Source organism: Stegostoma tigrinum, chromosome 45 (genome assembly GCF_030684315.1).
Source record: "Stegostoma tigrinum isolate sSteTig4 chromosome 45, sSteTig4.hap1, whole genome shotgun sequence".
Lineage (NCBI taxonomy): Eukaryota > Metazoa > Chordata > Chondrichthyes > Orectolobiformes > Stegostomatidae > Stegostoma > Stegostoma tigrinum.
The window spans coordinates 3,749,085-3,852,884 of NC_081398.1; the positions used below are offsets into that span (position 1 = coordinate 3,749,085).

The 103,800-nt window shown below is 47.2% G+C and overlaps 4 protein-coding genes across 13 annotated transcripts; 1 reads left to right on the plus strand and 3 right to left on the minus strand.

Moving 5' to 3' along the window:
* Nucleotides 1-15,247: 15,247 nt before the first annotated feature.
* LOC125448743 (schwannomin-interacting protein 1-like) lies at nucleotides 15,248-36,969 on the minus strand. The gene is made up of 8 exons (XM_059642634.1): nucleotides 36,795-36,969; nucleotides 33,406-33,863; nucleotides 30,494-30,585; nucleotides 26,942-27,047; nucleotides 25,516-25,659; nucleotides 24,679-24,787; nucleotides 17,162-17,271; nucleotides 15,248-15,540 (listed from the first exon to the last, which is right to left on the minus strand). The coding sequence occupies exons 2-7, from the start codon at nucleotides 33,844-33,846 to the stop codon at nucleotides 17,174-17,176; spliced, it is 990 nt and encodes a 329-aa protein (XP_059498617.1). The 5' UTR covers nucleotides 33,847-33,863; nucleotides 36,795-36,969; the 3' UTR covers nucleotides 15,248-15,540; nucleotides 17,162-17,173.
* A 3,387-nt stretch (nucleotides 36,970-40,356) lies between these two features.
* wrap53 (WD repeat containing, antisense to TP53) lies at nucleotides 40,357-73,434 on the minus strand. Of its 7 annotated transcripts, none has more exons than XM_048524188.2 (12): nucleotides 73,328-73,406; nucleotides 61,709-61,798; nucleotides 59,917-60,554; nucleotides 58,257-58,355; nucleotides 56,402-56,510; nucleotides 54,448-54,536; nucleotides 53,140-53,230; nucleotides 51,863-51,995; nucleotides 50,415-50,623; nucleotides 47,701-47,804; nucleotides 46,562-46,705; nucleotides 40,357-44,861 (listed from the first exon to the last, which is right to left on the minus strand). In XM_048524188.2, exons 3-12 carry the CDS (start codon nucleotides 60,375-60,377, stop codon nucleotides 44,633-44,635), a joined length of 1,668 nt encoding a protein of 555 aa, XP_048380145.1. In that variant the 5' UTR covers nucleotides 60,378-60,554; nucleotides 61,709-61,798; nucleotides 73,328-73,406; the 3' UTR covers nucleotides 40,357-44,632. The 7 variants fall into 7 exon arrangements, with proteins under 7 accessions (XP_048380145.1, XP_059498520.1, XP_048380144.1 ...); XM_059642537.1 differs by lacking the exon at nucleotides 73,328-73,406 and adding an exon at nucleotides 69,738-72,898; XM_048524187.2 differs by lacking the exon at nucleotides 73,328-73,406 and adding an exon at nucleotides 63,688-63,745.
* Nucleotides 73,435-73,585: 151 nt separating this feature from the next.
* On the plus strand, nucleotides 73,586-77,164 carry LOC125448790 (transmembrane protein 217-like). 3 transcript variants are annotated; one of them, XM_048524329.2, is made up of 2 exons: nucleotides 73,586-73,686; nucleotides 76,127-77,164. In XM_048524329.2, the coding sequence occupies exon 2, from the start codon at nucleotides 76,215-76,217 to the stop codon at nucleotides 76,794-76,796; it is 582 nt and encodes a 193-aa protein (XP_048380286.1). In that variant the 5' UTR covers nucleotides 73,586-73,686; nucleotides 76,127-76,214; the 3' UTR covers nucleotides 76,797-77,164. The 3 variants fall into 3 exon arrangements, with proteins under 3 accessions (XP_048380286.1, XP_048380284.1, XP_048380285.1); XM_048524327.1 differs by having other exon boundaries at nucleotides 73,604-73,757; XM_048524328.1 differs by having other exon boundaries at nucleotides 73,604-73,748.
* Nucleotides 77,165-79,887: 2,723 nt separating this feature from the next.
* Nucleotides 79,888-103,011, minus strand: LOC125448794 (tumor necrosis factor ligand superfamily member 13). 2 transcript variants are annotated; one of them, XM_059642612.1, is made up of 6 exons: nucleotides 102,921-103,011; nucleotides 92,785-92,947; nucleotides 90,322-90,369; nucleotides 88,032-88,144; nucleotides 87,196-87,337; nucleotides 79,888-80,860 (listed from the first exon to the last, which is right to left on the minus strand). In XM_059642612.1, exons 1-6 carry the CDS (start codon nucleotides 102,936-102,938, stop codon nucleotides 80,751-80,753), a joined length of 594 nt encoding a protein of 197 aa, XP_059498595.1. In that variant the 5' UTR covers nucleotides 102,939-103,011; the 3' UTR covers nucleotides 79,888-80,750. The 2 variants fall into 2 exon arrangements, with proteins under 2 accessions (XP_059498595.1, XP_048380292.1); XM_048524335.2 differs by lacking the exon at nucleotides 102,921-103,011 and adding an exon at nucleotides 101,226-101,403.
* Nucleotides 103,012-103,800: the final 789 nt, after the last annotated feature.

The following is a 103,800-nucleotide window of genomic DNA, read 5'->3' on the forward strand; positions in this document are numbered from 1 at the left end:
GGGCACCAGTGAGCGCAGTAAGCCAAATTATCTTCAAACAATGAGGCCATTCCTGCTTACCTGCTGTGCTAAACTCGCAACGTATTTAAGTTGCATTTGAATGCTGGAGAAAATACACGCACACGGTCTCACAGAAAAGGAGACACACACACACACACAGTCACACTGAGACACACATACACTGAGACACACACACAGTCACACTGAGACACACATACACTGAGACACACACACAGTCACACTGAGACACACATACACACACACACACACAGTCACACTGAGACACACATACACTGAGACACACACACAGTCACACTGAGACACACATACACTGAGACACACACACACACACACAGTCACACTGAGACACACATACACTGAGACACACACACAGTCACACTGAGACACACTCTCTCACACACACATAGACAGTCACACTCAGACACACATTCACTGAGATACAGACACACACTAGTCACAGGCACTCATACACAGACAATCCAACTGAGACACACACATAGAGACACAGATACACAGGCGCACAGAAGCAGAGACAAACAAGCACACATACCGTCACACACAGAGTCACACACAGAGTCACACACAGACAGATACACACACACAGACAGTCACACACAGAGACAGACAGGGATGCGGGCACTTACACAGAGACACAGACCCACACATGGACACGCAGACACAGTCGCAAACAGAGACACAGACACGTACATATACATGGGGACTGACAGATGCACACCCATACAGACACACAGACACAAACACAGGGATACATAGAGACAGACAGAGAGACACACACAGACACAAACACAGGCGCACTCAGAAAGTTACAGAGACACCAACAGACATTGTAACAGATACACAAGAGACAGAAACACACACATGAAGACACTTAGAGACAAACACAGATAAACAGACACACACATGATCGGACACACTCACAGGCAAACACAAATAGATGGATATACACACAAACACACACAGTCAAACACAGATAGACTGACAAACTCATGAATATTGTAGCAACTATAAAAATAAGCAACTGTGTTTGCCACCCACCTCTTGGTTCTTGCTTGTTTGCAGAAACATTTAAGAAAGATTGTGAGGAAAAAGAATTGGCTGTTTGACAGTGTACTCCAGCTCCCTGCTCTGCTCTTGAACATTCAGAGGGCTGTGCTCCCACGCCCTGGCCACTTGTCTCCCATCGCTCAACCAGTGATTGAATGAAGGTAATCAGCTAAAATCAACACTCACTGCCACTTTCTCTCCCAGTCCCTCTCCGTCCTTCCCACACCCTGGCTCGCTGCTCTCTGTTAAATGCTCTTCACAAAGCACACTTTGAACATCTTGGTTCCTTTGCTTGACTTTTTTTTTTAAAAAAGCGTCAGCTTATAAAGTCTTCTGAAGTGGAACCAGGAGCAAAGGAGGTCGAGAGAGGAGCTTTCATTGAGGCAGGCAGGATGACGAAGGGTTTGAGAAAAGGTGCAAAGAAACAAAGCTGTTGTCTTGAACTGACGGACAGGGGACTGGGAGGGACGCCGATCTGAGATTTTGGACAAGAGATGCTGATGGGAGGAAGAACTGCTATTGACGTTACAAGTACTAATGACCTGGAACTCCACAAGAGCTGGGCTGGGAGGGGGAACTGATTTTAAAAGAAAACTTAGAGGGGCATTTGACGGAAATGAACTGGCCGGGGAAACAGTGATTGAGTATGGCGAGTGGGACTGACAGGGTTGTTCTGCAGGGTGCTAGCATGGATTTGATGGGCTGAATGGCCTCCACCGTGACGCTACATTATTACACTTGACTACATGACATTATTACTTGGGGGCTCAGGTACATAATTCTTTGAAGTTGCCTCACAGGTAGACAGGGGGGTTAAGAAGACATCTAGCATGCTTACCTTCATTGCTCAGACCTTTGAGTATAAGAGTTGGAACATTGAGATTGTACAGGACGTTGGTGAGGCCTCTCCTGGAGCACTGTGTCCAATTCTGGTCTCCCTGTTATAGGAAGGATATTATTAAGCTGGAGAGGGTTCAGAAAGAGATTTACCAGGATTCTGAGGAAGGTTCACTGGACCTGAAATGTTAATGCTGATTTCACATCACAGATGCTGCCAGACTTGCTGAGCTTTTTCAGCAATTTCTGTTTTTGTTCCTGATTTCCAGCTCTGTTGGATTTTATTTACCAGGATGTTGCTGGGAATGGAAGATTTGAGATGTAAAAATAGAACTGGAAAGGCTGGGACCTCTTTCACTGGAGCACGGGAGGTGGAGGGGTGACCTTATAGAGGTTTATAAAATCACGAGAGGCATACATACAGTGAACGGAAGATGTCTTTTCCGGAGAATGGGATATTTCAAGGACTATGGGGGCATATTTTTAAGGTCCTGGCTCTTGAGAGGAAGCTGTGCTAACCACTGAGCCACCCCTGTTTGGATGTAGCAGTGTTTGTAACTATAAGGGATCCAATGACCTCTCCCAATGCAATCCTCAATGTGACCTTTATTGTTTAGGGGTCAGTCAGTTGGATATCTCACTGGAACACACAAGCCCCAGCCGAAACATTCCCATTTTGTGGCAATTCTACAGAGCACTGATCAAAGTAAATGCAAACAGTATATTTTTTAAAAATGCCCTCACTTCTTCCCTTCAGGATTTTGCTTGCGGTCGAAAATGGAAGTGTATCTCAAATTCCTGATCAGTGGTGGAACAAGAACTGGGATAAATCCCTGCCTCTCAGCTCCTGCACAGCAAACCAATAAAGAGCAATTAAAGGAACATTTGAGTGTTTGCAATTTCCTCAACTAACTTTGCTGTGAGTGTTGGAGAGAGGGAGACAAACAGAGAGAGAGGGAGAAGGTGGAAGAGGCAGTGAAAGAAAAAAGGAGAGAGGATCTGAAAGGGGCACAGAGGTGGCTCGGTTGGGGAGCCTTGTGTGAGGCAGAGACTGAGAGAAAGAGACAGAGACTGAGAGGCAGAAATAGACAGACACACAAACAGGAGAGACAAAGAAAAACTGATGGAAAAGAGAGAGAAGGCAGGTTTTTGGAGAGAGAGAGATAGAGACAGAGAAAGAAGAGCTCGGAGTCAAGATAGACAGAGAAAGAAAGAAAGAAGACAGGGTCTGAGAGAGTGAAGAAAAGAGAGAAAAACATAGAAGATCAGAACTGAGACAGAGAATGAAACAGAGTGATAGAAACAGACAGGTGAGACAGAATGGGTGTAAGAGAAAGAGACAGACAGAGAGAGAAAGAGAGACAGAAGATAGGGGTTAAAGAAATTTGCAGTTGGAGAGAGAAGCACAGAGAGAGAAAAGGCAGGGACGGAGAAAGTGAGAGAGAAGGAGATGGGGAAATGAGACAGGAATGGAGAGTGAGAAAGAGTAAAACAGAGAAAGAGAGAAATCAGGGATTGAGAGCGAGAGAGCCTGTGTCAGCAGAAAGCATTTTGAATTTGAACAACTTGATAAAGTGATGGCTATTTGAGAAGATTAAATATGTAAACAGCAGCATTTTGTTCAAACAGAAACCGGGAGTGATCAGGACATTTTACCCATAGCAACAGCTAGTTTTTATGCCCAGCTTCACACGTGGCCAGCTAGGCCCCTGTGTCACTGCACCTCAGGAAGACCCTGAAACCCTGCCACACAGAGACCTCAGGGGGGTGGGGGGTGAGATCTGCCCAAGTGATCCCTACCTGAGAAAGATAGAGAGCAATAGGCTGAAAGTCCCTCTCTGAATGGCTGTGACAAATGATGCCTTCACTTGTGGCAGACTGCTGGACTTTTATTGAGTTGTGGGGGGGTACAGAAGTATTGAGGATTACAGAACCTAGGATGTGAGCTCTCTTATGTGGAACAGCTTCTCCACCTTTACAAAAGATTGAAAGATGGGAGACTGAGCCCAGTCGAATGAAAAATGAACAAAAGCCAAAATTTCAGCTGATGCTCGGTTGAGGCTGGATGGGCCGTTCAGCCCATTGTACCTGTGCTGTCCAATTACATACCCCTCATGCTCTTCCCACCCCCACCCTGCCTGCATCCCTGTAAGTGATTCAAATGATATTCTGTGGAGGAAACAGCTGTTTAGATAAAGCTTTTCATCGAGATAGTCACAAGAATACCAAAGTAACAGGGAGCAATATTTAATAATGTATGAGAAAAGAGTGCCAACTGATTAGCAAATGGATTTAGATTGGCAGAGGCACTGCTGTTGAGAATGCACTGGCTGCTGATGATCGACTGTCAACTACCAAGCTTTATTTAAACTTCAAGCCAAGTTTCTCAATTTGCTACTGAATCTGTTTCCACTGCGCTTTCAGATCAGAAAACTCACTGAATCCAAAAAGAACTTTCACGCTTCCTCCCTGCACCCCCACCCCAACAACTTTTTTTCAAATTGCTGAATATCATAAGTCTGCACCTCCTGGTTACAGACCCTCCAGCCACCGGTCACATTTCCTCCCTATTTACTCAAATCCCAATAAGATGTCGGTGCCTCAAATAAATCTGCCCCTTAATCTTCTTGGCTCCGAGGTGAACAATCAATAGATAATAGATAATAGACAATAGGTGCAGGAGTAGGCCATTCAGCCCTTCGAGCCAGCACCACCATTCATTATGATCATGGCTGATCATCCACAATCAGTATCCTGTTCCTGCCTCTCTATGTGACTTATTGAAATCTTTGTGCCCTGCTTACCAGGACATTCTTGTAAATTGCTTTCCTTGGGCTTGGACATCATTCTGAAAGTCCAGTCTCCGGAATTAGCTCTGTATGGGTCTAGTAGAGAGTATTTGATCAGAAGCTGGGTTTGTAGCTGAGTCTGACACTGAGGTAAAGAACAGTAGCTGTTGCTGTGGAGAAAGATAGATCATGGCTCAGCAGGCAGGGTGAGTGGAAGGAGGCGCAAAACTTTACTCTTGAGGAGTCCTCCTAGTTCAAAGTGACAAAGTAGAGATAGCGGACAGCTCTGGGACGAGGGGTTATCTCACGGGAAGAAGTGGATAAGGCTGGATCTCTGCTGCAGCGTTGGAAGAATGAAAAACGATCTTACTGGATCATAGAAGATCCTGGGGGGACTCAAAAGAGCACAGATGTGTGTCAGCCAAGCGTGGAGAATTGTCAGTGCACATTGTGTTCGACATAGTTCTTCCACCTGGAGGAAACCTGCGGAGAGACCGGGAGAATGTGCAAACTCCACACGGACAGTCATTGAGTCATACAACACGGAAACAGACCCTTTAGCCCAGTCCAGCCCGTCCATACTGAACATAATCTCAAACTGAACTAGTCCCACCTGCCTGCTCCTGGCCCATATCTGTTCAAACCTTTACTACTCATGTACTTATCCAAATATCTTTTAAGTGTTGTAACTGTACCCACATCCACCACTTCCTCAGGAAGTTCAGACCCCATGCGAACCACTCTCTGCGTAAAAAAAGTGCCCCCTCATGTCGTTTTTAAATCTCTCTGCTCTCACCTTAAAAACGTAACCTCTAGTCCTGAAATCCCCCATCCTCAGGGAAAAAAACTCTACCTATACCCCTCATGATTTTGAAATGGGGTGTCACCCTATACGCCAAATTGACTTATATGCTGTGACATACAGTAAATCCTAAATCAGGACAGGAGTGACGAGGCCTGGATTCTGTATTGCAATATGGGCCTGACAGCATTCTGCACCATCTACCTTTCAACAAAACACAACTTGTACAGTCAGAAAAGAGCTAATAGACTTGATGGTGAAAACAGCTGGTCCTTAGCTGCTTGCTTGACACATTTCGATCCCGAGCTGTTTGCTCAGGAAGGGAAAACAGGACGAGGGTACTGCTCACTCCAGAGATAATTGTTTAGAGGAGGACAGATTACAGGGAGCGTGTCCCTGTTAACTGAAGCCATTAGGGAGCATCTGTCAACAGTAAAGAAGAACAACATTAGCCAATTACGTTCTCCAAGGCAAGGCCAGAAATAGCTGGGCTCCAGCAAGTCAGCGCATTAAAGAGAATGTTGAAAGCGTAAAAGGGTCAGTGAGTCCAAAGCTATCTCTCTGACTGCTCTTCAACTGCGAAAATCCTCATCTGTGCCTCTGATACCTTTAAATTCTTCTGGTACGATGCACTTCTGTCCAATGTCTGTCTGTAACACCAGCTCCAAGGCTGTTCCATGTCGCAACTCATATTAATATGCCTTTCCTCCTGCCTTACTACATCTCTGTAACCTCATTCAGCACCTACAGCTTCTGGGATCTCTGCAACCACCTGCAGTTCCAGCCTCTTGCCTCTCTCTCTCGCCTCCTTTAAGACACTGCTTAAAACTTTATTTTAAAAACTGACCCTTTGGCGGCCTGCGAAACCGACGGCTGTTTTCTGTCAATTGCCTGAGGTGGTGCTATATAAATGCCTAGAATACACCTCCTCCCACCCACCCTCCTGCAAAAATTTCATCCCCTATTCCCAATTCCTCCGCCTCCGCCGCATCTGCTCCCACGATAAGACATTCCACTCCCGCACATCCCAGATGTCCAAGTTCTTTAAGGACCGCAACTTTCCCCCCACAGTGATCGAGAACGCCCTTGACTGCGTCTCCCATATTTCCTGCAACACATCCCTCACACCCCGCCCCCGCCACAACCGCCCTAAGAGGATCCCCCTCGTTCTCACACACCACCCTACCAACCTCCGGATACAACGCATCATCCTCCGACATTTCCGCCATTTACAATCCGACCCCACCACCCAAGACATTTTTCCATCCCCTCCCCTGTCTGCTTTCCGGAGAGACCACTCTCTCCGTGACTCCCTTGTTCACTCCACACTGCCCTCCAACCCCACCACACCCGGCACCTTCCCCTGCAACCGCAGGAAATGCTACACTTGTCCCCACACCTCCTCCCTCACCTCTATCCCAGGCCCCAAGATGACATTCCACGTTAAGCAGAGGTTCACCTGCACATCTGCCAATGTGGTATACTGCATCCACTGTACCCGGTGCGGCTTCCTCTACATTGGGGAAACCAAGCGGAGGCTTGGGGACCACTTTGCAGAACACCTCCGCTCAGTTCGCAACAAACAACTGCACCTCCCAGTCGCAAACCATTTCCACTCCCCCTCCCATTCTCTAGATGACATGTCCATCATGGGCCTCCTGCACTGCCACAATGATGCCACCCGAAGGTTGCAGGAACAGCAACTCATATTCCGCCTGGGAACCCTGCAGCCTAATGGTATCAATGTGGACTTCACCAGTTTCAAAATCTCCCCTTCCCCTACTGCATCCCTAAACCAGCCCAGTTCGTCCCCTCCCCCCACTGCACCACACAACCAGCCCAGCTCTTCCCCCCCCCACCCACTGCATCCCAAAACCAGTCCAACCTGTCTCTGCCTCCCTAACCAGTTCTTCCTCTCACCATTCCCTTCCTCCCACCCCAAGCCGCACCCCCAGCTACCTACTAACCTCATCCCACCTCCTTGACCTGTCCGTCTTCCCTGGACTGACCTATCCCCTCCCTACCTCCCCACCTATACTCTCTCCACCTATCTTCTTTACTCTCCATCTTCGGTCCGCCTCCCCCTCTCTCCCTATTTATTCCAGTTCCCTCTCCCCATCCCCCTCTCTGATGAAGGGTCTAGGCCCGAAACGTCAGCTTTTGTGCTCCTGAGATGCTGCTTGGCCTGCTGTGTTCATCCAGCCTCACATTTTATTATCTATATAAATGCAGCTGGACACTTCTCTTGAGGAGGTGTCATAATTTGTAGAATCCAAACTGTGTTGGCCCACTGAAGAACATCCCACCTCACCCCTGTAACTCTGCATATCCCCATGGTAACCCACCTATCCTGCACACCTCTGGACTTTACAGCTTGGCCAATCCGCCTAACCTACACATCTCTGGACTGTGGAGGAAACTGGAGCACCCGGAGGAAACCCACGCAGACACAGGGAGAATGTACAAAATCCACACGGATGGGATCAAACCCAGGTCCCTGGTGCCGTGAGGCAGCAGTGCTAACCGCTGAGCCGTGCCACCCTGTTTACATTGCCTCTTCTCCAGATTAAACCTGCTGTTTCTCAAAGAACAGCAATAATCCTCTTCAGCATGCCCTCCCTCCCACCACCACTGGCGCTCAGTCGCAGCAGTGTGTACCACCTCCAGGATGCACAGCAGAAGTTCACCAGTGCCCTTTTGAACTTTTACATCCACCTGAGCGACGCCAGACCAGGGGAAGGGGACTCGGTTTAACGTCTCGTCTGAAAAACGGCAGCTCCGGGAGGGCAGCACCCTCTTAGTACTGCCCTGGGCAACTCGGCCTCGGATCTTGAGCTCATGTTTCTGGAGTGGGGCTTGAAGCCCAGACTCAGCGGCAACCAAGAGATAGACAGAAAGAGGGAGGTAGGTTGCAACATTCCTGGAAGCAGGAAGTGAACTAAATCAGAGATAACAAGGTGTAGAGCTGGACGAACACAGCAGGCCAAGCAGCATCAGAGGAGCAGGAAAGCTGACGTTTTGGGACTAGATCCTTCTTCAGGAAGGCCCGAAACGTCAGCTTTGCTGCTCCTATGATGCTGCCCAGCTCTACACTGCGTTATCTCAGATTCTCCAGCATCTGCAGTTCCTGCTATAAGTGAACTAAATCAGGCAGGGTGCTGACAGGATGGAATAATGTCATCTCTCCAACATTGCCCGGCATCACTCCTGGGTAGGAAGACTCAAGCTTACCTTTCCACAGTGCCCACTACCAAATTGACCTTAGTGGTCAATGAATGGCCAGTTGTGGTCTTCATCACATGTCGCCTTGCCATTTCTAGGAATAACAGCACTGATGTACGAAGAGAGACTGAAATCGGTTGGGACTATATGCTCTGGAGTTTGGAATAATGAGGTGCAACCTCATAGAAACCTATCGGATCCCTACAGGACTAGACCGGATCAACGCAGGAAGGAAGTTCCTGATGATGGGGGCAGTCCAGAACTGGGGGAGTCACAGTCTTAAGGGGTCGGCCATTTAGGACTAAGATGAGAAGAAATGTCTTCACCCAGAAGCCTGTGGGATTCTCTGCCACAGAAAGCAGTTGAGGCCTAAACATTTTCAAGAAGGAGTGAGAAATAGTTCTTAGGGCTGAAGGGGTTCAAAGAATGGGAACAGGGGGGTGAATTGGATAACGAGCCATAATCCTGTTGAATGGCTTGAAGAGCCGAATGGCCTACTCCTGCTCCTATTTTCTATGCTTCCACTTTAGCTCCAGGTGAGACAGAATCGGCCTACCTGATCAGTTGACCAGGTTGGGCAGTTTGTGCAGGGAGACAGGCCTCCTGAGATACAGATTAATCTGCACAGGGCTGGGAGTGGGACCCTTGGGCGAGGGGTAGGGTCAGTCACCCAACAAACTGCATGCCTCACATTGCAAACCCCGCTCACCTCCCGAAAACGGGCTTATCTTCCCTGTGGGCCCCATCGAGGTGCCTGGGTCTTGTCTAGACTGCAATCACAGCCTACTCCAGTGGGCCAGCAACTCCCGGTGAGACGGGGGTGAAGTCTTCCAGGTCTGGGGTCCACATTCGGGCAGAAACACAGCCAACCAGGTACCCAATTCACCGGAAAAACCAGCAGGAATTCTCACCCATAGAATGTACTGAGTAGACTGGGACTTCACTCACTGGAATTTAGAAGATTGAGAAGATAGAAGCAGTGAGGATGTTTCCACTAGAACTTTGGGGTTGGGGGGGTGGTGGGCAGAGCCTCAAACTAAGGGGGAGCAGATTTAGGACTGAGTTGAGGAGGAACCTCTTCACCCAAAGGGCTGTGAATCTGTGGAATTCCCTGCCCACTGATGCAGTTGAGGCTATCTCATTGAATGTTTTTAAGGCAAAGAAAGATTTTTGTACAGTGAAGGAATTAAAGGGTTACAGTGAGTGGGTGTGTAAGTGGAGCTGAGTCCACAAGAAAGACCAGCCATGATCTTACTGAATGGCAGGGCAGGCTCGGGTGGAGCCAGCCGGCCTTCTCCTGCTCCTGGTTCTTCTGCTGTTATGCCCGCATGCTTGCCTCCTTCAGACACAGCCTTAGCACCGATGAAACAAAAACGCCAACCTTCAGAGCACTTTTTTCAATGTTTATTGGCTCCCCGAACCTTTTACTCCCCTCCCCTACCAGCCCCTAACCCCCATCTTTTCAACAACATGGTGTTAACAGTTAACATGTGGAAAACAGCAATTTAAAAAAATATATGTATCTAAATATATATATATAAAAACAAAATATAACATGATTAATACGGGAACACTGACTGAGCTGTGGCCCTCATTGTCACATTCAGGGCCTGTGTTATAGCAGCCTGTATAGTGCGGCCTTCACACTTAGGCCCAAGGCTGTAGGTCTTGCCAAGGACCATCCGGGAGGCCCAGTGAAGGAATGGGACTAGAACAAAGCTGTGGGACAGTCGGAAACTCCAGAAGCACAAATCTCTGGATTATATTCACCCCTGCCCCCCTACCCTGAATCCCAACCAATATTTCCTGTATTTTCAAAACTGACAGAACCCACTGAAATGCTAAATGTTTGCCTAACGGCAGGGGTTGTGGGGGGGTGGTGGTGTTAGATGTATAAAAGTAAGAAAAGTCTTGCTCCAGCAGTAGGCATCATTGCTCAAACCACATCGGGAGGACTGTACACAGTGTACGCCTAATTATTCAGGGAGAGACAGACTTCCATTATCACAGGGGCTGTAGAAACAAGGCCATTCAGTACCTTCAAGGCTGAGTAGGACAGATTTTTCAATCAGGGAAGGAATCAGGGGATAGGCCGATACGTTAGAGAATTGGCAGTGCAGGAATGATCAGATCAGCTGTGATCTCACGGAATGGCAGAGCAGACTCAGACCCCTACAGCATGGAAACAGACCCTTCCCCCAACCAGTCCATGCCAACCATAGTCCCAAACTAAACTAGTCCCACCTGCCTGCACCTGGCCCCTATCCCTCCAACCCTTTCCTATTCATGAACTTACCCAGATGTTTTTTTAAACTTTGTAACTGTACCCCTATCCACCACTTCCTCTGGAAGTTCATTCCACACACCAACCATGTTTAAAAGCAAAATGGCCCTCATATCCTTTTTAAAATCTTTCTTCTCTCGCTTCAAAAATATGCCACCAGGTCTTTAAATCACCCCACCCTCGGGAAAACACACCTGCCATTCACTTTATCTATGCCCCTCAAGATTTTATAAACATCTATAAGGTCACCCTGCAACCTCCTACTCTCCTGTAAAAAAGGTCCCAGCCTCTCCTTATAACTCAAACCCTCGATTCCCAGAAACACCCTGTGATTCTTTTCTGAATCCCTCTGCAGCTTAAATAATATCCTTCCTGTCCTCCAAGAAGATGCCTCACCAATGTCCTGTACAACCCAACATAACTCAACGGGCTGAATGGCCTACTCGGGTCATTGAAAGCAGCTTGGAGACGGTTCCTGTGAAAAAGAGATTGTCTTATGGAGAAGAAACCCTGTAGTTTAGAAGAATGCAAAGTGGTCTTTCTGAGAGGTGCCAAGATTTCAAGGGGGGTTTGCGGAGATGCTTTCTCCCTCGAGGAGCACTCTAAAATGGGGGCAGAGGAGACATAGCTTCAAAATAAAAGGTCTCCCTTTTCAGGTGATGAGGAGAAACCTTTTATCTCATAGCGTCAGAGGGCAGTGGGTATTGGGATGTTGTGTAAATTGAAGGAGATAGAAAGATTTTTAATTAGTAACAAGTTGAAGTGTTACAGGGAGCAGGTAAGAAAGCAGAGTTGAGGCCATATTGAATGGGGATCATGCCTGAGAGGCTTATGGCCTACTTCTGCTCCCTTTTCTGATGTACTTGATTCTCAAAGCCCTCTGAAATGGCCCAGTAAACCCATTCAGTGGCAATTAGGGATGGGCAATAAAGGAATAGAGGGGAAAAGCAGCACAGAGACTGGAGCGAATTTGAACAGAAAGTAAAGGTGGAAAATACGCTCCAGGTCACGGAGAAACCACATTAATGATTCAGATCAACTGATTTTTCTTTGTCTTAATGTTTGGATTCTGCAGCGTCTCAGACCTGTTACTGTGCTATTCCAGCTTTTATGTCAGTCTTATTTAAAATCTCCCCCATCCTCAGCATTTCAAAATCATACAGATATAACACTTCAGTCCAACACGTTAATGCTGACCAGATACCCTAACCTAATCCCACTGCCAGCATTTAGGGGCACGGTGGCTCTGTGGTTAGCAGTGCTGCCTCACAGCGCCCGGGACCCGGGTTCGATTCCAGCCTCGGGCAACTATCTGTGTGGAGTTTGCACATTCTGCCTGTGTCTGTGTGGGTTTGCTCTGGTTGCCTCCCACAGTCCAAAGATGTGCAGGTTAGGATGGATTAGACAGGCTAAATTGTCCCACAGTGTCAAGGGATGTGTAGATTAGGTGGGTTATAGGATGATAGGTCTGGGTGGGATGCTCTGAAGGTCAGTGTGGACTTGTTGGGCTGAAGGGCCTGTTTCTACACTGTAGGGATTCTATGATATGGCCCTTGTCCCTCTAAACACTTCCTATTTATGTCCCCGTCCATATGACTTTTAAATGCTGTAACTGTACCAGCCTCCACCACTTCCTCTGGCAGCTCATTCCACACACACACCACCCTCTGTGTGAAAAAGTTGCCCCTCAGGTCCCTTTTAAATCTTTCCTCTCTCACCTTAAACCGGTGCCCCTCTAGTTTTGGATTCCCTTACCCTGGAGGAAAACACCTTAACTATTCATCCTATCCATGTCCCTTATGATTTTATAAACTTCTGTAAGGTCATCCCTCAGCCTCCGATGTTCCAGGGAAAATAGCCCCAGGCTATCCAGCCTCTCCCTGTAGCTCAAACCCTCCCACCCCAGCAACATCCTTGTAAATCTTTTGTGCACATTCTCAAATTTAACAACATCCTTCCTGTAGCAGAGAGGCCAGAATTGTATACTTTTTTTTAGTTTTGCTTTTGTTTGAGTGAGAAAGTGGAACTCTCTCCTGCAGGGAATGGTCACGGTGAATAGTCTTGATATACTGAAGTAGGGGGAGGGAGGAGCTGGACAAAGACAGAAGGATGTAAGGAATAGACAAATATGCTGACAAGGCAAGGTGAAGAAGGGGTGGGAACAGGCTTGCATAGAAACTGGAACAGCAGAGTGGAGGGAAGGGGCTGAATGGCCTGTTCTGTTTTCTATGGTAATGTAATGGATTGTGCCGGAATTCTGAAGCATTGGTCACTGAGGGCGGTTAATGTTGGAGCAAGTGTTAGTGCAAGACATGATGGACCGCATTGCTGTAACAGTTCTGCGACTATCACCTCTAGACTAACCAGATAATGACGAAAGTCCTGCATTAGTTAAGCCGACATTCATCAAGTAGCCCGGCTCAGGACCTTCTCAACATTAGCGTGCAATCCCAGCTCCATTACACAGGCAGCCATAAGACAGACATGAAAGGAGTAAGGATCACCCCACACCCCTGTGGTCACCAGCCAAATCAGGCATCTCCTGCATTTAAAACTCTCATCCCTGTTTTCCAAACACTTCCACAGTTTCACCTCCTCCCTGTCTCTGCGACTCCTCCAGGCCCACAGCCATATGACAGCTCAGCACTCCCAAATTCTAGCCTCCTATGCATCGCTCCAATTTCCATCTCTCCTCCATCGGTGTTTGTGCCTTCAACTACCCAGGGGTTCCCAAGCTCTGAAATTCTCTCCCTAAACCTCTCCAGCTCGCTCTCACTCTCTCTCAAAGGCACCTCATCAAAGTGACCGTCTGTGACAAAGGCTTTGGCCTTGCATCTCCTGGTGCAACTTAAGTGTATCCCTGACAACGCATCCAATAGCTTCGTCCTGTTCAGGACGCCACACAAATGCAGGCTGTTGTTGGCCCATCAATTTTAGTGACCCCCCCCTCCCCTGGACCCTGCGCAAGGTGGGGGGGGGGAGCGGTGTGTGGGAGTTCTCAGTTCAGAAAGCAGAAACTTGCATTTACGTGATGCCTGTCACATCCACAAGGACTTCTGACAAACAAAAAGTGCTTCACAGCCAGATAATGTAACTTCTGAAGTGTTGATCACTGTCATCAGGTGAAACACACATCCAATTCATGCATGGCAAGACCCCACAAAACACAATTTTTGTTTTGTATTGGAGAGTTCTGGTCTTAGCTCAGGAATAAATATGGGCCGGAGGACAACCGGGTAGACCCCTCCCTACCGTGATATAATGGGTCGGTCGCTCAGAGGACAGAGAGACGGCGCCTCTGGGCAGTGCAGCACTCCCCCAGCGACAGACAGGAGGGTCAGGCCATAAATTAGTTAATCACTGGTTAAGGTGGATACCGGGTCAGCAAAAACTAAAGGGGTGGGGTGGGGTGGGGGGGCAGGAGGAGCAACGATGCAGGTCGGCCGAGATCTCACTGAATGTCGGGGGGTGGGGAGGGCCAGCACAGCTTCAAGGGGCTGAGTGGCCGCCTCCACCTCCTTGTATTGTGTTTCCCGCAAGCCCCTGGGGCACAGAGGCGAATGCCTCGGTCCGTTGAAGATGCGCCACTCCTGACTTCGGAACTCAACCCCGGATTCAAATCCCAGAGTAGAACTGGGAGTGAGAAAGATCCCCGCTGGTGCAAAAATTCGCAGACAAACACGCACACATGCACGTGCACACGCACGCACGCACACACACACACATGCACGCACACATACACACACATGCGCACGCGCACACTCACACGCACACGCGCACACACACACACATGCACGCACACATACACACACATGCGCACGCGCACACTCACACGCACACGCGCACACACACACACATGCACGCACACATACACACACATGCGCGCGCGCACACTCACACGCACACGCGCACACACACACACATGCACGCACACATACACACACATGCGCGCGCGCACACTCACACGCACGCGCGCACACACACACACATGCACGCACACATACACACACATGCGCGCGCGCACACTCACACGCACGCGCGCACACACACACACATGCACGCACACATACACACACATGCGCGCGCGCACACTCACACGCACGCGCGCACACACACACACATGCACGCACACATACACACACATGCGCGCGCGCACACTCACACGCACACGCGCACACACACACACATGCACGCACACATACACACACATGCACGCGCGCACACTCACACGCACACGCGCACACACACACACATGCACGCACACATACACACACATGCACGTGCACACGCACGCACGCACACACACACACATGCACGCACACATACACACACATGCGCGCGCGCACACTCACACGCACACGCGCACACACACACACATGCACGCACACATACACACACATGCGCGCGCGCACACTCACACGCACACGCGCACACACACACACATTCAAAAATCTGGAAAGAATCCCTATCGCGTAAACCTCTTCGTTTCTGTTCCTCTTTGGTTGAATTATTTCCAGAGCCTGAGGAAGAAATGAAACAAATCGATTAGATTGGGACCAAGCAGCCACACGGCTGGTGCGTTTAAACAGCAGAATCAGTCAAACAAAGAACGTGCATTGCTTTATCACCTCTCTGGGCACCCCGCAGCACTTTCACTGTAATTGAAAATGCATCAGACTACACGATGAGAGCTGGGGTGGGGGGGGAGGGGAAGTGACCTGATTGAAGTATACAAAATTATGAGAGGCATGGATAGGGTGGGCCAAGCGGAGGCTTGGGGACCGCTTTGCAGAACACCTCCACTCGGTTTGCACCAAACAACTGCACCTCCCCAGCCGCGAACTATTTCCACTCCCCCTCCCATTCCTTAGATGATCTGTCCATCATGGGCCTCCTGCAGTGCTACAATGATGCCACCCGAAGGTTGCAGGAACAGCAACTCATATTCCACCTGGGAACCCTGCAGCCCAATGGTATCAATGTGGACTTCACCAGCTTCAAAATCTCCCCTCTCCCCACCGCATCCCAAAACCAACCAGCTCGTCCCCACCTCCCTAACCTGTCCTTCCTCCCACCTATCCCCTCCTCCCACCTCAAGCTCTACCCCCATCTACTACCTACTAACCTCATCCCGCCCCCTTGACCTGTCCGTCTTCCCTGGACTGACCTATCCCCTCCCTAACTCCCCACCTACACTCACCTTTACTGGCTCCATCCCCACCTCTTTGACCTGTCTGTCTCCTCTCCACCTATCATTTCCTTTTTCCATCTTCTATCCATCTCCCCCTCTCTCCCTATTTATTTCAGAACGCCCCTTCCCCTCCCCTATTTCTGATAAAGGGTCTAGGCCCGAAACGTCAGCTTTCCTGCCCCTCTTGTTGCTGCTGGGCCTGCTGTGTTCATCCAGCTCCACACCTTGTTGCCATGGAGAGGGTGAATAGTCTCTCCCCAGGGTGGAGATGTCAAATCATATGGGGCATGGGTTTAATCTGAGAGAGGGTGAAAGTTTAAAGGAGATGTGTGAGGCAAGCTTCTGGTTTTTTTTACACACAGGGTGAAATGCACTGCCAGGGGAGGCAGTCGAAGCAGAAACAGAAGCTTTTAAGTAGACACAATAACAAGCAGAGAATAGAGGGACAGGGACTATGTGCATAAAGATGGGTTCAGTTTAGAACAGCATTACGGCTGGCACATGCATGGTGGGCTGAAGGGCCTGTTCCTGTGTTGTGCTGTTCTATATAAACCCAGAGGTAACTAGTGGCCTCAGGACACTGGGTGGAGCTTTGTCCGCTCCTCCTCCTCACCCCCTTCTTCCAATATGTCCATGGGATCATTTCAGACCGTAGCAGATGGGAACCTCAGTTGAACATGGCAGCCAAAAGCAGGCATCTCTGACAACGCAGGGCCCCCTCAGGCCTGTTCTGAGAGTGTCAGATCTACTTGCTTAAAGCTGTCGGCTCAAAGGGGACTCAGCTCTCCCTCTGGGCTGCAGAGTTGTGGTCCAGAGAAGGGAGGTTGATCATCGCAGAAAGAGGGAGACCCAGGCAGCCACTAGAAATGGCTACACACACCAGGGATGCCAGGAATGATGAGCTGGCGCAGCTGTCACCCATCCCCTTTTAAGAGGACCAATGCACTCACCTACACTTGCATTCAGTGTGTCAAGTCTCCAATTTCAACCAGCAAGGCATCTTGCTTGGTCTTCAGCTCATCCCGGGTTTCCAGAAGTTCCATCAGTTGAGTGTTGAGACCTGACCAGGAGAACAAGATCAGGGGTCAGTACTAACCAGCCAGGATACATTGGATGCAAGTGTTCACGGGGCACCATCGAATTATCCAGGTTGCGTGGTCATTGACAGAAGGGAATTGATCAGGTGGTCTCAAGCACGCTTACAAAAGACCAGCCTGGTTCTTGTGTAGCAGGAGTAATGTCCCTACCCCTTAGCCGGGAGGTTCAAGCCCCAAACTGCCCCACAGGCTGGTTTGTAACGGTTTGAATGGGCTGGTTGGAAACTATCACTCAAAGCCTCCTCTCTCCCACGGTTGCACCCACTCCTGGAGGTACCTGAACCAGGCCTTGTGCTGCACATGATCTATCGCCAGTGGACGCTACAGGGGCTGGACTGCGTCATCTTCCCACTACAAATACATTCAAATTTGCTGAGCTTCCCTTCACAATTTGATTTTTATTACAGTCATCCTCTACTGGGCCGTCATCTGGCTTTAATTGGTTTTTGTTTTGAAAATAAACTCATTAATTGGCCATTAATACAATCTCCTGACTACAACTCCTGCGTATCCTTAGAGAGTGCTCCCTCTAGAGGCCTCCATGATGGTGACAGGGCCTCCAATGCATCATCGCCCCCAACCCAATTTCATATTTTAAATCTAAATTTGTTAAAAGTTTACAGTTTTACTCTTAGTTCCATTTTTGTTTTTTTTAAACAGGGCCATTAATCAATATGCCACCTTGGTTAGGATCCAAACCGATAGCTAGGGTCACCACAAACCATCAAATAACGGGAACTGCAGATGCTGGAGAATCCGAGATAACTAAGTGTAGAGCTGGATGAACTCCTAAGATGCTGCTTGGCCTGCTGTGTCCATCCGGCTCCACGCTTTGTTATCTTAAATAAGAACAAGAGTAGGCCATTCAGCCCTTCAAGTCTGTTCCATCACTCAACGGCATCACGGCTGATCTGTGACCTAACTCCGCATTACCTGACTTTAGCCCATATCACCATTTATAGCTTTGCTTAACAAATATTTATCGGTCCCAGATCTGCTGCGAATCTGTCGTTTGAAGCCACTGAACAATCAAGGGTTGAAGTCTGTTTTATAAAATAAAAGAATGTTGAGCAGAGAGGTCAAAATGCAAGGAAGTTAATACACACTGAATTGTAGAGTTGTACAGCATTGAAACAGACCCATTGGTCCAACCATTCTACACTGACCAGACACCTTAAATTAACCTGGTCCCATTTGCCAACATTTGGCCCATATCTCTCGAAACCCTTCTGATTCATTTACCCTTCCAGATGCCTTTTAAATGTTGTTCCACACACACACCACCCTCTGCGTGAAAAAGTTGCCCCTTGGGTCCCTTTTAAACCTTTCCCCTCTCACCTTAAACCTATGCCCCTCTAGTTTGGGACTCCAGGGAAAATGTCCTCAAGCCTATTCAGCCCTTCCAGAGAGTTCAAACCCTCCGACCCCGGCAATGTCCTGGAAAGTTGTTTTTCTGCGCTCTTTCAAATTTCACATCGTTCCTGTAGCATGGAGGCCAGAATGAGTTTTTAGAAATCACTGGTTCAGCCTCAGTTGGAGAACTAGGTCCAGGCTTGCCAAGGTGATGGAAAACACTTACAAAGAGATTTACTAGAAAGCTCCCAGGGGTTGAAGGAGAGACTGGAGGAGCCAGGATTGTTTTCCTTAGAAATGATGGCACCAGCAGAATAAAGAAGAAGAATCCGTTCTCACTGGCGATGGGCCAGAATCGAGAGGAACAGCAATTGTAGGTGGTCCCCAAAGGAACCAGGGTGGGGGAGATGAGCAGAACATATTGGTTTCTGCTGCAGCAAGCTGTTGCGATCTGGAGGGCACTGCCTCGCAAATTCGAGAGGAAATTTGAACAAGTGAAATTGGGGAAGTTGGTGAAAAAAATTGCACGACAGCGTACGAAAGAGCGGGGAGAATAGTGTGATTTATTAGACAGCTCTTCTAAAGGGTTAGTACGGGTACAACTAGCCAAGTAGCCTCTTGTTCTGAATTTCTTTAGGGCTTGTTTCTTTGCCCAGTGTGAGAATGCCAGTTCACTTTGTCTTTTTCAGATGGTGACTTCTGCAGTGGGGATTAGGGTCTACTGCGGAACCCAGTCTTCAGGCCATTTGGGAGACAGGCCTGGGAGGAGGCAGGAGGTGGGAATGTTTGTGAAGTTTACGCAGTGAATCAGCAGAATTCCAGCCAGACAATTGAAAACGAGGATGCATCCCAAAGGCCAGTTCTGCTCACACACACTGAACAAAAAGTCTGGGAACCACGCCAAATGGCTGCGTTGATACAAAGGGAATGCAGGGGAATCTCTAGGCTGTCAACAAACTACAATTTTACCCAAGACCTTTTCGTTATCTCAATATCCCAAAGCGGGTTACTCTTTGAAGTGCAGTCCGTGTCACAAAGTAGAATACTCTGAGGCCAATTTGTGCACAGGAAGCTCCCGCAAACTGAATTCTGCCAACGCCACTTTACAACTAATTTTGAGTTCAGCACTTTCAGATCGTCAACACACCCCCACTCCTTGCTTTGTGCTTTACCTGTTGCGTTCTCTGTCACCGTGTCCTCTCTCACCTCCTCCATAACACCCCCCCACCCCAGCTCTTCCCAGTCGGCCAGTTAGACATGCCGTTGTTCTGCCATTGTCACAATCTGATCACTTAATCTGACCCATCAGCATCCTTTCTCCCCAGCCACTCCAACTTCCATATCATGGCATAAATGCTGCCCCCCACACTTCACATCAGCTCTGATGAAGAGTCATCTAGACTCGAAGCGTCAGCTTGCTTCGCTCTCTCTCTCCACGGATGCTGCCTGACCTGCTGTGATCTCCAGAGTTTGTTGTTTTCAGTCGTTAACTCTTAACTGTCCTCTGAGTTATTAGGGATATCAACAAACCAGCAGTACCCACATCCCATGAATGAATTTAAAGAAAAACCCAACTGCCGTGGGTTTGGAGTTACATATAGACCAGGCCAGGTAAGGATGGCAGATTAAAGGACGTTAGTGAAACCACACAGGTATTTCCCCAAATAATTGACAATGGATTCGTGGTCATCATCAGATTCTTAATTCCACATTTTATATTTTTGAATTCTGGTGGGCCCCCAGAACATTTCCAGGGTGTCTAGATTAATAGTTTAGTGACAAGAACACAAAGCCATTGCTTCCCCAATACTTATGCTCCACACGAGCCCCTTTTCTCTTCTCCAGCTCTCTCACTTCCTCTTTCATCATTGCTGCAAATTCCTCTTAAACATCTCGATATTACTAAATGCAACTGCACCCTGTGAGTTGCAGTCTCCCTCCTTTGCCCAGGTTGAACATGTTCTCACACCAAACCACTTCCCCTTCAAATCTGCTCACTTCCTTTCAGATAAGGGGTGTTGCTAAGAGAACGTCTCTAGTTCCTTTATTTTCTGTGCACAGCCTGACACAGTCTCCCCTCCCCACATCCTGACAAGGGACTCAACATTATCAAGCCCTTTCTGAATTTGAGAGAATTTCAAAGACCAATGTCAGATCACCAGAGACAGTGAGAACTGCTAATGCCAAAGGTCTCAATGTGGACTTTACTACCTTCAAAATCTCCCCACCCCTGACCTCATCCAATGACCAACCCTCCCTCTCATTCCCGCCTCCTTGACCTGTCCGTCTTCTCTCCCACCTAACAGTCCCTCCCACCTCACTGGCCAATCTCCACCACTCCCTACCTGGACCATCCCATCTGCCTTCCCCAGCCCCACACCACCTCTCTATTTATTTCAGAGCCCCATTTCCCCTCCTCCATTTCTGAAGAAGGGTCCCGACCTGAAACGTCAGCTTTCCTGCTCCTCTGATGCTGCCTGGCCTGCTGTGTACCTCCAGCTCCAAACAGTGTTATCTCAGATTGCCTTTTCTGCTCTAGAGAGGGGAAAAAAAATGCCCCAACCTGCAGAAATGTAAATGTGGTCAACTCCGCTGTTATTGTCCCTTTCTCGCTCAGTTGGCTGGAAGGCTGGTTTGCACTGCAGAGCATGCCAGCAGCATGGATTCAGTTACTGTGCAGATCCCTCCTTCTCAAACCCCAAATTCTGTAACTTTAAGAAGCTTTTTTTTGGACGGGAGGTCGTAAGGCAAAGGGACTGAGCAGTTTTCCAAAACCGCTGGAGTGAACAGCTTGGGAGGCTTTGGTATTTTTCAGCAGTCTCAATGGGTGTGGCCAGCTCTCACACAGATCCAGAGTTCAGCGATTTGGTTTTTTTTAAGTACCATAAGAACCCTTGGGGTCTCAGAAGAGGTGGAAGCTTCAGTGAATGTCTCCTGACTGCTACTCTTCTCTGAACTTCTGGTCAGGCCACATTTGGAGTATTGTGTGCAATTTTGGGCCCCATATCTCAGGAAGGATGTACTGGCCCTGAAGCGGGTTCAGAGGAGGTTCACAAGAATGGTCCCAGGAACAGAAAGCTTAACATATGAGGAATGTTATGGACCCTGGGTCTATACTCAATGGAATTTAGAAGAATGATGAGGGAGTCTAATTAAAACTTACAGGATATTGAATGGCCTGGACAGGGTGGATGTTGGGAAGATGCTTCCATTGGTCAGAGAGACTAGGGCCTGAGGGCACTGCCTTAGAGTAAAGGGAATGGAGATAAGGAGAAACTTCTTCAGCCAGAGAGTGATGAATCTATGGAATTCACTGCCACAGAAGGCTGTGGAGGCAAGATTATTGTGTACATTTAAGGCTGAGGTAGATAGGTTCTTGATTATCAAGGAAATCAAGGGTTACAGAGAGAAAGAGGGAGAATGGGGTGAGAAACTTATCAGCCATGATTGAATAGCGAAGCAGACTTGATGGGCTAAATGGCCTGATTTCTGCTCCTACGCCTGATGGTCCAATTTTCTCTTGCTGTTTTTTGAGTTCCAGATTGGAGAACTGCATGTAAGAGTCTGTGTATGAATTTGTCCTTTTTGCCAGGGGCTGTGTTTATGGGATGTTACTAAATTCAAACAGTCAATTAGTAACGGGTTCTGTATCTGTCAGTCAGTTAAGTTTTCCAATATCTAGGTTATTCTAAATTCCTCTACGTTTTGTTTGCATTTTTAAAAGAGAGTGTTACAATAAATTGTGTTTTAACATTGCGTAGTTTGGCCAGTCGCATCGCGTCAGGAACGCAGAACTTGACATTTATCTTTAAAATAAGAACAAGTTGGGTCTAGGCTACCTTCTAAAAGTATTTTGCGGCAGTCTCGAGGCACGGTGACCCTCCAGTTAAACCACCACCAGCCATTCTCCAGCCCGTGATCTGGTAAGTTTGTAGTTACTTTACCTTTTTTATATCTTTTGATGTTAGGGTAGCTAGAATCGCACACAGAAGTGTGTGCTGACTAAATAAGCGTGAGCTTCTTAAATAACATTTCTCTGCTTCTCAACGCCAGGTGCTGTAAAAGAGGGCAAACCCTATCGAAGAGGCGTTAACTCTTGTGATTGCGAAGGGAAGGTTACAGCAGAGTGCTTGAATCCCCAAGTTCAGGCTTGAATATGTGACCTTCTGAGCCAGGAACAGAGAATTTTACTCAGTCTAATCGGCACGGCTGACTCAATATTTGTCAGTTCTCATGAGCCTCTTAGGAGAGAGGAAGCAAAATCGCATTCAAGGTAAACGCTGACAGGGCAGACCAGAACAGGTTTAAAACCACAGATAACAACTCATATGTGACTCACTGTCGCTGGGTCAAAAGCCAGGAACTCCCTCTCTCAACAGCACACCCCACAGACTGAAGCTGTTCATAAAGGCTACCTCTTCTCACGAGACCATAAGGAATAGGAGCTGGAGTCAGGCCACTCAGCCCCTCGGGCCTGTTCCACCATTCAGTAGCATCATGGCTGATCCAACACTCCTCACTTTCCTGTAACCTTTGATTCCCCGACTGATCAAAAATCTGTCTCAGCCTTCAATATACACAAGGAGTCTGCCCCCATGACTCACTATTTCCTTTGTTTCCATTAAGTATGTGGGAACAGGGGGCTGAGTTGGATGATCAGCCATATCGGGTGGTGGAGCAGGCTGGAAAAGGCCGAATGGCCTCCTCCTATTTTCTACATTTTTGAGGTAGCTCATCCCAAGGGCAATAAATTCTGGACTATCAGAGCAGCACTCACATCCCACAAAGGTAGGGAATAAAAAATAAGGCCTCAGTGTGACAAAATGGCTCCATGCGCTTCCCTGGAAGGTTAGGAAGGACACCATGACACATAAAGGACATATATAAAGGACGAGCGACCAAAGGCTTGGTCAAAGGGGTTGGCTGTAAGGAGGGTATTGAAAGGTGGAGAGTGAGGGGAGATGGAGAGGTTTAGGGAGAGGAGTTCCAGAGCTCGGAGCCCTAGCAGCTGAAGGCACGGCTGTCAATGGCGGAGCGGTGGGAATTGGGGGGATGGCCAAAGGGTTGGAGTCGGAGGAGCAGAGAGGTCTCGGAGGGGCAGGAGGAGATTATAGAGCGGGAAAGAAGGAGGCCGCGAGGCATTGGAGGGATTTGAGAGCTAGGGTGAGAATTCTAAGGTCAGAATGTTGGATTGGAAGAGTTTGGATAAACACAGCAGAGTTTCGGATGATCACAGATTAGGAGAGTAGCTCTGGGAGAGCAGACATGAGTCTAAGGCCTCAAAAAGGCTTTCAGGGAGACCGAGTTAAGGGGTTGGGGAACTTGGGTTGGTAGAAATGATCAAACCTTCACAACGCCATTAAAATAAGGGCCAGAAGCTCACCTTGGAGTCAGAAGTTGGTGAACAGATGGGTTTAATCCCCGACTGTAGCCAGGATAAGGGGTAGAGTTCAGAGCGGGACCAAATTTAACTGCAGTAAACTTCTCCTTACCCAGTACTGGGTGTTGGAGAAACAGCCTGAAAACTTAGAGAAGGCGGAAAAAAGCTGATGCTGTGGTTTCCGACAATGGCACCGTGGGGGAGTAGAATGCAAACCACAACTTTGAGGGGTCTCTGGTGAAGTCCAGGGGTAACGGCGAAGGAGCAGGAACATGGAAATAATTCACACGGCTGAAAGTGAACAAGTCCCATTCTGGTATCACACATTCACAACACAGTGGTTAGGTATACAGTAAAGCTCCCTCTACACCGTCCCCTGCCATCAAACACTCCCAGGATAGAGACGGCACGGGGCTAGATACAGAGCAAAGCTCCCTCTACACTGTCACCCCATCAAACACTCCCCAGGATGAGGGCAGTCAAGGGTCAGATACAGAGTGAAGCTCCCTCTACACTGTCCCCCATCAAACACTCCCAGGACAGGGACAGCACGGGGTTAGATACAGAGTAAAGCTCCCTCTGCACTGTGCCCAAGAAACAGTGCCTAACTCCCACCCAGCTCGATTCACAGACTTACAGTGAATTTGCGAGAAGAGGCTCGTTTGCAGGTTACAAAGTTGCGATGCCTTCATCTTTTGCAGCTCACTTTGTTCCAGAGATTTGCCTCGGCCCTCGGCATCTTTCAACTGAGGCAGAGAAAGATAGATTCTGTTGAGGAACTCTCAGAGTACAGGAAATAAAACAAGATTCCCGGGGTGCCTTTTTCAAACTCCCGATGTACCAAAGTGCTTACAAGCCAATGAGGGACTTTCTGAGGTGCAGTCCATTATTTAATGTAAAAACAAGCAGAGAATCTGTACACAGCAGGATCCCACTTACAGGAAGCTATTGAGGGCCAGTTTCTTCAGGTAAAGCAATACTAGTCCCAGGAGGTGAGAGAACCTCTCTGTTTTTCATCAAATTAGTGCATATTTTACACTCATCCAAGATGGTATTGATTGTCAAGTTTTCAACAGATCACCTAAAATATGGTATATCCGACAGTGCCCGCTCCCTCAGCACTGACCCTCCGACAGTGCCCGCTCCCTCAGCACTGACCCTCCGACAATGCCCGCTCCCTCAGCACTGACCCTCCAACAGTGCCCGCTTCCTCAGGGCTGACCCTCCGACAGTGCGGCGCTCCCTCAGCGCTGACCCTCCAACAGTGCCCGCTCCCTCAGCACTGACCCTCCGACAGTGCCCACTCCCTCAACACTGACCCTCCGACAGTGCGGCGCTCCCTCAGCACTGACCCTCCAACAGTGCCCGCTCCCTCAGGGCTGACCCTCCGACAGTGCGGCTCTCCCTCAGCGCTGACCCGCTGAATTTGGAATGTTGAACGAACTTGTTCCTGAACAATTTCGGCCAAACTCACCCGTTCAGCAGCTGCGCGCAGTTGCTGCTTCTCCTGGTCGAGTCTCCTCTGTAACAAGGCAAGGCTTCGCTTGGCCTCACTCTCCAGCTCTTTTCTGCGAGATTCCAGACTCCCCTCAATGGGGGAGGCCTCTCCTGTGGTTGTCTGACAAATCAGTGAATACAGAACATTACAGTCATGCTACATGGACAGAAATTCATCAAACTGCCTTTTGTACCCACCTCACCATTGACTACAATTCCAAATTTTGTGTGTTCTGCAGGTTTTGAAATTACACCGTTACCCACATGGATGACATGCTGAATTCGGCTCTTTCTGTGCTGCTTTCTTTCCCCCTACATCTCATAAACTGAACCTTCAACATCAGCTTACAATACCCGCTGGCTCAGTGGTTAACACCGCTGTCTCACTGCACCAGGGACCCGGGTTCGATCCCACCCTCGGACAACTGTCTGTGTGGAGTTTGCACATTCTCCCCGTGTCTGCATGGGTTTCCTCCGGGTGCTCCGGTTTCCTCCCACAGTCCAAAGATGTGCAGGCTAGGGTGGGTTGGCTGTGCTAAATTGTCCCATAGTGCCCAGGGATGAGCGGGTTAGGATGGGTTGGCCGTGCTAAATTGTCCCATAGTGCCCAGGGATGTGCGGGTTAGGGTGGATTGGCCGTGCTAAATTGTCCCATAGTGTCCAGGGATGTGCGGGTTAGGGTGGATTGGCCGTGCTAAATTGTCCCGTAGTGCCCAGGAATGTGCGGGTTACGGTGGATTGGCCGTGCTAAATTGTCCCATAGTGCCCAGGGATGTGCGGGTTAGGGTGGGTTGGCCGTGCTAAATTGTCCCATAGTGCCCAGGGATGTGCGGGTTAGGGTGGGTTGGCCGTGCTAAATTGTCCCGTAGTGCCCAGGGATGTGCGGGTTAGGGTGGGTTGGCCGTGCTAAATTGTCCCATAGTCCCCAGGGATGTGCGGGTTAGGGTGGGTTGGCCGTGCTAAATTGTCCCGTAGTGCCCAGGGATGTGCGGGTTAGGGTGGGTTGGCCGTGCTAAATTGTCCCATAGTGCCCAGGGATGTGCAGGTTAGGGTGGGTTGGCCGTGCTAAATTGTCCCATAGTGCCCAGGGATGTGTGGGTTAGAGTGGATTGGCCGTGCTAAATTGTCCCATAGTGCCCAGGGATGTGCGGGTTAGGGTGGATTCCAGGTGGATGGGTCTAGAAGGGACGCTGTGAGGGTCGATGTGCACTTGTTGGACTAAAGGGCCCGTTTCCATGCTGTTGGGATTTTATGATCTATGACCCCGAACCTTCCTGGGCCAGAGGGACAAAAATCTCAATCTGTCATGAGCAAAACAGCACCGAACCAGAAAGTGTGACCTTGTTGCAGTGATAACTAGGGACTGTCTCTTTTTGGCAGCAGCTAAAGGACAGTCTCGCTACCTGAGAGGATGGCGTGCTGGAAACATTTCCGATTGCTTCCTCGGATTCGCTCTCACTGCTGCTGTCATTGATGAAACACAACTGCAGGTTCATCCGACTGTGGAACCTGTGAGACAGACAGAAGCAAAGACCAAGGAATCACTGGGATATCGTGCTGAGGGAGCAGGCACTGTCAGAGGGTCAGCGCTGAGGGAGCGGACACCGTCAGAGGGTCAATGCTGAGGGAGCGGGCCCTGTCGGAGGGTCAGTGCTGAGGGAGTGGGCACTGTCAGAGGGTCAATGCTGAGGGAGTGGGCACTGTCAGAGGGTCAGTGCTGAGGGAGCGCTGCACTGTCAGAGGGTCAGTGCTGAGGGAGTGGGCACTGTCGGAGGGTCAGTGCTGAGGGAGCGCCGCACTGTCGGAGGGTCAGTGCTGCGGAGCAGGCACCGTCAGAGGGTCAGTGCTGAGGTTGCAGGCACCGTCAGAGGGTCAGTGCTGAGGGAGCAGGCACCGTCAGAGGGTCAGTGCTGAGGGAGCGCCGCACTGTCGGAGGGTGAGCGCTGAGGGAGCAGGCACCATCAGAGGGTCAGCGCTGAGGGAGCAGGCACCATCAGAGGGTCAGCGCTGAGGGAGCAGGCACCGTCAGAGGGTCAGCGCTGAGGGAGCAGGCACCATCAGAGGGTCAGCGCTGAGGGAGCACGCACCGTCAGAGGGTCAGTGCTGAGGGAGCAGGCACCGGCAGAGGGTCAGTGCTGAGGGAGCAGGCACCATCAGAGGGTCAGCGCTGAGGGAGCAGGCACCGTCAGAGGGTCACTGCTGAGGGAGAGGGCACTGTCGGAGGATCAGAGCTGAGAGAGCACCGCACTGTCAGAGGGTCAATGCTGAGGGAGCAGGCCCTGTCGGAGGGTCAGTGCTGAGGGAGTGGGCACTGTCAGAGGGTCAGTGCTGAGGGAGTGGGCACTGTCAGAGGGTCAGTGCTGAGGGAGCGCTGCACTGTCAGAGGGTCAGTGCTGAGGGAGTGGGCACTGTCGGAGGGCCAGTGCTGAGGAAGTGGGCACGGTCGGAGGGTCAGTGCTGAGGAAGTGGGCACTGTTGGAGGGTCAGTGCTGAGGGAGTGGGCACTGTTGGAGGGTCAGTGCTGAGGGAACGGGGCACTGTCGGAGGGTCAGTGCTGAGGGAGCAGGCACCGTCAGAGGGTCAGCGCTGAGGGAGCAGGCACCGTCAGAGGGTCAGCGCTGAGGGAGCAGGCACCGTCAGAGGGTCAGCGCTGAGGGAGCAGGCACCGTCAGAGGGTCAGCGCTGAGAGAGCAGGCACCGTCAGAGGGTCAGTGCTGAGGGAGCTGGCACCGTCGGAGGGTCAGCGCTGAGGGAGCAGGCACCGTCAGAGGGTCAGCGCTGAGGGAGCAGGCACCATCAGAGGGTCAGCGCTGAGGGAGCACGCACCGTCAGAGGGTCAGTGCTGAGGGAGCAGGCACCATCAGAGGGTCAGCGCTGAGGGAGCAGTCACCATCAGAGGGTCAGCGCTGAGGGAGCAGGCACCGTCAGAGGGTCAGCGCTGAGGGAGCAGGCACCATCAGAGGGTCAGCGCTGAGAGAGCAGGCACCGTCAGAGGGTCAGTGCTGAGGGAGCTGGCACCGTCAGAGGGTCAGCGCTGAGGGAGCAGGCACCGTCAGAGGGTCAGCGCTGAGGGAGCAGGCACCGTCAGAGGGTCAGCGCTGAGGGAGCAGGCACCGTCAGAGGGTCAGTGCTGAGGGAGCAGGCACCATCAGAGGGTCAGCGCTGAGGGAGCAGGCACCGTCAGAGGGTCACTGCTGAGGGAGTGGGCACCGTCAGAGGGTCAGTGCTGAGGGAGAAGGCACCGTCAGAGGGTCACTGCTGAGGGAGCAGGCACCATCAGAGGGTCAGCGCTGAGGGAGCAGGCACCATCAGAGGGTCAGCGCTGAGGGAGCAGGCACCGTCAGAGGGTCACTGCGGAGGGAGTGGGCACTGTCGGAGGATCAGTGCTGAGAGAGCACCGCACCGTCAGAGGGTCAGCACTGAGGGAGCAGGCACCGTCAGACGGTCAGCGCTGAGGGAGCAGGCACCATCAGAGGGTCAGCGCTGGGGTAGCAGGCACCGTCAGAGGGTCAGTGCTGAGGGAGCAGGCACCGTCAGAGGGTCAGTGCTGAGGGAGCGCCGCACTGTCGGAGGGTCAGTGCTGCGGGAGCAGGCACCGTCAGAGGGTCAGCGCTGGGGTAGCAGGCACCGTCAGAGGGTCAGCGCTGAGGGAGCAGGCACCGTCAGAGGGTCACTGCTGAGAGAGTGGGCACTGTCGGTGGATCAGTGCTGAGAGAGCGCCGCACTGTCAGATGGTCAATGCTGAGGGAGCGGGCCCTGTCGGAGGGTCAGTGCTGAGGGAGTGGGCACTGTCGGAGGATCAGTGCTGAGGGAGTGGGCACTGTCGGAGGGTCAGTGCTGAGGTAGCGCCGCACTGTCAGAGGGTCAGTGCTGAGGGAGTTGGCACTGTTGGAGGGTCAGTGCTGAGGAAGTGGGCACGGTCGGAGGGTCAGTGCTGAGGAAGTGGGCACTGTTGGAGGGTCAGTGCTGAGGGAGTGGGCACTGTTGGAGGGTCAGTGCTGAGGGAACGAGGCACTGTTGGAGGGTCAGTGCTGAGGGAGCAGGCACCATCAGAGGGTCAGCGCTGAGGGAGCAGGCACCATCAGAGGGTCAGCGCTGAGGGAGCAGGCACCATCAGAGGGTCAGCGCTGAGGGAGCAGGCACCGTCAGAGGGTCAGCGCTGAGGGAGCAGGCACCGTCAGAGGGTCAGTGCTGAGGGAGTGGGCACTGTCGGAGCGTCAGTGCTGAGGGGGTGGGGCACTGTCGGAGGGTCAGTGCTGAGGGAGTGAGCACTGTCGGAGGGTCAGTGCTGAGGGAGCGCCGCACTGTCGGAGGGTCAGTGCTGAGGGAGTGGGCACTGTCGGAGTGTCAGTGCTGAGGGAGCGCCGCACTGTCGGAGGGTCAGCGCTGAGGGAGTGGGCACTGTCGGAGGGTCAGTGCTGAGGAAGTGGGCACGGTCGGAGGGTCAGTGCTGAGGGAGCGCTGCATTGTAGGAGGGTCAGTGCTGAGGGAGCAGGCACCGTCAGAGGGTCAGTGCTGAGGGAGTGGGCACTGTCGGAGGGTCAGTGCCGAGGGAGCGTCGCACTGTTGGAGGGTCAGTGCCGAGGGAGTGCCGCACTGTCGGAGGGTCAGCGTTCAGGGAGTGGGCACTATCGGAGGGAGCGCTGCACCCCTCTCTGTCTTTGGAGCTTCAGTTCTCCCATGGTGCTTCAGAGGTATTGCTTTCTGGAATTTCACTCTCAAGTCTCTGAGAGTTACAATATTTTTGGCTCTAAGGCGAGAGAGAGAGAGAGATGGAGATAGAGAGACTGTGAAGGCGAGCTTGTGAACTACACACTCAGCAGAGCTGCCTGGTGCCATGATACAGAGCCCTCAAAAACTGTTTCTGTTCAGTCGGGCCAGAAACTATTGGCTTCGCATTTGGGCCAGGCTCAGTTAAGAGGAAATAATGACCAGCTCACGTGCCCTGCCCCTACCTCGTGGTGCAGTGAAAGTTCATCATTTGCCAACTGCTGCTGCCCGCTCGCTCCCAGGAGCTGAATCTCTCCATTTTCCTTCTGCCCAGAGGCTGGAATATAAAAAGGGAAAGCTATGAAACTGTGAATGCAATACTCTCTGGTGCACTCCTGAGCTCTGTCCTCCCAGTTCGATCCACACTCACATCGCCCCCTCAAAAACCCAGAAATAAAGAGCACACAGTAAGGCATTCCACACTCTGTACCTCAGCCCAGACCTGACAGGTGGGTGAGGGAATGGTTACAGCACAGAAGAAAGCCATTCAGCCTTTTGTGCCTGTGCTAGCCCTCTGCAAGTGCAGCTCCCCTCTCGCCCAACCCCACCTTTCCCCTGTAATGCTGCACACACACACTCCTCCTTGACAAATGATCTCTTCTGGAAAGCCTCGATTGAGCCTCCATCCTACACTGTCATGTGGCAGGGTCCAGATCCTCGCCCCTCGCCCATTTCGTCATGACACCCAATCTGATTGTGGCTTTAATTCTACTTTCCCATCACCTTTGTCTCTGTTCTCATCAAAAATCTAACTGAGCCTTGGGTACACGCCTCCATTGCTCTCTCGAGGACAGAACTCCAACCCGTAACGATCCCCTGAGAAGAAACTCCTCCCTCATCTCCCTCTTCAGTAAGACACTCCGTTATTTCCTAACTACATCCCCTAGATCCATTCATGAGGGGAAAGAACCACCTAGCATTTATTTTATTAAGCACTCCTGACACATCTGAATCTTCTGTGTCATTTGTATAAACAATTTGGAATGAACATAGGATGAATGGTTAGTAAGTTTGCAGATGACACCAAAATTGGAGGTATAGGGGACAGGGAACATAGAGCATAGAACATAGCACATTACAGTGCAGTACAGGCCCTTCGGCCCTCAATGCTGCGCCGACCTGTGAAACCAATCTGAAGCCCGTCTAACCTACACTATTCCATTATCATCCATATGTCTATCCAATGACCATTTAAATGCCCTTAATGTTGGTGAGTCTACTATTGTTGCAGGCAGAGCATTCCACACCCTTACTACTCTCTAAGAACCTACCTCTGAAATCTGTCCTATATTTATCACCCCTCAATTTAAAGCTATGTTCCCTTGTGCTAGTCATCTCCATCCGAGGAAAAAGGCTCTCACTGTACACCCTATCTAATCCTCTGATCATCTTGTATGTCTCTATTAAGTTGCCTCTTAACCTTCTTCTCTCTAATGAACACAGCCTCAAGTCCCTCAGCCTTTCCTCATAAGACCTTCCCTCCAGACCAGGCAACATCCTGGTAAATCTCCTCTGCTCCCTTTCCAATGCTTTCACATCCTTCCTATAAGGGAAGAAGCTTATCTCAGAGTACAACAGGATCTTGATCAGGTGGGCCGTAGAGTCATACAGCATGGAAGCAGACCCTTTGGTCCAACTCGTCCATACCGACCAGATATCCTAAATTAATCTAATCTCATTTGCCAGCATTTGGCCCATATCCCTCTGAAACTTTCTCACTCATATACCCATCCAGATGCTTTATAAATATTGTAACTGTACCAGCCTCCACCATTCCATCCATGCACCACCCTCTGTGTGAAAAAGTTACTCCTTATGTTCCTTTTAAATCCTTCCCCTCTCACCTTTAACCTATGCCCTCGAGTTTTGGACTCCCCTACCCTGGGGAAAACACCTTGGCTACTCACCCTATCCATGCCCCTCATGATTTTATAAACTTCTATAGGCTCACCCCTCAGCCTCCGATGCTCCAGGGAAAATAGCCCCTATTCAGCCTCTCCCTGTAGCTCAAACCCTCCCACCCCGGCAACATCCTTATAAATCTTTTCTGAACCCTTTCAAGTTTAACAACACCTTTCCTACGCCAGGAAGACCAGAACTGAATGCAGTACTCCAAAAGTTGAAGGGAGGTGGGACGGGCTGGGGGTTGTTGGGGATGGAGGTTACAAAAATAGGAATCGCTGGAAAAGCTCAGCAGGGCTGGCAGAAACTGTGGAGAGAAATCAAGAGTTAACGTTGCAGGTTGAGTGACCCTTCCTCAGAAGGGATGGAGGTCTCCAAGCAACAAGGAGATGCTGAAGGGGCACGTGAAGAGAGATAGAACCTTTCAAAGCGCAGAAGCAGGCCATTCATCCCATGCTAGCACCTCATGGAGAAATAGGCCCAGGGTAGCTCTGAATCGCAACTGTTGCTGTCTGAAAAATAGAAGTGCTTTTGGATATTAACTCTTCACACAAATAAAAAACAGCGATAGGGATAGAACAAATAGAACAAAAATAATCAGAGGGTTAGATAGGGTGGATAGGGAGAGCCTTTTTCCTAGGATGGTGACGGCGAGCACGAGGGGGCATAGCTTTAAATTGAGGGGTGAAAGATATAGGACAGATGTCAGAGGTAGTTTCTTTACTCAGAGAGTAGTAAGGGAATGGAACGCTTTGCCTGCAACAGTGTAGATTCGCCAACTTTAGGTACATTTAAGTCATCATTGGATAAGCATATGGACATACATGGAATAGTGTAGGTTAGATGGGCTTGAGATCGGTATGACAGGTCGGCACAACATCAAGGGCCGAAGGGCCTGTACTGTGCTGTAATGTTCTATGTTCTATGCTTTTTAACATCCAACCCTTTCAGTTTGTTCTGCCAGTCAGCATAAATAAAACATGGGCTTCCCCAGCCATTCCCTGTTCTTCCTGATGACCCCAGGAGACCGGAAATCTGTCTTCTTGCAGAAACATGCTACTAGGGTTGTCTGTTGGGGACAATGGTCTCTTGGCTCCCAGGTGTCCAGGGCAACAAATGGATGATCTAGCCACCACCCCCCCCCTCCACCTCACCCGCCCACCTACCCCTAGCAGCGGGTGATGGGCACACTCACCGACCCTTCCCCAGCAGCGGTGCCTGCTTTGCGGTTCCGCTCTCGTGCCTGTTGCCTCTCGTCTTCCTGTAGCTGGAGCCCGGCGATGTGACTCTCCAAGGTCTCCCAGTTCATGATGGGCAGCTCGCTCGCCGCTGCCTCTGGCAGAGGGGTGCACATTGTCAGGGGAGGGGTTCCAACCGGCTTGGCCGATGGTGCCTCTTGGGTCCCATGCCCCGATGGGTTGCCCATCGGGCTATGACCACCGCCCTCTCCTGCTGCCAGGACGCTCGGGCCATCCTGGGCCTGACCCTCGGGCGTTTTCAGCTCACAGTCCTGAAAGCCCTCATCGTCAGAGGAGCTGGATCCTAAGACGGCCAGGGGCTTCTGCCCCTCCAGCCGGAACCTACCGGAATCCTGCCGCGCTATCATGGAACTGAAGAGCTCGCCTCCCGAATCCATACCATAGTTCTGCACCTCTTTAAAAAAAAAGTTAAGGAGAGAGAAGAACATCCAGTTAGACAGAGGCCATGTCAAAGGAATTATAGCCAACAGGTTAATGTTCTGGAGATGCCTGTTAAAATCGCACATCGGCAACTAATTGAATTTAAATTCAATCAAATCAAACGGGTCAGCATTTAAAAAGATGGGGTGTATGGGCCAAGTACAGGTAAATGGGACTGGTGTCGTTTGGTGGCCATACAGACATGGTAGGCCGAAGGGCCTGTTTCTGTGCCATGTGCTAAATTTGGAATTAAAATCTCATCCCAATGACAAGAAACCGAATGTTGTAAAAATCTATCTGGGCTCCCTAATGCCCTTCAGGGAAGGGAATCTGCTGTCCTTATCCAGTTTGGCCTACACGTGACTCCAGCCCCACAGCAATGGGCTTGATTCTCAACTGCCCTCTGGCACGGTGGCTCAGTGGTGAGCACTGCTGCCTCACAGTACCAGGGACCCGGGTTCAATTCCATCCTCAGGTGACTGTCTGTGAGGAGTTTGCACATTCTCCCTGTGTCTGCGTGGGTTTCCTGCAGGTGCTCTGCTTTCCTCCCACAGTCCAAAGATGTGAAGGCTAGGTGTACTGGCCATGCTAAATGTGGGATTATGGGGATAGGGAAAGGGGGAAGGATGCTGTTTGGAGGGTTGTTGAGAAATCAATTGGCTGCATGGCCTCTCCCTACACTGTAGGGATTTTATGAACTAAGCAACAAAAAAAAATTTCTGAGCTACGTAAGGAAATATTTGGGACAGCAAATAGGAAACTGGAATTGAAGATTATCAAGCCAGCCATGATCTCATTGAATGGCAGAGCAGATTTGATGGATTGCAGGACCTACTTCTGCTTCTGCTGACAAAGTGGTCAATTTTAAGACGTGTCTTAAAGGAAGAGAGAGAGAGAGAGAGAGATGGAAAAGTTTGCTTCCAGAGTTTAGCGTTCAGAGCTGATACAGCAGTATACTGCTCAAAACTGTTGCTATGAGCCTGAAAGACAATACATGTCTAGGAAGGTGTCTAGTCTGGAGGACGTCAAAGGGATCACTTGGTCAGAACATCATGGGTCTAAAAGACATTAGATCACGAGCGAAAAAAGAAAGAGCTTGAGCAAAGGCCAGTACCAGCTGCTCTCAGGGAGAAACGGGTTCTCGAAATCGAAAAGACTTCAGAGGTCAGATGGACTGGTGCTTCAAGAGTTAAACCACATGGGCAGAGCACAGACACTTGGCTTGTATTCCCTTGATTTCAGAAGATTAAGCAGTGATCTGATCATAGCCTTTAAAATGCTTTGACCAGGCAGACAACAGAGAAATAAGGGCCTCCAACGTTTGAAAACCAGAAGAAAGGAGTAGAATCTTACATCTAGAGTGAGACCCTGGAGGTGGGACCTTTCAATCTAAACAACTTGCGATAAGCGCTGGCATTTGTATAGCAAATTCCGCTACCCCCAAAGCACCTGGCTGTCAGTAGGTCACTGTCGGGACATGGAAAATGCAATGCCCAGGTTGCACACAGCAAGCTCCTGCAATCAGTGGTGAGGAATTAAGGTGATTGGATTTCCACTGGATATTGGTTGGAGGGATAATCCCAGGAAAGTAGGGAGCACACCCAGCATTACCAAACCCTCCCCCACTCACCATTTCCTCTTCAGGGCAAACCTGCCTTTATTGGTGAGTGCATTGAGCACAGGAGTCAGGAGGTCATGTTGGGGCTGTACAGGACAGTGGTTAGGGCCACTAGAAAACTGTGTGTAATTCTGGTCTCCCTGCTTTCGGAAGGATGTTACTAAACTTGAAAGGGTTCAGAAAAGATTTATACAGATGCTGCCGGAGTGGGAGGGTTTGAGCTACAGGGAGAGGCTGAATAGGCTGGGGCTATATTCCCTGGAGTGTCAGGGACTGAGGGGTGACCTTATAGAGGTTTATAAAATCATGAGGGGCATGGATAGGGTGAATAGTCAAGGTCTTTTCCCCAGGGTGGGGGAGTCCAAACTAGAGGGGCATAGGTTTAGGGTGAGAGGGAAAGATTTAAAAGGGACCTGAGGGGTAACTTTTTCACACAGAGGGTGGTGCGTGTATGGAATGAGCTGCCAGAGGAAGTGGTGGGGGCTGGTACAGTTACAGCATTTAAAAGGCACCTGGATGGGGACATGGACAGGAAGGGTTTAGAGGGATATGGGTGAAATGCTGGCAAATGGGACTCGATTAATTTAGGGTATCTGGGTCAGCATGAGCCAGTTGGACCGAAGGGTCTGTTTCCATGCTGTACCTCTCTATGGCTCTAGGGGGTGTGCACACAGGGCGGGATGAGCTTCATCTGAGGGGTGGCACCTCTGACAGTGTGGCACTCCCTGGGCACTGGCTCAGGGCGTGTGCACCCACATGGGTCACAGCTGGCTGTTTAAGAGGTCAGATCCCACAGGATGAGTGTGCAAACTGCTCAGTTTGGGAGCGGAGACAGAGAGGTGGGGGAACATGCGAGGAATTTCAATGGACAAGTCACGCAGGGACTAGATCCGAGCTGCTTGCGAACTGGAGGAATTTGATGGGGGGGGGGGTGTGGGTGGAATGACGGGCGGGGAAAAGGCTTGCTTTAAAACAGAAAATAAAATCCTTCCACCCATATATATATATATATAAATAAACCCCCTCCTGAGCTGGCACTACTGAAACGTGAAGGGGTTTTAAAACGCCTGAGTTTTCACTGAATACCATTCAGTTTCCAGGAGAACTGAAATCGAGCCAGCTCTTTCTTGGGGCAGGAAATCTCTCTGTTCGCGTTAGGATATTTACACAAATGCATTCCTGGCGCAAACTGAAATTTCATTCGGTCTTTTGTAACTTCCGGGTCTTCAAATCTGGGGATCCTTTTCCTGCCCCCACCCCGTCCAATTCCAGAGGCATGAAACTCACCTAAAGAGACGAGAATTTCAATCCAGTTGTCAGTGTCTGCTCCAGACACGAATCCTCTCAAAAACTGTAGACCGGCCCAACGCAGAGCAGCCAACTCACTCCTGGGTCCCCTTCCTCTTAAACTTATGAAATCAGACTGACTGGCTGAAGTTCCTTTCCAACTTTTCCTTGCTGGTTAACTCCTCCCAGTTCACTGCAAAGTCAGGGAGCTGTCACTTTCTCTCCACCTCCAGCAATAACTGGGATCTGATATATTAGCCTGTCAAACAAGACTTCTCCCAGGATAAATCCAGTGGAAGATCAGGCCTGCAAATGTAACATTCCCAATGCCGGAGTGCTAACAGATACACAAGGTGGAGATGGGGACACCACGGAAACTGCGACAGAGGCAGTCATTTAGCATGGGAGATTGAGTCTCTGGTCCAATGAAACTTGAAAGGGCTCAGAAAAGTTTTACAAGGATGTTGCCGGGGTTGGAGGGTTTGAGCTACCGGGAGAGGCTGAATAGGCTGGGGCTATTTTCCCTGGAGCTTCGGAGGCTGAGGGGTGACCTTGCAGAGGTTTATAAAATCATGTGGGGCATGGAGCCAATGTCTTTTTCCCAGAATAGGACAGTCCAAAACTAGAGGGGCATAGGTTTAAGGTGAGAGGGGAAAGATTTAAAAGGGACCTGAGGGGCAACTTTTTCACACAGAGGGTGGTGCGTGTATGGAATGAGCTGCCACAGGAAGTGGTGGAGGCTGGTACAGTTACAACATTTAAAAGGCATCGGGATGGGTTTGTGAATAGGAAGGGTTTAGAGGGATGGGGCCAAAAGCTGGGAATTGAGACGAGATTTATTTAGTACATCTATATCATGGATAGTTTGGACCAAGAGGCCTGTTTCGGTGCTGTATATCTCTATGAGTCTGTAACTAGTCCATGCCATGTTCCCAAGCTAAACTCATCCCATTTGCCTACATTTGGCCCACATCCATCCAAACCTTTCCCATTCATGTACTTATCCAAATGTCTTTTAAATGTCTTCCTCCGGAAGTTCATTCCACACATGAACCACTCTGTGTAAAATAGTTGCACCCCCCCCCCCATGTCCTTTATAAATCTTTATCCTCTCACCTTAAAAATATGCTCGGGGGGGGGGGGGGGGGAAAGGCAGATTTAAAACAGCCCTGAAGGAGTAGAGCAGAGGAAAGCAGCGAGATTTACACGGGGAATTCCAGAGCTTGGGGTGTCAAACAGCTGAAGGTACAGACTTCACCATTGATGGTGGAAATTGAGGGTTCCCCCAAGAGGCCAGGATCGGAGGAATGCAGAAATCTGTGAGTATAATGGGGCTGAAGTAATGTAGAAATAAGATGCTGATACATGGCCACAGAGGGATTTCAAAGATGAAGAATGACTTCTAGATTAGAGGACAGACCAAAGTTTGAAGCAGCCTCGGTATAAGTTAGGATACAGAGCAAGGTCAAAATCATGAATGGTAGAATGCTAGCCTGGGACTGTTGGAAAAGTACCCCACTTTAGGTATTTATAACTGGAATTCAGAATAGTATTTGACAGTGACTCAATATCTTGGCGGTGTCTACTGTCTATTATGTGCTTCCCTCGTAGTGGCTCAGTGGTGAGCAGTGCTGCCTCACAGCGCCAGGGACCCGGGTTCGATTCCACCCTCTGGCGACTATCTGTCCAGAGTTTGCACATTCTCCCCGTGTCTGCGTGGGTTTCCTCTGGGTGCTCGTTTTCCTCCCACAGTCCAAAGGTGCGCAGATCAGGGTGGTTTGGCCATGCTAAATTGCCCGTAGCGTTCAGGGATGCGTAGATTAGGTGGGTTATAGGGGGTTGGGTCTGGGTGGGATGCTCTGAGAGTTGGTGTGGACTTGGGCCGTACTGTAGGGATTAAAAAAAGAATACTTGGGCATGGACAAGACCAGAGGCAAAGTGGACAGTCATGGACTGGACACATCCCGAACCTATTGCTAATCTTGTAAGATTATTCAGGCAGTCAGGCTTCATCACTTTAAGGGAAATGAGACTGTGGTGTCCACCTTTTATAAGGCACAGGTCAGAAAGGTGAAAGGATATTCTCCACACACTACTCAAAAAGCTCAGCACAATCCAATACAATACAATCCTACTTGATTGGCACTCCATCCATCATCTTAAACATTCACACTCTCTGCCACCAATGCATCGATTATGATCCCACAAGGCAGAATTAAGACCAGCATTCCCACTCCATAACCAAGGGAGTGCTGTGCTGTCTGAGATACCATCTTTTGGAACAAGATGGTCAACCAAGGGGGCTTGTCTGCTCAGCATCTCCTTCTCGCTGACTGAAATCCATCAATGGTGGCTCGTACACCTCCCCTCTCCCACCCCCTCGATTAATCACATCTAAAACAGATCATTTTACTGTCTCTGGCGCCTTGCCTAACTAAGCAATGACTGGACTTTTGAAATCACTTTTGGATGTGGTAAGATCCTATTTAAAGTGCAAGCCGTTCCAGAATCCCTGAAGGATGAGAGAGGGGTGACAAAAGAAAAAAGGTTGGGGAGTTACAGAATATGGGAACAAGGGAATTGAAATTGGCTAGTAGAAACGGTGGTGCAGTGTGAATTAGGTACAATTTGGTAGCAAGGTGCAAGACCAAGAGGAAATTTATTTAGCAGCAACAGGAGGAGCCTATCCTGTTTCTTGTACAAAAGACAATGAGCTGACTTATATCAGTAGCGTGCTTTATCTCTTAGGGCAAGCTGTGTCACTGACTAGAGAAGCTAGACTCCATATCCAAAACAGAGATCTTTGAGCTGGTCCAACTCTGGCCTCCTGCATCTCCTCCCTCCCTTCACTTCTCAACTGATATTGCATGAAGGACCCAAATTCCTTCGATGCGCTCATTAAAACCTACCTCTTTAATGGAGTCTGTCCTAATATCATGCTTTGTGGCAGCATGATGAATTTTATTTGACTGTCGGTCCTGTGAAACGCTGTGGGATGGTTGGATTGGCTCACGATGCTAAATAAACGCAACTTATTGTTGGCTGAAATCCTGCCTTTGCAGTCACCCTTGCTGGCCACGAGATGGTGTCTTATACTCACTGCAAGAACGGGTTCAGTCAGCTTTTGGGATGAAGCTGGATTTGACACTCCCAGTTCTGTGGCTAACAGTGATTCTACACAATACCTTGTGTAGGTGCTTTCAGAACAACATTTAATTCACTGCTCATCACTAGCTGCCCTGATAATTGACCATTCCTGTGTTGATATTGTAACACGTTCCACAGGCAAATTCACGAAAAAAGTTAAGAAAATATTAGGGATAGGTGACCAAAAGCTGGTCTTGAGCTTGAGAAACTTGTAGGGTTCATGAGGCTGAGGTGGAGTGAAGCACAACTTCACAGGACGAGCACAGGTACAAAGGGTTGATTGGTTTCATCTGTGCTCCATACTTTCCCACAAGGGGGACAAGACAGAACTCAAGGCCAAACAATTAATAGTGAATTCCTCCAGCAAAATGCAGCCAGTGGAGGATAATAAATATAAGCAAAGAAATACCCATGCTAAATTTGATAAGCACATTCTTTTTAATTGATGACATACAAAACTGTACAAAAATCAAACTCTTTCCAAACATCCGCAGGCAACATGCCACAGGTATTAAAGTACTAAGATATTAAGATACAGGAAGATTCCTGACCGAAATCCCCAGCACATGCTATAAACAGTTAACAAGCTCAGTTAAAGTGGATGAGGGGCACCACCTCTTCAATATCAGTGTGAGATAGTCAGTCTAGGTCGCCCCTGAACAGACTGTTAGTTGTTCTAGATTTATGTTTATTTTTCCAGACTTGCCATCATTGCCCCAAGTGAGAGATATTTCCATTCCTTTCCTCTACCCGCGTACAGCAACTCTTCCCACTCTCAACTCAAACAAGCAGAGCAGTGAAGAAACAGAACGGGCTGACTAAACTGGCTGTTTCTTGGGCGATGGTAGGAAACAAGCTAAAGCCTGACCCGATGCACACTGGCAACGGGCATCCAGGCAAGGTGGATGCCCATTTCCCACCCACAAGGAGAAGACTCTGTGTCACCAGGTCAGATCAATGCCCTACACTTGCTCTCACCCCAATCTCTGGGTGCAAGACTACAAGGTTGCCTTTAACACTTGGGTGGGAAGGCAAAGGAGTTTGGCCACAATGGCACAGATTTCTGCAACCGTGTGGAAACTGCCCATCACTCTGTCACTTTAAGGACACCACTGGGAGCAGGCAGGTAGGACAAAGTCTTCACTCCAGTGATAATAGACTTCCTCTTAATATTAAAAACAGTACATTTCTGAGACGGATAAAACTCTATACAACTTATTCAACAGATCGAGACTGAAGAGATGTCTGTGGGGATAGAAAACGCCCCTCCTCACTGTATGTGAACCAACCCAATTCCGATAGGGGCTGCCTGTATGTGCAGCTTATCCAATCGTCCATTTGTACAATTTGGGACCAATACACGGAAAAAGAGCTCTCAACACTGTCCTCAATATCCTTGTCTGTTATTAATGCTACACCTTTCCACTACTGGCAGTGGGTAATTTGTAACTCCAGCCTCTCTGCTCCTAAACCCACCCACTGTGCCTTTCCCAAATTGACTGCCTCCAACTTGCCCTCTGCTCCCTCGGGCCATCCTCTACACACTCCTGAGGGCTGGATGGAAATGGAAGTCAGGAAGACTGGATCAATTGTGTCGCTTCCTGGCCCCAAGCTCAGTGAAACCTCGCGCCATTCCCTGGAGGACTAGGTCTGATCTAAACTCCAGTTTGACCCCCAGAAGACTGTGAAGAGCAATGGTGAGGGAGGCCAGCAACTCTAATAACTTGTTATGAGCAACAGCTGAAGTGAGCTGCTCTAAAAATCTGGTTAGATTCGGCCCTGTTCAGGCCCCAGTAAGCCAGGACTGGCGGTTATTGAAAAGAGCCCAGGATCTCTGCCTTGCTGTCTGCAGCTGCTGGTTACAGGACCCCTGTCAAAGAAGGAGCCCCATCTGCAGACAATTAAGTCTCAGCCCCAAGCTCAGCTCCCTGGCCTTGACTTCAACCAATGTTGTTTCTGGAAGCAGAGCTCTGAGGTCTCCCTGCACAGGCCAACTGCGAAACATCATCGCCCTTGTAGCCAATTCCTGTGGTGTGTTGTTTTGAAAAAAGCAAAAGAGTCAGAGTTGCAGAATATGATCCATTCCTCAAAATTATCAAAACATTCCTGTGCTATTGGAGGGGAAATTTAATGTGTCTACAGGAGTGCCCCTTGATTACAGGGAATATCGGTCTTCTGTGCGTTTGTAGACAATGGAAAACAGGGTGAATGGCTCACCACAGAACCTGGTTTTTAAAAAAACCCACTAAAATATAAACAGAGTAACTTTATTCAAACTGCATGTAAATTTCTGGCGCCGGTCAGTGTTTTTCAGTTCCTTGCTCCTGTGAATAGGTCACTTGTGAAATGATGTACACCACTTTACTGCAAGTAGCCTTGTGCTTTCACCAAGGCAATGTGTCCAGTTTAAGCTTTTAAAACCATACAACTATGAACAGAGGGGAGATACTTTCACGTGTAAATGAAGACCCCAAACAAGACAATGGCTGTAAAATTAAATAAACAGACAGTTCAGGGAAGGTTCACTTGGCCAATTTCTGGGATAAAGGAATTTGGCCGAGGACGAAAAGCTGAGCTGGAGTTTAGAAGAATGAGGGGTAGTCTTTTTGAGACATAAGATGCGAAAGGGGCTTGAGGGATAGATCACCGAATCACTACAGTGTGGAAGCAGGACACGCGGCCCAAGTAGTGCTAACCACTGAGCCACCCTGCTGCCCAGCGAAGAGATGGTGAAAGGATGTTTCCCATTGAGGGTCAGTTTCAAAATAAGGGGTTTCCCCACTCTTAGAGGCTGTAAATCTTTGGGATTCTCTTCCCCAAAGGCCAGTAGAGATTGGGTCACTGAACACATGTGACAGAGTCTTCAATCACGGGAATCAGGGCTTATTTAGGGGATGAGAGGGGGAGAAATGACAGAAAAATGGAGTGACAGTCACAGCTATATCAGTCACTCTCTATCTGAGTGACAGAGCAGGCTCAAAGGGCCCAACAGTTTCCTACTGCTCCTAATTCTCACCCTAGCTAATAAAGTCTGGTGAATATTCCTGCTTTTTGTTTTATTGGTGGGAGATGAAGTCGGAATTCCTGGAGGCTGGTAGAGGTGAGTAGGAGCATCCTCAATCTCCAGCCAATGAATTCGGCCTGGGACCAGGACAGCAAAAGGGACACCACCTGTACTACACCCTGTTCCTGCTCTTTTTCCCAATATTTTTATCCAATTAAAAAAATCAGGAGACATTACCTAGGGAGGGGAGAAAATAGAGAATTTGCTAATGCAGAGGGTGGCTGAGATGAACAGCATCAATGGATACAAAGGAAAGCAGGATAATCCTACAAGGACCAGAGGAATAGAGTGATCAGTGAGATAAAGCAAAGGTGGAGTGTAAAAACCTGTTGGGCTCGAATTCTTCCCTTTGCTCCCTGCTGTCTGCAGAGTGCAAGAGATCTTAAACACAGCCCCAGTTTATCCCTTTCAATCCAGAAATCCTACAGGGCAATCCCCATGGGTTCTCCCATTGCACGTCACTCAAACTGGTCCTCAGGGTGCAGCTGGCTACTGCATTGTCTGCCTGTCCAGTCAACAAAGCCCAGCGCTGAACTGAAACGAGGTAAAAGATACAGAAAACATTGAAGAGCTGGCCAGTATTTAAAAGGAACGTGTAATGATCAGGTTCCACCGCAGGAGGCCTCTGAGTGAAACGATAACCTGTCCAGCCTCTTGACTGCACTGTTGTCTTTTCCAGATATCAGCATTTAATTGGAGGCATCAATGGATATAAAGGAAAGCAGGCTAATGCTACAAGGAACAAAGGAATAGGGTGATCAGTGAGAGGGGGAGATGTGGGGATCGATTCAGTTCAGCATAGCTGATGAGGGTGATTCCTTGGGAAGGTGGGCATCCTCTGCTAAACATTCGAAGTAACTGATGCAGATGGCACCACTCTGACCTCCTCTCACTGACAATTCATCTAATGTACAACTTCGTCCGTTGACTCCCCGGTGAGGTTGGACGATAAATCCACATTCAAAGGTCACTGACTCTCTTACTCTCAAAGCTTTCTGAAAATATTGTGCTTGGCAGCGAGAACATATACAGCGACTGGAAAACTGATCCATACTTCCCAACTGACACTCCCAGGGCAGGTACAACACAGGGTTAGATACACAGCAAAGCTCCCTCTACACTGTCTCCCACCAAACATGCCTCAGACAGGGGTAGCTACAGAGTAAAGCTGCCTCTACACTGTGCCCATCAAATACCCCTTGGGGAGGGATGGCACGGTGTGATACACAGTAAAGCTTCCCAGACACTGTCCCCATCAAACACTCCCATGCTGTGGCAGCCTTGGTCGCATTGCTTGCTTTAGTGACGATCTACAGCACAATTTCAAATCATCATCGTTCTCTCCTCTCTGCTCAACGGCATTAACATTTCTGTCACTCCCAAAGCCCAACAGACCCTGAAAGTTAACAGAGGGCAGCCTTTCCCTCATCTCTTGGAATGAGGGAAAGACAACTTGTAACTCAAGCGAGAAGCCTTCAGACTGTGGAGGATAGGTCAATCTCCCAGACCTAAAGAAAACTAACACAAGTAAAGTAACATTACCTCATTCAACCGGGCGCGATTTTATTCTGCCGCAACACGCAGATGCTCCAGCCTAACCTCAATGCATGTGTAAGGCAAAACTGGGTCAGTCCAGCTCCAAGACAGAGTCCTTGCTTTGTGAACCACTTGCCAGGCTGCTGGCCTGGGTTGCTGGGGCAGGCTGCTGGGAGCAAAGCCACAGCTTCATGGAGTTCTCAGCCCTGATGTTGCGGTGGGTCATCAGGATCTCGTTGCCCTCATCCTCACTCTCAGCAGGTTCCGGAAACTTGCGCTGCCCTGAGGTAGTGGCCAGCAGGTTCATGTGTGGGTGCAGGCTGTGAAGGAGGTGCAAACAACTGGGGGTCAGAGGTTCAATGTGTCAGGCAAACAGTAGAATATTGCTGAGACTGCCAGAGCCTACAGTAACACAATAACTTAAAAGGCGCATTTCGAACCATCCTGACAAACATAATTCAAATGGAAGTACAAAGGGATCTGGGAGTGTTGGTCCAGGACTCTCTAAAAGTTAGCTTGCAGGTAGAATCCGTGATTAAGAAAGCAAATGTAATGTTGTCGTTTATCACAAGGGGGTTGGAACATGAAAGCAGTGATGTGCTTCTGAGGCTTTATAAGGCTCTAGTTAGTCCCCATTTAGAATACTGTGTCCAATTTTGGGCCCCACACCTCAGGAAGAACATACTTGCCCTGGAGTGTGTCCAGCGGAGATTCACACGGATGATCCCTGGAATGGTAGATTTAACGTATAATGAACGGCCAAGGACCCTGGGATTATACTCATTAGAGTTTAGGAGGTTGAGGGGAGATCTAATAGAAACTTACAAGATAATGTATGGTTTAGAAAGGGTGGACGCTGGGAAGTTGCTTCTGTTAGGTGGGGAGACTAGGACCCATGGGCACAGCCTTAAAATTAGAGGGGGTAAATTTAAAATGGAAATGAGATGACATTTCTTCAGCCAGAGTGTGGTGGGCTTGTGGAATTCATTGCCATGGAGTGCAGTGGAGGCCAGGACGTTGGATGCCTTCAAGGCAGAGATCGACAAATTCCTGATCACACAAGGAATCAAGGGCTACGGGGAGTGTGAAGGGAAGTGGAGTTGAAATGCCCATCAGCCATGATTTAAATGGCGGAGTGGACTTGATGAGCTGAATGGCCTTACTTCCACTCCTATGTCTTACGGTCTTAATTCACTGCAGTGCTAACCAAACAGAAACTGAGCCACTTGAGACAAAAACAGGGCAGGCAACCAACAGCTTTGCCCAAAAGATAGGTTTTAAAATGTGTCTTAAAAAGGAGGAAAGAGATGGAGAAGAGGCAGAGGGATTTAAGAAGGGAATTCCAGAGCTTACAGCCCAGGCAACCTAAGGACGGCTGTCAATGGTGGAGCCATGGAAATGAGGGATGTGCAGAAGATCAAAATGAGAGGGGTCAGAGACCTTGGAAGGCCTTCAGACTGGAAAAGGACAGAGCTAGGGAGAGATGAGGCCACTAAGAGATTTTACAACAAGGATCAGAACTTCTGTATCGGATTGCTGGGCTGAGAGTGAGTGCAGGTCAGTGAGTACAAGATTGGTGGGAAATAGGGCAGGGTGCAACTTCGGAAGTGGACAGTGGCAGATAAGCTCAAATTTTCAGACAGTTGAAAGGCTGTTTATGAACATATTTCACAAGCCCTGAGGTGACCAAGACATAGATGGGGATTTCAGCTGCAGATGAGCTGAAACAGGGAAGAAAGTTCATGGTGTCACAGATGGCAGAAACTGCCAATCCTGAATGATAGGAAGGAAATGCATGAGTTTAACTCAGACAAAAATAAAACTTCAGTGGCTCCCTGGACAGGTCGCTAACAACTAAACAAATCTCAACCTGTCAACTTTGCTCAGGGTCTTAACTTTGGGTCTTCCTTTTAACTCCGACTGCAAATGCTGCACACCCCTCTCTCTCCCCAGGTCCTCCATCTCAGCATCACCACCGCACCCCACAAACAGCTTCCACTGAGTAAATAGTGCAGCTTACCTGATCCCGTTAACGCAGTCCTGCTGAGTGTGAAATTGAAGAATAGGACTGAGGACGGGGTCCGGCCCCTCTGTTGGTGTTAACGAGGTGTCCCACACAGAAACCGTTCCCTCAGTATTCCCGCTGACTACATAGCGCCCATAACTGCGGAGAGAGAGAGAGGAAACAGAGCTGTCGATTCTTTGCACAGCAAGGTCACACAAGCATTCAGGTGATAATGATCAGACTGGCCTTCGAGGGTTAGTTAAAGGATAAATACTGGCCAAGGCAATATGGGGAGAACTGCCCTGGCTTGTTTGAAAACAGTTTTGAGAGATTTTGTTTGCAGGTCCACATTTAAGATTGTGGCTGATCTGACTGTGGAATCATTCCCACTTTTTGGCCCCCATCAGCCTTGAACATATAAGTCATCCAGCCTCTACCACTCACTATGGAAAAGTATTCCAAAGACCAACGACCTCTAGAAAGAAAAACTCCTCTCAGTCTTAAGTGACAGACTCCTAATTTTGAAAGTGTGACTCACAGATCTAGTTTCCCCCAAAAGGGGAAATATCTTCCCAACATCTACTGCATCAACCCTGTCCTACCCCTCCCAAGAATCAAAAAATGCCGAGCTGGAAAAGCACAATAGGTCAGAACTTGAGGAGCAAGAAAGTCCAAATTTTGGGCTGGAATCCTCTGACCTGCTGTGCTTTTCCAGCATCAGCAGTCCTTTCTGTCTCGTCCTCCCCCCCAGAATCTTAAGTGCATCAATAATCATTCTTCTGAATGTCAACCAGTTTTGGTTCAACCTGTTCAAACATCCCCCATGCAGTATTTCTACAATACGTGGGAACGGCAGCACAGGTCACGTACTCATGTACCTGAGCCAGCTTTGCCTGCTAACTTTCACTATTGTGAACTGCCATGTCAACACTCCATGTTACTGTCAATGGTCACAATGTAGTACAAGACTGCTCACCAGGGGGCAATCTGGAGCACATCTGCTCGTCCAAATCCCATTTATCCCACTGGCTGATCAGTGGGGGCTTGCAGCCTAGCCACAGCAGTGGCCGTAAACATTGTATCGAAAACCAAACTCTTACGGTCACTAACTGACCATGAGCAACTCACAAAGAAAGATTTAAAGAATTACTCACATATCCAGATCAAAATACATCCTCTGATTGGTTGTCGCTGAGCGGACCATGGAGAATAGCACTTTGCCAGGCTGGCGTAGGTCCCAGCACAGGATTTCAGGATCCTTAGGGAAACATGAGAAAAAGAGAGTACTTTGAAAAAGGGCTGTGGGAAACAGGGTCAAGTTCAGGGTAGTGAATCGTAACTAAGGAACAGTACTCAGGGAGTCTAGCAGGTCGACTGCAGGGATGGAAATTGGCATCAGAGTGTGATATAAAACAGATGGCTCCCCAATCACACCCTAGGACCAAAGCACCGTAAAGCAGAGGAGATCATTCAGCCCATAGCGCCTCTGCTGACCCTGTGACACAGCTATCCAATTAATCCCATTCCCTTTCTCCTTCCTCCCATAGGCTTACAAAAACTTACCTTTAGAAGAGTCAATCCAACTTCCACTTGAAAGCTTCTATCGGATCTGCTTTCAGTAGTGTGTTCCAGATTACAACTCGCAGTGTTAAAAAATATTCCAATTCCCTTCACTGTTTCATTAGCTCAGTTGGCTGGATGGCTGGCTTGTGGCATAGAGTGATGCGAACAGCATGGTTCAATTCCCACACTGGTTGAGGTTACCATGAAGGACTCTCTATCTCAGCCTCTCTCCCCTCCCTGAGGTGTGGTGACCCTTAGGTTAAACTGCCACCAGTCAGAACTGAATGGTACGGAAACAGACCCTTCAGTCCAATTCGTGCACGCTGACCAGATACCCGAAATTAATCTAGTCTCATTTGCCAGCATTTGACCCATATCACTGTAAACCCTTCTTATTCACTCAGCCATCCAGATGCCTTTTAAATGCTGTATCTGTACCAGCCTCCACCACTTCCTCTGGCAGCTCATTCCATACACGCACCACCCTCTGTGTGAAAAAGTTGCCCCTCAGATCCCTTTTAAATCTTTCCCCCTCACCTTAAACCTATGCCCCTCTAGTTTTGGAGTCCCCCTACCATGTGAAAAAAGACCATAGCCCGCCACCTCTTTCTCTCTCTAATGAGAGAATAGCCCAATGGATCTGGTACAGGTATAGCAGCGTTACCTTTACCTCGGCAACTATTATAAACCCACGTCCTCAATTTACTTTCCCGCTGCTAGTAAAGACAATTTCTTCTTATTCAATCTCTTCAAACCTGCATTTGTGAACACCCCAATTAAGTCTCCCCTTAACCTTCTCTTTGCCAAGCAGAACAATCTCAGTGGCTGCAGTCTATCCACATTCTCTATCCCTGACACCATTCTGGTAAATTTGAACTGCACCTTTATCAAGGTCATGACACCTTTCCTGAATTTTGATACACAGAGTCAAAATTGCCTGTTGTGGGGATTAGCATGACTTCCGGACTAGCATCATGACCGTGGGATCATAACCTTGCATTACTAACAGGCATGCTGAACGTTTAATTCCATAGTGTGCTTTCTAAAGAGGGCTGCTATGGCTGAAATGGCTATGGATGGTAAATTTGATGGTTGAATGGGGGGGTGAGGGGGAAAGGGGGGGGGAGAGAGAGGAGGAGAGAGAGGGAGAACAGAAGGAGAAAAGAGAGGGAGTGAGAGAGGAGGAGGAGGATATGAGAGAGAGAGAGGAGAGAGAGGGAGAAGAGAGAGGGAGAAGAAAGAGAAGATAGAGAAAGAAGAGAGAGACAGAAGGAGGAGGAGAGACACAAAGAGAGAAGGAGAAAGTGAGGAGGTGAAAGACAGAGGAGGAAAGAGAGAGGAGGAAAGAGAGAGAGAGGGGGGGGAGGAGGGTGAGACAGAGAAGGGGGGAGTGAGAGAGAAGGAGGAGGATATGTGTGTGAGAGAGAGAGAGAATGATGCTGAAATATCCCACCAGACAAGGTCTTCAGGATGATTCAAGGGAGAAATGCACTACAACCTGAACTGTAATCTCCCGAGAGTTCTCTCAGTCTGGAAAGATGATGGTAGGAAATAAAGCTGGCTGGGACACGGCTATATTTTGGGTCTGTCCCTTCAAGCATACACAATAACAGGGGTAAAAAGCTAGCTCAGTCAGGGTCTCTGCTCATAAGGGGAAGCTGTGCTAATAAATCAAGCGGTATGAGCACGCCAGAGGAATGAAGTACTCGTGCATTCTGGTCGGAACCCACGACTGTGTACACTGACAGTCACATTGCAATTCACTTAATTCCCTCAGTATTGCAGGTAAAGGGCTCTCTCTGTCTGAGTGCCAGAAGGCAGTAGCTAGTCAAAAGGAAACAAGTACAAATGGAGAACACTCTTACTGAGTGTTGTCAACCAACCATTGTCAAAAGGAAACAAGACAAAAGGATTTCAATTAATCTGCAAAGCCAAGAATTCCAAAATCAACAGGTCAATCATTCATGCTCAATGCTTACTCTCCACCATCGAGCCATAGAAATTGTTCCATTCAACTTCTCACTTCGAATCTGTCTATGCATGTTACATTTGCATTTATTTAGTGGCTAATAAGTTCACTTTTCTGTTAACTCAAGAAAGCCAAGTGAAACTGGCTCCTTTTAAAATATTACTTCTGCAACAAAGACATCCTCAAGGCAGGGATTCTTTTCAAATTAACCTTGCTCCAACCAATCGAGGAAGAAGGTTAATGAAGGAGGGGGAGACTGGAAATCTACTGTAGCATCTGGTCATAAAAGCCAACACTAAGAATATCTCCTTCTCCTCTCAAAGGCTCCTGGCTTACCTTCCGGCCCCCAGTGTAAAGCAGGTTTCCGTCAGGTGAAAACATCACATGCGTCACTCCTCCCTGGTGGCCCTGTAAAATGGTGAGCACAGTCCCCTTGTCCCGGGAGTACAGTCCCACTGTCTTGGAGTAGGAGGCACAGGCATACAGGTCATGTTCGGGGCTGAAGGCGATGCACGAGATGATCCCCGTCTGCCCCCGTTTCTTCACTGGAAACAGAGAGAGGGGTCAGTGGAATTCTGTAGTGTTACATCGCTGTATGCTCACAGGCAAATTGGGAAGGGGTGTGGTGGTCCTGTTTCATCCAACTATCTCGCAAAAGCTACTGCTTCCTTGGGCTGTATCCATACCCGTCAGCTCCCCTAGGCTCTCACCTCATGCCAAGGCATGGAGTGCAGCAAATTTCTGGTGAGCCAACATTTTAGAAGCAGCTGCAGAGCACAAGTACAGGACTGGATACAGCCATTCAGCCCATCTTTCCTCTATAGCTGTCTGGAAAAAAACTACCCAATTAACTGTTCTCCTGCCCCATTTAAATGTTTCTCTTCAAATATTCATTTGCTACTCTGTAAAAAGCCAAGGATTCTGTACACCCCTGGTTTCTGAGAGAACATTATTCTTCCAACCAGACAGTATCTATGAAGGTGCAATGCTCTGTCAGAAATGCATTGGAAACGTCCTCCTGGATTTTGTGCCTATGGAGTGCGACACACATGGACAACATGCAAACTTGGAGGATTCAACTCAAGATATACTGGCTGTCCAGAGATGGCTTGCTAAATGATATCTGCTCTGGAGCGACTGTCTTATGAGGAGAGGGTCAGTAGATGGGCTCATACTCATTGAAATATAGAGGAATGAGAGGAGACTTTATTGAAACATTCAAGATTCTTAGGGAACTTGACAAAGTAGATGTGGTGAGGCTGTTTCCCCTCATAGGAGAGTCTAGGACCAGAGAGAATAATCCCAGAATAAAGGGATCACACATTTAAAATGGAGATGAGGAGGAATTTCTTATTTTTGAACCTGTGATCTTCTTTATAATGTAGGGCGGTTGAGTTTGGATCACTAAATATAGTCGAGGTTGAGATTTTTATTCAGTAAGGAAATCAAGGGTTATTGGGAAAAGTCAGGGAAATAGAATTGATGGTTAGATCATAATCTCATTGGATGGCACAGCAGCCTTAATGGGCTGAATGGCTTGCTTCTGCTCATGTCTTATGGATGCGATGGTCAAACTAAACAGAACTTGATGCTGATTCAGCAAGACACTGTAGCAACTTGGTTAGACTCGAGGGAGCAATAAACTCCAGCCCTACTGAGTGTAAAAGGAATGACGGATCAAAGTATTTCCAAAATGACTCAACAGCAAATTGACAAGCGATTCTTCTTGTCAATAAACCCTAACTCCCTCTCACAGGTTCAGAAATAAAAGCTGTCAGGCATACCCAGTGTTGGTCTCTTCTCACACTCTCGACCAGGACGAGATGTATCAAACACCCTCACCGTCTTGTCAAAGCCACAGAACAGCTGAGTCCCATCGGGTGTGAAACAGAGGGAGTGAGCAGACGTCAGCTCATCCTGCAAGCACAGAATTCAAATGAAAACCACTTTGTAATGGCTGGTACCTCCATTCGGTGACATGTTATACAGCCTCTGAGAATCAGACATACCTCACTGTCCCTTCTGGAACGTGGAAATATATAATGCATTCGGTTCCATTCATTCATCACCCCAGTTCTCGAACCATCTGATATCTTCACAATCCTCCAATTCTAGGCTCTTATGTATCATTCCACCAGAGAAGTGTCTTTTCCTTCAACTACCTAAACCCTAAATTCTGAAATTCACTCCCTAAACCACTCTGCGTCTCTTTCATCGAGAGCCCCAACCCAAAATTTAGTTTTTTAAATTAAGCTTTTATTCCAATTCTCTCAACATTATAGTGTCAAATTTTAATTTGATAGCAGTCCAGTCAAGTGCATCATCAGTGACTGTAACAGAAGGTGACAGTCCCTTACCCTTGACTGCACCCCACCTCTCACATGCCCCCAGAGGCCATTCTCTCTTTAATCAACCAACTGTTAATACTAGCACAAAATCAGAAATTGCTGGCAAACATCTGTAGGTCTAGGAGCATCTGTGGAGAGAAGTCAGAGTTAACATCTTAGGTTGAGTAACCCATCCTCAGAACTGGCATGCCTGGAAGAGATGTGACAGTGAGTTAAATACTAAATAAAAACGGTTTCTGAGCAAGTGTCAATTGACCTGAAACATTAACTCTGATTTCTCTCCACAGATGCTGCCCGGCCTGCTGAGCATTTCCAGCAACTTCTGTTTTTGTGCTAGTATCTACAACATCCGCAGTTCTTTTGGTTTTTATCTTGTAAATATTAGCTGTCCCATTACATGAGGAACCACACAAGAATGCGCCCTGCAGAGCACAGTCAGTCAGCAGCTGGACACCAGCAATAATCTAGGCTGATTCCCCAACCCCTGAACTTCAACCCTTGCACAGAATTACACAGTAACTCACCAACAGCCCTAACCCCATCTCTCTCTCTCTCTCTCACACACACACACACACACACACACACACACACACGCATGCATGCACGCACACAAAATGCAAACATTGCTCCATGTCCGAGGATTCCACCTGTTAAAGCTGCTGGACGTACGTGGGTAGTGGGAATGAACTGAGGTTAAACCCGCCTGGACTTACCAGGTGATTGTATGGCCGGAACGTGGCCCGCAGGTCCCCGTAGAAGGCATCCCAGATGTGAATCGGGTTGTCACGGCTGCTGCTGGCCAGACTGTGAAAGGAAGGGCAACAGCATAGAGTTCAGAAACTATGCCCTGACCACTGGCTTGCCTCACACTTTAGCAGTCGCACGAACTACAAAGAAACTGGCTGACAAACTAAACAGGCATGAGGTGAAGCATATGTGTGTAAAAAGCAATGCTTTTGCACAAAGACAACCAACAAGACATCCATTACATGAGGAATCTGGAAATATATAAAACAACTCAGTCAATATCACACAATGAACAGCACAGCCCAGGAGGCCATCATTCAGACCCTCCATCCAAAAGCAATCATAGTGTCATACATCATGGAAACAGGCCCTTCAGTCCAACCCATCCACACTGACAAGCTTCCCAAACTAAACTAGTCCCACTTGCCTGCATTTGGCCCATATCCTTCTAAACCTTTCCTATTCACGTATCTGTCCAAATGTCATTTAAATTCTGTAAATGTTCCTGCATCCACCTCTTCCTCTAGCAGTTCATTTCACACACTAACCATTCTCCGTGTAAAAACGCTGCTCCAATGCCATTTTTTAAATCTCTCTCCTCTTGCCTTAATCCTCCAATTATTTGTCCAATTTCTCTTTGAAGACGAATTTTGCCAGTGCATTACATATCGTTTGATGCTCTCCCCCTAAATCTGTCTCCTTTGGTTTTCCGTCATTCGACTAAAAAAGGAGAATCTATTTCCATCTAAACTGAGCTGCCCCAGCCGAGCGCTAAGGCTGCCAGTTGGGGTCAAAAACTGGATTGAGCCCCGAATCAGTGAGCGCTGCTGTGCAGCTTGGACTAATTTCTGGCAGCAGATGAGATGCTTTGTTTATGCAACAAGACGATTCGATCGGAAATAGAACATGACAGCTATGTGCAATGTAAAAATCTCCAGGGCTGAGAGGAATTGGGCAGCTCTTTCAAAGAGCCAGCACAGGCACAATGGGCCGACTGCCACAAATTTGCAGATTAAATAATGTTTCTCATTGCACACTTGATTTAGTGACGTGTGGCCCTTTGTGAGTGTGACATTCTATCAAATAAGAGGAACACAAATCTGCTGCCCGTCTAACTATGACCTAATGAAATTGCTTGTGTTAAAGCTGCTTGCTCCTGCGATGTTGCTAGTGGCTTAAGTACAGTGGGGAGAGGGTGTAGTTTGTGCTGGGGTGAGGGACTCTTAAATCCAAACATCAAATATACAGTACACTTCAAAGCAACCAGCACTTACAAACAGGTCTCGGGAGCCATTGATGACATGATTGGGTACCAGCAATAATCGTATATGGTATCTCCCTCAGACATACGCAAGACGGCACTCTGCAAATTCAACCACAACAGGTAAGATCAATGGCAAAAGAACCAAAAGGGAGATGAGAGCTTAATTTTTAAAAATTGTTTGAGGTCTGGAATGCACAGTGGAAGCCTGATTTAACAAAGCTCTGAAAAAGGGAACTGGGTCAATACGTTAAACAAAAAATGTTGCAAGGCTACTGAAGGTGGGGAGAGAATGGGACTAATCAGAATATTCTTTCTGGTACAGTGGATCAGAAGGTACATTTTCATAACTCCTTTGAATGTTCTGAAGTGTCCTACAGTGTTTCACAGGAATGTCACCAAGCTAGCGTTGACATCTAACTATGTATGCAGATTTTACAACAGACTACAAAACATTTGGTAGAAGAGACAGGTATTAAAGAGCACCTTAACAGAACAGAAAGTCATAGAAAGGATTACCACTGAGCATGTATGTAACTAGACTAGCTGTATGAATATTGTGGCCATAAAATGTCATAAGATGGGAATTCTACAGTGACTAACTCCCTCCTGACTCTACAAAATCTTTCCACTGCCTACAAGGCAGGTGATAGGAGTGTGATGGCATAGTGCCTGCCAACCTGGATGGATGCAGTGCCAACAACAGTCGAGAAACTTGACACCATCTGACCCAGTTGATTGGCAGCACATCTACCCACTTCAATATTCACATCCTCCACCTGTGACACTCAGTAGCAACGGTGTGTTCCATCCACAAGATGCACTGCAGCAACTTGTCAACCCTTCTTCTAGCACCTCTTCCAAAACTATGACATTAACCATCTAAAAGGACAAGGGCAGCAGATGAACTGGAATGACTACCCCCAGCTGCCAGTATCCCTCCAACCCACACACCAACCTGACTTGGAACCACTATTCCCATTCCTTCACTCTTGTTGAAGCCCCCTACCCTGATTGTACTGTGCACATAGCTACAGCCCAAGGAGTGGAGCAGTTCAAAGCAGCTCTTCACCGAACAAAGGGGCTGCACTCTGAAAGCTTATGATTTCAAATAAGCCTGCTGGACTATAGCCTTGTGCTACGTGACTGCTGACTTTCTCAAATAGTGATCGGGGTGGGCAGTAAATGCTGAACTAGCCAAAGATGCTGACATTCCAGTAAAAAAATCAATGAAGAAAATGGTTTTCAGGGAAAGCTGCCATGTATTTTCATTTGTGTAAAAGATGAGCAGGAGCAGGAATATGGCCTCTTGAATCTGCTTTGCTAGTCAGTATGATCATGGCTGATCATCTCTCTCAACACCACTTTCTCCTCGGCTCAATGTGAAATTACAGCCTCTAATGTCCTCCCCCTTTCCAGTTCAAGACTCTCAGCTCTCTTAGCCAAGCCTTTGGAAATATTTTAAACATATCAAACAAGAAATCAGCCTAGTTTGGCATCTTTAATACTGAAGTGCACCATGCAGTACCTAGCAACTTCCATATGCACTACATATCTTGAATGGGAATCATCTCTCAATGCTCCTATACTATGGGCTGTGCTGGGAATCCCAACCAAGGTCCACCTCTCATTAACATGCAGTGACAATCTCCTATTAAGATGACGGGACCTCTTCTACTGTGGCCCAAGATAATGTCCACAGTTTGGAGCTGGCATGAATGCACCCATCATAAACAAGTTCGAAAAAGGAGCGGAGAAGGACATCAGAATTTGTCCGGCTTGTGACATTCACCTTGGTCAAATAACTTGGGGATAAAGATGCACTGAAGGCTAGAATTAAACCCCACTCTGGCAGAAAGTGGTTACGCTTCAGGAGGGCAAGAAATTTGAGATCTCATTTTGTCTTACTTTTATCTCTCTTACTGTGAAGGACGAGAACAGTGCAAGAGTGTGAAAGAAACAGATACCATCTCTGGCAGGTCATCCAACTCCCCGGTATAGAGGTCAGAGGGGAGATTAAAGATCCGCAGCGTATTGTCAGCACTGTTGGTCAGAATGCAAGAACCATCCGGGGCCCTGCGATAAAACGCACAATAGTAAAACAGTAAAAGAGAAAATGCTTGCACTTGATGCAATTCACAGCAGAGCAAAGTTGGGAAACAAGCCACTCAGACAAGCTTATTTAACTGAAGGAACACAAAAATCAATCTGCTTCACAAACTACAGTACCATACTTCAAAACATACTTCATTGCTGTGTAATGCCATCAACTATTCTGAAAAGCACCAATGGAATGTTTTTAATTTTTTGAGGATTAAGAGTTGACCCGATCTACGTTTTGTGATAAGGCAGACAGGGAGAAACTACTTCTGCAGGTTGGGGAGTTTGGGGTTAGACAGCAAAGTTGAAAAATTAGCACTACCCCTTTCAGGAGTGAACTTCAACACACAAAGAGCAACTCTAGGATGGTGACGGTGAGCATGAGGGGGCATAGCTTTAAATTGAGGGGTGAAAGATATAGGACAGATGTCAGAGGTGGTTTCTTTACTCAGAGAGTAGTAAGGGAAAGGAACGCTTTGCCTGCAACGGTAGTAGCTTCGCCAACTTTGGGTACATTTAAGTCGTCATTGGATAAGCATATGGATGTACATGGAATAGTGTAGGTTAGATGGGCTTCAGATCGGTGTGACAGGTCAGCACAACATTGAGGGCTGAAGGGCCTGTACTGTACTGTAATGTTCTATGTTCTATGATGTTTGGAACTCTCGTCCGCAAACAGCAACCAGTGCTGGATCCATTGGCAATTTTAAATCTGAGACTGACAGATTTTTGTTAACCAAAGGCACTGATATTAAAAGATATGGGGTCAAAAGTGGGTAACATGGAGTTTGGTCACATGTCAGCATGATCTCACTGGTTGGCAGAACAGCCCCAAGAGGCTAACTGGTGTTTTACTGTGCCTTGTGTCTCAGGAAGCCAGAGGAGAATGGAGTATCCTTCCGGCATACAGCCACACTGCAGAATTCTCACTGCTAATGCCAAACCGATCAACTGGGGCCAGGGGAATGTGCAAAAGGTCACTGGAGTGGAGGACGACAGAATCCCCTGAGGGTCACAGGGCTTGTGAAACTTATAGGGAGGGGCACCTGATAGCAGCAGACACAGCTTTCCTCACAAGACACAATTAAGGAGCGAGCCACAGGGAATCTAGGGTAATATCAATTGGCCAATGACTGCGGCTGAACTGCAGGCCCCAAATTAGCTGACCACTGTTGACGAGTCCAGGCAGGAGAATAAAAATCTGTACTAGATTCTGGATATGAACAGAAAAGCAAACAATTCTTGAGCCATACAGCACAGAAACAGACCAAACCAAATTAGTCCCACTTGCTTCCATTTGGCCCAAGACCTCCAAACCTTTCCTATTCAAGTACTTATCCAAATTTTTAAAAAATATTGTAACTGTACCTTCATCCACCACTTTGTCTGGCAGCTCATTCTACACATGATCCACAATCCATGCAAAAAAAAGTTGCCCCTCATGCCCTTTTTAAATCTATTTCTCTCACCTTAAAAACAGTAGTCTTGAAATCCTCCACCCTAGGGAAAAGACCCTTGTTATTCACCTTATCTAAGCCCCTCATGATTTTATAAACCTCACTAAGTTATAGGTCAGGGAACTGGCTGACAACAAAACAAGCTACAGGAAAACTCCCCTTCAGTTCAGAAAAATCTCACCTTCGTCTTTACAAAGGATTGTGATTTGTCAATTTTTTGGGGGCCTTTGATTTGAGAAATTTCCATGACTTTTTCTGCACTCACCATTTACAGCCCTTCAGGAAGTTTTCCACAGTTCTCGTATACTCCTTCCACGCACCCGAGAGAAGTTGAGGAGCTTGGGTGAAATCGTATCCGATCGGACTGGAAAGCAGCAGAAAGAGCAGCCACATTAGAACCACGGGATAATTAGCAGTGTGTCAGAATGGCATTGTGGGCAAAATATCCCCGCCGGCCAGTGTAAGCACATGGAGGTCAGTGCAGTTTGGTGGCAGGGTCGAGAGAGTGCCTGCATGTGAAGGAAACACCAGCCAGTACCAATCTGGATTCTGTATTTAGCGAAAATGTTCTCTGAAAAGAGCACTGCAATACTGCGGTAGTACTGGAGTATTGCCATCAGCTGAGGCTTTCCCCTCTGAGTCAGTTGCAGGTTTCCATCAGGGAGGTGTGAGCACAAAAATCCAGGCGGACACTATTTGTGCCAGTGAAAGGAGCTGCTGTCGCTCAAAGGAGACATCAAACCAAGGCGCTGTCTGCCCTTTCAGGTAGACATAGACAGTCCAATGGAAGGTCACAATCTCCCCAGTGTCCCTGGCCAACAACGGAGCAGATTGCCTGGCTGTTATCAAATTGCTGTTTGTGTGAACTTGTGCACAAGTTATAGTTTATGGTTACAGTATTTCTTACATTGCAACAGGGTCTACACTTCAGATTACCCGTGAAACAAGGGCATGAGAGGGGCCAAAGAAATATAGTTCAAGGCTGTAATTATGATCAGAGATAATGGGAACTGCAGATGCTGGAGAATCCGAGATAACAAAGTGTTGAGCTGGATGAACACAGCAGGTCAAGCAGCATCTTAGGAGCACAAAAGCTGACGTTTCGGGCCTTGACCCTTCAGCAGAAAAGGGTCTAGGCATGAAACGTCAGCTTTTGTGCTCCGAAGATGCTGCTTGGCCTGCTGTGTTCATCCAGCTCCACATTTTGTTATCTTAGCTCAAGGCTGTAGTTCACCATCACCTTCAGGGCACTTAGAGATGGGCAACAATGTTAGCTTTGCCAGCAACACACACATTCTTGGAACAAAAGTGAAGTCCTTCAAGAAGGCGGCAAGAGAATCGAAATTTATAACCCCAGGCAATATTCAGTCTCTTGCACTGAGCTCCAAACAATAATTGGTCCCTCAGATGCAGGGGCTGTTTTATGATGAGCAGCCAACATTCTCTGCAGTGTGGAAAAACAAGAAGTGATTTCATTGAGATCTACAAGGTTTTAAAGGGATTTAACTGGGTATACGCTAAAAGATCATTTCTGCTTGTCGAGGAATCTAAAAGCTAACAGACACAGAGTGTGGGTAAGAGGATAATCATTTAGGATGGAGATGAGGAGAAACATCTGCAGAGTATGGTGCACCTTTCGAATTCTCTCCTCCAGAAGGTTGTGGTTGTTCCATCACTGAATATACTTAAGACTGGAATTGATAGATTTTCACTGTCTCAGGGAATCAGGCAGGAAATTGGAAGATAGATCATTGGCAACAACTGTACTGAATGCATAGGCAGGGCTGCATGGCCTACTCCTGGTCTTTTTTTTAAATTGCGTTCTTGCATTTCCTGGACAAACCATTTCAACCATAAAATAGGCTATTACTGAGAGGCCTCCCAACACATTTGGAATTGTGCAATAGAAATGGAGAGTTACGTACTAATAAACATCTTCCATGCACTGCTCTGCCCAGCTCTCACTTGCTTGCTCGGTCTCCGTTTCACTTTTTCCATTTGCCTCTGGCTCCAGGTGATCAGGAAGACATTCCGATTCCTGGCCTCCACCCATCTTCTCTTCCATTTTGGCCAACTGTGAGCCTGTGTCGCCCGAAGGGCTGCCCAGATTAGAGGTCACGGGGAGGTCAGAGGCTACGGGGGGGTCAGAAGTTGGCAGGATGCTGCTCCCTTCCAGACTCTTTGCTGAGTTGGCAGCTGGAGGTGGTGGTAAATCGCCGATTCCGAGCCGGGCAACCTTTGCCAGGGGCTCGCTGTCTCCTTCACCTTGCCTCTTGGAGTCACTGGCCTGCTCTGCTGGCCCCAGTTGACTAGCCAGGGGATCGAGTGCACTTTCACTGACTTGGGCTGCTTCCATGCCAGGCTCTGCTACACAGTCTGTCGCCATGGCTCCCACAACAGTCAGATGCCTTCAGTGCTACAAGGGTAGTGTTTTTTGAAGTTTTTCGTTCGGCGTCTGGCAGCTGGATGCTGGCACACTGTCGAGGCCTCGCGACTGAGCGCTGTATTCATCACAACAGCCGATGGTGTTGTGGGAATGGGATCCGACCAATGCAAATGCAGCCTAAGACAGCAGAAAGTTCGGAATTAGAGAACACATTTGCATAGCTTACCAGATAATGGTCAAAACTGCTTCACCCCAATTGAATAAACACGAAGTCGGAGTAATGCCTGATTGACTGAGACATGCATCATCTCCAGCTTGATCCTGAGGGGGATGCACGTTTCTTGGCAAGGACAGGGATCATTCATAATTTCTGCCTTGCCCCAGAATGGTGCTTCTTCACACCATCTACCTGCCTTCCCAATTAGACAGCCCTTAATCTTTAAATCGTGTCACTGACTATGTTCTCTGGAGCTTAGAAGAATAAGAGGTGATTTCATTGAAGCATTGAGGGTTCTGAAGGGGTTTGACAGTGTAGACAGGTCAGGGAAGCTAAACCGCAGGGTGGAGAGGGGGCAGCGAGGGGACACAGATTCAGAATAACACGTTGATCATTTATTGGATCAGAAGTCAGTCATTCAGCCCCGAAAGCCTGTTCTGCAATTTGATGAGATTAAGGCTGATTCTGGCCCATATCCTTGCCCTTGATCCATATTCCTTAATACCTTTTGCTTAACAAAAAACTTATCTATATCAGATTTAAAATTAACTACCAATCCAATATTTGGGGAAGAGTGTTATGAACTTTTAATATTGAGATGAGGAGAAATTTCTTCACTTAGAGAGGGTCTTTAGACCTCTCTCAACATTATTGACGCTGAAACAGGTGGATTTTTAGTCTCTCAGGAAGTCTAGGGATATGAGGAGTGAGTCAAAAAGTGGATTTTGGGGGTAGATCGTCAGACAGGATCATACAGAATGGTGAAGCATGAATCCATTTGCATCTTGATCCATTATTAGGTGAAATAGCCAGCAGATTTAACAGAATTAAAGGAAGGATAACAGAGTTCTGTCATATGGAGAAGCTCGGATGTTCTCCTTTGAATAAAGGAGAGATTTAATGCAGTATGATGACAACGGTTTTCATTAGAAAGAAATAGGAAAACAATTAAGCCAGTAGCAGGAAGATTGGTAATCAGAGCTCAGAAACTCAAGGAAACAGGCAAAGGAACCAGAGGGAGAACTCAGGAAAGGTGGGAGGAGGCTACTTTGGGACATAAACACCCAATACGAACCATCAATGTGTTGCAAAAGATGAAGGCAGTGTCACCCACCCTTTGTATACAGAGGCCTTTGAGCAGGACCCACAACGTCACAATGGGGGCGAATTAGCCCGAGGTTCGTTCCAACAGCAAGATGAATGCCTGTGGGACAACAACGAATGGGGTCACTGAGTATGACGGCAAGGGACTTGTAATGGAGGAGCACATTAAAATAGCTCTCCTGTTAGCCCCGGTGCCTTCAGGATGATGATTTATGTTTTTTTGAAATGGAACTTAGATGCAGATCATGAATGTTTTTTTCCACCAGGCAAGCAATCAGAAAGGCGAATGAAATGTTAGCCTTTATGAGACCCGTCCAGGTTAGATGGACTGCCCATGGTAAATGCAGGGTGATAGGGTAGGGAGAAGGTTTTGGGTGGGATGCTCTTTGGAGGAATTTGGTGAACCTGCTTCCACACTGTAGGGTTTCTATGAAAACCCTGATTAGATGTGATCTGGAATGTAGAGAGCAGTTAGAATGGACAAACCATACAGATTCACCAGAACACTATCATGGCTCTAGGTATTAGACTGTGCAAAGCAATTATATAAACTGACTGTAATTCCTGCAATGTACATGGTTGAGGGGTGAATTGATTGCACTTTTGGGATTTTGAAAGGAATTAGAGCAGAAAGGTGCAAAGCTTTCTACTGTTTGAGTGTTGAAGACAATTGGACGTAACTTAAAAATTAGAGCCAAAGTTTTAGTTTCCAAAATCTGCACAATCCAAAAGCCATTCAGAAGTTAGGAAAATGGATCTTCATATGCGGGCGGAGTAGAAGAATCAAATTTTCTTTCACAAAGTTCAGGAGATGTGGGGCACAATTTGTCATTTTAAACTGTGAAATTGATTATTGTTTGTCAGATAAGGGTTCTAAAACAACATGCAAGCAAGGTGTTTCAGAGATAATAGGATCTGCAGATGCTGGAGAATCAGATTTCTGAAGAAGGGTCTAGGCCCAAAACATCAGCCTCCCTGTTCTTATGCCAACTAGCCATTCTCCTAATGAATGGCTAGCTGCTGTTCATAAAAATGCACCAAATTCCAAACTGGCTGAGAGCTGGGGGCAGGTTTGGGAAGGGTTTTTGAAATGCCAAATTTTGGGGGGTTGTCTTGAGACACCAGAGTATGGTGGCAGGAACCCAAAAACCCCATATAATTGGGGGGGGGGGGGGTTGCCTGAAGCCCAAGATTGAGGGGTTGGCTCCTTGAAACCCCACACAATGGAGAGGGTGGCCAGAAGCCCAAGAATGGGGGTTGCGGATGCTTGAAATGCCAGATAATTTTGGGGGAGGGGGCGCAGTGGCGCTGACCTGAAGCCCAAGATGGGGAGGTCCTTGAAACCGCAGATAATGTGGGGGCGTTGCCCTGAAGCCCAAGGTTGAGGGATCCTAGAGACCCCAGAAAAGGGGGTTGCACCCGGAAGCCCAAATGGGGGGTGGGGGAGGCCTTGAAACCCCAGATAATTGGGGAGGAGAGGGTTGGCTTGAAGCTCAAGGTTGCAGGGGTCCTTGAAACCGCAGATTTGTAGAGGGGCAGTGCTCTGAAACTCCAGCTTTATTTTGGGGGGGGTCTCCTTGAAGCCTGAGACAGGGGGCTCGGAAACGTGGTTTTCCAGGCCCAAAGCTGCGCGGAACACCCTCTCTCCGCCAGTCATTCCCGGGGAGGGACTTAGTGACCTGCCTGTTCAGGTAAGGGGCGGGTGGATCGGTCAGTCAGTCAGTAAGTCCCCGGAGCCGAGGCCTTCAACGCCGCCTTCTCCCTCAGCTGCGGCTTCACACCGTCACCGCTGCGGCCGCCGCCATGTTGGTGAGGTCAAGGAGGCTGCTCTCGCGAGAGAAGACTGACCCCGCCCCCCCACACCACCAAACCAAGAATTTCTTTTCTCAGTTTCAATTTAAAAAGCAAAAACTTCCGACTGGTTCCCGGTGGGCCACTCCTTTCACACTCCGATACCGTTTGCGTGTGGTGAGCGAGGGCAGCACAAACCTGTTGAGTGATAACGGGAACAGCAGAAGCTGGAGAATCCAAGATAATAAAATGTGAGGCTGAATGAACACAGCAGGCCAAGCAGCATCTCAGGAGCACAAAAGCTGACGTTTCGGGCCTAGACCCTTCATCAGAGAGGGGGATGGGGTGAGGGAACTGGAATAAATAGGGAGAGAGGGGGAGGCGGACCGAAGATGGAGAGTAAAGAAGATAGGTGGAGAGGACCCTCCCTAACCTGTTCTTCCTCCCACCTCATCCAGCTCCACACTTTGTTATCGGGGACAAACTGGGCTGGTTTTGGGATGCAGTAGGGGAAGGGGAGATTTTGAAGCTGGTGAAGTCCACATTGATATCATTGGGGTGCAGGGTTCCCAAGCGGAACATGAGTTGCTGTTCCTGCGACCTTCGGGTGGCATCATTGTGGCACTGCAGGAGACCCATGATGGACATGTCATCTAAGGAATGCGAGGGGGAGTTAAAATGGTTCGCGACTGGGAGGTGCAGTTGTTTATTGCGAACCGAGCGGAGGTGTTCTGCAAAGCGGTCCCCAAGCCTCTGTTTGGTTTCCCCAATGTAGAGGTAGCCACAATGGGTACAAGTGAGTTACGAACCATTTTAACTCCCCCCTCCCATTCCTTAGATGACATGTCCATCCTGGGCCTCCTGGAGTGCCATAATGATGCCAACCGAAGGTTGCAGGAACAGCAACTCATATTCCGCTTGGGAACCCTGCAGCCCAATGGTATCAATGTGGACTTCACAAGCTTCAAAATCTCCCCTCCCCCAACCGCATCCCAAAACCAACCCAGCTCGTCCCCGCCACCCTAACCTGTTCTTTCTCTCACCTATCCCCTCCTCCCACCTTAAGCCGCACCTCCATTTCCTACCCACTAACCTCATCCTGCCCCCTTGACCTGTCCATCCTCCCCCAACTGACCTATCCCCTCCCTACCTGCCCACCTATACTCTCCTCTCCACCTATCTTCTCCTCTATCCATCTTTGGTCCGCTTCCCCCTGTCTCCCTATTTATTTCAGAACCCCCTCCCTATCCCCCTCTCTGATGAAGGGTCTAGGCCCAAAATGTCAGCTTTTGTCCTCCTAAGATGCTGCCTGGCCTGCTGTGCTCATCCAACTTCACATTTTGTTATCTTGGATTCTCCAGCATCTGCAGTTCCCATTATCCATGGAAAGAGAGCAAGCTAACATCTCGAGTCTAGATGACTCTTCATCAGACCTAAATGAAGGGTGGAGGGGGTGATCATTTCTGCTATAGGGGGTTTCTAAAGGGGGTTTCCCTAAAGATAAACTAAAATTCTCCACCTGGTTCCCAGGGGGTTATTCCGATCACACCAATGATGTGATCAGAGATAATGGGAACTGCAGATGCTGGAGAATCCGAGATAACAAAGTGTGGGGCTGGATGAACACAGCAGGCCAAGCATCTTAGGAGAACAAAAGCTGACGTTTCAGGCCTAGGCTTTTTCTGAATGAGGGGTCTAGACCCAAAACGTCAGCTTTTGTGCTCCTAAGATACTGCTTGGCTTGCTGTGTTCATCAAGCTCCACGCTTTGTTACACCGATGATGTGATATCATTTGTCAGTGGTGAGGGGAAGGGTGGGGTGAAACAACAACTTCAGGAACCTGCATTTCCATAGCGCCTTTGGGGCCAGAATTATCCCCACTCTGCTCCCTCCAGGCACTTTCAACCAAACAAAATAGGATACTTTTGACATCCTACAGACTAAGCGGGTGGCGATGGGCACCCGGACGGGCCTGAACTTTGCCTGCCTCTTCATAGGATATGTGGAAAAGTCCCTCTTCCACAGCTACATTGGCACCATCCCCCACCTCTCCTTCTTCTACATTAATGACTGACTGTCTCGTGCTCCCATGAGGAGCCATCAACTTTACAACTTTCACCACTACCTCAAATTCACCTGAACTATCTCCAATACCTCCCTCTCCTTCCAGGACCTGTCTCCATCTCTGGTGACTGCCTCAAAGCCGACATCTATTTCAAGCCCACTCACTCCCACAGCTACCTAGCCGACACCTCCTCTCACCTACCTGCTGGCAAGAATGCGATCCCCTACTCCCAATTTTTCCGCCTCCACTGCATCTGCTCCCAAGATCAGGTGTTCCCCTCTTGCACATCCCAGGTGTCCACCTATTTCAAGGACCACAACAATAGCACACATCTTGCAATTCTGTCCTCACATCCCCTCCCCTCAACAAAAATAAAGATAGAATCCCCCATGTCCTCACATATCATCCCACCAACCTCCACATCCAACATATCATTCGCTGCCACTTCCACCACCTGCAATCCAACCCCACAACCAAAGACATATTTCCCTCCCCACTCCCATCTGCCTTTCATAGGGACCACTATGTCTCCCTCATCTGCTCCATACTTCCCACTAACCACACCCGGCATCTTTCACTGCAACCACAGAAAGTGCTACACCTGCGCCTACGCCTCCCCCCTCACGTCCATTCCAGACACTGTTTTGTAGAACATCTAGCTCTGTTCACAATAAAGGACAACACCTTCCAGTCGCAAAACATTTTAACTCTCCCCTCCCACTGCCTGGGTGACATGTCCACCCTGAACCTCCGCCATTGTCACAACAACAGCACCCACAAACTGGAGGAGCAGCGCCTCATATTCCACCTCGGGAGCCTACAGCCCGATAGCCTAAACGTGGATTTTACCGGTTTCAAAATCTCTCCACCCCTGGGCCTCATCCCTGCCTCCTTGACCTGACACAACCTGTCCATCTTCTCTCCCGCCTATCTGCCCCCTCCCACCTCACTGACTAATCCCCACCACTGTCTACCTGCACTCACCTATCGCCATCCCACCTACCTTGCCCAGCCCTACCCATCCTCTCTATTTATTTTCTGAGCTCCCTTCCCCCTTCCAATTTCTTAAGAAGTGTCCTGATCCAAAACTCCATCCTTCCTGCACCTCTGATGCTGCCTGGCCTGCTGTGTTCCACTAGCTCCACACTGCGTTACCATACTATGTTAAAAGTTTGGTGAAGGAGATAGATTTTTAGGACAAGTCTTCAAGAGGGAAGAGGAGAGTGAGAGAAAAGTTGAGAGGTTCTAGGAACGGATTGTGGAATTTATCTCTCAAAACTCCTCCTTCATCAGCTTAAGAGAAGGCTGATGATGGTGCGGCAATAAAAATCAAGGAGCACATTGGCCTTCGAAGGCGGTGAGGCTGGAAGATATTACAAAGTGGCGAGGCTCTGATTGAATATAAAGAGCCTTCTACTTGTTCCAAAGCCGGTGTGTGGTCTTGTATCTTATCATAGCACAATTTCTTTTGTTAGAAGTGAACGTGTTCATTGGGATGTGATATTTACATGTGTCGATGAACATATATTTACACACAGATTATCTAATAAGCTTCTCGACTTACAATGTGGTCATGGCAGGAAGCTCCCAGGAGGACAACACTTTAGGTTGTCCTCAAATCCTGAGGAGATTCAAAAATATCCACCAACATGGGAGTATTTGGCTTGAAACTGACCAAAATACAGAAAACTCCTTCCAAAAAACACTGATTACAACAGAAAACTTTGTCAGGAGCTGGCAGACAAAGTCAAGGTGTTGAGGAAAACATGCAATTATTTAAACAACCCATTGAGCTCTGACTACCCTACGTGTGGCTGAGTCTGTGGATCACACATGGGACTCAATCATCTCAAAATCCAGATCTAGCAATAAAGTAAATCATCCTTAATCTAGAGGGACTGTCCAAGAAGATGCAGTGTATTTATATGACACTGTTAATGTAATACAAGGTACTATGGTGCTTAAATAAAAAACAAAGAACTGCAGTTGCTGGAAATCTGAAACAAAAATATAGAGTACTAGAGAAGCTCAGCAGGTTTGGCAGCACCTGAAATATCTCTATTTTTCCTCTCTACTTGGCTTGCTGAGTTTCTCCAACACTTTCTGCTTCTGTGCCAAATTATTTCACAGAACGACATTTTAAAAAAAAAAGGAAGTGGAGGTGATTGCAATCCGGATTGGTCATAAGACAATGCATGAGAGATTGGCAAAGTGCCAAACAAGCTATTTAATCCAGGCCCAAAACGTCAGCTTTTGTGCTCCTGAGACGCTGCTTGGCCTGCTGTGTTCATCCAGCTCCACACTTTGTTACCTTGGATTCTCCAGCATCTGCTGTTCCCATTATCACTGAAGATCTTTAATCACTCTATTTTCTGTAAGCCAACTCCTCAGAATTTTGAATGATCTTGTTAAATTTCCTTTTAGTCACTGCTTGACCGAAAGAAATCTTTGTATTTATGTTTCTAAAACAAGATAGTATTGCTGCAAATTTGCAATGTACAAATTTGCAATTATGACCACAACCTCCTTCCGACAATTTGGAACCCCAAAACAAGTTGCCAAATCGCTGGAATTTAATTTTGATGCACCATTTAGAACATAGAACATAGAACAGTACAGCACAGAACAGGCCCTTCAGCCCACAATGTTGTGCCGACCATTGATCCTCATGTATGCACCCTCAAATTTCTGTGACCATATGCATGTCCAGCAGTCTCTTAAATGACCCCAAGGACCTGGCTTCCACAACTGCTGCTGGCAACGCATTCCATGCTCTCACAACGCATTCCATGCTTAATGCATAAAAACCCAAAAAGGATGTGTTAACAAGTGGCTAGCAAAAGAAATCAAGGATTTATTCGCATTAAAAGAAAATTCCTGTAAAATGGACAAAAGAAGGTAAACCTGAGGGTTGGGAGCATTTCACAAATCTATAAAAGAGTACCAAGGAAAAGGATAAGAAAGAGAAATTAGAATAAATCAGGAAACTGGCAAGAACCACAAAAACAGACTGTAAATTCTTCGAAAAGCTTGTACAGAGAGTCAGAAAGCAAATATGGATCCATTACAAGCAGAGGCTGGAGAATGCTTTTTGATTAATTCACAGAATGTGGGCATCGCTGGCTAGACCAGCATTTATTGCCCATCCCTAATTGCCTAGAGGGCAGTTCAGAGTCAACCACATTGCTGTGGGTCTGGAGTCCCATGTAGGCCAGATAAGGTAAGGATGGCAGTTTCCTTCCCTAAAGGGCATTAGTGAACCAGAAGGGGCTTTCCTGACAATCAGCAATGGTTTCAGGGTCATCATTAGATTGTTAATTCTAGATTATTATTGAATTCAAATTCTACCTATCTGCTGTGGCAGGTCCCCTGAACATTACCTGGGTCTGTGGATTAACACTTTATGATGATTCGACTAGGCCACTGCCTACCTGGAATGTAGGAATAAACAACTGACAGAGAAACTCAAAATACACTTCGGAACTTTTGGTATTCAACTACTAAACAAGGGTGACCAAGTCCCAGTTTTCCAGGAAATTCCTGGAATGAGCCAAAGCAAAACAACGAACTGCAGAGACTGAAAACAAACAAAAACATTCAGTTAAAAAAAACAAAACTCTGAAGATGGGTCACTGGACTCAACGCATTAATTCTTTTTGCTCCATGGATGTTGCCAAACCTGCTGAGTTTCTCCAACAATTTCTGTTTTTACTGAGGACAACAAATGCCAAGATCACGGCAGGTCAGACAGCATCCATGGAGAGAGATCAAGCGAACATTTCAAATCATCTCAACTCGAAACATTAGCTTGATCTCTCTCCATGGATGTTGTCTGACCTGCCATGATCTTCAGCCTTTGTTATTTTCAGTACAGGTTCCAGCATCTGCAGTAATTTGCTCCTAATTTCTGTATTTATGTTTCTGGGATGAACTAACGTGTTCTGGGCCAAAATGTCATCAGGTGAGTTTTCAGTTGGTAAACATTATTAACAAAAAGGAAACCATGGCCTAAAAACTACACTGTGGTTAATCAATAAAATGAGCAAGGTGGATGGAAGGGATGGCAGTCTTTAGGTTTCAACAAACATGAAGAGTAGATTCGTTAATGCACACAGATTCTGCTCCGTAATTGAAACACAAATGCTTCAGTTCTTACACCTACCGCATCAACCCCTCACTCACCAAGACTCTGGACGATAAAATTGTTACAGCATAGGCAGAATATGCCTGCATGTTCTTCCTTTTCAGGTGACAATTTTCTTTTGAATGTCCCAAACGAACTTTCCACTACCATACCTTGAGGCTATTTATTCCAGATCCTAAACTTACTTCATGAAAAATATTTATCATGTCTCCATTACTTCCTTGATTAATTATCTTAAATTTTTGACCTCTCATTCTCAATTCTTCCATCAGTAGGTACAGTCTTTCTCTATCGATTCTGCCAAGAACTCCTTATCCAATCTCCTCTAGACCCACTTTTCTCCAAAAAAAAACTCCAAGTACATGGTGGCTCAGTGGTGAGCACTGCTGCCTCACAGTGATGGGGATCTGGGTTCAATTCCACCCTCAAGCAACTGTCTACATTGGTTTTCTCCTACAGTCCAAAAGCTGTGCAGGTTAGGTGGACAGACCATTCTAAATCGCCCTTTAATGTCCAATTATGTGTAGGCTAGGTGGATAATAACCGCACATGGGGATAGGATCTGGTAGGATGCTCTTCAGAAGATCAGTGCAGACTCAATAGACCTTATTCTGCATTCTCCAATCTAACCATATGTCTGAAGTTCTCATCCCAGGAACTGTTCTCAGTAAACCTTTCCTGCACTTCCTCTAATGCCTCCATGTTTCCCAAAGTATGAACTCAGACCTGGATGCAAGGCTGCAATTGTTTCAAAATGAGTGTTTTATGTTGCATTGTATGGAGTTTTCTTGCCAATTTAACTGAACTCTGTTGGGGTCTAGTTATATGGATGCCTGAGCAGCCAAATCACAGCACCCTCTGTGGTCATGGATGCAAACTCTGCATCCCCAGATTCAATTCAGAAAGTACAAGTCTCCTCACATCCATCCCAGGCCTTTTTATGTTCTGAGGAAGGGTCTAAGGAGCTGAAACACTAACTCTGATTTCTCTCCATCCATTCTGCCAGACTTGCTCAGCTTTTCCAACAAGATCTGTTTTTATTTCCTTTTAAGGGATTATTTGTTTGATGTGCTGTTTCTATTGTGGAATGTGAAACCTCAAAGCCTTAACTAATGTCTCTTTGCAGGTTCAGAGGTATGTTTTGGTGAAATAATGAAGGCACATGATCATAACGTTTTCTACACATCTTGAGGGGTATAGTTAAGGTGAATTGCAGGTGTCTTTTCCCTATTTTGGGAGATTTCATATGTTGAAGGCAACAGGGGAAATATTTAAAAGGATGCAAAAGGCAGCTTTATTAAAAAAATATATACAGTGTGGCTCATATGTGGAATGAATTTCAGAGGAAGTGGTTGATGCAGGTACAGTTACATCATTCAAAAGACATTTCGATTAGTACATTAAAAAGAAAGGGTTTGGAAGGATATAGACCAAGGCAGGCAGGTGGGACTAGTTTAGTTTGGGATTATAGTCTGCACAGACTGGTTGGACTGAAGGGTCTGTTTCTATGGTCTTTGACTTCACAATTGGAATTCAGGTTATTTGGGGATGGGGAGGGAAAAGGGGACAAGGGATAAAGTCAAATCAAAACTTTAATGTATGGCAGAGCAGGCTTGATGGACCAAATTACAAACTAATTACCCTACTATTTTATGGTCACTCTCAAAGAAGTCCAATAACCCATAAAATACATAACATATTTCAAAGAAAAGTCACAGGACTCAAGACATTAACTGTTTCTCTCCCCACTAATACTACCAGACTTGCAAAATTTACTCCCTTTGGGACAGAGTTGCATAGTTTTACCACTCTCTGGGTAAAAATGTTTCTCCCAAGTTCCCCATTGGATTTCCTAGTGACTACCTTACATTGCAGCACAAAAGACAAAATTGAATTTTAACCAAAAAAAAATGAGAGTTTATGGCAAGGTTTATGTAGAGGGAAAGAGGCTGGGATCACCTAAAATAAAGTGCTAACTGTTAACCTTCTACAAGGAAAATATTGGATCCATGGGCACATAGCTCGAGTCTGTCTGCAACAAATGACCCTAAACTTCCTGTCGTCTTCATCTGGCGAAGGGGGTGGACTCTGAAAGCTTGTGACTTCAAATAAACCTGTTGAACTATAACCTGGTGTTGTGCGATTTCTGCCTTTATTCTTAGGCTGTGACCCCCTAGTTCTGGACTTCAACATCACGAACATTCTTCCTGCATCCAGCCTGTCGAATTCCATCACAATTTTGTGTTTCTTTGGGAACACCTCCTCCCCCAACCTTCATTCTTCTAAATTCCAGCAAGTGCAAGCCCTGTCAATCCAGTCTTTCTTCATTCATTAATGCCTCCATTCCGAGAATCAGTCTGGTGAACCTTCGCCGGACTTCCTCAACAGCAAAAGCATCCTTCATCAGACCAAAACTGCTCATAATTCTCAAGGTGTGGCCTCACTTAGGTCCTATATAACTGCAGCAAGACATGCCTACTCCAACATTCAAATCAAGTTCAATAATTTTAGAACAAAGAAAATTACAGTACAGGAACAGGTCCTTCGGCCCTCCAAGTCTGCACCGACATGCTGCCCGTCACAACTAAAACCCCCTATCCTTCCAGAGACCTTATCCCTCTATCCTATTCATATATTTGTAAAGACACCCTTTAAGAGTCACTATAGTTTCTTCTTTCACTATCACCCCCAGCAGAGTTCCAGGCACACTGTAAAAAAAAATGCCTCGTAAATCACCTTTAAACCTTGCCCCTCGCACCTTCAACCCCTGGCCCCAGGTAACTGACTCATCCACCTTGGGAAATGGCTTATGACTGTCCAGTCTGTCCATGCCCTTCACAATCTTGTAGACCTCTAGAGATAATGGGAAGTGCAGATGCTGGAGAATCCAAGATAACAAAGTGTGAAGCTGGATGAATACAGCAGGCCAAGCAGCATCTCAGGGGAACAAAGGCTGACATTTCAGGCCTAGACTTCTATCAGGTTTCCCCTCAACCACCGACATTCCAGTGCAAAAGACCCAAGTTTCTCCAACCTCTTCTCATAGCTCAGGCCCACCATGCCAGGCAACATGCTGGTAAATCTTTCTGTAGCTTCTCCAAAGTCACCACATCCTTCTGTTAGTGTGGCAACCAAAACTGAACGCAATATTCCAAAATAACAGAGTGTGAAGCTGGATGAACACAGCAGGCCAAGCAACAACGTTCCAAAAGCAGCCAAACTTAAGGTTCTATAAAGCTGCACCACTACCGGCAAATTTTTAAACTCAATGCCCCAGCTAGAGAAGGCAAGCGTGCTTTGCTGACTACCTTTTCCACCCACGTTGCCACTTTCAGTGACCTGTATACCTATACACCCAGATCCCACTGCCTAGTAGTACTCTTAAAGGTTCTGCCCTTAAGACCTGAGCATCTTGCACCTTCCCCTAACCCGAAACCACACCAGGCCTTGTCATCACACAGCCTACTACCACAAACTATCCCACTGTCAGCCATTAATTGTCCCCATTAGCAGCTATAGATCCTCCCAGGCTGATCACGACCCAGTCCCTCCACTCCGATCTCCTTCTCTAACATATATATCAACCCTTTCCAAGCTACAATGAGTTTTGAAGAAAAAGCCACTGGACCTGAAACGTTAATTCTGGGTTTTTTTTCCCCCTCTCTATCCACAGACGCTGCTGAGTCTCTCCAGCAGTTTCTGAGCCGCATCAGGGCTGCCACGCAGGCGTAGTGGCGACCAACCAGCCCGTCCTCCGGGAGATGGCGGTTGGCTGCGCGGCCAGATCACGTGCGAGCAGACGCGGTGGGATGGGGGCCGTTGGGCAGCGGCGCGGGAAATTCAAAACACGTCACTGAGGCGGGGGCGGGGCCGCTGCCATGGCAACCGAACCGGTGGGGGGGAACGTGAGTACTGAAAATGGCGCTAGGCCCCAAAGAGCTCAAGAGGCCAAAAATAAACGGCGAGTCTTGCGGCCGGCGGCAATTGGTACGCTGAGAGGCTTGGATACCATCGGACCGATGATGGTCCGGGGAACTGGTGAACCGATTGTGGGTCAGGTACAGGGGGAAATGGGGGACGTGGATAAATGGTGGTTGGGCCAATAGTGCTTTGGGTGGACCAACGATAGCTGTTGGAATACAGGTGTACCAATGGTGTTTTGGATACAAATGGACCAATGATGTTTTGGGGATGCAGATGAACCAATAGCAGTCTGGGGATACAAATAGACCGCTGGGGGCTTGTGGACAAACATGGACAAATGGTGGATATGGGGTACAGAGGGGCCAATGGTGAATTGGGGATACAGGTGGACCACTGATGGTTGAGCGCAAAATGACCAATGCAAGTTAGACTAATGGGGCTTTAGAGACCGGTAGACCAATGGTGTTTGAGCTCAGGTAACCACAACTGGTCAGACAAATAGTGCTTTTGGGAAGTGTGAGCCAGTGGTAGTTTGGGGGGTACAGGTGGACCAATGGTGGTTGCGGACAGAAGGACCAATAGTGCTTTTGGGACAGGTAAACCAGTGGTGGTTTGGGTGCAGGTCAGCCAATGGTGGTTGAGCATTTGTGGACTGATGCCATTTGGACCAATAGTGGGTTTGGGTGCACAGATGGGCAATGGTGGTTTAGGGGTATAAGTGGACCAGTGATGATTTGAGGGCATGGGTGGACCAATGGTAGTTGGACCAATGATGCTTTTGAAACAGGTAGATTAATAATGGCTTTGGGTCACAGATGGACCAATAAATGCTTTGTGCGTAGGTGGACCAATGGTATTTTGACCAATGATGACTTGGGTACAAGTAGACTAATGGTAATTTGGACACATGGACCAATGTAGTTTGGGCACAGGTGAACCAATGGTAGTTGGATAATGATGGTTTGACACAGGTGTTATGAGCGTTGCTAATCAAATTGATTGATTTGACCTGGATGGTGTGAAGTTTTGAGGGTTGTTGGAGCTGCATCTTTTTCAGATAATTGGAGAGTGTTCCTTTGGACTTCTGACTTGTGCCCTGAATTAGCTACAGGCACAGAGGGATGTCACGGGAGGGATATTTGAATTTTTACAGTGTGGAGCTGGAGGAACACAGAAGGTCAGGCAGCATCAGAGGAGCAGGAAAGTTGACGTTTCGGTTCAGGACCCTTCATCAATCCTGATGATCCAGAATGTTGACTTTCCTCCTCCTCTGATGCTGCCTGAGCTGCTGTGTTCCTCCAGCTCCACGCTGTATTGACTTTGACTCCAGCATCTGCAGTTCTTGTTATATCCTACTTGAATCTTTGCAAGTTTGAGGGATATCTGGATTCTCATCAATTTTGGAGATCTTATAAATTTAAGAGAATTTTGGTCTATATACAAATTTCAGAGTTGTGCAAGAATGAATAATTGTTTTGAAAGAATTTTGAGAATACCTGGACTCTTCACAGTTTGGAGGATGCATGGAATTATATTTTTGATACGTCTGGTCCAACAGTAGTTACAAGGATATCTGGATTTCATAATTTAAATCATGTCAGGGTTATTAATAGTTTGGAGGATGATAGGATTTTTGGAGGAGTTTGGAAACTTGCTTTTAGTGTACTGGGCCTGTGAAAAATGTGGGATCTGTGGATTTATGTTTCTATTTATTCATCTGAGGATGTCTGGAATATTAGCTTTCAGATATATCTTCAGTATTCATAGTTTGGGAGATAGAATTTTTTTTTTAGATTTGCTGGACCTTCACAATTTTTTTTCAGTTTGTGAATTGTCTGACTATTAAAGCATTGAGTTGCAGACATACATTGTGCCACTGTAGGCTGTATGCAAAACAGGAAAAAAAAGTCTCTGAAAGGACACATTTCATAGCTGAAAGCTATATCACGTTTGTTCCTCCTAAATATTGCTTCCCCTCAGTTCAGGAATAATTAGAAGGCAAACCAGCCCATTCAACACAATTGGTTTGTGTTGCTGATTTATCCTCCATTACGGCCTCTTTTGTCTTATCCTACAGACATGCCCTTCTATTGTGTTCTCCTTCATGTACTCCTCTGACTTCCTATTTGGCTGAACTCCCCTTTTGTGGGATCAAGTTCCATATCTTCCCCACTCACTGGGTAAAGAGGTTTCTCCTAACGCATCTCAATCGTCTCGAGGAAGGAGAAGAGCCCCCTACTCCCCAAGTTCCACCAATGGCCCAAGTGGCTGATTGTGGAAGGCCCATTGCCTGCCTGTTCAAACTTTGTTGAATCCTAATATTGTAAACAACTATTTATAGCAAATTGAGTCAGTTTGGGGTAGCTACATGTCATTGTCCTATAGGGAGTATTTAAAAGGAGGAGTTTTACAGAGTTTGCACCAGATTGGACTTGTTCTAGATCTGGAGAAATTAGGAAAGAGGAATCAACTGTACCAATGTTTGTTGTAAAATTTGTTTCAGTGAACTGTTTATCTTGCCTCACGATCCAATTTGCTGAAAAAAAGAAGCCCCTCAACTTTCAGAAGGATGTACAGCACCAAGAAACGAAATGCTGAACATTCGTAGCTTGCGCAACAGATTGAGAAAACTGAAATCTGGAAATTTGTGTGGGTTGAACGCCAAAGAAGGAAGTATTGTGGCTGGACTGTTCATGTTGATGGTATCCATCATGCAGCTCATTTTTGAAGCGGGGCATTTTCGTTACTTGAGGCCTCAGGTTATTCCTAGCTCCGTGAATCAAATTTCCCGACTTCAAATATACAGCATCATATCAATTATCTTTGTCTGTCTCACTCTGATCGCAATTATTCTCTTTTTCGTATCTATCTGGAAGGAGGTGTTCTGGGGAGTGGCAGGCTACATCATTTGGATATTCTTATATGAGATTTTACAGATTAGCCTCCTGAGTTTGTCACTGCCTGATCAAAATTGGTTCCCAAGCAGTGTGCGTGTGTTGGAATGGTTTGGGCTCATCACACGTCTGCTTTCGCACATTTTCTGGATGATTTTTGTGACTTCACATGCAATCGAATTGTACAAAACCATCAGGAACACTGATGATCCCATGAAAACCAAGAGGAAGACTCCACCAAAGCTCAAATTTGCAAAAGTCAAGGAACTGGGTGTGTAATCATGCCCCACAGTTTGTGGTGTCAGGTGACATTCCTTCTTCGACCAAAGAAACGTTCTCCAAGCCATACTGGGCTTCCTCCAGACTGTCGTCCCACAGACAGTGAAGGCCAGGTCAGCTCCTTTCAGTTGCAAGCTGACACAATGGCATCCTTACAGCAAAGTTAAACCTGCAATACCCACAAATGTCCAGGATTTTAACCGATGGTGGATTATTGGGATGCCTATTAAATATGTTAAAATACGTGTAAATATGGATGTATATTGTATATTTTACAGCACTCTCCAGACCGATAAGGGTACAATATATTTTTGATTTTTTAAAAATACTGTACTGATCGAAACATTTGTATATAACTCCAGTTGATTCTAAAGACGAATTGTAACCCTTTTTTAAAAATTAAGTTGTTACAATTAATAATTCTTATTAAAAAGTTAACATTTTGTTTAGTTCTGTTTCGTTTGTAAATGGAGGATAAGCTCCTAGGTTGCCCAGTTGGTAATACCAGCAAAGGAGTAACTGCTGTGCAATAACATTTTCCATTATAATAAGAGCAGCATTTCAGATCAATGAGTCATAAATAGTGTAATAGAGTGGGAAAGCAAAGAACTTATGAAGCATATTAATTCAGTCTGATTCTAGGCACCACGCTTTATGAGCAATTTCAAGGCCTTAGAGAAGATGTTTGTGATGTGGAAAGACTGAACAAGCTGGTCTCGTTCTCCTGAGAACGGGGAAGGTTCAGGAGATATTGAATAGAGGTGTTTGAAATCATGGATGTGGGTAGAAAAATTGTTTGCGATGCACGAAATCACAGGACATCGAATAGAGATAATTGTGAATGGAAACAGAGCGCAGATAATTTTTACCTTTAGTGCAGCAAGCTATGGTGATCTGAAACACACTGCCTGAAAGGGCAGTAGAAGTAAATTCAGTAGCAGCTTTGAAAAGAGAATTCAGTGACCGCTTAAAGGGAAAAGTTGCAGGATCATGCCAAGAAAGAGGAGGGAAGGGCAATTAACTTGATGGCTCTTTTAAAGACTGAGTAGAGAAAACATGCGACAAAGAGATTGAATAGGGAGGTGTGAATTACTGAGACTGGGTGATTGGCAGTGGATAAATATGTCTGCTGTCAAGACAGGATCAAATTAAATTAGTCAGAGACCTCACACTATTCAGGTTCACACCAAATCCTGCTATAATTCAGATGTGATGTGAAGCCATGTGCCAACTTTGGCTCGTCAAACCATAAGGATCAACATGAATTTAAAACTCACAGACCACTTTTTTTGATCTTTCAGCAAAACATCTGCTCTTGCTCTAAACCATGCTGATGTAGATTAATGTTATAGAATTATAAAACAGTTACAGCACAACCTTTTGGCCTGTTTTGCCCTCGCCTGGCTGCATGAGCACAACTCATTTTGTCTCACTTGTTTCCAACAACCACCCCCACCATAGTTCTGCAATTTTTGTCCTCATGTTGCCATTGGATCTTTTACCAATTACCTTAACTCTGTGTCCCCATGTTCTTGATTCTTACAGCAATTGGATCAGTTTCTTCTCATCTAATCTGTCTAGACCCCTCATGATTTTGAACTTCTCTATCAAATCTTCTCTCAACTTTCTTCAACCCCTTCAAGGGGCTTAACTCTTATTTTGAGGGGCTAGTTAGCTCAGTTGGCACAACAGCATGGTGTGATCCCCATTCTGGGAATTACATTCTTACTCTTCCTTGTAGCAAGATCAGTCACAGCACAACCTATAGTTAGGCAACCCTCTCATACTCAAGGATGCTTGCTGAAGTTAAGGAAACATAAATTCCTTGCTCTTCAAGTGTTATTTTTAACCTCGAGACCTGTAATCTCACTAAATCTTGAGTTAATTAGCTTGTGTTACAAAATATCCAGGATGTCCAGCTGACATTGTATAAAAACTGTCAAATCAGGAAAGACAACCGTGCTCTTTTTTAATATATATTTAACTGTAAACATCAACATTTTATTGTCCTACAAAACCTAGGAATTGGCTTATTGTATAAAAAAACAACCATCTGTGCCACAGTAATGGGACAGAGATAGTAACACTGATATATCAAGAAATGTCAACAGGAACAGAATTAGCAATAAATGCAGGAAAAGTTCACTAGTAAGATGGAATTCCTCAGATGGTCATGTTCTATGGTTCTGATTCTACGAATTGCTTTGGGGAATTTAAAAATTCATTTTCAGGTTATTGCTATATGCGAAACCATGGTCTTTGTTTACTTTCAATTGTGGTTAAGAACCTTGTTCGTGAGGAGCATTAATGCTTTTAGTAATGGCAGGGTAATCTGGGAGAAACAGACTGTTCGATTGGGTGATCCGATCAGTTAGCGAGCAATGTATGCTTTCTGAATAGCCATGGGAAGTCAGAATGTAGTGAAGATAGACAGTTTGGATGTCCAATGAGGAAATGTGTCTGGAGGTCATGTGATAACAGCTGGCATATATCCCATTAGTTTCAGTGATGTTTAAGGGGAGGGTGACTCAAATGCAGGATTACAATCATTGCCCTCTTTGTCCACAGCTTCCAGTGGCTAGGTTCACCAATTCAGCGAGCGCTGGGTTTACAACTAACTATTTATTTTCATTTGTGAAAATTAGTTGGGATTCTTTAGCAAGGGGTGTACGCAGTGGTAGTATCCCTCCTGCTGAACCAGAAGTCCCATCTGCTCCAGAGGTATGTCATACATTCTCTGTACAGGTTGATTAAAAATATCTATACCTCTCACACCATTCAAATTGGGAACTAGAGGCAGATGTCAAGCAGAAAGTAGAGTTGGTAAACTGAGATAGACATGCATTTGTGTAGCTCTTTTGACAACCTTTGGATATCCCAAAGTGCTTCACAGCCAATTTGTACTTTAGAGGTGTCATCATAATTACAATGGAATCATGTGGATTATTGGCACATGGCAAGTTTCCAGAAACAGCAATGTAGTGAATCCTAGAATCTCAACAGTGTGGAAGCAGGCCATTCAACCCATTGAGTCCACAGCGGCCCTCCAAAGAGCATCCCACCCACCCATACCCTATTCCTATAACCCTGCATTTCCTGTGGCTAATCTACACATCCCCAGACACTATGGGTAATTTGGCATGACCAATCCACCTAACCTGCACATCTTTGGATTGTGGAAGGAAAGTGGAGCACCTGGAAGAAGCCCATGCAGAAATGGGGAGAATTTGCAAACTCCCCGTAGACAGCCATCCGAAGCTGGAATCGAACTTTGGTCTCTTGCACTGTGAAGCAACACTGCTAGCCACTGAGTCAATGTGCTACTCATGGTGATGACCAGATCACCCTTTTTTTGTGATATTGATTGATTGTGATATTGAGGAATAAATATTGGCCAGGTCATTAGGGATATCTCTCCTGCTTTTAGTAAAAGTAGTGCCAAGGGATCTTTTACATCAACCCAAACCTTGGTTGAATATCTTATCAGAAGATCAGTGCCACCAACTGTGCAGCACTCTCTAGGTACTGACAGCCTTCATTTTTCCATTCAAGTCTTAAATGGATTCAAACCCAGAATCTTGTGACTCAAAAGGTAAAAATCCTATCAACTGACACAAAAGCTGTGATTTTAGTGATCAGGTTTCTAAGGAGGCCACAAGTTAGATAGTGGAAGTGGTTTTGAAGAGAATTCCCAAGAAATGTGTGCCAATAGAATGAGAATGAGCCACATATCAGAGACTGAAGAGGATATCTCACGCTGTAACCTCACAGCCGCCCATGGAATGATGGAACAGGCTTGCGGGGACTGAACGTTCCTCTCCAATTGTGGAGATTATTACAATAGATCCAATTCACAAGATCTCAGAGGGACCGGGTGGAGTTTGAGATGGAAAAGTACAAAATGAGCCCAAGGTGCATGATGGCTGCCCTGGGAAGATAGCCCCCGTGGTTAGGTCACACTTTCATCAACCCCATGAAAGTCGAGTCTTTCGCCATGACAATGGCTGCAGAATTTCGAGGAATCACCAGTTCTATGATGTCCCCTTTTTGTAGCCTGTAGATACCTTCAAAAAGAAAACACAAAACAAATTATCTTCACTGTTAAAAAATGCGTAGGTGCATTTATACGGGAAACTACATAAGTGTACGATGAAGAAGGGGATACAGGATTATTCTGAAGGCAGAATGAGAACAGCTGAGAGCAGCAAAAATGCTGGCAAGAGCATAGTTCCTTGAAAATGTAGTTGCAGGTAGACAGGGGTGAGGAAGAAGGCGTTTGCCACATCTGCCTTCATTGGAAATGCATTGTGTGTAGGAGTTGTACAGGACATTGAGTAGGCCACTTTTAGAATACTGTGTTCAGTGCTGGCCCCCCTGCAATAGAAAAGATGTTGTTAAACTTCAAAGGGTTTGGAAAAGATTTACAAAGATGTTGCCAGGATTAGAGGGTTTCGGCTAGAGGGAGAGGCTGAATAGGCTGTGGCTATTTTCCCTGGAGCATTGGAGGCTGAGGGGTGACCTTACAGAGGTTTACAAAATCGTGCGGGGCATGGATAGGGTGAATAGCCATGGTCTTTTCCCTAAGGTAGGGGAGTCCAAAATAGAGGTAATTGGTTTAAGATGAGAGAGGAAATATTTAAAAGGGACCTGAGGAGCAACTTTTTCACAGAGAGGGTGGGGGTGTGTATGGAACAGGATGCCAGGGGAAGCAGGTACAATTACAACATTGAAAAGGCATCGGGATAGGTACATGAATAGAAAGGGTTAGAGGGACATGGGCGAAATGCTGGCAACCGGGACAAGATCAGTTTAGGATATATGGTCCAAAGGGTCTGTTTCTTTGCTGTATAACTCAAAGATTCTAAATGTCCTGTTTATGCAGATTCTTTGAATATAAAACCTTGCTGACAGGAACAGGAGGAATCCATTCAACCGCACAACCTTTGTGTCATTCAATGCAAATCATGGCAGATCTGCAATCAAACTCTATATACCTGCCATTGTTTCATAACCTTTATATGTTTAGATAAGAGTACCCTAATAATGTCAGATTTAAAATTAAACTACTGAGCATCAAATGACCATTTCTGAAAAATAAATTCAACATTCTTCCATACTTGTTCGTGCAGAAGTGTTCCCAAATTTTATGCTGAAGGAGATCTGATTCTAATTCCAGAGATAGTACAATAGTAGTTCATCCACTTCACCAACACCATCCACCCCAGCCTTAAGTTCAGCTGGACCATCTCTGTCTGATGCCTTTCTCTCCTTCCTGGACCTCTCTGTTTCCATCTCTGGCAAACACCTGGAAACCGATATCCATTTCAAGCCCACCGACTCCCAGGACTACCTAGAATACACCTCCTCCCACCCGCCTTTCTGCAAAAATGCCATCCCCTATTCCCAATCCCTTCACCTCTGCCTCATCTGCTCCCAGGATGAGGCACCCCACTCCCCGACATCTCAGATGTCCTCATTTTTCAAGGAGTGCAATTTCCCCCCCTCTTCAGTAGTTGACAACGGCCTCGACCGTGTCTTACGCATTTCTAGCAGCTCATCCATCACGCCCCCTCCCTGCAATAACACTCAAAACAGGATCTCCCCACCTTTATCTGCTTTCTGGAGGGACCACTCCCTCCGTGACTCCCTTGTCTATTCCACACTCCCCTCCAGCCCCACCACTCCTGGCACTTTTCCCTGCAACTGCAGGAAGTGCGACACCTACCCCCACACCTCCCCCCCTTCACCCCCATCCCAGGCCCCCACACACCCCCCTCACCCCCATCCCAGGCTCCAAGAAGACCTTCCACATCAAGCAAATCTTCATCTGCACATCTGCTAATGTGGTATACTGTATCTGCTGTTCCCGCTGTCCTCTACACCAGGGAAACCAAGCGGTGGCTTGGGGACTGCATTGTGGAACACCTGCGCTCAGTTCACACTAAATAACTGCACTTCCCAGTCACAAACCATTTCAACTCCCCCTCCCATTCCTTAGACGACATGTCCATCCTGGGCCTCCTGCAGTGCCACAACGATGCCACCTGAAGGTTGCAGGAACAGCATCTCATATTTCGCTTGCAACCCAATGGTATCAAGGACTTCACAAGCTTCAAAATATCCCCTCCCCCAACTGCATCCCAAAACCAGCCCAGCTTGTCCCCGTCTCCCTAACCTGTCCTTCCTCTCACCTATCCCCTCCTCTCACCTCAAGCCCTACCCCCATCTCCAACCTACTAACCTCATCCCGCCCCCTTGACCTGTCCATCCTCCCCAGACTGACCTATCCCCTCCCTACCTGCCCACCTATACTCTCCTCTCACCTATCTTCTCCTCTATCCATCTTGTATCCACCTCCCCCTCTTTCCCTATTTATTTCAGAATCTCCTTCCCCTCCCCCATTTCTGAAGAAAAGTCTAGGCCCGAAACATCGGCTTTCCTGCTCCTCTAATGGTGCTTGGCCTGCTGTGTTTATCTAGCTCGACACCTTGTTATCTCTGGTTCCAATTCCAGTTCACTTTTTCCTAGACAATCCAAGGGAAACAGTTTCTCTCCATCTATCATATCAATTCCCCTACTGTCTTTAAATGTTGATCAAATTCCACCCAAATTCCAAAGAATTGTATTCCAAGTAACACAAATGAAGATGTATAGTTTCCACGTATAATTTAAATCTTCACATCCAGGTTTCTTCCTAATGAGTCTATGCTGCTGATCCTTCCCTTAAGCTTTGTTGCCCAGTATTAAATCTGGAAGACCATGATCAATCTATAATACCTAACTGACATTCACAATGCAGCACCACGTTGGAGAATGTGGCACCTTGCACTTACAATGCTCTGTCTGCCTTTCAGGGTAGATGTAAAAGATGCTGTGTCAAAGGGGCACAGCAGAATCCTATCCAATATCTATTTGCAAAGCAATGTCACCAAAAATATCGATTATCTAGTATTACAAAGTGTGGAGCTGGATGAACACAGCAGGCCAAGCAGCATCTTAGGAGCACAAAAGCTGACATTTTGGGCATAGACCCTTCATCAGAAAAGGGGGATGGGGAGAGGGTTCTGAAATAAATAGGGAGAGAGGGGGAGGCGGACTGAAGATGGATAGAGGAGAAGATAGGTGGAGAGGAGGGCATGGGTAGGGAGGGGATAGGTCAGTCCGGGGAGGACGGACAGGTCTAGGGGGCAGGATGAGGTTAGTAGGTAGGAAATGGAGGTGCAGCTTGAGGTGGGAGGAGGGGATAGGTGAGAGGAAGAACAGGTTGGGCAGGCTCGGACGAGCTGGGCTGGTTTTGGGATGCAGTGGGGGGAGGGGAGATTTTGAAGCAGGTGAAATCCACATTGATACCATTGGGCTGCAGGGTTCCCAAGTGGAATATGAGTTGCTGTTCCTGCAACCTTCGGGTGGCATCGTTATGGCACTGCAAGAGGCCCATGATGGACATGTCATCTAAGGAATGGGAGGGGGAGTTGAAATAGTTTGCGACTGGGAGGTGCAATTGTTTACTGCGAAACGAGCACAGGTGTTCTGCAAAGCGGTCCCCAATGTAGAGGAAGCCACACCGTGTACAGCAGATGCAGTATACCACATTGGCGGATGTGCAGGTGAACATCTGCTTGATGCGGAAAGTCATCTTGGGGCCTGGGATGGGGGTGAGGGAGGTGGTGTGGGGGCAGGTGTAGGTCAGTATTTTGTCACATTTATATATTCGTTTGTGCAGCCTGTTTGCATTTCCAACATTACAACAACTGCATTGTCAAAAAGACATTTTATTGTTTGTAACGAGTTTGATTCCTTGAGGTGGTGAAACAGGCTGTATAAATACAATCTATTTTGAAAGTTTAAAATCTGAGTAAACGAGTCATTTCAAACAGGGGAACTGAGTTAAGAGTTATTGTCTTGTGGTACCATTACTTAAAGCAAGTAATGTATTTGAGCAGTTTTACAGAGAAAAACTATTTCCTCTGATAGTGGGCAATCCAGAACATGAGTTGGGGATGGCTAGAAGCTTAAAATTCAAGCCAGGCCACTCAGATGATTTCAGGAAGTAGTTTTTAACCTGAGCAGGGATCTAATATTCTTGAATAGATTTGTAGCTTGGGTTGTGGACGCTGTGGTTGGTTTGCTTGCTGAGCTGGTTCATTTGTTTGCAGTTTTCACTACCCTGTTGGGTAACATCATCAGTGCAGCCTCCGATGAAGCATTGTTGTCTTTCCCTGCTTGCTATTTAAACTCTGGGGTCCAGTGGAGTTGATTACCTCATTTCTGGTTTTTCTTTGCAGTGGTGTATATATAGGGTCTAATTCTATGTGTTTATTGATGGCCTTCTTGGTGGAGAACCAGACCTCCAGGAATTCCCGTGCCTGTCTCTACTTGGCTTGTCCTAGGATTTTGACATTGTCCCAGCTGAACTGGTGGTCCTCCTTGTCTGTATGTATGGAGATGAGTGAGTATTGGTTGTGTCTTTTTGTTGCTAATTGGCATTTATGTACTCTCGTAGCAGCTTTCTTCCTGTCTGTCTAATGTAAAGTTTGCTGCAGTCCTTGTATATTATGTTGGTTCTGTCTGTCGTGGGTAAGGGGTCTTCAGTTCTTGTTAGCAGCTGGCGTAGGGTTGATGTAGTTTGTGTCCCACTCTGATGCCCAGTGGCCATAGGTTAGAGAACTGACCACAAGACTCCTACAGCCACTGGGCATCACAGTGGCACACAATCCTACATCAACACTGCACTGATGATGTTACCCAGCAGGGTAATGAAATGTCTGCAAACTAGTGAGCAGGGATCTTTTGAGTGCTGTCCATCTGTTGAGGCTAGTAGCGTATTGTAACTTTCAAAACTGACATTTGCAGACCTTTGTTTGGCAACAGAGTTAAAAGGTTACAGAACCAAAGTGGCTGGATGCAGTTAAGGTACAGATCAGGAACAGAAAATGATTCATTGGGCAGTCTTGAGGCTGAATGCCTCATCCTGTTCCTCTTTGTTAAAGGATCGACATTCCTATTTGTAAGTTACTTCCCAGAACAGAGCAAGGAAGACTTGTTGCAATTATATAGGACTTTGATGAGGAGTACTGTTGGCACTTAGTCTCCTTACATGAGCAACGTTGTGTGAGAGGTGCTGCAACAAAGGTTCACCAGACTGATTCCCAGGATGAGAAGGTTATACTATGTGGAGAGATTCAGTACAATAGGCTTATATTACTGGAGCTTAAAAGAATAGGATGTGATTTCATCAAAATGTATAAAGTTCTTACAGGACTTTAAGGGTATATGTCAAGAAGCTCTTTCCCTGCCTGGAAAGTGTTGAACCAAGGGGGATTAGTTCTAGTAAGGTGTTTGTCATTTAGGATCAAGACGAGAAGAAACGTCTTTAGTCAAATAGTTATGAACTTCGGAATTTTCTACTTCAGAGAGCTGAGAGTGCTCAGTCAATAAATATATTCAGGACTGAGATTCATAGACTTCTAGCCACAAAGGGAAACAAGGTCTAAGAAGAGTGGAAGATCACCGGAGATCTTTTTGATGGTGGAACAGGTTCAAATGGTTGAATACCCTTCTCCTGCTTCTATTCCTTATCCTCTTACAATGGAGTTCTTGATGTATTAGAAATATATATTTGTTGAGTTTAATAGCTATCACTGTCAATAAGTATATGTTTAATTGAGTAGAACTGAGGACAACAGTCAGGCTGTCATGTTGCAGCTTTCTAAGAGTTTGGTTAGGTCACATTTAAACTATTGCATTCAATTCTGGTTGTAACATTACAGGAAGAATGTGGAGGCAATGGAGAGAGTGCGGAAGAGGTTTACCAGGATGTTACCTGATTAGAGGGTATGAGCTCTAAGGAGAAGTGAGAAAAACTTGGGTTGTTTTCTGTGGAGTAGTGGATTCAGGAGGGAGACTTGACAGAAATCTATAAAACATTGAGATGCATAGAAAAGGTTGAGAGTCAGCATCTTTTTCCCAGAGTTAAGGACCAAGGACAAACAGAAGGTATTAGCTTAATTTGGCATCATGTTCAGCACAACATTGTGGGCCAAACGGCCCATTCCTGTGCTGTACAGTTCTCTGTTCTAATAGAAGCAGTTATGGAAAGAAACTTTAACAGGGGATTCTATACACTATGAACATGGAAATTGTCACCCTAATTGTTGAATTCTGACAGTTTGCTACCATTATAATAATCTGAAGCTCCATTATATAGTGGTCATTTTGGAATCCCATGGATATAGATAGCCTCCAGGCACAGCAGAATGTGAGCCAAGTTAGACAGAGATAGCCATTAATAGTCCTGAGGTCATTTCCCTCTGACAAACAGGGAATAAAAGGAGATGGTATGAATGGGGACACATCTACTTTGGAACAGGGGTGCAATAAAGCAGAAGAGAATGCTTACCTGCACTGTAGCAGGTGTTGAAAGGCTGTTCCTCTGGCATATTCTGGGTGCATCTGAGCAGCGTCTCTCCCTCTTTCTGACTTTTCTGTTCCTTTCTTTTCACGACATGACCCATGACAAATGTGTGGTCCTTATACAGGACCTGGGCAAAGTGTCAAAATGACTCAGTCAGTACTGGAGTGGTACCAAGCCCTTGCCCCACTGTCCAACCCCATCAAGATTTCTAGTTACAGCATGATCTCCTCAAATGAAGGAACACAGTGCATTCTAGATCACAACAATTTGCTATTGTAAATCATTTAATGCTCTGGGGAATGTGGGTTTGTTTGAATTGCACTGTAGCAATCTGATTTTAAAGTAGAACTCAAGAAATGTCTAGCCTAATGGTGACCATGTATCATCTGGGTTACTTATGCCCTTTAGGAAAGGAAATCTGCTGCCCTAACCTGGTCTGGCCTGTACGTGACTCCAGACCCTCAGCAATTTGATGGATTCTTAACTGGAACTATTTGGGATGGAAAATAAATGCTGGCCTAGACACTAATGCCCATATCCCATGAACACACTGTATTGATTTTGTTGATTGAATTATTCATATGCTCATTTTTTTTTCTTTCATTCATTCCTTCATTAATTTGCTCTGGTCACTCATTTATTCATTCATTCATTCTTTCTTTCAGTCTTTCTCTCCCTCTTTCTCTATCATTTCGCCTTCTCCATCAAACCAAGTCAATATTCAGGGATCAGTGCCATCTGGGACAAGGGACTACACCCATCACTAACCAAAGCATCTGGCTATGAGTTTCTGGCTATTGAAGATGCATTCTTGTCCTTACCTGGGTGTAAATAAGATAGTAACCATTCCCTTTAATGGCGATTGTACTGTTGTTCTGTTCAAAGGATTCCCCAGTGTGTAGGATCTTCTGCCAGTGAATAATGGTACTGTCACCTATAAGAAGCATCAGGGGAGGGCACAGAAGAGAATGCACATGATCATTCTGATAAATATCACCAGCCTTCCTCCGTGAACTCTGTATCTTCTCCTCTTTCTTTAATCACTTGGATGTCTTTTAGTGCCTTATCCACTCTTCACTGAGAAATTAAGATAGCAAATAGTTACAGTTCAATTGCCTCGCACTATCACAACCTACCTCAAACTTGTCCTTAGCCATTAACAGTGAATGTCTGTTTGGTGATAGGGGCAGCATTGGTCATTCTCCATTAAGGAAGTTTACTTGAGACCCTTCACCCCAGACATGGTTTGCAATCTTTCAGTTCTGGACTATCACTTGTCCTCCTCTCCAAACCATAAATCCAACAAACCTCACTAGCCTCAAGGAACGTAGGAACAAGAGTAGGCCATTCAGACTTTTCAAGCCTGTATTGCAATTTAATTAGATCTTAGCTGATCTGTACTGTCACTCCATTTACTCATCTCTGTTCCATAATACAGCTCCTTACTCAACTAAAAATTTCCAATTGACTCTCAACCTTGACAGCATTTTCAGGCTTAAAGATTTAAAGATTTTTTTCAATGTTTCTTAAACAGCATCTTCCAAGCCCATGACTTCCAACAACCAAAAGGACAAGGGCACCAGATACACAAGAACACCACAACAACACTTTCTGCAAGCCAAGCATCAGCCTGACTTGGAAATATATCACTGTCCCTTCAGTGTCGCTGGGTCAATATCCTGGAACTCCCTCCCTAATGGTACTTAGTGTGTCCCCACACCATACAATGCAACAGTTCAAGGTAGCAGTTCACTACCACTTTCTCAAGGTCAGCTAGGATTAAGAAATAAATGCTGGCCCAGCCAGCAACACCCACATCCTATTGAAGGATAATCTCTAAAAGTGCTTCTTAACATCACTCCTAAATGACCTGCCTTTAATTTTAAGTTCTAGAACATAGAACATAGAACATTACAGCATAGTACAGGCCCTTCGGCCCTCGGTGTTGTGCTGACCTGTCATACCAATCTCAAGCCCATCTAACCTACACTATTCTGTGTATGTCCATATGCTTATCCAATGACGACTTAAATGTACCTAAAGTTGTCGAATCTACTACCGTTGCAGGCAAAGCGTTCCATTCCCTTATTACTGTCTGAGTAAAGAAACTACCTCTGACATCTGTCCTATATCTTTCACCCCTCAATTTAAAGCTATGTCCCCTCGTGCTCGCTGTCACCATCCTAGGAAAAAGGCTCTCCCTATCCACCCAATCTATCCTCTGATTATTTCATATGTTTCAATTAAGTCACCTCTCAACCTTCTTCTCTCTAACGAAAACAGCCTCAAGTCCCTCAGCCTTTCCTCGTTAGACCTTCCCTCCATACCAGGCAACATCCTAGTAAATCTCCTCTGCACCCTTTCCAAAGCTTCCACATCCTTCTTATAATGCGGTGACCAGAACTGTACGCAATACTCCAAGTGCGGCTGCACCAGAGTTTTGTACAGCTTCACCATAACCTCTTGGTTCCGGAACAGTCCACCAGATGCTTTTGTTTCTCTTTATTGAACCTATTAAACCTTTTAATCAAATTCTACCAATTATCTGATCTTCAGCTATCACCCCGGAACATTTAGAAGCTGTTCACCCTCACCTCTCCCTTCCAACTTGTTCCTTTCCACTTACCCTGGCCCTATATACCAACCTACCATTTCTCTGTCCCACTCATCCCCTGCCTCTGCTCTTTCTCTCTTCCGGTCTTGTTTCCCTCCATCTCCATCTTCTTCCACATCCCCTCCACCTTCCTCAACCCTCCCATTTCTCCAAATCACCATGTCTCCCAATCTCCTGTCTCTCTCCTCTCCCTCTCTCTCCCCCTGTCCCTTTCAATCTCCTTCCATCAATCCCTCCAACCTCCCCATCCCTCTCTGTGCCTTTCCCCACCTCTGTTCTCTTCTCCATTTCCCTGTCCCTCCCAACCCCCTCTTACGTACCACCCTTCCATCCTCCTAAGACATCTAATACCCAATCCTTTCCTAATGACTTACTCTCCAACATTCATGCTGGAATACTCTGAAGTTGCTGAGGATGATACAAGGTTCTGGAATTCTGTTCCCTGGGACCAAAGTCCCACAATTTGTTCATGATCATTGACAATAGCCATGACTCACCCTGTAATTGATAAGAGGACGGTACCAGGTGGATCAATGAGTTTCTTCCTGGAAGGAATGAGAACAAGGATCAGTGATGATGGTTATAGCTCAAACCCAAACCCCATGGCATTGCTCACAGGTGGGCTTGCTTACAGGTGCATTCAAATCTGCTCCATGGCCTTACTCTTCCCTCATTCCAGCCTGAGCTTTGCTGAAAAAGAGACACACATGCTGAAGATTTCCATCTTGCACACATCAGGAAAAATGCAAGAACGCCAAATTTCAGGAGATCACCACAATGTACTTCACAAGAAAGGGATGCTGATTGTTTGTTAGGTCGACCATGAGGCATTGCTGGGAGAAGGCAACAGCAATGTATCAGTGATAATGGGAACTGCAGATGCTGGAGAATCCAAGATAACAAAGTGTGGAGCTGGATGAACACAGCAGGCCAAGCAGCATCTCAGGAGCACAAAAGCTAACGTTTCGGGCCTAGACCCTTCATCAGAGAGAGCAATGTATATGGTTCTTTTTCTCCTGTAGAGTAAACTGTTGTGATATTTTAAAATTTGGCAATCTTGTATTTGTCCTGATGCGAGTAAAACTTTGTCTTTTCAGCAATTACTCCACCCTCCTCAAGGCCCTGCTTAAAAGATTAAAGTGTCCCTGCAATTGTGCAGAGCTTTGGCACAGTCAAACCAGAAGTACTGTGTACAGTTTTGGTTCTCATACCCAAGGAAGGACAGAGCAGGAGTGCAAACAAGGTTCATTAGCCTCATTGCTGGAATGACAAGCTTGGACAGATTGAATAGCTAAGGCCTACAGCATTAGAATGTGCAAGAATGTAAGGCTTCCCTATTGAAACAAAATTCTCAGGGAGCTTAAGAGATAATAGGAACTGCAGATGTTGGAGAATCCAAGACAACAAAATGTGAGGCTGGATGAACACAGCAGGCCAAGCAGCATCTCAGGAGCACAAAAGCTGACGTTTCGGGCCTAGACTCTCTGATGAAGGGTCTAGGCCCGAAACGTCAGCTTTTGTGCTCCTGAGATGCTGCTTGGCCTGCTGTGTTCATCCAGCCTCACATTTTGTTCTCAGGGAGCTTGATTGTTAGTAGCTGGGATAATGATTTTCCTTATAGGAGACTATGGCATAGGGTCACAAGAAGTCAGCAATTTTAGACTGAGATGAAGAGAAATGCCATCACTAAGAGCGTTGTGAAATTTTGTGATTATCTTAGACCGTTATGAATGAGTACATTGAAAACTGACGGAGATTAACTAAAGTTTTAGGAAACTAATAAAATTGTGGAATAAGATGGGCAATTGAGGTAGAAGTCAGCCATACTTACATTGAATGGTGGAGCAAGCAAGACAGGCTGAAAGAACAAAATTTTGCTCTCATTTCTTATACTCAACCCTTTGACATCTCAGATTGCTGTGCTCCTCTAACCACTACATCTTGTCTACTTCCCTCTCCACCATTGCTACCTTCAGTTGCCTGCACCCTAAACTTTAAAATACTCTTCCTAAACCTCTCCCTGCCACCTCCTTTAGGACAGTCTCAAAAACCTCCCTGTTTTCCCGAAAGCTTTTGGCTACCTGTCATAACATCTCCCTATGTGCCTCAGTATGAGACTTTTGTTTGGAAATCACAACTGTGAAATGTCCATTTGCAAAATTGCAGGCGCTGCAAAAATGCAGATTGCTGTTCTTGTTGAAAGTTGAATGATCAGCCCTGATCAACTTCAGTGCAAGCTCAAAGGATCAAGTGAACGATTCCTGCTCCTGTTTAGAATGTTTCAATAAACACATTGCATCAATCTGTGACTCAACCTCAATGGAAATGGCAATTTATGCTCAGTGACAATGACGGACTCTCTATAGAGGTGAAACTTCTCTGTCTCAGCCCCGAGCAAATCCATCTGGGCAGAATTAGTTTGAGGGACATTTTCCAATATCAGAGGAATTTTACCGTCAGCAAGAACATTGCAATAAGGCAAAGTGAAAAATGTACTAAGTCAGCACTTCAATTTCTACCATGCGCTTCACAACCTGTGTCATTGCCGCTGCCTCCTCCCCTCCAGCACTTTACACCCGTCCAAATAGTTTTTGCAATGTAGTCACTATGCCAATGTTGGAAGCATGGCAGCCAAATTGTGCACAGCAAGCTCCCATGAATGTCATTGCCATGATGCACTGATAATCCGATTTTGTGAGATTGTTTGAGGGATAAGCGTTGGCCCGAGGACCAGTGAATCCATGCCCCTGAGATTGGCAAACCATCTGTGAAACTGGTACACTGCCTCTGAGGTTGGTACACTGGCCCTTAAAATTGGTATACAACCTCTGAGATTGGTACGCTATCCGTCAGATTGGGAGATAGCTCCTGAGATTGACTGACCTAAATGTACCAATGTCCAAACTGGGGCTGAACGTGCCGTGAAAGAAAAGGAGATCAAGTTATTTTCTTATGCTCACTTCTCTGCCTGTGCCTCAGTTTGCTCCTGGAGTCTCGTTCCACACGGAGAGTTTGTCGCTCTGTTTCCCTGCGTTGGAAGCGGGCATGATGCGGGTTTTCCCATTGTGGAGGTATGGGTGAGGGATTGCCAGGTGACCTCGTGTTACCCATCGCATGGGAGACCTGTGGGTAGAGCCTGCGTCAGAGGGTCATTCCAAAACAGAAACACAAGTCAGCAAAAAAAAAGACGGAGTTTGGGCCTCAAACTTTGAGGGGGTTAATCTGGAAAATTCCCAAATTGTGCTGCCCCAAGGTGAGAAAATTTTCAAAATGCCACTTCTAATGTCGTTTCCTCCTCTTTCTGAGCCATCAATTGGCATGCGGGGCTGTACTTGGTCTAGTCAGATCTTATTCCAAGTCCCACTTATACTGTATTGTTAGCTGTGGGCTAGTGCACAGAACCTAAGGGGCAACTTTTTCACACAGAGGGTGGTGCATGTATGGAATGAGCTGCCAAAGGAAATGGTGGAGGCTGGTACAGTTACAACAACATTTAAAAGGCATCTGGATGGGTTAATGAATAGGAAGGATTTAGAATAATACTGGCCAATTGTAGGCAAATGGGACCAGATTAATTTAGGATAACTGGTTGGCATGGATGAGTTGGATCGAAGGCTCTGTTTCTGTGTTCTGTGACTCTTATGACTCTTCCCTCTGTAACCTCAAGTGGTCTACTGCAGAGAGCTGTTATTCCCAGCGGACAGCCCCCAGTGTAGGAGTAAGCACTCTTGGTGGTTAGGCCAGCATTTGTTTCCCAACCATAACTGCCCCTTCAGTCATTTCAGAGGACGGTTAAGAGTCATATGCAGGCCAGACCGGGTAAGGATGGCAGATTTCCTTCCCCACTGGACAATAGCCAACCAGATTTTTTTTTTAACAAAAATTTACCACCGTTTTATTAGGACCATCATTGAGAATAGCTTCCAATTGCAAATTTTATGAACTGAATTTAACTTTCAGGGTTTCAGGATTTGAACCCAAGTCTGTAAAGCATTGACCTGAGCCACTGGAGGCCAGGTGCATTACCTTTCCTATTATTTCAAAAATATGCTTTATTCATAAAAATATCTTTGTATACATGCATAATCGCTAAAGCAGTTAGGTTCTGTACAGTAGCATATGAAGAAACAAATAAATGTTGGAGTATGATTCTATCCCACAAACAAACCACCATTACTTCCTTATACAAGACTATATTTACATATATTTTATGGCATTGAGACAACTCATTGGACCCCCATTTAACTTTGGCAGAAAGACCTCAGTCGGCGGTCTTTCCCCACTGTGCTTTGGCGGAAGCTGCCCAAGTTTTAGTGTTTCCCTCAGCACGCCGTCTTGGACCTCGGAATGTGCCAGTCTGCAACACTCTGTCAGGGTCAACTCCTTGCTCTGCAAGACCAACAGGTTTCAGACAGACCAAAGAGCATCTCTCACTGAGTGGATGGTCTTCCAGGCGCATTCGATGTTTGTCTCAGTGTGCATCTCGGGGAGCAGACCGTACAGCACAGAGTCCTGCATCACCGAGCTGCTTGCGATAAACTTCAACATAAACCACTGGCTCTTTCTCCAGACTTCCTTTGCAAAGGCCCGTTCCAGAAGGAGATCCGTGACAGTCTCTACCCCCTCACAGCTGCTTCGAGGGCAGTGTGTGATGGAGCAGAGAGTCCGGGAGAACGTAAAGGATCTCACCACCAGCCAGGTGATGTCTTGGTGCTTGTTGGAAAGTTCTGGTGATGAGACATTCTGCCAAATGACTTTGACTGTCTGGTCTGGGAACCACGTACCAGGATCCATCCTCTCCTTTTCCCTCGGTCTCAAAAGTGCTACACACTGACCAGTCCCTGATGGACCTGTGGTCAAAGGGCAAACATCATCACAAGGGATGGGTGATACAGAACGGTCCAACTACTCGGAGTGTTCCTCAGCAACGAGGCCAGTCCCATCCTTCGCAACACATGGGACAGATAGAACCTCAAATCATAGTGACACTTGGTGTTTCCATACCGAGGGTCTACATGCAGCATGATGTAGCCACACGCACAAAAAGTGGCCATCAGGATGAGAGCGGCGCTGGGTACTTTACCCGACCCCGCCCAAATGTCCCACATCCACAGTCTTGTACGTGGAGTGGCTGAAGACACGGTCCATCTTAGAGCTCCAGATGAAATTGAATATGGCTCAGGAGACTGCAACGGTCCAGCTTCGGGAAATGGGCCAGACAACAACAGAGAGACAGCCTCACCCTTTGACATCAATGGTATACCGCCAAATCCTTGGGGAAATGCAGACTCTTAACTGCTGCTTGTAAGCTACAGAGGCTCCTCACCCGTGTTGTTGGCTTGGCTTCAGCAGTTACTCTTTTCGGGAATTAGGAGGGGAATTTCTGTTGAGAAATCAGCAAATAGCAGCATATTTGCTGGTTACAGACAGCATGGGGGAGACAGATAATCATTGGCACGAGCTTGACTATTCCATAACCTCAAAGTTCAAGGATTAAATCCCAGATCCCTGCAATGACATAGGGCGGAACATTCGGGAATTACACCAACAGTCTGTCAATGCTTGCAAAAAGAAATGATGGGCAAGCCAAAGATTAATTGGAAAAAATGATTTCTCCCTCATTGCTGGCTTCAAGGATTTTAAACAAAGCTTTCAGGTTTAGGTTTAGACTTTATTGTCATGTGCGCTCAAGCACAAAAATACAGGAGTAAAGTGAAAAGTTTTAAATATTGCCACTCACACCACTATCTGAGGGACAAGGACCTGGGTACAAAAATTTAAGAACAATGTAGAAAGGAATAAGGAACTAATTTAAAAGTTAAACATTACAATCACTTAGTATAGCGTAACGTATAATAAAATTGAAAGTTAAACATTACAGGCCCTAGTCAAAAAAAAGTAGTAAAGTTAAAAGTTCAAACATCTTGTTGATGCAATGCTGTAATTACATCACTAAATGTTGAAATGTCAAGCTATTCCTCCTGAGATGCTCCCAATTTCCCATCAGAAGCACAGCTAAAGGGAAAGTTGTTAAAGGGACAAAAACCTGCAGCAACTCCTGTTAGCACTTCGCCTCCCCCCCCCCGCCCCCCCCCCATTTGCTGACCAGCATCAGTTCTCAGTCCAGCGACATTCCCATTTTGACATTCTCTTCCTTTGTTGTCCAATCCCTCCACAGCCTCCCCTCCTCTATATCTCCACAACCTCCTCCAATCCCATGAATCTCTGAGATCTCTGCACCCCTCAAATCCTGGTACTGAGCATCCCCTATTTCCCTTGCTGTACCATTGGCTAGCCTTGCCTTCAGCTGCCTGAGGCCTTAAGCTTTGCAGTCACCTCCCTGAAGTTCTTAATTTTTCTCTCTCACTTTCTCTCTCCCCTCCTTTAAGACCTGCAGCTTTGGCCAAGCATTGGATCCCCTGTGTTCACTTTGACTGGTTTTGCTATGCTAATATGCTATGCAGCTGCAGGTTGTTCTTAAGTTAATCATTCTTAACTTGCTACAATTCTTAACTTTAACAATCCTGAATATCCGATCAAAATTGTAGGGTGACAGAGCACAAGAGGTCATTCAGACTACTGTGTCTGTTTTGAAACTGCCCAATTAATTTTACTCCCCTCTGCTCTTTCCTCAACTGTCCCGCAATACCCCTCCTTTAGGGTAGATACCCCATTTGCTTTTGCGGACCACTGCTGACTATCAGGAATTGCATTGCTGTAAGATGGACAGCTTTCTCCTGCGTCGTTTTGGCTTCATCTTAAAGCGCATTCCTCATTTGTCTAACTTCCGGGCAACAGTTCTCAACTTTACCAGGGCTCATTTGATGTCTGCATCTGCTTAATTTTGTTGCCCATCCCCAATTGCTCTTAAACTGTACGGCTTGCTTGGCTATCCCAGAGGGCAGTTTCGAAGCAGCCACATCACTGTGAGTTTGGAGTCACATGTAGGCCAAAATGGGTAAGGACAATAGATTTCCTTCCCTAGTGTGAACCAGTTATTATAGCAAGCGAGTCAATACAGTGTGAAGCTGGAGGAACACAGCAGGTCAGGCAGCAGAGGAGCAGGAAAGTCAACATTTGGGTTTACACCTTTGATCAAGTCTGGGAAGGGGGAAGGGAGCTAGGAAATAAATAGGAAGGTGGTGGGGCTGGGGAAAAGGTAGGTGGGATGGTGATAGGTGGATGCAGATGTGGAGGTAGGTCATTGGAAAGGTGGGGCAGATAGATGAGAAACATAATGGACAGCTTGTGTCAGGTCAAGGAGGTGGGGATGAGGGGGAGGACTGGACATGGAATGAGGCGAATTGGGGCGGGGGGGATATATTTTTCAAACTGGTGAATTCTACATTCAGGCCGTTGAGCTGTAGGCTCCCAAGGCGGAATATGAGGTGTTGTTCCTGGGTGGTGTGTTTGTGACTTTGGAGGAAGCCCAGGATGGACATGGGAGTTAAAACAGTTGGCAACCGAAAGGTGCTGTTTACGACAGTGTAAAGAGTGCAGATGCTCTGCGAGTCGATCACCAAGTCTGTGCTTGATCTCACCGATGTAGAGGAGGCCACATCGGGAGCAAGAGATGCAAGAGACCAGGTTGGTGGACATACTGTTGGATTTGGAAAGATTGTCTGGGGCCTTGGACGGAGGTGAGAGGGGAGGTCTAGGGACAGGTATAGCACCTCCTGCATTTGCAGGGAAAGATGCTGGGTGTGGTGGGGTTGGTGGGGAGTGTGGAGCGGACGAGGAAGTTGTGAAGAGAGCGGTCCCTACGAAAAGTGGATACAGAGAATGGGGAGAGAAATATCTCTTTGGTCGTGGGGTTAGATTGTAGGTAGTGGAACTGGCTGAGATTGATACACTGGATGTGGAGGTTGGTGGGGTGGCGTGTGAGGACCAGGGGGATTCTGCCCTTATTTTTGTTGGGGAGATGAAGGGGTTTGAGGGCAGAAGTGTGGGAAATGCAAGAGATGCGGTTGAGGGCATTACGAATCACCAGAGGTGGGTGACATTGTGGTCCTTGAAATAGGACATCTGGAATGTCCAGGTGTGGAATGCTCCACCTTGGGAGCAGATGCTGTGGAGACAGAGGAATTGTGAGTATGGAATGACATTCTTTCAGGAGAATGGGTGACAGGAGGTGTAATCCGGGTGGAGATGGGAGTCAGTGGGTTTGAAATAGATGTCGGTGCTGAGACAATTACCGAAGATGGAGACAGAAGGGTCGAGGTGTCAGAGATGGTCTGGGTGAATACTGAGGTTGGGGTGAATGGTGTTAGTAAAGTTGATGAACTGTTCAAGCTCCTCGTGGGAGAATGGGGCAGTGCTAATATCGTCATCGATGTAGCAGAGGAAGAGGTGGGGGATAGTGCCAGCGTAGCTGCGAAAGAGGGACTGTTACATGTATCCTATGAAGAGGCAGACATAGCCTGTGTCCATGCGGGTGCCGATAGCCACCTCTTTAGTTACAGGAAGTGGAAGAGTTAAAGGAAAAGTTGTTGATAAGTTAAGCGTGTCTGTGGAAGGGGACTGGTTGGGCCTGTGGGAGAAGAAGAAGCAGAGGGAATCTAGGCTCTCCTCATGGCGTTGAGAGACTGGATATCCATGGTGAAGATGAGTTGTCAGGGTCCGGGAAAGTGAAAGTCTTGAGGAGGTGGAGGGTGCAGGCGGTGTCCCAAATGTAGCTGGGGGAGTTCCTGGACCAGTCGACATTGATGATTAATCTTTCTCCATCCCTGGACAATTCCTCTTCTCACATTCACTGCCCAGAGGCAGCTCCAATCCATTGTGTTGCAAAGTCCTTCCAGGGTAGGGGCAAATAAAAAAAACACATATCTCCCCCAGTCAGAATGGGAGATCAAACCCTGGGCCTACGACACACCAGGTGCCCCACTCCCCCCCAGGAAACTGTGTTACCATGGCTACATACACATCGCCATCTGGATTGTGACAGCAGAGGCTCCAATATCCTTTGCTTGCACATTGACCTGGGATCTCTCCTGCTGTCACTGCGTGCTAATGGCGTGCGTTGGAGGGACTTTTGAGACCCAACCATTTTGGCCCCATGGTCACCCGCGTTGTCTCTTTTGCCATCGAGCCCCGGGGTGGAGTTGCAACCTGGAGTTTCTTGCTCAGAGCAGGGACACTACCCACTGCACCCTCAGACCTCCTGTCCTGGAGGATTAACAACTCTCTACTCAATCCCGTGCCACCCCCTCCACTGAAACATAAATATTCCTGCTTAGTTCAAAGTTGGTGGCTCACTCCGAGACTAAAGCATAGATGAGTATAAAACTGAAATTGATATTCATTTGGGAATAACCTTTGGTGAGTAATGCAACTTGTCAATGCTTGCAATTATACCACACACAGCCAAAACAATGGTCCCTTCACATTAACACTTTTGCTTAGTCACTGTCTCAAGAAAATATTCCAGAGAAAGACATATCACTGCAATCGTCAGGTTGTTTGAATCTGAATTTCTCTCTCAATGCCCCTCTCCCTCCTCCCCAACTCCATTACTGGCTTTGCCAACCTTCCAGCAGGATTCCCCAGAAGCATTCATTAATCTCCAGGTGAAAGCCAGAACCAGGAAACACTTTCAGAGCAGAATTATTTCTTCATTTATCAAATTTCATTGGAAGACATACCCACTTCTGCAAAACAAAGGAGATCATATCTATCTGGCCAAGAGCTGTGATTCAGCCAACCAGGAAATCAAAGGTCTACTCATTTCTTGATTGGTTGTTGGAGGCCATGTGGAGGTTAGATCTCTTACAATGAGCCACTTTGTGTGAGGTTTGGGATCGTGGCCAAAACTGGGCCCAGTTGGCAGCCTTTAGTCCCAATCTCCTGTCCTTCTGAATCAAACCAATCATCCACTAACTGAGACAACAAAGTGTAGAGCTGGAAGAACACAGCAGGCCAAGCAGCATCAGAGGAGCAGGAAAGCTGATGTTTCGGGTTGGGACCCCTGTTCAGATAATCATCCACCAACTGTTGCCCATCTCTATTTGACCCTTGATGTGGTGTTGATGAGCTGCCTGCTTGAACTGTTGCAGTCCATGTGCTGAGAGCATATTGTAAGGGAGGAACTTCCAGGATTCAGCAACACTGAAGCACCAGCAATTTATTTCCAAATCAGAATGGGGCATGGTTTGGAGGGAAACGAGCAGATGGCAAGGGAACCATGCATCTGCTGCCCTTGTCTTTCTGGATGCTGGCGGTCACAGATTTGGAAGATGCCGTAGAAGGAGCTTTGCGGCAGTGCATTTTGCGTAGACACCATGCACTGCTGCTACTGAGTGGACATGGTCCCAAACAAACAGGCTGCTTTGTGCTGGATGGTATCAAACATCTTGAGTGTTGTCGGAGCTGCACCTATTCAGATAAGTTGAGAATATTCCTTTGCACTCCTCACTGTTGCCTTGTAGATGGTGGCAGGTCGGGGGGGTGGTGTATGTCAGTAAGTCACCCACAGCTGTGGTATATCCACATTTGCATCTTGATACCCCCATGTTACCGGGGAAACTGAGCTGTCTGGTGAGGAGATTTAACCCACCAGCAAGCGCAAGCCTAGACCTAAGACTGCTCCTGTAAAACCATCGACCTGGCAGACCCAGTCCTGATCACCCATGACCCCTCTGCGCTCACTGACCCAGCTGACTCCCTGCCCAGCAAAAATGCCTTCGTTTTAAAATTCCATCCTCATGTTCAAATCCTTCCACTGCCTCTCTCCAACCCCGTCATCTTCCCCAGCCCCTATAATCATGCGAGACCCCTGCACTCTGCCAGTTCTGGTCTCTTCAGCATCCTCAAATTCCACCTTCGGCAGTCACACTTTCAGCTGGCTGGGCCATGAGCTGTGGGATTCCCTCCCTAAACCTCTCCCCACCAACACCCCTCCTTTAAGGCATTCCTTTTCAACCAAACATTTGGTCACCCGTCCATTGTATCTCCTAGCGTGGCTTGGTGTTAAATCCTGCTCATTAACTTTTCCTTTGACGCAACTGGAGTTTCATAATAAGTGTCTTGTGGACTCCTCATGGATAACGCAAGCTGACAGATCCCACCTCTGTGGAATGGCATTACACAAGGGTTGCCAGCTGTATTCCTGGAAGTCCCTTTCGGCCGTCACCTCCCTTTCAGTCAGCACATTCCAGTTTACAATTCCCAAATTTTATTTTTTTTTGACAAACCTTGCTTCCCCACCCCCTGAAACTGATGGCTGTCTATTTGAACACAAATTTTGATTTCAGTGCGAGGTTCCTGGCAGAGCAAGGAAGCCCAAAGGGCTTATCAACTGACACTCCCCGTGGTTTGGAGATAATCCAGCTCCCCTTCCTCCACGTTTCTACACGAACCCGCACTCTTGTCCCTTGCAAAGGGGAATAGTTGCAAACTCACTCACGTCCAGTGACTCGCCGTCGGCCTCCCGTCTGCTGCCCCGGTCACTGCACTCCGCCCTCAGCCCCTCCAGCTCCCTCCTGAGCCTCGCCACTTCGGCTGAATGCAGCATCTGGGCGGCCAGGCACAGCAGGACTCCGGCCAGAGAGGCTACCCCCCAGGAGAACGGTGAAACCATCTTGCAGCCGGGCGACAGAAGTGATGTACGAGTTGCAGGAGCGGAGGTGCGGGCTTCTGGTCCAGAGTGGGCGGGGAAACTTTCACTGAGTCAAGTCCCAGTTTTTCAGGAATTGCTTAACAGGCTGTCAAAAACAATCACAGAACACACGGCCGATCTGTTTGTACGTCTGGCTGGCGGGGGGAGAATCACGCTGTCCAGCTCCACGTTCTGCTTGGATTCTGGTTAACAGGGCAAAAGCTGGGAAGGAGGGGGCAGACGGCCGAACTCAGGTGCACATCTGGCTAAGGGAGAGGAAGCAATGAGTGTTGGAACCATGAGGTTTCGAGCTGGGAGGGCTTCCCCTGCCTCAATTTGTGGCGAGAATGTCATCGGTTGGGTAAGGGAGGGGCGGGACGAGGGTCCAAATCCTAGAATCCTTACAATGTAGAAGCAGGCCATTCAACCCATTGAGTCTACACTGACCCTCTGAAGAGCATCCCATCCTATCTCTCTATAATACTACAGTTATCATGGCCAACCCACCCAAACCTGCACATCCCTGGGCACTCCAGGACAGTTTAGCACGGCCAATCCACCCTAACCCACACATCCCTGGACACTACGGGACAATTTAGCACGGCCAATCCACCCTAACCTGCACATCCCTGGGCACTACGGGACAATTTAGCACGGCCAATCCACCCTAACCCGCACATCCCTGGGCACTACGGGACAATTTCCCACAGCCAACCCACCCTAACACACACATCCCTGGACACTATGGGACAATTTAGCACGGCCAATCCACCCTAACCCGCACATCCCTGGGCACTACGGGACAATTTAGCACGGCCAACCCACCCTAACCTGCACATCCCTGGACACTATGGGACAATTTAGCACGGCCAATCCACCCTAACCCGCACATCCCTGGGCACTATAAGACAATTTAGCACGGCCAACCCACCCTAACCCGCACATCCCTGGACACTATGGGACAATTTAGCACGGCCAACCCACCCTAACCTGCACATCCCTGGACACTACGGGACAATTTAGCACGGCCAACCCACCCTAACCCGCACATCCCTGGACACTACGGGACAATTTAGCACGGCCAACCCACCCTAACCCACACATCCCTGGACACTATGGGACAATTTAGCACGGCCAATCCACCCTAACCCGCACATCCCTGGACACTACGGGACAATTTATCACGGCCAATCCACCTTAGCCTGCACATCTTAGACTGTAGGAGGAAACCTGAGCACCCGGAGGAAACCCACGCAGACACAGGGAGAATGCGCAAACTGCAAACAGACAGTTGCCCGAGGCTGGGTTCAAACCTGGGTCCCCTGACGCCATGAGGCTGCGGTGCTAATCACAGTCACCGTGCAGATGCTGAAATTTAAATTCAGTTTTTAAAAAGAATCTGCAATTGGCAGCTAATCCCAGCGATGATGGCCATGAAACTATTGTCAATTGTCAGGAAAACCCATCTGGTTTGTGAATGGGAAAGAGATCAGCCATCCTTACCCAGTCAGATCTACACATGACTCCAGACCTATAATGATGCAGGTGGCAGTCACACCTTCTGCCTGACAAGCCGAACCTCCACCACTCTTGGCTTTCTATCAGCAGCACGCTTGGCTCTTGACCAATCTCTGTAACAGCTGAGCACTTTGCAATTCCCAAATATCTTCCCGTCGCGGCCCTGTTTTGGTGCTTGCAATTTGCTGAGGGCCCAAAACCGTGTGGGCGTGTGGGTGGGTGTATCCATGTGTATGAGGGGTTGTGGATGGAGATGACAACATTCCCTGTTCCTATACTTAACCAGATGTCTTTTCAATGCTGTGACTTCACCCACATCCATCACTTCCTCAGGAAGTTCATTCCACATGCGAATCGCCCTCTGTGTAAAGAAGTTTGCTCCTTGTGTCTTTTCTAAATCTCTCACCTCTCATCTTAAAAATATGCCGCCGAGTCTTGTAACAGCCCAGCATGGGGAAAAGACACCAAGCATTAACCCTATCTGTGCCCCTCATGCTTTTAAAAACCTCAATACAGGTCCTCTCTCAACCTCCTATGCTCCAGTGAAAATAGTCTCAGCCTAGCCAGCCTTACTTTGTAACACAGAACATTCATTCCAGGCAATATCCTGCTAAATCTCTTCTGAACCCTCTCTAGCTCATTAATATCCTTCCTGTAACAGGGCAACCAGAGCTGGACACAGCGCTCCAGAAGAGGTCTCTCCAATGTCCTGTACAACCTCAACATGACGTCCCAACTCCTAAGCTCAAATATCTGAGCAATGAAGGCGAGTGTACTAACTATCTTTTTAACCACCCTGTCTATATGTGATTCAAATTTCAAAGAATTATGTACCTAATTTTCGAAGAATTCGGTCCCTCTGATC

Coding starts and splice junctions, on each gene's coding strand:
- LOC125448743 (XM_059642634.1), bottom strand. CDS start 33,846: ATGGATTCGGGAGGCGAGCTCTTCAGTTCCATGATAGCGCGGCAGGAT. Junction 25,660..26,941: donor CCAGCACGCCATCCTCTCAG/GTAGCGAGACTG, acceptor CTGATTTGTCAG/ACAACCACAGGAGAGGCCTC. Junction 24,788..25,515: donor TGCGCGCAGCTGCTGAACGG/GTGAGTTTGGCC, acceptor TCTCTGCCTCAG/TTGAAAGATGCCGAGGGCCG.
- wrap53 (XM_048524190.2), bottom strand. CDS start 60,377: ATGGCGACAGACTGTGTAGCAGAGCCTGGCATGGAAGCAGCCCAAGTC. Junction 47,805..50,414: donor TTTACACTGGGGGCCGGAAG/GTAAGCCAGGAG, acceptor TGTTTCCCTAAG/GATCCTGAAATCCTGTGCTG. Junction 44,862..46,561: donor GACTGCGTTAACGGGATCAG/GTAAGCTGCACT, acceptor CCTCCTTCACAG/CCTGCACCCACACATGAACC.
- LOC125448790 (XM_048524329.2), top strand. CDS start 76,215: ATGCTGAACATTCGTAGCTTGCGCAACAGATTGAGAAAACTGAAATCT.
- LOC125448794 (XM_048524335.2), bottom strand. CDS start 101,399: ATGGTTTCACCGTTCTCCTGGGGGGTAGCCTCTCTGGCCGGAGTCCTG. Junction 92,948..101,225: donor CCGACGGCGAGTCACTGGAC/GTGAGTGAGTTT, acceptor CTCTACCCACAG/GTCTCCCATGCGATGGGTAA. Junction 90,370..92,784: donor ACTGAGGCACAGGCAGAGAA/GTGAGCATAAGA, acceptor CATTCCTTCCAG/GAAGAAACTCATTGATCCAC.